This window comes from Arachis stenosperma, chromosome 7, assembly GCF_014773155.1.
Source record: "Arachis stenosperma cultivar V10309 chromosome 7, arast.V10309.gnm1.PFL2, whole genome shotgun sequence".
Taxonomy (NCBI): Eukaryota; Viridiplantae; Streptophyta; class Magnoliopsida; order Fabales; family Fabaceae; genus Arachis; species Arachis stenosperma.
Genome location: NC_080383.1, coordinates 4633961 through 4749661, shown reverse-complemented (window position 1 = coordinate 4749661; position 115701 = coordinate 4633961). Strand labels below are relative to the sequence as shown.

Sequence of the window (115701 nt, the reverse complement as noted above, 5' to 3'; positions counted from 1 at the left end):
GATTATGTTTATTATATATTTATAATTATAAAGATTTCCATATTTGTGAATTTAAAAATTATAATTTTTTTATGTTTTTAAAAATTATAAATTTATTAAAATAATTGTAAAATTATATATATTATTTAATTATTTAATATTTAATAAAAAAAATATTTGGCAGGTTTGGTCTGTCAGTTTGTTATAAGGCGGGATAGGGAGAGATTTCAGGATCGCCTCATTAAATGGGATGGGGTTGGCTTTTTCGTTTGCCACCCATAGGGATGAGAATCCAACAAAGGATTAGCCTAAAATAAGGCGCATAGGATGTGCGCGCATAAATAGTTAAATGTTTAATCCAAAACGATCAAAAAGGGTTTTACCAAAAACAAAACCTTGGCTTATTAATTAGAGACTCTGAGTCAACTCTATTCAATGTAATGAAGAAATGTAAAATTACAAAGAAGAGCCAAGAGTGTCTTATTAGATGGATATTTTTTCCGGAGCAATTTATTAAGCTCAATATAGATGAATCTTTTTATGCACATAATAATAATAATGCAGTATGTGGAGGTTTGTTTTGAGATTATTTGGGTAGGTTCATTTCGGCTTTCTCTTGCAACATTGAAAGTGTTCAATTATGCATGTAGAATTATGAGATATTATTAGAAGATAGGTTAGTGATACAACATATTATCGTTGAGTCTGATTTATAGCTAAGTTTTGTAAAGAAGGGTTCCTTTCCACTTATCCTTGCAGTACTTTGATTGAAGATATTAAAATTTTGTCAAGAAGAATTCATAATGCGAGATGGAGTCATTTGCTCAGAGAAGCTAATTATGCAGGAGAGCATCTAGCAAAGAATGGGCAAGAAGTTCCCTTTAGATTACACACTTTAGACTTCTCCATTCTGATTTTATGTCAACTTTATCTTTTGATTTGTTTAGATCTCCCATATTAAAAGGATCTTGATTTTCTTTGTTTTGTTTTTATTTCTTTTGGGGTTTATAATCCCGTTGATTCACCCCAAAAAAAAAATCAATTTGGTTTGGCCGGAATAATCAACTCACTCGTCTGTTTAAGTAAGTATTGGGAGTTTGAATCTCGTCTTGTATATACAAAAATTCATTGGTCAGTAGTATACCCTTAAATAAAGCTCAGATTTACATTTACAGCAGATGAATTCTTATTCTATCAGAATGAAAAAGTGAAAACCAAAAGAAAATTTTCTAAATTCTACTAAAGTACTAATAATAATGAAATAATCATACATAGGTTAGGACAATGAAGTAGGTCAAGCCATGAAGAACAAGCAGCAGCTTCAACAAACACCTCTTCCAGAATTAAACCCACCAATGCAATTAATCTCTTTTAGGAAATCTGATACACTTACAACATACATAATTACAAGTTTAGATTATTCAGTTGGTGTGGAAAATAGTTAATCAAGTCAACTAACCTGCTACAATCATATATTTATGGCAAATTACATGACATAATATCTCAACACGTGGCTACTCTAGACATTGCCCCAATCAACCAAATCCTTTTTTTAATTAAAACTTGCTTCATTTTTATGTGATTGGCTATATTATATTATTTCTTTATTTTATGCTTTTCTTCTTGTTGAGAGGTTAACCGCTTATCACACCTTGGATCGGAGAAGGTACATGATTATTAATTAGTAGATAGCTAGTTATACTTTTTGTGTTTATTTTATAATATAATATATAATTGAGTGTAGAATGATTCAAGTTTGACTATATATTCAAGTGAAGTTATAGCTAGCTAGCTAGCTAGTTTTTATTTAGTGGCGGTAGAAAATGATTAAGACAGCATATAATATTTTGTTTGAATATTCGTATACTATATATATACGTATGCTCCTTTCTTTGTTTTATATATTCCTTTCATATTTAGAAATCATATCAATATATATGAAATTTTTTTTGTGTGTTTTGAAAGTAAATAAATATTTTTATTCTATGTTATTTATTTTGTTAGTTTAATGTTAGTTTTTATTTTAAATTTTAAAATTTTTAAGATTTTATTTTATTAATATTTAAATTAATAATAAATTCACAATACTGAAATGAAAGATAATTAATTGATCTCCTACACACACGAACACACACACTCTACAAGAAAATATCAGAATAGCGACCGATTTAGCGATTGATATAGAATTTCTAGGACCAAAAAAATATTGGTCGCTAAATCGATCGCTAAATTATATTCAGCGACCGATTTTAGCAACTAATAAAATCGATCACTACTAGCAATCGAATAAGCGACCGATAAGGTTTTAATACAACCAGAATAAAGTTGATAATTAAAATCAGTCACTATTTTTTTATTTAGCGACCGAATTAACAACCAAAATAGAAAGTAATGTTTTTGGGACTGTTGGTCACAAAATCGGCCGCTATTTTTTATTTTAGCAACCGATTTTGCAACTGATAGTAAAAAGGTATTGCTAATTTGGTTGCTAACATACTGGTCGCTAAATCGGTTGCTAATTGTTAAGTTAGCGACTGATTTTAGTGACTAATAGAATCGGTCACTAATAGCTATCGAATTAGCGACCGATTAGTTTTATACCACTAAAATAAAAATGCGCATATATATATATATGCACCAATTATTACAATAAGGTGTGCTGAGTGAAATTTAGACATGTGATATGATTAGGACTACTGCACATGACGAATTTGTACAGCAATAATGTATGACTTTTGTTGCATTATTTTGGTAAAGTAGATATAGGTGTAGTCAACAAATTAAACTTAAACTTTACCCTAAAATGAACAATGAAATTGTGCGGATAGAAACAAACTTTTATCCATATATCATAATTTTATATTGCATAAGCATGCACAATAATCTCAAGAATATTAATTGGTAATTAAGAACCTGTTTATGTTAGATTATCCTAAACCGCATGTTAAATTACCTACTTTTCATGCTAATATTCACACGCAATATGAAGAGAAAAGTTGACAATAACTACACCAAGTTTATTTCTCACCAAAATCAAGGTAGCTAATGATTCCTTTATTAGTGCATTTTATTATAATTTAATTTTAATACATTCACGGTGTAATATAAATAATTTTTGGTACATGTTATAAATAGTGTCTATAATATTATAATAGTTATAGTAGTATATATATAACTTTAGCAACACTTTTTTTAAATTAAAATAATATTTTTTATTATTTAATAATATTTTTAATTTTAAAATAAAAGTTATAAGTATTATTAAAATATAAAAAAATGTGGATTTAATTTTTTAACAATTCTTTTTAAATATTACAAAAAAATTTTAGTCACTATAATTAAATATATGCATTTAAATAATTTTTTTATTGCCCACAGTATCTCCAGCTCAACAAGTTAAAGATTAATCCGTCGCTGATGATTCGAACCCATAACACTTGTTTAAGCGAACGAGTGAGTTGACCACTCGACCAATCCAAGTTGGTTAAATAACTTCTTAATACAGTGAAACATGATTGAATGTCTGTATATAAGATTTATACTATTAGGTACAAAAATTAAACTCATATATATATATGAACTTATATTTAATAATTTATTTTAAAACCTTCAATTAAATATTTAAATAATAATGGTGCCGTGAGAAAGAGTATTTATTTGAGCGTGAGAATCATTTTCAAGAATTGAGGCGCATGTTGTTTAGTTTCATTGAAACTTGGTATATATATAGTGGAAAAAATTAATTAAATATATAGATAAATAGAGAACATTCTTATTCTTAATACTAACAACAATAATGAGGAAGTAGAACACATAACCCTAGCTAGCTAAATTGGAAACTTGGTATATATAGTGCGCATGAAAAGAAAAAGTTGTTCAGAAATTCTGTGTAGTTTACTTTACAGCATGGCCCTTTATCTATCTTTGTGTATATATATATATATATATGCATGGATCAATAATAATATTGCGGCTATTGGATATTACATACTACATAGCACAAACCATACCTACATAGATATGCATCTTTCAACTTCAATCACCAAACTAATTAAATAGGTGTGAAGAGTGTGTTTGTGATTTTTTAAGAATGAAGAATGTGTGTAGGTAGTTTTAAAACTTGTTAAAATATAATAATATTACTGAAAAAAGTTAATGTATCCTTAATTATTTCCTAGAAGATGAAATTCTTAATGAGGGTATTTTTCTTTATGATTTCCGAAAAGAAAAATCTAGTAATAATAAGAGTTTATATTGGGTGTCGTTAAATTATTAGGAAACAAAATTCAATAAAAAAAATAATTTTTATTTGTTAGTGTGTTTGACAAAATTTTAGTAATGAAAGTAAAAATATATCATAAATATATAATCATGTAATAATTGAAGGGTTATAATTTTTAAAAGTTATAATTTATATATTTTTTAAAAGTTATAATTTATATATTTTTTAAAATATTTTTTACTTAAAAAATATTTTTAAAATAATAAATAAACAAAAAACACTATTTTTATATAGTTGTACTCAAAATAATTATCAAATAAAAAAATATTTTTATATAAAATATTTAAAAATAAAATTACTTTTTTTTTTTATTTTTTAAAAAATCACCTAAAAAAGGATCTTTTTATATAAACCCACCCCAAGTCTTAAATCTTTTCATATTTATAAAATTTTATTTAATTTTAATATTTTTTTAAACTGATTTGTCCGTGTTTATTCTAACCGCTTATGAATATTATTCGTTTTCAGTATGGATAATGACAAAACGCTTCACATTTACTTGTCAAAATGTATCTATATATAAAAAAATATTTTCATTCTCCACATTCTTATATATATAAGGTATATTTCATTTTTCTCTCCAACTAACTTGAGGCTTGGATTTTTTATTTTTATAAATAAAATAAATGTGATAATTACTAAAATAAATAATTTAAAAATTATTTACCAGATCAAAACCCTTGAATTTAAAACGATAAATTATTTATTTTATTTATAAAAATAAAAAATTCCTTGAGGCTTATACCTACTCTTAATAATAATAGTAGGAGAAAAAAAACTTTTTGAATCTACTTTTTAAATTATTATTTAAATCACTGAATTTAATTGAATAACAATATAATTTTAAATTCTCAGTCAAAACTAAACTCCTTTTCTAATTGGAAAATCTCATTTCTAAAATTTGGACTTGCAAAGCTCCAATTAATAGTTCAGTAATTGCGTTGTTATTGCGTAGTTGAAAAAAAGAGATGTACTCGCAGAGAATTTATTTATGTACATATCGTACGCAATTGCAACTTGTAAGAAAGAAAATCAACACAATTGAATTTTTGTCACAATTCTAATAAAATGAACTTACCTTATTTGTTTATATTTATTTAAGTAAAGTATGTTTTTGTCTCTAATGTTTAGAGAATAAATTTTATTTGTGTCTCTAAAGTTTAAATCATCCAATTTATATTTTTAATGTTTGTAAAATTGATTTAATGTTATCCAGCCATCAATTACACATCATGAGCTTTAGTTTGGGTTTTGAAAATCTCTCCTTAAAATTATAATACAAATGCGAAAAATAATTTATCAAAAGTTGAAATTAATCTCTACAACATTTACGTAATTCACTTTTTTAGGAACATAATTAAACCTAAACACAAATAGTGGGTACAATATTAAAATCGAATACGTCTAAATGAGACCTAATTAAAAATAAATACATTCAAATGAGAATAATTGAAAAATACAATCTTATTTGTTAGTATAATTGACAATAAAATAACATTGAATTACTTTTATAAACGTTAGAGATACAAATTGAACGATTTAAATGTTAGAGACACAAATAAAATTTATCCCAAACATTAAAAACAAAAATAATACTTTAATCTATTTATTTTTGTATCATCCAATACAAAAAAAAAAAATCAAAAGTCCTTTGCGTTGCATATATATAGTTAGGTGGTCACAATTCTAATAAAATGAACTATATATATATATAGTTGACTTCTCAGATTTTAGGCTGCATTTGTTTTTAAAAATAGAATAAGATAAGACATTAAAAACAAGATCCAAAGAATAGATGAGACACAAAATATTGTATTTTTATATTCTATTTGATAAACTAAAACAAATTATAAAAATTCAATTTATTCTCATTTTTCCATTCAAAAAATTGAGAAGAAAAATATAATAATAAAAAGTATAATTATAAAAAATTAACAAGAATAATAAATAAAATAAAATAAAAAATAAGTTGTATTTTTTATTAGTGTCTACGTATCCTTCCTGTCAGGATAGACACAAAATACACAAATTTAATGTCTCTATCCATATCTCATTTGTCAAATACAATTTTATGTCTTTCTATCCCTATCTCAATGTTCTATCTCTATAAACAAACCCAACCTTATATATTAGTTCATTAATCCTATCTAAAACTACTAAAATTGTTGAGACAAAAACTAAAAATAGAATTAATTTGGATTTAATTTTATTTTAGTCACTATCAGGCTAAGTTTCTTTTTTCAATTAAAAAAAAAGTTTCTTGCAAAAAGGGAATAGTTTGATACTTTAATTGGAAAGCACTATGCTAATGTAATAATTGTTTTTTTTTTATATTTTGTTTTACAAAAATAGGAGATTTTTCTTTAAATAATTATTATTTATGCCATAAAGTAGTTAGTTTGATGAGGAAGTTGAGAAGTAGTTATTTGCAAGGACATGGTAGGGACCAATTATGTGCATGCAAAATATATAATAATGAAAATAATTAGCAAATCAAGAATACATAATAATTATGAATTAAGAATTAAAATTCTATTTGTCTGACATGAAAAGTGAAATTAAAGCCAATGGTAGTAGATAACATTATAACAATAACCTACACATATATCTACATTCAAAATTGTCGTTTAACAAGTTTAAAGAATATTATCTTTTTAATTTGTCACTTTCACACATTGGCAAAAGAAATAATAAGACAATATTATATCTATCAATTGATGATTCATACATGATCCCATTGTTTTCTCATTTTGAAAAGAAAATCAGAAACATTCCAAACACGAAGGAAAACTACTGTGGAACAAATCAAAGAGGTAGTGTGTATTTTATTTATCCTAAAAACTATAATTTAAGGGGCAAAAGAAAATGTCTACCTCACATGTATAATTAAACACTCACCCTAAAAACCACATTAAAGAAATATAAAATTTATTAATATACTTCTTTCACGTCCAGAAATAATAATCACTTTGGAATATAAATATTTCTGAATAATTGGTCTAATAACATTAAATCTAATAGATTTTAGTCACAAAAAAAAAAATCTAATAGATTTTGTTTCTTGACCTGTATTAAAGTTATGAGGTTCCATATCATTTTTGAAAATATAGATATGAAAATTTTATAATTAATTTGATTTGGTCAAGTATATTTAATTTATTTGTCCACTTAAATAAGTCTTAGAGAATTAAATAAATTCTATCTTGTGCATGTAATAATTTATTATCTAACAATAAATTCTTAAATAGAGTTTCTATTTCTAAGATAGCGTTTGTTTTCAGATTTTAGGACAGAGATTAAGCAATTGGGACTCAGTATTGTATTTAACAGCCAGAAACTGAAACCAAAATTTTAGTTCTGGGACATAAAATTTTAATTTCTTCAATTTTTTTAAAAAGTAGAGACATGTAGAACTGAAATTTTTTGGGATGAAAACGAAACTTTAATAACATTTTTTCTAAAAAATACATTCATTTAAATTTTTAAATTTTAAAGCTATCACAATCTTCATATTTATCTTAAACTAAATATAATACTGAAATATAATTCAGTCCAGTATATTTTACACAAAATATAATATAAAGACTTACACTACAAGAGAAACGGAGCTTTGCGGCGGTTTTTTGCCAAATTGCGGCGGTTTTAAACCGCCGCAGAACAGCATGCCAGCGAATTAGGAACCGCTGTCCATAAGGGTGCGGGGAATGCATTTTGCGGCGGTTTCCAGCAACCGCTGGCATAACCGCCGCTAAATGAGCGAAGTTATTTGTGTCAGTCTTAAAACCGCCGCTATTTAGAAAACAGGTTTTTAAAAGAAATTGCGGCAGTTAAAAAACCGCCGCAATTTTGATGTGGGTTTTTAAAAAAAAACTGCAGCGGTTTCATGCATGAATTTAAAAAAAAATACGACCAGCAGTGGTTTGTTCCATTTTTCTTTATTATAAAAATTCATACAAAACTTGTAATACAACTTGCAATAAAAACTATATCTGCGTTTGGATTGTATATCTTCTCAATATTCTCATTCATTTCTGACATACAAACATTGGTGTATCATTAAAAATAGAGTTGATATTATTTTACTTTCTTGGCACTAGCCTACAGAATAATAAAATAAAGTCAAACTATAAATATTTCAAGCTAGCAAAGTGAAATACAAAGGTAAGTAATTTTAACCTTTAAATGTCATGAAACCTTCTCTACTTTTATAAAAACTCATGAAGATTCAATAACAAGAGTAGCCCAAAATAACCCAAGTGATCTCCACAAGATCTCTAGTTTGGTGTATATCCTTTCTAAGGGTAAAATAATGCTCTATCTTAGAAAAAATATAATATATAAATTAAATTAAAACTTAACAAACAATGCACTACTACTTAATAATGTAAGAATGAAACATGGTTTAATTAATCAAAAAGTACAGAAAATTTACTTGATATAATGACCAATAAGATCATCATGGGTCATGACTCATCTCTTCACATAATTTCTGGAACCACTGCCAAACCTGAAAACAAATAAAAAATAACTTATTGAACGAATAAGTGAAACAAGGAACTCCCAAATACACATAAGATAGAGAATCTTGTATCACATTACCATCTTGAGAATCAGTATATACAAAGACATGACATGAGCCTCAACCCAAAAGATTTCCAAAGACAACAACAAACACAAGAAACATTTCATCTTAGGAAAAGACATAGTTTCTCAACATCTCTCAATACTTGTTTCTTTTTCTTTTTCTTATTGTACAAAACAACTTAAAGCATCAATATATAATTCAGTATGGTTAATGGGCATGTTGAAAATAGACATAAACAGCTAAAATGGACATAAACAAGCACATTTAGCATTTAAACTACACAATCAATTAAAACCTCCAAAGATAAAACAATTTTCAAAAAAGAGAAAAGAAAAAAATTCAAATAAATTATGGAACTCTGCATCTTTGCTCCTCTTTGAAGAAGAACGTGGATATACTAATAGGGATATACTAAAGAGAATTATTACCTTTTATTCCTCAATTGAAAATTCTTCTTATGCATTCTGTATTTTTATCACTTGGACAAGAGACTTAGAAACTAATGATGAGAGATCTATAATTTCGGCAATAGAGATATACCTGTAACAGAACAAATTAGATTGTTAAAATTTTAAAATTTATACAAAGTACTAAGGGGGCAGTATTAGTGTAGTTTCAAACACACTATTTTTGTGATACTAGAATAATTGAAGAGAGGCAAAAGGGACAGAAGTTTCATTGCACTCCCTTTGGAATAATAATACTATACCCGCATCTCTCCTTTTGGTAGCTATTGATTATTTAATGGCATTTCATTTTGCTAATCAAACTAAGTTGTTAGTTTAAGACTTCAATAGTAAAAAATATTAATTAAAAACTAAAACTTTCAATTTTCAACTATATGCAATGAATTAATACCTTCTCAAATTTTTACCATTAAAAGACAATAAAAAAAGTAAAGTATCAATTAGGAGGTATACCTACTAAGTCTTAATCCTGACACCATTAGTAGTATCCTTAATAATTGATGTATCTAAAATCACTTTCATCATTATGCTAGTTGAATTGTCTTCCCCAAGGCTCCTAATGCTAAAAAAAAGTTTAGATTTTTGGGTAATAAATAAAAATTAAAAAGATTAAAATGTCTATTAATTAGCTTGTTAAAGTGACATGAAGTTTTACACTAATAAAACTGTCATATGAAAATAAATTGATAACTATTTTTGAAGATTAAATGATACCTAATTTCATGTCCTGGTCCACAAAAAATTCAGCACTGGATTGTAAACCAGTTTTGTTTTCATTTGTTCAGATTCTTCAACTATGGTAGTGTTTAGCTTTATCCCAAGTTCAGCTGAAGTTGTCACAATCTCCATGGAAAACAATAATCTATTTATAGATCAGTCAACTACGAAACTTCATTTAATATCAGCTCAAACCTTGACAATTATTTCCATCATAAAGAACAAAATTCTTCTTGCTTATTTTCATACAAAAATAAAAATAGCAATATTCATCATCATTATCATGCAGGAAAAAAGTTGACAGCATTATTTGGTAAGCTTCTCCCTTGGGGTTCATAGGCTTGATACCTTAAACTATATTAAATCTGTAGCCCCACCATGCTTGATCAGGTTAGGAAAAGCTATGAATACATTTTAGTCTATTGACAATCCCTCAATTTCACAAACTTTGATCTTCTACATGTAAAACACTAATATGTATTATGTAAGTCATTTAAGAAGAATAAACCACTGAATAAAAAAAAAATTATTTCCTAAGTATGTATTATTTGACTGTCTATGCAATTGGGTAGGAAAAAAAATTATATATATTTTTAATATATTTCAAGAGTCCATACAGTTAAACCAATTAAATGCTAACTAAGCCATTCATATCCAAAGAATTCAACGCCCATTTGCATGCAGGTATAGCATATATAGATACAGGGTCAAAATGAAGTACCCTTTAACTTAATCCAAATAGAAGCATGCAGAGAAGAGTGATGCTCAGAAAAAATTTGAATGGAAAGTGAAGAAAACGCTAGCAACCAAATGTACCTGTAATTAGTTAAGGGTACAAAGTTAGCAAGCTTCCCACGTGTCAAGAGCAACCTTCTAGACCTCTCCATCATGCCAAACAACAACATCTATGACAGACCCTTTATTATCATAGCTCTAAAACACCAAAATGAAGCATAAACAGCAAATAATAAATCACATATCCTACTTTTCCCCTTCAACCAAAAAATAATGATAATTCTCATACAAAATGTAGCAAAACATTGTCAAAATTTTTCGGATCAGTATGGTGAAACATATTCAAAACACTTGGCATATTGTCAAACACTTGGCATGTAAAAGCATAAACAACACAAAATAGCACTAACAAGCATTCTTTGCAACACCAAATTAAAATTCAACACTAATGACATGAAAAATTAGCAGCATTTTGCAGTGACTCAGTAAAGTATCAGTCAATCAATCTAAACAAATTAAAATTCAAACTCAAGAAGCTCTTAACTGCATGTTTAACTATATATAAACTAACACTAATTCTAATCAGAAAATCCTAATTCTACCCTAAACTCAACTAACAGCGGCAAATAATCCTAACCAAATCAAATTAACAGTAGAATCAACATATAACTAATCCTAAATTAACTAAAATAGAGAAGAAAAGGTGATCTTAGAACCTGAGTCGAACAATAGAGCAAGAACTCAGGAGAGAGGGATGCAGTGGCAGTAACCAACCGCTGCTGCGTCTGAACTCACTGGAACTAGAGTGGCTATATTCTGATTCTGTGACTGGGAATGAGAGAGGCAGGGGCGAGCTAGAGAGCCACAGTGCAAGGTTGTGAGGAGGGAAAGAAGATGATCGTGGTGGCACTGGATGGTAGCCGACGGTGAGACAGAGAAGGCAGAAGACAGGAGAAGAGAAAGAGAGAAAGGGTTTTTGCGATGGTTATTCGGCGAAGGTGGAAGAAGAAGAAGAAGAAGAAGAAGAAGAAGAAGAAGAAGAAGAAGAAGAAGAAGAAGAAGTGAAGAAGAAGAAGAAGAAGAAGAAGATGACGGTGGTAGTTTTGTGGTTTTGACGGAAACCTGAGTTTGGTAGAACTTGAAGGTTTGAGGATGAGAGATGGGTTAGGGTTAAGTTTGGTTTGTCTTGAGAAAGAAAAGATAACGAGACTGAGGGACAGAGCGTTCACTAGATTTGGCAGGGGGCGTTTCAAATAGATTGGCAGCGTTCACTAGATTTGCCGCTACAGCTGCCACAAAATCGAGAGATAGCAGCGGCTCGACCAACCACCGCTAAATAGCCGCTGCTATCTACCGCCTCTTTTGTAGTGTTAATTAATCTGTATCTCTCATTAATCCATGTCTCTCAATTTTAGTCTCAATCTCCCTTTTAAATATAGTTTAATAAATTAATTTTTAATTTGTTAAATTAAAAGATACTGTAAATAACAAATAAAAAAAATTGCAAAGGTTTGTATGTAATTTTGCAACTTTAATCCATAGAATTCCTTTGTGCGCAGAATATTTCTATTTTATTGTGTCTTAAACAGTAAAAAGATACAATGTAACTCATTCATTAATTCTACCTAATAATAATAGTGTGAACGAAGAAAATGATACCTAGAATTTTTTGCATGCTTGCTTTTAGGGTTTACGTGCATGAAAGTGGGACCTAACATATAATCTTATAAAAGAAGGGACTGGTCAAAGAAATACCATTAGTTTGTTGTATAAAGGGAATAATAATGAATGAGAGTGCATGTGTTTTGCCATGGACGGCTATTCAGAGGAAACTGCTCTCCAACAATTAATATCAATAATACCATTTATACACCAAACACTCTTAATATTTGTAGTATAAAAAATCTGTTACTACTAACTAATTATATATTTAATTTTTAATTTAAAAATAAAAAAATACAAATACTGATCCAAAATAATGTCTACAATAATAAAGGGTGTAGGTATAGCGAAATTCTTAATATATCATCATATATATAATAAACCCTTTAATTTCAAGAAAATTAAGTTTAATTTGTTTAGGTTAATTGTTTTGTTTTTCCATGGTGCTTGAATTTTTGGAGCAGCATGGTGTAGTGTTGAACACGGCAGTATCAAAACAGATAGATGGGTCCAAAAGTAGGCACCGTCTATTATTGACATCAAATTCTTATTCAATATTATTCTCATTCTTTCTTTTTTTTTTTTTCTCTTTTCCTTTCTATGTATATATTTACATTACAACCTTTGATTTTTTATTAGATAGATTAGGTTATTACTTATATAATATTTTTATAGTAAGTTTAATTATTCTAATATAATAAATTTGATTATTCTGTAAATTGATTATTTAATTTAAAAAAAATATGAATTAATATATAAATATATATAGATATATATTAATGATTTAATAGCTAATTTTAGTATACAAATATAAATAGAATATTAGTTTTCTAAAGGAATGAATATGTATGTTGAAGGAAAACTAATAAATATAAAAATAAATTATACAAAATGGTGTGTTACATTAACTTAAACGATATTTAAATACTATATACACATTAAAATATGAATACATATTAATTCCATTTAGATTGTCTCATTTGATGGGGGACACATTATACATGTGGTGTATGTCCAAAAAAATATTATTTTCAGAAAAACGTAACTATATATAAAATTATTATATTAACTTTTTTGGTAGAATATAGAGAAAAAGATAAAGGAAATTTCTAAAAAAATGAAAATTTGTCAACTTTACATTCTGGTAAAAATAATTCAAAACAGATCAAACTGCAATCATTTCCATATAGAGATTGTAAGTACTTAATTAATATATATATTATTCTCATCCATATATTATAGGAGAGTAGTAGAAGTTTCATTCCTGCATAACACTATATTAATGATTGACAACGTGATGACAAGAATTTATATAAAATAAAATAAATCAAATAAAGTACTAGCTAGTGTTAAAAGCAACTAGTATTTTCCAACTCTATGTAAATTAACATACTTTTTTTTTCTTTCTTTGAATAAAACATTTCAATAATATATATAAACAATTTGACGAAGAGTATTTGATGATTTATTATTATTATTATTAGGTTTAATTACTCTGTTGGTTCCTATAGTTTCATAAAATTTTCAATTAGGTCCCTATATTTTTTTTTAATTGGGTTTCTGCACTAATTTTTTTTCAATTAAATCTCTCTTAATAGTAATTGGCTTAATTTTATAAGAACCCAACTAAAAAAAAAAGAATTGATACAGGAACCTAAATAAAAGAAAAAAAAAAGTGTAAGGACCTAATTAAAAAAATGGTGCAAGGACTCAATTAAAAGGAAAAAAAAGTATAGGAACCTAATTGAAAATTTTACAAAACTATAGAGACCAACAGAGTAATTAAACCTTATTATTATTATTATTATTATTATTGAAAAATGGAAAAATAGATCACATCAAACTCTAGAAAAATTGGAAAAATATTGCTTTAAATTTGAAAAGTTTTGTTTAGTCAACGGAAGAAGTTAGCAACATAATGTTTTGTAATGAACTCCCTTCCTTACCTATCTCTTTATTTTATAAAAAGAGAAAAGAATAAAGAAGAAAAAGAAAAAAGAAAAACCATTTATATATATACTTTTAGGAAACATTCTTTATAGTCTATATTATATTCTATCTATATGGTTGCTTCTTCATGCATTCACATTATTAATTAATTAAAAGGGCAAAGACCAATCTCATTTATTTATATATATATTCTTGCTCTTCCATTATTGATGAGCTTCTTCATTATCTTCTTCTGCTGATCAATTGAAAATTAGAAAGAACAAAAAAAAATGAGAACTTGGGAGAAAATTGGAGTAAGACAATACAATAAATCAGAGCTTCCAAGGTTGAGATGGACACCTGAACTCCATGAACAATTTGTTGAAGCTGTTGAAAGCCTTGGTGGAAAACACAGTAAGTAGTTTCATTTTTCTTTAATCATTTTTCCCTTAATTCATCCACTACAACATGTTCTTCATTTTCTACCTAGCTAGGGTTTCAGCAAATTAATAAAAGGAAATTCAAATAAAGCTATGCACAGTTTCATGATCATAAAATTTTTATGTTTCAAATTTCAAGTTGATCTCTTTAATAAAATAATAACCACCATACTTTATTATTTAAATTAACTATTCTTATATTATTTCTTTGATATATATATGTATATATCCTTATTTAATTTCCTTGACCTTGGTTGTTCCCTAAAATGATTAGGGTAATAAACAAAATTTAGCATGAAAGATGAAGGAAAAATAAAGAAATTTGTGTTTAATTTGAAGTATCATTTACTACTATATGGCATGTGGTAATTAATTTTTGGTAATTAATAATATGAACATATATTTGATATGTAATTAAAAAAAAAAGATAAAAAAAATTGAAGGGGTTGCTTCATCTCTTTTTTGTTTAATTCTTGTGTTTAATTATTAACAAACAAGAAAGAGTAAAGGTTATTAATTAATTATATTTGATATATATGATTAATCAAATCATATATATATATATATATATATATATATATATATATATATTAAATATGAAAATTTAACAAATTATCAAATTTAATTTGTTTGACAGAGGCAACTCCAAAGCAAATTTTGCAGCAGATGCCAGTGAAAGGATTAAGAATTGCTCACATCAAAAGCCATCTTCAGGTACAAATTATTCTTCTATCTCAATTCATTCTCATCTTTTCTTTTAAAAGTAGTGGTTAGGTTCCAAAAGGCCATGATTCATTTGAAAAATGTGATTGATATGATTATATATATTATTCCCCAGCTGGCAAAAAAATTGATTAATTTTCCTTCTCTAACTTATGTCACATCTCTCTTTAATTTTAATCAATAATCAAAGACATAGCCCTAGGCAAGACCTAATTTTAAATATAGAGTGATGCATATATATTAATTAATTTAATTATTTAAAATTTATATATTATACATGCTTTTCTATTTTTAAGATTTGATGTTCTTTTCAAACATTCTATTAGCTAGTATATATGTAAATCCATTTAATTTACAATATTATCCTATCCTTATATTTAGGATAAGATATATAAACATTAATTCAGCATATTGTTACTTTTCTTTTCTTTCATTTGTTAATTAGAATTATTTTATAAGAGGTTATTTATTGTACCTTAGCTTCTATAAGTACATATGCTTAGCTTTGAAAAAGAAAAAAAAATAGAAAATAGAAAAAAGCAAACAGATCCTTCTTTAGGAAAAGACAACAATATTAGTTGAAAATATATATATTTTGTGTCACATTAATGATGATGAATGTTACTTGTTGAAAAAAGAGTATAGTGCACATTTAGTCATTTACTAATATTAATATATGACATAAATGTAAAGATGAAATAAAGCAAGAGATTATTTTTCTTATTAGCTTTGTTGTTGAAGAACCCTTAAGATTTATCCATTCTAAAAAGTGATTACAATTTTTAAATGTGTTTCTCATGCATGTGCAACTTTGGACACTACTCTAGGTTAGGTTAGGTACATATGCATATATATATGCTCTTTATGAAAAATGAAGATAAGCTAGCTTTATTAACTAAAATGGAGTTATTACTTTCCCCTTAGCTTGTCTCTTTAATTAGTATGATTATTTTTCTTTGAAAAATTAAATGAAATTAAAAACTAGCTACTTTTTTTCATTCTCTAGCACCCAAATATGTAGTCCTATATATTACAGCTGTCTCTCTTCTAATTGCCACCAAATTCTCAACTGTTACTAATATGATTAATTCAATGAAGTCATACTTTGCTAGCTAGTATATATAGGCCACACAATTTTATGGCATATAGTTATAGGAGTTTAATTTTGATACATTGAGAATGTAAAAATATTTTATTATAGTCGTATAATTATATTTATTTTTTTAGATGATTATTTACGTGATTAATATAAAAGATAATTATTTTCATTGATATAACGTTACGTAAATAGATGCATATATAAAATTAATGTATATTCACAGTGTACACTTATCTTAATTGTGTTCTTTTATTATTATTTTTTTTTTGAAATTTTATATCCATGTAATTATACATGTGTACCTTAATTAGATATATCTAAGAGCACTTTTTGATTTTCTAAATTAGATGTACAGAAATCTGAAGGGACATGCTTCCCTCTCAGTGGATCACTTGATGGAAGAATATCAACATGTTGAGGATCTCAAAATCACCTCCATTCCTTCACCAAAAAGGTAACTCATATGGATTAATAATAATTTTAAAAATATTATATGTGTTAATGTATCAACACCACACATACAATTAATCATATCTTGTTTAGACACCAAAAAAATCATAATTATTTACTATTCATCAATAAGATAAATGACATAATTGGTTTAATATTTTATGTTATGATTTATGGATTAATTTAATTAATAGCATAAAATTCTAGTATATATAATATATCACTTTGTATCATTTTAATTTGAAATATATTAAGAATAAGATTAGGAAGTTAATTTTTTTTCAGTCAGGCTGACTTTTTTAAAATTATTTTATTTATCTTAAATTTTAAATCCTAAATTTTAAATTATAAATTTTAAATTCTAAATCCTAAAAAAAATTTAAAATTGAAAAAAGGGCTAATATTACTCAATTAAAATGTTGGTTCTCTATATAATTTGTAATTAATTATTTTGGTCTCCTTTATATTTTAGATCATCGATAGTGACCAACTTAAAAAATTCAAATTATGAAAGGAGAATTTTGAAGGAAGACCTTCATCTATCAAATGGCGTTTCACAAATCAGCGAAGAAACTGATTATGATCTAAACCAGGTACTATATATTTATATAAAACATGCATAATATAAAACCAATGTTTGATTTTAGGTGTATAAAACCAAATGTTTAATTTTAGGTTTAATTACTCTTTAGTTCTTATAGTTTTACCACATTTACAATTAAATTCTTATATAATATTTTTTTAGTTGAGTTTTTATATTGTTTTTAATTTTATGATTAAGTTATTTTCGTATCAAAAATGTTAAAATTAACGAAATATTCTTTTCAAAAAATATGTAATTAAAGATCTAATTAGGTTTTTAATTATAAATACTTTTAATTTATGAAAAAATATTCCGTTAATTCTGTTATTCTTTACATTAACAAAAACCTAATTATAAAATTAAAAGTAATATAAAAATTTAATTAAAAAAATATAAAAACCTAATTACAAATTTAATAATTACAAATTTAATAAAATTATAGGATCAACAAAATAATTAAATCTTGATTTTAGAAACCTATATATACTATATATTGCTAAATAATTAGATGGATTAACGTTCAACTAACTGAAATCCTATGCATATATATAACATAAAATATAAACACACCATCCACACAAATAATTTTGACATATATATATATATATATATACGCTCATGTATATTATTTCATTATGATTATATTTGCCTTAAGACATTATATACATGACATGTTGCTTTTATTTATTAAACCACGTCTCTATGAGTTTGCATAATTAATTAATTACGCTGTTTATATTTCTGTTCCGCACACGATTTTAATTTGAAAAATGAGCTTATTATCAAGTTGTCAACAATATATTACATAAGCTAGACCAGTGGTTAGAGATTTATGAATGAATGCCTAATTATGGATCACATGTAAATATCTAAACAAAATCATGTTTACACTAAAAATTAGTCATCACATATAGAAATGTATATTTAGTATCTCAATTTTTTTTATTCTATTACTGTAAAGTGTAAACAAATTTGATTATACGTCTATTATATATATATATATATATATATATATATATATATATATATATATATATATATATATATATATATATATATATATATATATATATATATATATATATATATATGTTTGATGTTTGATTATTCAATTATAACAGATTTGATTATTATACTCTGCTGACTGATTATTTAATTAAAAATATATAAATCAATATGAGTAAATGTATAAAAATATATAATAATTAATTTGATGACTAATTTTTAATATATAAAAAATATTTTTGAAAAAAAATGACACACTTAAATTTTTTATTTTAAAAATAGAAAATACGCACTGAAAAATATATATTTTTGCAGGATCTAATAGAATTTAAATAATAATATTAATTAATTAATTAATGAGATTTTGTCATTATATAATGAATTTTGTTGGTACATCTTGCAGGAAGCTGAATCAAGTGGAGGCTTATTAACTTGTGATGATGAATTAAACGAAGAAGAAAACAATAATAATAGTAACAGTAATAGTAGTAGAGTAATTCATCAATTTATTCCTGCTGTCTCATTCTCTTTTAACACTAGTACTGTGCCTCTAAAACAAGACATAATGCATTTTTCGACAACTATGACAACCACGACAACAGCAACAAGTGCAGTTGATTCTGTTGATTCTAGTATCTTTGTACCATCATCTACCCCAAACAATAATTATATAAATTTAGACCTAAGAATATGATGATGAATTTGTATTATATTTAAATACTTTTTAATTAGCATTCAACTTTTTAGGCAAGGAGACTTAGTGTAATTTAATTAAATTATTATTGTATTCATCACATGCAATAATAGTAAAAGGTTGATCAAACATGACTTCTCTTACAAATTATTCAATTACCAACAAATCCATTTCTAATGGCTTTATTCGGTACATATTAGTGTTTTACTACTAGTAAGGAATCCGATTAGGGTATAATTAGGGTGTTTGTAAATTTTGAGTAATTAATGAATAATTAGTTAATAAATTAATTATTAATTCAAAAAATTAGAAACTTTAATTTTATAGTTTAATGAGGTGTAGAAATAATTAAAATATAAATTTTGACTCTAATTTTAAAGTTTTTGGTAAAAAAATAGGCCAACGGGTTAAACTGAACGAATCGGGTTCAAGTGGGCCCAAACCCACCTATACACTCATATATATACACTTGCTTCAGCCTTGTCCTCCCCCAAACATTCATGAAACATGCTGAAAGTAAAAGGAGAAACGTGAAATCCTAGTTCCCAAATCTTTTTCCACTTTAAATTTACGTAATTTTCAATCCGGAGCTCCAATTGACAACCTGTCAGCGGTCACGCATTCGTCTCGAAATTCTCTACAAAATTTATCTAACAATTTGCTAAGAAATTTGAGATTTCATTCCCAGTTCTTCCCCTTTTTAGTTCGTGCTTTTGGAGTTTTGATATTGAGAAATTTTGTAATTTTGATAGTTTAGAGGCACTCTAGTGGCGAATAACTGTTGGATTTCACCCTAATTAATTTTGAGTGGATAAGGTAAGAAACTACTTAATCTTTTATGAATCATTAATTATCAAACTCTATGTTAATTATAGTGAATTTGGATTGTATTAGATTGAATTGGGTGTTTTGGAGTTAAATTGGTGGATATTGGAAGCTTAATTAAAATTGAATCTTCGGAGCTGAAAATTCAATTAGTGAGAAGTTGGAGCTTTGGAGCTTGAGAAATGGTGGATGATTGAGGCGTTTCGAACTTAGGGAGAAATCGGCCAAAATATAGTTTCGGTTTCTGATAATTAAAATACAATGTAACGTGAAAACTTAGGCTAGTGTGTGTGTGGATTGTTGAATGAAGTTGCTTGATGTTGAATTGTTGAGAGGAGAAGTGAATTGTGAATATTGTTTATGATGTGGAATAAATATAAAGTGTTTAGGCATATTTTGGGTATGGTTGGTTGAATTGGAACTTAAAAACTTGTAAGTTATGTAATGAATAATCGAGTTAATGTGAATGATTTGAGAAAGTGTTGAATATAACATGAAAAAGGCTGTAATGACGATGATTGATCGATATTATTGAGGATGAATATATGATTGATGATTAAATGATTGGGAGTAATTGAAGAAGTGCGAAAAATTTGTGAAAATGTCGGAGATGCATATACGAGTTAATGAATGAATGAATGATTTATAATGATTTAAAATGAAATTGATCTTTGAGTTTTGACCTGGCAAGAATCGTGGTAGTTTACTGCTTGCGCAGTGTCAAAATGTCTGTGAGGATCGTGGTGGCTTACCGCTCACAGAAGGTGGGAATTGTGGTGGTTTACCGTCCACGTGTATGTTGTTTTTCCATATTGAAGATCTTGCAAGATTCGTGGTAATGTACCGCTTGCAATCGTGGGGTTCGTGGTGGTGTACCACTCACCAGGTGGGGTTCGTGGTGGTTTACCGCCCACCGATTTTCAAGAGAACCATATCCGGGTTAGCTACCGGATGTATCGGATTCTGAAAAAGTAACTGACATGTGAGCTCACGACTAGTAGGAAAGACAAGCATCATATGCATTTATGTGTCTTGTTTGGTTTTGCATTCTTGGGTTTGCGTAACTGATATTCATGCTTAACTACTGCTATATGTTCTGTTTGGTGTAACTGTAAACTACTTGTGTTTTCTTTGTATGCACTATTTGTCTGTGCACTGTGTGTCGGAGGATTGGAGGAAAGGCAATGAACTCAGGAGTTAAGTTAGAAATTGAGATAGAATAAAAATATTCTTAGATACCTCACCCTGTTTATGGTATTAAATTTTAGTTTTAAGTTTGAATCTATTATCGAAAGTTTTAGGATCGCCTCTTACTTTCTCAGGACATTATATGTTAGTTATGTGGGCATCATTACCATGCTGAGAACCTCCAATTCTCACTCTATACATATTTATGGTTTACAGATGCAGGATGTCAGACACCTCGCTAAGGCATTCTAGAAGTTTTTGAAGCGAAGGATTCTAGATTTTTGAGGATTTTATTTTGGTTTCGATATATATGTAGATACTTTTATATCTCTACTATATATGTATATTATGCTTTATCTCTCCTAGAGGTTGATTTGGAGAAACAGGTTCTGTAAACTGTATTTTGAGCCTTTTGGGGATTTTCATTTATATATATATATATGTATATATGCTCTGACCGGTTATAACTTCGTGAGGCGAGTCAGAAGTTTTGTTATCTGTTTTCTTGGAACTCTTCTTTTATGTATTTATGTTTTGCTTCGCTCTTATCCTATCCGGTCTATATTTATCGCCTCCGTGAGTGATGCGTTTTTCTGTTTAACGCTTTTGTCTTAACTTTTCTTCAAAGGCTCCTAGGTACAACCCTTTTTAACTATATATATATATATATATATATTACTTTTAGAGGTCGTAGCGCTTTGTCACCTCTGCTTTACATCCTAGATGTAAAGTTCTGTGTGATAAGATGTTACAGTATTCACATCAACTAAACTGAAACTGCACTAAATAATTTTAAATTGTTTAGAAAATAAACCAAACTGTTTGTCACATAAGAAATTAATTTCAATTAAACCAATTTATAATACAATGCATCAATTTAAATCAGTTCATAAAAAATAAAATTAGTTTTAATTAAAACTAAATTAAACAGCAGCAATCATGAATTTAAACTCCTACCTAACTTCGTATAATGCCTCTGCACCTATATATGGTGTTATAAAAATGTTGAATGAAATCAATTATGATTTATTAAGGTGTAAATATTGTGATTAAGAGGGACTGTTAGGAAGATGAATATGCAGGATCGAGACACAAGACTGCAAATCTCCTTGTTCTGAGTTTGTATTTTCACCGCGCTAGAATTGTATTTATAAGAGTTTTCGATACTAAAGAGTATATAGATTAAAAATAGATAATATACGTTGGCCTTGGGCATATGTAAGTTATTTATTTATTCGGAAAAGTTTTGCATATAAGCGATTAGGACTTGTAAGCATTACAAGTCAATTAACCACTAACCCCCCAAAACGCGCTCCTAGTATTACGTCCCTTACATGCGCTATATAACAGATCCCGCGTTTCTTTCTTCGTTCTCCTTCTTTCCAAATTTTTTCGTTCTTCTTCTCGCGCGTCTTCCCCTGCTTTTTCGATCGTTCTTTTCCCCTACTTTCTCACTGGTTTGTTCTTCGTCATTGACGTGAGTTCCTTTCTCTGTAACTCTATCTTCGTTTTCTTTTCAATTTTCTGGTTTTTGAAATCAAAATTTGAACTCGTTTTGAAGATAATGGATGATTCAACCTCAGATTGTCAGTTAAATCAGGGCGAAGTGGATTATGAATTTGAATCTAACGAAGTTCCTGAGGTTTGATTTACATACGATTACTCTGAATTTTGTTGCAGTTATTTGTATAGCATTGTGTAGCTGACTAATTCGTGAACATTGACTGTGAAATTAAAACGTGAACATAAATCTGTGGATTGAATATAACGTATTAGTTTTGATTAATTATCTGCAATTTATAGCAGACGCTTGGGTGTATATCAGAATTTTTTGGGTGTATTTTAGAGGAAAGTATGGGTGTATTTACAGTTTATGGCTTTTTTTGTTATTTTAGTTGAGTTGTTGGCGTTCGGGTGTATTATATCAGACATGATTGGGTGTATTTTTAGTTTTTGACAAGGTGTATTCTGTAGCCTCTCTTTGTTGTTGATGACCAGTTTGTTCCCAAGGTTGGAATGACCTTTACCACCCTTGAAGATGCTGAAAAATTTTACAAGAACTACGCCAAGGCTGCAGGTTTTTCTACAAGAGTTCGGAGTATAAATAGGAAGGAAAACGAGATTAAGAATCAATTGATTACATGTAGCAGAGAGGAAAAATAAAAATCTAAAATATCTCCGACCGAGAAGACGAATCTGACAGCCGGTTTAAACTGTCCTGCAAGAATTTATATACACACATTGAAGGATGTTGGTGCTTGGATCATTTCAAAGGTTGTGCTAGATCATTCACACCCTTGCTGTCTAAGTAAAGCAGAGATGCTCAAACAGCACAGGAAACTAAGCAGAGATGCTCAAGGACGTGTTATGAATTATCAGTTTAGGGTACCAGCAGCAGCGGATAACTCTTTGGGTGTATAGTTACAGAATATGGGTGTAAAAGCACTATTGTTTTGGGTGTATTTTTGTGAATTTTCTTGTGTTTCACATTTTACATATATATATATATATATATATATATATATATATATATATATATATATATATATATATATATATATATATATATATTTCACAATATGCTGTTTATGTTATAAAATATTGTTTATTTTTTTATTATGGTTTAAGGGCTTGGGGTTTTAGGGTTTAGGGTTTTAGGTTTTAGGGTTTAGGGTTTAGGGTTTTAGGGTGTAAGGGTTTAGGGTTTTAGGATTTTAGGGTTTAGGGTTTAGGGTTCAGGGTTTTAGGGATAAAGCATCAGGGGGATAGAATTTTGGGTGTATATTCAAGTTTCTTTGGGTGTAAAAAATGTCAGGTCATGGGTGTATATTTAGTTTGATATTTTCCTTCATATTATTGTACCTGTAATTCAGACATTTTGAATACAGCAGAGAGAATTTTACTCATAATTAGTAAATTTTTACAGCATGTGTTCAATTTGTTACATTAATCAGTTACATCAATCATATAATAGTTACATTAATCAGTGTTAATATTCTTAGAATCTATCTGACACTTGGGTGTAAGTTGTGTATTCGTTTGCATTAATCAGTGGCGGGATGTGCATCAGGCCACCAAATCCCAAATCCCTAACAATGGTTTTCTTCTCCTTGCTCATGTTTCTGAATTTCTCATTTAACAAATGGGTTGCACACTTAAGGTCTTTGGTGTGCTGTAAACAAAGCAAAATTATAGTCATATATATTTCTATTATATAAAACTGATTTCATCTAAGACATATATTTGTTCTTACATTTTTTTCAACTTGGTTTCTGCCTGCCAGTTTTTCTGAAATGAAAAATACACCCATAAATATCAGTCAGATACACCCATAGATATGAGTCAGATACACCTATAGATATCAGTCAGATATCACTCAAACATGCATTAATATACAAGGTCAAGCAATATACACCCATGGACAAGCAAATATTAGAACAGTTGCAACTGTTTACTATATTACAGTATATCAGTTCAGAAATATACACCCAACAAATTATGCCATATACACCCAACAAATTATTTCATATACACCCACCAAATTACGCAATATACTCCCAAAAATCAATTACGAGAAGAACTAGAAGAACAAGAACAGTAACACCTAGAACAACTAAGAAGAACAATATAACCTAGAACCAAGAATAACAGTAAAACCTAAAACAAGTAGAACATTAAAAACTGTAAAATGAGACCTAGAACAAGAAGAAGAGTAAAACCTAGAAGAACATAGAAGAACAGTAAAACCTAGTTCTTCGATTTCGAAATGTGAAAAATATACAAGATGAGTAAAATAGTAACGTACCTTGACTAATATATCTTCGTTTTTTCTGGAGATTGTTGATGGAGAGTTCTATCTTGTGTTGATGGAGAGTTCTGATCTTCGCGACGAGTTCTATCTCTGCAGTTTGCAATGTTGCTCGAAAATAGATGGTTTGTGTTTTTTTTGAAAGACTTGAAGAAGTGGAAGAGTGCGCCACTAAAGAGCGCTATTTGCGAAGAGAAACCGTTTGAGTGGGGCGCGTGCAATTTACGCTCCATTCAAACTGAGATGAGTGCGCGTGTGAATGATGTGTGGGTTGGAAACTTGTAAAACTTGTAGGGTCTTTTTGCTTGTATGTGTAGCAGGCCCGTTATTTATTATGTTTAAAAAGTAAATCTAAAAATGATCCGAGTAAATCCGTGTAAGATATTCGCAAAAATCTTATATGAATATGATTCAGATTACGTTCTTTATGAATTGATATTTTTTTAAGAAAAGCGCTCTTGGACCGCTACCGCTTTAGATCCAATCTAAAAGTTGGACCATAACAATAACTTGTATTTCTACCTACAATGTTTAGTATAATAGTATATATCCTAGTAAATAAACCAAGCTTTAGTGGAGAATATGTAAGTCTCTTAATTCACATATCCGAATTCAAATCTCAAATCTCAGTAGAAAAAGTGGTGAAAAATCCTTTAGTAGAATGTGTATTGTATACAAAAAAAAAAAAAAACTTCTAGCTATTTTTAAAATAATTTTTGGTATTGCAATAGTAAATGTCATTTAAGGACTCTCAATGAATTTATTTTGGTGTCTACTCTCAATGAATTATTATTATTATTATTATTATTATTGTTATACATCTAGTAAAATTTGGAATGATAAGTATTATCTTTTAAATAAAATTGCACATATTGATAATACAACATTCAATTGGGTTCAGTATTCATATACTAATCTCGTTTGAGACTTGAGATGATGGTCCTCCAAGCAAAATAAAATTGCACCCCAAGTAATATTGTAATGTGGACAAACAAGACCAAGACTTTTTTGGTTACAAAGGAAGGTTTTAAGATTTTTATATATATATATATATATATATATATATATATATATATATATATATATATATATATATATATATATATATATATATATATATCGAAAATGATTAATCTCTACATACGAGTGTTTTGCGCTTAAGTCCGAAAAGAACGAAACCCACTAAATGCGCTACGTGCCTTAAATCAATTCAAATCAATTAACGCGCATATATATTACTTCTATTTTTCAAAAGATTTCGTTTTTTTTTTTTCGAATTTGTTGCCAAATTTGTTGGATCTTCTTGTTGCTTCGTTTTTTTTTTTATTTTCATGGTTTCTGAAATCAAGCTTTGAAATTGTTTTGAAAATAATGGAACTTCAAAAATATACCCAAACGATTACAGAAAAGATTACAGAAATACACCTAAAGGATTACAGAGATACACCCAAAACATGGGGAAGACAATATATTTCTTCTTAAAATCTTTTAATGTTTTGCTAATTAAGGATGAGACACATGACAGAGACAATCTAGAAAAAAACCTAGAAGAATAATAAAACAGTACATTGAATAATGTTTCTTTGTTTTATCTGGTGATTTTTGATAGAAATTTATATCTTTTCTTCTTGATTTCTTCTACTCTTCGCGAGGAGTAACGTGTCTTCAGAATTGTAATTTGTTTTGAATGTTGCTTGAATCTTGACGTTTTGCGTTTTGATTGAAGAAGAAGAGGAAGAGTGCAGCATAATGAACGCGTGCGTTGGATGCTCGATTTTAAAGGAGTGATGCGCGTGTTTTTTTCTTGGACTTGGACCAACTTGTATAGCTTGTAAACAGAAAAGGCTTGTACATGTAGCAGGGAAAAATGCTTGTCCCAACTTTTTATACATAGTCTTCATTTTCCAGTACATGTATTAACTTGCATAACTACTATATCATTTCCGAATGCCAAATTGATGGAACGAAATTAATTACATTTAACAAAACATGAAATAAATTTAACTAATTAACAAGGACATATATATATATATATATATATATATATATATATATATATATAGCAATAACACATTTATACAAAGACAAATGTATGAGTTCAGATTCACATGGGAACCACAGAAGTTAAATGAATCCTTTCTGCTCTGTTACATCTTACAGTGAACAGCATGACATTTTAAGTTTACCTCAGAAGAGAGAGATGAATGGATGGTTGGCAGGGATATTAACAGTGTAACCTATAATTCATTTTCCTCAAAATTTTTGAACTATGCAGATCCATCAAAATATATTATGTTACTGCCTCTTGGCCAAGGTCTTCCTTAGGCCTTTGATAATCTTTGAGAACCAAATCAAGTTCATTGCTGATAGTACCAATGGCACTACAATAACTAGCATTTCCCCAAAGGTGCTCATATGCTCTACCTGTTCAATAATTCAACAATCATATCTCATCACAAAATATATGAAATATTGTTTTGATTTCCCACACAACACAGTGATATTAAATTTAACCACCATGCTATGTGTACATAAAAAATAGCTACCAAATCAGCCACCCATATAGAATACATGTTGAAATACAAATATACATTGGAAATGAGTTAAACAACACACGTATTTATACACAAATACATGGTGACTGATTTGGTGGCTGATTTTTTGTGGCACATAACAACTACCATCAAAGCCTCATTTGGTGGCTTATTTTTTATGCGCACATATCATTTTAGTAAATTTAATCACAAGATTTGAACATCCCAAAATTGATATCCATTTGACACAATACAAGCATATTACTTATATTTCATTATAGAAAAACTGATCTTTTGGTCAACAAATTGATCCAAGTTCTGTCAGTTTTCACACAGTACAAGATGCAGCTATATTAATAGGAAAAAAAATATTCAGTGTTAAGATCTACATCTACATGCAACAAAATCGCAAATTCAATTACAACACAAGTGTTATATCAAGTGTGTTAGTATCTATTACCTGATCATAGTGCAGGTAGACGTGGTAAAACATGTACACAAACAAAATTATTCTGGCAACCTGCGGAAAAACCATTTCTGTTAGCATGATAGAGGACACGAACAGAGTACAAGAATGGAAATGCAAATACTCAAGACGAATATTACAACATAGAATGCGATGAACCTACCAGCCATGCAACGAATATTACAACCCCGTTGACAAGATAAGCCTTTGACTTTTTCATTCCAGCTACATCTAGATACCTATACACAAAAAATATGCACGTCAATAAAGAACAACATTACGTGATGTATTAGATTTCAGATATAAGCACACGAATACCATCTCAAATTTATCCCTGGAGTTGTTGTCTCGGAGATCAGGACCATGTATGTGTAAAGCTGCCCCTCTCCACTCAACATTGAATAGGCGACTGCTACTAAAGATAACAGATGATGAATCACCTGAATCAATCGTAATATGAAGTCACATTAAATACCCGATCAACAACCTAAAGAGGGAGAAAGGGGAAGGAAAGCAAACTCTGGCCATAATCATCTCCAGCCGGGTTCCTATCAAGTGAAATATCTTAAACTTGAATGACAGAGTTCAGCTAAAGAGACATGCTAGTTTAGTCAAAAGGAATGATCCTTACATACTCGTATCCACCAAGAGAAGGAAAATACCAAAATATCATCGCAAGGTCAGCGATGAAGTAACCAACAGAAACCTGTCAGGGGAACTTCACTATGTGAGAAATATGGACTTCTAGACCAGAAAAAAAAAGATAGAAAATGTTACCAGCTTATAATACGGGTTACAAACATGTTTTCTTTTTTCAAATGAAGGTAATATTCACATGGGATCTATATATTGAAAATGAAGGCATTTCATGTAATAATAGAAAACCTAGCAACAAAAAGAAGCCTTCAATCATTTAGGCATTTCACGATTAGATAAGGTAGTATACAGAGATAATTATATGTCATTATTATTTATCACAAATCTGACATGCAGAGATAAATGGCAAATAGGATAACTGAATATGAAAAGGATAAGGCAAATTAAGAAAGATCTAGATCATTCCTACCCCTAGAGCAAATGTAGACACTGGTGAGCTTCTATGTGTAATAATTTCAGATGACCAATTGTCAGAATATAGAGTTGAGCAAAACACCAGGTACAATGACATAGATGTTATAAAAATGGCATGAATAGTTGACATAGAACTGCACAGAAAATAGGAAAATATTCAGAAACATATTAGATCATCGAATACAAAAGAAGAGATTCTCTACTAGCGAAAACTTCCAGTTACCGGTTATTCCACTCGATGCGCTGGATTTTAGTGAGGCTGGAATAGGTCTTAAAGTAAACAGTGCTAAAAAGCTGAGTAAGATCATAAACCTGAAAACAGGAAACATTTATATATACTATAAATACAAAACGATGGAATAATGACTGTACTAAGTGCATACTTAAGAAATTGAATTATAGCATAATACAATAGACTATCGTGGCATACCATCTTGCAAGCAAAAATGCCACCAATAATGGATGTATAAGGAATCAGAGGATCTGCTAACAGATATTCCTTCACGAATAAATTTGCCTGATTCTGGTAAGATTTGAATTTCATAATTTCTTGTGAATTCAACATTGCAAAGCCTTATATGAGAAGTCCCTTGAAGATTATATGTGATTTCCAAACTTTCTCGAGTTTCACCTATTATACAAATGAATAGGAGAATGAAAACACAATTTAAGGATCACATAAGTTACATGAATTACCGGGAAAAGGGGATTAGAAACTTAAGTATATGCCTATTGTGTGTCAAAGAGGAAAAACTAATTAATTAATTACACCTTTCCTCTGGATCAAGAAAGAATATCCAGAGAAGTAAAGAAGAAATGTAAGTAATATGAAGGAAAAGGCATCCTGGTCAAAGAAAAGGACACAAGAGGTCACAACCAAACTAACAATAGCAATACAAAAAAGTGTTCCAATCTCTCTCATTACAAGCTAACTTATCCCAAGTCAAGGGTAAGAATTTCCCATGGGAAACACTGCACCAATCAAAGACACCGAAAATTCTTTGGCACACAAAATGCATTGCCGTAGCACTTTTTCTTACTTAGTTTAGCCGAAACCTTAAAAATCAATCAAGACCAAAACAACAAATGCTTCAACCTTGTGTACATATATACCAAAGTTTCACCAAAAACTCCAAACATTCAATTCCAATTTCCCAAATGTAGCTTCCTATCAAAATGAAACATAACCAACTCCAATCTCACAGATCCTCCAATCAAATCCAACCAGAAAAATGAAGGCAAATCAAGTTTTTAACATCACCAAGCAATGAATTATTCACTAATACTGTTTCAAACCTGAAAAATTGGTAATTAACGGTTTCTGGAATTAATTTCAATCCTTAACAGTTACCACTATAAATATCTACTGTCATCAGTAACAATCAAAGTTAACTAATATCAAATGAAAAATCGATTTTTCATTTTTAGAAATTGAAGCTAACCAAAATGCAATTCAAATAAACAATAAAAAAAAATTAATAAGATATCCACATCAAACCACCATCCACAATTGAAGTATTTTCAGAAACCCATTAAGAAAAAGTTTTCAGCTTTGCGAGCACTGAGAGTAACAACGAACAAAAAAAAAACATCACATTCACCGAATCAAAGTGTATCCGATGCGTAGATTGGTTGACTCACCTAAACGTTAAAAGGGAGCAATTGCAACCGCGTGTGTATCTCAGAGCATGAAATTTGAAGATATCGCAGTGATGATCGAAGAAAAAAAGGGAAAAATTTTGAATTCAAAAAACCCTAATACGATAAAATCGGGAATTTGGGAATCGGAGGTTGAAGTAAGGTATAAGGTTAAAGGATGAGGAAGAAAGATTATAGGTTGTTGCCACCCGCCTCTTGTTTTCTTTTTCTTTTTTTTTTCTTCTTTTTTTATCCCTAAATTCTACAATATTCTTCAATTTTCTTTTGGTTTATTATTTTCCTATTTTCTTTTTTAAGAAAAGAGGAAACCCTAATAATAGTAGTAGGCTACTAGCACAATGTTGTTCAATCATTTTCAACAATGACTTCAATTATTATCATCTGAAAATCATTACAAGTCACTAGCACTTGTTACTTTGTAGTACTACTTCTACTACTTACTACTTAGTTTCATTGATTGTGTTAGGTTTGGATTTATTTATTATCCTTTGTTCCAGAAGCTTCATAGTGTTATCTATGCCTGTATTGTGGATTGGTGGACCTAGGTTGTTGATATTGAATTTGAGTTTAATTTTTATGCATTGTCTAAAATATTTTATAGAATTTTATCATTATAATTATTTTTTAGATAATTATTTACATAATTAATATAAAAAAATAATTTTTTTATTAATGTGATAATATACAATTGAATATATGTATAAAATAATTTTACGATAACAGTGCATTAAATTAAATTTATTGAATTTATGTGTTAGTAATCGTCAAAAGTTTTAGATTAATTAATTAAATTGGAATACAGATATTTATGCAGTGTTGAATTAAGCTTAGAGATAAAAAAAATTAATTTACTATGGATTAAAGATTAGTTTATGAGTTATTGCATATATAATACGAATTTTGATCACTCTTCTCATATTATATATTGTTTGTTATGTTTTTCACTTTTTTTTCTAATCCAACAAGTCAAAATTTAATTTATCGTAGATTAAAATTTTATTTAAAAATTTATATAATAAACTAATAAATTATTGTATATATAAAATAAAATTTAAACCTCTTATATTTATTTAAACGAATGAACAAATTGATCATTGTGGTTATTATATATTGTTTGTTACACTAACAAATATGTATGACATATCATGTGATTGAACTTTAGAAGTTATTTCTCTTATTCAATTTTAGCATGTTCAATTAATGAAGCCTATGGAATCAATCCAAAATAGCTAATGAATTATTGGCTTTTTGCGTTTGCAAGTTACTACTAAATATTAATTGTTGTTCATGCATCACCATTTCATCTTATTGATTTCTCAATGTAATTTATTTATCGAAAATATTTGGTAATCAAAGTAAATTACGGTTTACTTATTTATTTTACTCTCACTTTATTAGTGTGTACAAAAGTTTAAAAACTAAAAATTATGACTTAATTATAAAGTATGTTTTCTTAATTACATAGATAGGGCTAAGATTTACATTAGAAAGGTGAATTGGACTTATTCATGCTGATTTGCTGAGAACTAATGATTAGGGACATCATGGAATGTCTAATATTTAATTATAGCGTATGAATAAGCTTACCATAACAATAATATATTCCTTTGTGTGAATTATATGATATGATATAATTACATGTTTCTGAATGGTTCCTTGTAATATTTGAATAATTCATAATGAAAACGCGTGGCTAAAATGAAAATAGAGTTTTATTGTATAGGGCATTGATATGGTTAGAGAGAAAATTATTACTTTAGGAGAAGAAAATGATAACCCAATAAATGTTGCTAAAAAGTGGAATCTTGTGGGGGTTTGGAGAAAGTGTGTGGTGGTCTAATTTGAGTTCATGCTTCCAAGGTGATACAATTTTGTCTGTGTTCATGCAATCACATTCACACCATCAATGTCACGTGACTTGGAGAGGGATAATTCTTTATTTATGGGGCATACCCACGTTACTAGTAACTCATGAATCATTTCATTTTCCCCTACTTTTTTATTTTATTTTATTTTATTTTTTTGTTTTATTGACCGAAATATTCATTATCAATCACGATGTCCATTTTCATTAACTTATAAATTTATAGAAAAATTTTCAAATGTTTTCGAAATACTGGTGTTATAATAATTTTAAGGTAAATTCTAGCCTACTCTTCCTATAATAACATGTAATTTACCCTTTGTGACATGTCATCTTTTAATTGGTTGCTATGTTAACTATGGTTAAATTATTGGTAATTAAATTATATCCCAAAGTGGGTGATTATGTAATTAAATACCTCCAAATTTAATTTCAATGCCATCCAAAAATCTCATATCATCATCACTATCACTATCATTATCATCATCATTATCATTATTTTCATCTTCTTTTTCGTCTTCCCCTTCTACACTATCATTATAAAAAGCCATCATAATCGATTTCACGTTCTTAAATTTTTAAGATTTTCTGAATTTCGCAAACGTAAATTTAGTCTCACCTGGGTTAGGTTCACAAAACAAAAGCAGTTTTTATAACTAAACACAAAGAACACAAAACACAGAACACGACCTTACTTGAACAGAATCTGTTCTATAGGCTCGTACATCTGTATCCTTGAGTTCTAAGAAGACAGGAACCAAAGTCTGGCGGATGAACTATGACCGTGAGGTCAGAGCGTGATTAATTGTTCCAAAGCGCACGCCATCTGAACGGTGGAGGATCGTTCGCGCGCTACAACCTTGTGGTCGAGATGGTCTCACGGTGTTCAGACTCAAATCTTTTTTTCCTGGCCATTTAATTAGTTATTTTCTCTAAATACTTATTTCCTGGTTCATCAAAATATGGAACACCCAATGAGTTGATTTTTTCTTTCATTTTCAGAGAGAAATGGGACCGGGTTAAATTGAATTTCTACACAATGATAAAAATATAACTTTATTTTTTAATGTTTATAGAAATTATATATTTATCCCTCTTATAAAAATATTTAATTACAAAATTACTCTACTTTAGTTAACATATTAACTCTTATTGAGTTAAATTAACTCAAACTAGAACTAAGCATCCAATTAAAGCATGTCACGTCACGAAGGGTAATTTACATATTGAAATAGAGGGGGTTGGATAGAACTCACCTAATTTTAATAGTTAATTTTAATTAATATATATTATATATATTTTTTATAATTGAGATAAACTGATAAAATTATCAAAAGACCAGTGTAAAATACAAAAAAAGTTAATCTTTTGCTTAACCACATAATTGGGTTTCTCCTGTTTCTTTTAAACCTAAGAATTTAGTATATCGTGGAATCAATATAACTTGATCAATGTCAATAATATTGATCCAATAACATACTAAATTTAGTGTTGCTATTAGTTGGAGACATGTTTTGTATCTCTTCTATTGTGTGATTTGGTGTGCTTTTGCTGTAATTTTGTAGCTGCTTTCCATCAAGCTCCACATGTTTTTAGAGCTCTCTTTTTTAATTTATAAAATTTGAAAAATAAAAAACTTACTAAAAAAAGTATAATTAGTTTGGTAAAATTGAATTTAATCAAATTTTATAAATTTGGTGATGTTAAAATGTTGGGTTATTTTAGATGATCTTTTAAATAGTGAGTTTAAAAATATAGTTACTTGTGTTAATAAGTCAATAAACGACTAAATATCTGTGTAAAACTTTTATATACCATCAACAATAAAAATTAAATTATGTGCAATAATGTTTTCTGAGCATTAAATTTAGATCCAGCTCTCTTGTAATTACAGCCAAATATGTCCCTCATTGCAAAGTCGCTACCAAATCACATGATCCAATTTGGGTGCTATCATAAACACATTTCCATGTTATATAAACCAATGGCTCAAAAGACCCTCCAACTATTGGAAAACTTCATTGAAAGCTTTTAAACATTGAAACAGCAAAATTCAAGTTAGAATAATAGAAGCAACAGCCTTCCATAATCTTCATAGAACATAGAACTACTGCTCTTAATTTTGATGATAATGAAAAGGGAAAACTACCCCCAAATAATTAAATAAAGTGAGTTTCTAGTTTCTACTGAATCAGAGATGGCTCATGCTAGTTTGAGGGATCTACCAGATCATCAATTTATTGCAGCTAGAAACATCTTTTAGCTAGACCTAGAAAATCACAAACAATTTACTTCTGATTCCCAGTACTCGCGTGAAACCATGTTGCCAAGCAATTCTATGCTGGTTTAGATAGACATAAGCTTCTCTACCAGCAGGTTTCAACATATGCCAATGTACCAAAACACTCCACAGGACAGTTGATTGAATATTCGAATGTCAGTATTAATAGTGACTTTACCATGATTTGCTATACAAGAACATCTAAATTAATGTCTATGATAATCAAAGTGCCATAGCATATGAACTTAAAAGTATACATCAAACACATACTCATATAAGAATGTGAAATATTGGGTAAAATAAAAAGGCTAAAATATTCACCAAAATAATAGGTAAGAGTATAACAAGAAATCCAATATAGATAGATGGTGATTCAATATATCACTTTAAATGACTTGTCTATTAACATGGTTTATGACAGGGTATTATGTCGTCAATTGATCCATATAGCCAAACATATACAGTGGAATTAGAATAAGGAACTAGTTGTTGTTTTATGTTTGTTATCACTCATTGCTTCTAATTCGAAGGACAATTATCGTACAAAATGATATTCAACCAAATATTTCCCTTGACAAACAAAAATAATTAACATAAATCACAGATCATAAGAAAATAAGCATCTTTGTTGATTGTGTTTATGCGCCATCAAAATAATTATCCAAGATAATAACAAAACTAACAACCACCTGTAAGTGGTCTTAGAGTTTTGGCTACTTGATTAAGGGATCAACATGATACAAAATTAATGGCTTATGCAAACAATGCCCTTCTCAAGTTCTCAATGAACTGCAACTCAGTCTCAAATCCATGCACAAAAAGTGAAATCGATATGTCCAACTTTGCAATGAATGCACAACTACAAGTCTACAACAAAAGTAAGAAAAATCTCGAATGCTAAAGTAAATCCTTATAATCAACCAAACCTTGATATACCTTAGGTAGAAGAGGCACCTGATCCAGATACTTAGTCACAAAGTCCTCCAAAAACTCTTCCTCCTTCATACACATGAATGTTGCCAAGCATAACTGATCTTTGACGAGTCGTTTCGATTTCAAGACCTTAATCACATGGCATCTAGGGATAACCCTCTTCTCCAAGCTGTATCCTAGAGTTGTGGGGAACCTCGCAATGTCCTCGGAAGACCAACCCATATCCTCCACCAAGAATCTCATCGCTCGCCCGATCCTCTCCGGCGAATATGACATGAAAGTAGGGAACTTTCTAAACGACGAAAGGGACACCTCTTTTGACCAACCCCATTTCTCCAAAGACTTCATTTTTCGGTCCATCTTGGCGCAATCCATATGCGAGAGCACATGTACGGCACTGATGAAATTGCACTTGTTAGGATCAAACCCCATTTCCTTTGCCAACTTCACAAATTTAGCAAACCTCTCATGATTCATAAACGCCTCGCTCGGGTGAAACATAACCAACAGTGAGATTGAACTCTGAGGCACACCCAAATCTCTCAAAACCTTTGTGTTGGGAATCAAATTCTTCATCACATCACACAACACAAAAGCCATTGCACCGCGCTTCAATGAACAAACAATTTCTTGCTCACTTCGAACAACACTCTTCAGGACCTCATAGCGCGGAATGAGGCACTTCTCCAAGCTCCTCGCTAACAGGTTTTGGTTCTCAATCACAAGTTTTGGGAGGAGAACACGTGGAATCCCAATGGAGGAGAAAAACATGAGCTTGGGCTTAATGATCTTTTCCGCATCAGTGAGGAGGAACAACGGTCGCTTCTGAATGAACTTAGCGATCTGCGTATCGGAGAATCCATATTGTCTGAGGAGGGCTAAGACCGCGTTTGGCTTTTCAGGGGTTTTGAATTGAACCTTTTGTGACAAAAGCGCGGCGGTCTCGGGGGAGAATCCGCATTCGGCGATTAGATAGGAGATTGTAAAGTTGTGATCTTTTGGGCGTTTGGTATCTTTGGTTGCGAGTGAATTGAAGGAAATGAGATGCGATTTATGCTGTTGAAGAAGATTCAATTGGGATTTGGGGTTGTTGAGATTTAGGGTTTTAAAGGAAGAAGCTAACCTTGAAATGAGAAAATTGGGCATCATTTCTTTGTATGGCTGCTCTTCTAAGTGCTAATTTGATCCTCCACCTCCACGCATGGTTGAATCACTCACTGATGCAGAGCTTCAAGATTTGCAAACGGAGCTGCTGCACTGCACTGCACTGCACTGCACTGAATAATAGTTGAGAGAAAAAAGATGAGCAAGACCTCCTCTTGGTGAACATTTTTGGTTTTCAATAACCTCACTAAAGCTCAAAAGGCCCAAAAAAGAGTTTGGGCTTCGCTAAAAGCCCAAAACTGTTCAGTGAAAGTGAAACCCACAAATAGCATTACCAAAACGGCAATACCTCTCCTCTTGTTGATGATTTTTGGGTCACTAAAGCCCAAAAGGCCCAAAAAGGGCCCAAAACTTTGTTCAGTGAAAGTGAAACTCACAAATAGCTTTTACCAAAAAAAAAAAAGAAACCCGCAAATTGCATTAGCAAAACCTCTCCTCTTCACGTCTTCTTCTTCGTCTTCAGGAATGTCGGAAAAACGGATCGGCGGCGAGGGTTTATCGGCCAACCTGGCCGGAATGTCGAAGAACCAACTGTACGATATAATGTCTCAGATGAAGAATCTGATTGAACAGAACCAGCAACAAGCCAGGCAGATCCTCATCCAGAACCCTATGTTAACCAAAGCTCTCTTCCAGGTTCTCCTTTTCTTTTTTCAGAACCCTATGTTAATCAGAAACTCTTTTTTCCTTATTTCTGTAACTTCATAATTGCAGCTTTAGGTTTATAACATGAAACCCTAAGTTTAATCATACAAGTTGCAAGAATGGATTATCCCTATTTTGAACAGTTTCCACTCTTTCCAAGTGTACTCTTGCTAATTCTTCAATTCACTTTGTGGTTCTTCTGAATTAGTTGTTTAACTTGGAATTTCCCATTTTGTTTTATTTAACCAGGCACAAATTATGCTTGGAATGGTGCAACCACCTCAAGCGGTATGCTTTCCACGTTTTTTTCCCGATTTCAATTTCAGTTTCGGTTTCACAATCGTAGAAATTCGTTCATTGAGGGTGGAAAACGTTTGATTCTAGGTTCCAAAGGTTCAGCCAATTGTACCGCAAAACACTCAGCCGTCGCCGCAGCCGAACGTTCAGCCTGCCCCTTTATTGCCTGGGCAAGGTGGTTCTCAGGATCAAGCAGGTGTATCGCAACCGCAAATTCCTCTGCGAAAACACCCAAACCAACCTCCACCACTGGTCTCATCAACTGCTGTTCCTGCAATGAGTCATCAATCTCAGCCAATGGCCGCACACTCTTCCCAAATGCCACAGCAACCTAAAGGACATCTGGCTCCCCAAGTGGGTTCGGGGCCACTTCCACAATCGTCACAACTTCCAAACGTACCGACCCCTTCGCTCCATTCATCTGCACAACCATTGCAGACGCCTGGATTTTCACATATGCCTCTGCAACCACCATTGCCACCGCAGCACCGACCACCATCAGTACCTAATTACCATTCCCAGTACCCTCCACACATGGGTGCCAGTGTGGGTTTTCAACATGCTGGTGCTCCTCACAATCTTTCGCAATCCATGTTTCTTGTGAGTTGAATATTTCAGTTTACAATTTATGATCCCATGTCTTGTTGAGTTTTAATAATATTGTTTTATTGATGAAATTTGCAGCCAGGTATAAAACCGCCTTCAAGTGGTGGATCCACATTTCCACAGGGGCAGACCCCCCTGCTTCCAAGTCAACAATCGTCGCAGTCGCATTATCAGGTATGAGTATGACCATGTGTGAGCACCATGAACTCTTGTAAAAATATTTAGGGCTTGATTGGTTTTTTGACTTTTTGTTTTTATTTGCTCAATTTTTTGCTTTCTATATATATGATTTTGTTACCCTTATGAATTTAACTCTTGGTTCATTGGTATGCCTGACTAGAATCAAATTTTATTTGGCTAATTAGATCCTACATGTCTGAAGTGAAATCTATTCTTTGTCTAAGATGTTATTGCCATTAACCTATATGCCTAGTATAGAACTGTTAAGATGAGTTTGGGGTTATATATACAGTAGGCTTTTACAAGAAAACATGGCTCTTTTTTGTTTTGAAGGTTAAATTTGCCATGGAGATAAATGAATTATTGAATTAGAAAGTTGATACCTATTAATTACAGAATACTTGGATGTGGAGAAAAAAAGTTATATTTTCTAGTTTACTTAACTAGATAATTTAAGATATCATCAAAGCAATTGTTAACAGAAGTAGCGGTTTGATTACTCTAGTTAGCATCCAGTTTAACTCGTTTTTCTTTTATTTTCTCTTTCTGCCACTTATGTGACTCTTGTTTGTGCACATAACTATCCTTAAACCCAAGGTTGATTGTCGAGATTTGAACAGAAGAAACACTGAAAAAAGTACTTGAGGGCCAGTATTCGGTCATATGATGATAATGATCATGTATATTGAAACTAAACATAGTAGTTGGTTTTTCGTATTCTAAGTGATATTTGCATATCAGGTTGGGAATATGCCTTTAGGGCCTGATTTTGGCAGTCAAGCTGGAAGTGCAATGCACGTTGATAGAGGGTCTTCTTGGATGCCTGGTCCTTCGGAAAACCCAGCACCGCTTTCTGTGCCTCCAGGACCACCATCTGTAGTGCCTGGTTTGATGGGAGCTGCTAATCAGCCACTTCGGCCTCCTGCGGTAATTTTTGCGAATTAACATTTATTTTGTATGGATTGTTCTTCAGTGTTTTGATATTCATTTGTGTATGTGTAGTTGACCCCGGAGATGGAGAAGGCACTACTTCAACAAGTCATGAGTCTCACACCAGAGCAGATAAATCTACTTCCTCCAGAACAAAGAAATCAAGTGCTGCAGCTTCAACAGATGTTGCGTCAATGATGTATTTGGCAGGCATTATTCTATGATCAAATTGGATCCTCTAAAGTTTGAATTTCACTTTAGAGAGTAAAGTGAGATCTCTTATTATTTATTTCATAGGTAGGATTAAGAATAAATATGAAAGAGAAACTATTTAAGGGTAAAAGATCATACTTTACTCTCTAAAATAAAATTCAAACTTTAGAGGATCCAAATCCGTTTTGTAGAGGTTGATAATTAAATAGGAGTGAATTCAATCGTATAATCATGCTAAGAAATTTAATTCTATATAAGCTTTCTCAATTCCATAATCATAGTCCATATTAGGAATTTCCATTTTCACGTATACATACGGGTAATAATGAGAATATGATGGGGGAAAGAAGAAAAAGATAAGCAATTTGGTTGAAACTAAGATGAGTTTACATTTCATTAAAAACTAAAACTAAAAACTAAAACTCATAAATATCGTTGATATCATTTTATATTTTTAAATTAAATAATTTACCAGTAAAAACAATTGTCAGTAACTTATCAATAAATAATCATGAGAAAATTGACTTAAAAAATAACGTTGCAAAATATTTGTAGGCTATTTTAACAATAATTTACTGCGAAGATATCTGTAATTTGTTTTTTTTTTCAGATAATTGTACTGTCAAAATTACGTGTGTAACATTTTTTACATTTACTAAATATAAAAAAAGTGACAACAATACAGAGATATTTCAACATTTAGCAATGTTAATTGAGTATCTACTTACATCTAGAAAGTAAACAATGACATAACATTTTGTATAAATATATCTCCGGGATATACTCTTATAGAAACTAAATAAATAAAGTGCTTAGTTATTTTTTATTTTATGACATTTTAAATTGTAATAAATACTTTATTTAGTATTTATGACGATGATATTCAATATTCTCTTTTTAGAAAATACTTGATTACTTTAGTAGTTCTTATTGCTATTTCTATTTCTTTTTTTCACCAACTACTGATCTTTCTTAATTGGTTATTATAAGTAGTGCAGATAATAACAAAAAGATTATTCACGAAATAAAAAAGAAAGGCATAACAGAAAGAAGTGACAAAAGATTTGGATCGAATCCCACGTAATGGCGAAAAGTTAGGTATAATTTGCATCGGCATAGGAACGGAGAGAGTTTGCTTCGCAAACAAACTCCAACTAACTAACTAACTATTTAATTAATTAATTAACCTTCTTCCTCTATTAGCATTTTTAATCTTCCTTCTTTAACAAGATAATCTCCCACACTATACGCAATTAACAAATTAATTAAGATATAAAACAACCAACACTGCATAAACCACTCTCTCTCTATAATCAAGAATGGCCCCTCCGCCATTGCATTTGCACTCCAAGAGAGAAAGCGGTGGCACCGCCATGCCGGCGATGAAGAACAAAACCACCAACACCACCTCGCATCTCAAGATCAACAAGGAATCTCATTGCATCAGCAAGAATCAGAATCAGAATCACAAGCAGCAACAGCAACGGCAACCGGTGATAATATACACGCATTCTCCTAGGGTTATTGAGACGAACCCTCGCGATTTCATGCAATTGGTTCAAAAACTCACCGGCCTCCCTCGCGACAAACGGCAGCAGGAGGAGGAGCAACCGGTCGTGGTGGAGGAGGAGCTGGAGGATGAAACCACGTCGTCATCGTCGCCGCCGCTTTTGACGGAGGAGTATATAAACTCATGTGTCGCGCCTCCTCCTCCTCCGCCGCCGCCGTTGATGGAGCCAATGACGATGATGCCTAATTACTTCAATACATTGCCGCCGCCGCTGTTTGGGCCCGATTCGCCGGAGTTTCTTCTCACGTCCAACTCTAACTGCAGCTCCAATAATAATAATAAGGCGCCATTTAACTTTAACTACGCCGATCCCTTTTTCTTCTGAAGCAGTTTCTGTTTTTTTTTTTTTTTTTCCTTCCATTTTAATTTTTTCATGAGTTTTCAACAGCCATTGTTGGTTAATTTTGCAGTTCTCAGTTCTCAAATTCTCATTCCAGTTAGTTAGATATAAATTATAATGCATAGGTTTTTAGTTTTCTGTTTCTTTGAATTCAGAATAATAAGAAGAAGAAGAAGAATGATTGTATAGCATATTAGCTTCTTAGCTGATGGGGTTTTGGGGTTTTTGCTACTTACAATTTTGAAGACAAATGTTATTTATATTATACTTTTTTTCTTAAATATTTTTTATTTTCAAAATAATTAATCTAAAATGAAAATAATATATAAAAAGGATAAGAATTTCGTTTCTCCAACTTTGCATGCCTTACTCTTAACCCAGTTTGGATAACCAACTTAATTAATCTCTTTTTGATAAAATAATTTAAACAATAAATAACTCTATTAAAAGTAACTTATAAATAAGTTATTTTATATTTGAATTTTTAACTCTAAAAGTGCTTATTTTATAGAAATGTGATGAAAAGTAGAAGTATGATGAGAGAAATCATTTTTTTAATTTCTCTATAAGTTTCTAAATAGTTTCTTAGAAAATTGCAATTTGATTTTAAAAATTGCACCCGATATTAATACTATTATTTTTCATAAATCAAAAGATAAAAAAAGTTGCTTCTAAAGTTTTCAAACGGGCCTTTACTCCTTTTCCAATAATTTCTTTTTTGTTCACTTTTTTTTTTGACGTGGCACTTTTTTTTAACTTCCATCCTAATATAAACATGTCCAGACTGATGGGCCATCCAAGCCCAAATAAGGCATCGGACAAAAAAACGTGCCTGAGTCAGATTTTTATAAAAGTATAGTTATAATTTTAATAATAGAGTAAGAGTGATGCTCCATCCCTAAATAATATAATATATGATTTTGTGACTATTGAAATTTCTGCCCCTTTACCTTTAACTTCGGTGAAAAGAGAGAATCTAAACGTTGATATGTGCATTACATTAAAGTATGATTTGGCACAACAAAGATTAAAATGCCAAAAGAGAAAAATTATTTCGGAGAGCATATTGACTTAAATGACAAAAAAACAAGATAAGAACGAATAATAATTCCTATAACAGAGAAGCATGTGATCCATGCATTACTTTCACACATTAACATAACTTATTTTATTCTAAGCTTAAACTTTGTATCTTGTGGGCTGTATGTGACCCTTTTCTTCCTCCTCCAATCACATTAACATGTGTATTAACATGAAAACTAGCTGAAATGGACACAATTTATAAATAAACACCAAGGTGACAATAAAAAATGAAGATAATTACTTAATTATTATTTTGAAAAAATCTTGGACATCAATATTACATAATTAATATGCAGTTATGCACAAAATAGAATTTAAATCTCTTGATATTTATTTAAACGAATAAATGAATAAATTGTTTAATCGATTCAAGTTGGTTGTACTAATAGAAAGGTTAAATTAAAATTTAATAAAAATTTATTTTTAATAAATTTATACTAGATTTTTTTTAACAATTTATTATAATAGTAACTAAAATTAACTGCTAAAATATTAATTTTCTAATATTACTTGTTATTTTTTTTTACTAAAAATAGAGAAATAAACCAACCTTAGTTGATGTATTTTCAGTTTTATTTCCTTTTCTAAGTGGCATCATAAAACCAAGTATTTCTTTGTCAGAATGCGTGTTTCTCTGTCAATATCTTCTCTTTCTTATTTGTTGGTCAGCGTTGGTTCTTGTTCTATTTTATTTTCCTTTCAAGTCTTCGCTTTTTTGCTTCAAAAGACTTTGGAACTCCTTAAACCATTCATTTCAAGCTAATGTTTCAGAAAGCCATAATGAATGGATAAGCCAAAGTACTAATCTTTGTTCACTTTCACTTTCCATGAGTTTCATCTTCTTCTTCTCAAGCTTATGCTGCTGAGTTCTGGTGAGGTTCATGTTCATCATCTTCCATGATTCTCAGCTCAAAAGGGTTACCCTTTAATCCTTTATGTATGTAAACATTTGATTCTTCTTTGTCGCACATCAGTTTAGTGCTAAAAATTCAACCTTTTTCTGTTCTTACTTCTCAATATACTTGATGTATATCATCCAAATTTTGTTTCTGGATAGAATCTGAGTTTTGTTGCTTGACTTGCAAGTGATTCTGGTGCTGTTTTTGGGGGGAAACAGTGTTTTTTCTTTTTCACTCTGAGTATTCCTTATTTGTGCTTCAGCTATTAGGATGATGAATCTATAAAGGGTCAATTTTTTTCTTTTCTTTTACTTGTTTTGATTATTAAATAAGGTGAAAGAAAAATATTCCGATGATTCAAGTGGAACCTGGTGTAGTTGGGGTTATGGACAGTGCAAATGAAGCATCATCATCTTTAAGCTTTGTATCATCTCATTTATCAAATGGTGGTTCAAGCAATAACATTGAGAATGGTGGTGGGGGTATTGAGATTTTGAGCTTGAAGAAGCTAAGCACTAGCCTTGAGAAGTTGTTGATTGATGCTGATTATGATTATAGTGATGCTGAGATTCTTGTTGAAGGTATCCCTGTGAGTGTTCATAGGTGTGTATTGGCTTCAAGAAGTCCTTTCTTTCATGAACTTTTCAAGAAAGGGAATGTTAGTAATGGCGAGGGTACGGTTAAGGAAGGAGGAAAACCAAGGTATCTTATGTCTGAATTGGTGCCTTATGGGAAAGTTGGGCATGAATCCTTCCTGGTTTTCTTGCATTATTTATATACAGGGACCCTTAAGGCTTCACCACCAGAAGTAACAACATGTGTTGATGAAACATGTGTCCACGATGCTTGTCGCCCTGCAATCGATTATGCTTTGGAGCTCATGTATGCCTCTGCCACTTTTCAGATGAAAGAGCTTGTTTTGCTTTTTCAGGTATGTTCTGCTTCAATTTCTGACAATTTTGGGTGTATGATATGATGAAAACTCTTGACAAATTGAACTAGAGACTAGAACTTTCTATTAGATTAGACACTGTTTTTGTGGAATGTGTTTGTTTATGTGTGAAATCTATGTGATCATGGTTGGTATTGTCATGAAACCATTTCTGTCAAACGCTTAAGATGATAGGAGGAGGCACATGAATGGTTATATCTGTAAACATGTTCCTGATTCGACTGAGTTTTTCTGTTTTTCTAATGTAAGAATCTCTTATTGCAACATTGATGCAGCGGCGCCTTCTAAACTTTGTGGAGAAAGCTGTAGTGGAAGATGTGATTCCTGTTCTTATGGCAGCCTTCCACTGTCAACTAAGCCAGCTTCGCTTGCAATGCACTCAAAGAGTAGCAAGGTCTGATCTTGACACCACATCTTTGGAAAAGGAGTTCCCTCAGGAAGTTGTGGAGGAAATCAAGTCGCTGCGAGCACAATCTGTGCTGGAATCCACACCTGCAGAAATGGAAGTGGAGACTTTGAATGAAAAGAGTATCAGGAGAATCCATAAGGCAATGGACTCGGATGATGTCGAGCTACTTAATCTTCTTTTGAATGAGTCTAAGGTCACTCTAGATGATGCTTATGCACTTCACTATGCATGTGCCTATAGTGATTCTAAGGTTATTCAAGAGGTTCTTAATCTAGGCTTGGCTGATATTAACCTTAGAAATCCCCGAGGATATACAGTTCTTCATGTCGCTGCAAGGCGAAAGGATCCATCCATTTTGGTAGCACTGCTGAAGAAAGGGGCCAATGCATCAGATACTACTCCTGATGGACAAACAGCTCTTGTGATTTGTCAGAGGTTGACGCGGCGCAAGGATTATCATGAGGAAACCGTGCAGTGCAAGGAATCTAACAAAGACAGGCTCTGTGTTGATGTTCTTGAGCGAGAAATGAGAAGAAATTTCAAGTGTGTGACTATGTCTGATTCATCTGAGACAACTGCTGATGATTTGCATATGAAGCTGGATTACTTTGAAAATCGAGGTAGCGAATTCTTTCAACAGACTTAACCAGTTTGGACATGTTTTCTTATCATTTTACCTTAGAAATAATATTCTTTTTTCTTTCTATGTTGTAGTTGCATTTGCTAGGCTGTTGTTTCCTGCTGAGGCTAGAGTTGCCATTGAGAATGCTGAGGTGGATTCAGCCTCGTTGGATACAACATCATTGGCTTTGAAGCGTGCAGGTGCCAATCGCGAAGTAGACCTGAATGAAACTCCGGCTGTTCGAACCAAAAAGATGCAACTAAGATTGCAATCCCTTCAAAAAACAGGTATGTCCTAGAGAGTGTTTCAAGTAGCTTCCTTATGGTGGTTTTTCTTCTCCCTTATAAATCCCTAAACACTCCTCCATTTCGACCAACTAGCCTGAATCATTGTCTTGGATAATGCAACTAAGATATTTACATCACAACTTTGAAACTTTTTCTAAAATTTTGGAGTTAGATGAATTTCATAATTAAGAAAACAGACTACTTTTTGAGTGTCTTTTGTCCTTTATAGTTTGATTGTTATAATGTTATGTATGAAAGAAACATTTGTAATCACTTGTAGTACTTTGTAACTGAACTATAGGAAGAGAATTTGATGCAATTTTCAATTTGAGATGATAAGAAACAATGGTGTTACTTCACTTTAGCACAATTTAATGTTATGCTATTGCTAAAGTTGCTTGAGTATGTTTTTGTCTTTGGACTTGTATCCAGTTGAGAATGGTAGGCGCTTCTTTCCCCATTGCTCTGAGGTGCTTGACAATTTCTTGGAGGACCTCATACCAGATGTTTTCTTCCTAGAGAAGGGCTCAGAAGAAGAGCAGCGAATCAAGAAGGCGCGATTCATGGAGCTCAAAGACGATGTCCAGAAGGCGTTTCACATGGATATGGCCGAAAACAAACGCCATTCTGGTTTGTCATCGTCCTTGTCTTCCTCTTCTTCGTCGTCTCGCAAGGAAGGTGTTGGCCATAGAGTGAGGAAAAAGTGAAAGTCCATTGTCTATGACCTCCTAAAATGGTTGCTATTGTTAAGACTAAGAAAGTTTTGGTCTCTTTTGTGGTAGTGTTTGCAAGGATAGTAGCATCTTGTATTATATTTTGTCAATAAGATGCTATGTTGTTAGAGATCTTTGTCTTAGAAATGAACATGAGAATCTTTTTGATGAAACATCACATATTCTCTTATTACAGTCAAATCTATTCAAGATCAGCAGATATCTTTCCTAGCTTATTCAAGTTACTTATATTGAAGTTGGAACACATTCAACAAGGTTGTTCCTTCACAACATAGCTTATTTTTACTTTTCAAGGATTCAAACAAAAGTTTATTTGATTTTATTTTTATCATTACAATACTCCCAAGATTCAGATAACTTATATATTGAAATAGTACTTTTTCTCTTTTTTTTTTTATATTCTATTAGATAAAATAAAGGATCACATTATGATCTTGAACAGAGTATATACATCATTAAGAAGATGCTAATGTGAACAGACTTTAAAGTATATGAATTAATTACATTATTTAGAATATAAAACTCATTTTTAAAAGATTAACTAAGATTCATTACACAGAAATCAATAAACTAAGTTGGATGCACCCTATCTATAGGGAAATTGTCCATATAAAACTTTCTCCATTAGAAGATTTTTAAATTAACAACATGCAAATGCTGTTTGGGAAGTGCCATGAGAAAGAGGAACATAAACAGAATCCATTTGGCATATAAAAAGAAGAAAAAAATAATTAAATAACAACCAGATGCAGAGGAAAAAGAGTAGCATAAAACCTTGTTATGAGTAATCATATTCTTAGTACTTTCATGTCTCTTTGTTTTTGTCAATGTAGGATCAATTTCTTAATATAGGAAGAAGGAGGAGAGGGTTGAAGAACAGTGTCAATTGATGCTTGCAAGTAAAATGATTAAATGAATGGATTATTTCACTTTAATATAATATTCTTCTTTTCTGCTTGATATGTATACAAACCTAACTTCAAAAGTATCCACATTTTGTATTGTAGCTATCTAAAAAGTGTAGTGAACATGATGAGATCTTCAAACATAATTAAAAGCACATAACTGATATGATGGCATGACACAATTATTAAGTTGATGATGATCATCTCATGATCATCTTAGTCAACTTTTGAGGACCTAAAAAAGCCTTAGCATAAGCAGCAGGAAGTGACAAAAGCTTCTTAGCTTGTCCAACATAAGCTCTTTTTGTGAAATTGTTATAATCATTGGCTTCAATTGAATCCAAGATTTGCCTATATAACAACAATGAAGCCCAAACAGGCCATCTACTTGCTGAGTTCAACTCTGACACACCTTTCTCTGCCTCATCAAAGAATATTCTTGCCCTTTTTATTTGTCCCTTCATGAAGTTCCTCCATTTATCTGTTACTTTTCCATTGAATATGTCATCTTCTGATAGCCCTGCTTGTGCTAGTTCATCTTGTGGCAGATATATTCTTCCTCTTCTTGCACTACAATCATTATCCAACTCACTTTCAATTTCTTCCACTTTTCAATCATTTAGTGTTAATTAATTAACTTGCCACTTTTTTATGTCAACATTTCATCTTGTCATTCTCATGTCAGCACTTAACAAAACAAATTAACTTGCGAAATTAAAAATATAGAATTTAATTTTGATGCACTATTAGTATAAAATAGTTTTATCACATAAGCAAAAATAACTACTTTTTACATTAACTACCTAAATGATCATCTAAAAAAACAGATGCATCAAAATTAAACAAAAAATATATATTTATAAAAACATAACTAAATCAGTCAGTTCAATTGAATTAACGGAAAATCCAACATTTAAGCTAAACAACCAGTTATACAAAACAGTAAATCAATCAAATCGATCCAATTTTTTTATTGAAAAATCTGATAAAAACTAATTTTTAAACCTTTAAATATCTAGTTTTATCGGTTCAATGACTAATCCATCTTTGAGAACCTAAGAAGAGAAGCTTACTCTTCTCCAACATCTCTGAGAATGTTGGTAAGTTGATTTGCAATGCCAAGAGCCAAAGCAGCATTGTAAATGGTCTCAGTGGAAGACTTAGAATCAGGTGCAATCCCCATAACAGGGACACTCATGAGTCCCACTGTCCCAGCAACATAGTAGCAATAAAGGTACAACTCATCAAAGTTGTTGTATCTTGATTTTTTTAGGTCCATTCTCATCCCTTCAATCATGTCCTTAAATGGCTACATATTAATTCACACACAATTCATTCAGTATTATTCCTACTTCTTCAATTCAAGTAGTAATTAATAAGTAGTTATATAATTACCTGAATATCAACAGGGTAGTTAGAAACAGTGTGAGAGAGAGCAGCATCAAACATATCATAAGGTCTACCTTGGAAGACATCATTCAATCTCTGCTCCCATCTGTCCAATGCTGTTGGAGTTATATGTGATGCATTTGGACCATCCACTAGTTCATCTGTTCTTCTGCACCACACTGCAACAATTCGTATTCATATCTTTATTTTTTTTACACAGTCATACAATTACATTCGTTCTTTTGGACGATCATTTACACGATCAATGTAAAAGATAGTTATTTTTATGGATGTGACATTACATAATTGGATACACATGTAAAATTATTTTACATTAACAGTATATCAAAATTAAATTATTATTTTTACATAAAAAATAATTTAATTTTTTATGTGAATAGTTACTATTTTCAATAATAAAATTCCAATTATCAAATCAATTACTTTATATTTATATATAAAATACATATGTTATTTAACTTTTGTTTTATGTATATTTTATACATATAATTAATTTAGTGGCTAATTTTTTTGTTTACACTTAGTATAATTGAATTTGGTAAAATGCTTCAACATAAAAATTTTATTAGACAAATTTTATTTGATTTATTTCTTTTCAAAATAAATTTATACATACCATAAATTGCCCATATGGCTTTTCTGCGTTCTTCGGTCATCAATTGTGTGCCTATAATTTGCAAGGAAAAGAAAATGTCAATAACTCAACTTAAAATGTTACCAATGAACTAATTACACTAATTACTGTTCCTTTGGAATAAGAAATTATGTCAATTATTATAAAAAAGCTAAGTGAGTTAAAAATAATTGAGTTTGCTCTTATATATAATAATCTGAATGGAATCAAAATCAACTAACATGGGTAGCAAGAAGTGTATGCGTATCCAAATGCATTGATTAAAGATGTATAAAAGGAAACAAAGAACGTGCTTAAAAAGCGGTAGTTGTTAGTCCTATTTATGGAATTAATAATTATGGATCACTAAGTGATTAATTTTAAACAAGTTTTAAGATTAATAATCTAATATTAAAATGAAAATTTAGGTATAATTAACTTCATGTAAAATTAATAACTAAGAGTCATTAAATAACAATTTATTCAAACTTATTAAATTATTTAACGACTATCAGTTAAGAATTTGTTAACATAAAAAAATAGTTTTATTTTTTCATTTTGCAGTTATTAGCAACTCAACTATGTATTGCTTTCAAAAAATTCACGTAAGAAATAATAATTAATGAGTGATGAAACTCCAAAGATCAATCAGAAGCTTCATTCTTCTGTATAAAGTTTTGTAAGAAATTAAACTGTGTGTACGGGACAATAGTTTTAATTTAAAAAATATTACTGAGTACACCAAAATCATATAAATACATATATTATTTAATTCATTATAAATTTAGTTGTTTGAATACAAATTCTCTTCTTCTTCTTTTTTAAGAAAAATAATAATTTAAAAAAACAGAAAAATAATTTAAAAAATGAAGGTAATTAATTAAGCAAGTTGATACATACCAAGGAAGAAAGTTTTAGCATACTCAGCACAAACTTGACCACAACGATTATAAGCTGCATTCAAGAGATCCAAGTTGGTCATGAAATCATCATCAATTTCAATAGTTCTTCTTTTTCTTTGTTCTCTGACAAGTGCTGCTTGTTTGAGAACAACCTCGTACACCTTCTCCTCCGATGATCTTGAAGGCAATGATGCTGCCACTGCCGCACTTGAAATAGCACAAGAACCAATACTTGTGAATCTGATCTTATCATTATTATTGTTAGAACACTTAACAACACTTCTTTGATGAGTTGTTGTTGTAATATTCTCTAATTTGGATCCACAACTCACCCAAACAACAACACAAGTAGTACTTGACATATCTCAATTCCTTAATTTTCACAAAGATGAACAAAAATTAGTTACTTTGAGAATGTATACTAGTGCTTGTTTTTCTGAGGTTAAATTTTCAATATGTTTATGTTTCTCAATATATATATACATATAGAGAGAGGAAGAGAGAGGACTGAAAAAAAAAATAAAAAATAAAAAATAAATAAAAATTGAGATTTATGATTTGTGATTGCAAACCTTAGCCAACACATGTAAACGTATGGACAGTGGCATAGTAATTAATAATCCTGAATTTCATAAACTTGTTTTTTTCTCTATTTTTTTTTCTTTTTATTTAAATCGACGCTAGAAAATTAAAGGGGGTACCCTGTATGTGTATGTGGTCCAATATTTTGATTTTTGCTTTCATACTTGGAAGTATTACTTGTATGGTTTATATCTCTTCAATAATAATAATAATAATAATAATAATAATAAATATTCATTATTCACTACCAGCATCACACATTAATATATATTTACTATTTACACTGCTCTTGTATATAAGTTAACATATATAGTTGTTACCATTATTTATTTTTGAAAAATGATATAATAATAGTAAAATTTTAAATGATATTCAGACTAACTACCTGATAGGTACAATATATTATTTTCAAATAAACTTTTAAAGAAAATAAAAAAAATTGGGTTTTATAATAGTGAGAGTATAAAAAAAAAAAAGAAAAAAAAAAGGAATCCATGCATCCAACACTAAGAAGATTTGATCCCAACTGATGAGATGGCATATATATATACTTGGATCTTATTACATATATAATATATCAAGTTAATGAGACATACAGTAGCAAGCTCAGGAACACATGCATATGATTATATTAATATGGTTATGCATACATGCATACATACATATATACATACATACATATGTTTAAACAAATAAAATCAAGAGATAAGTACGATTTTGATCCTACCGAAAAATTTTTTTGACTCGAACATTTTTTTTGCATATAAAATCGTCCCTAAAATTTAATTTAGTTTTAAAATTGTCCTTGTCTTAGAGACAAAAATCGTACGAAGGTGACAGCGAAAGCCGATGCAAAAGTCGATCATCGTGGACAACTTCCTCTTCTTCTTCCCTTCTCCCTTTTCCTTCTTCCCTTTCTACTTGGTAGGAGCAGAAACTAACACTCTCTTTATCTTTTTTTTTTATTTTATAATCTTTTTGTTATAGGTAATTTGGTCCAAAACTTTAATATTTAAATAAAAAAAACGATTTTAAATTTTAGAAACGATCTTATATATATAAAAAAAGAGTTGAGGACAAAAAACATTTTCAGCTTATATCTTAAAGATCAAAATCGTAATTAACCCTAAAATTAACTAAGAAATCTTTTGAAATATTATTAACCCTTTTAAATATTTTTTCTAAAATCAATAATTTTTTATTTTTTATTATTAAAATAAAAGGGTAAAGAAGAATTAAGCACATAGAGCAACAAGTATGGACGTAACACATGATGCATGGACATGAATTAATTAAACACCAAATAAAACGACAAGTGATGAGGTAGTATATTATCATATGACAACCAAACTATTTTAGACATGGGGATTGTAAAATTCTTACGTTAAGTTTTCGAAATTAATCAAACACATGGCTTGCCTTCAATCCACAAAAGAAGTTTCATTGCCAAAGTGTCAACCACGCACTTTGTTTTCTTCTAATTTTTTTGTGTAATCTTCATCTTCATCCAGAACCGCTTTGATATAATAACTACAAGACCATGTGGTTCTCATTTGCAACTTGCTTCATATTTAATAAGCCCAGGGATGGAACTGAAGACCTAGAAATCCATTCTTTTATTTATTTATTTATTTATTTATTTTAATTTACATGGTATATTTTTTTGGAGGATATTCATTCTTTTGAAGGAAAAAAAAGTAGGTTTAGTATATTGATAATTTTACCAATCTATGTCAAATTAAAGTAATATATATATATATAAATCAAATTAAAGTAATAAAAAATATAATTATTTATGTATTTATTTATTTATTTAAGTTTCCATGACAACTAATTATATGATATCAGAACTTATAACAAAAAGTCCAGAATTAATTCTTGTTATCCAAAAAGAAAAATATCACAAGACACTATAAAAAATTATTCTTACTTAAAAAAGATAAATATTAAAAATATAATTATTTATGTATATTTTACTATTATTATCAACTTAAATTTTGGAACGGATAATTACGTAGCAATATGTATGGTATGGAACGAGAATATTTTTTTCTTTCACATTAATTCATTATTACAATTATTTAAGAGTAGAGTAAATAAAAATATAATAAAAGAAGAATGGTTATAAAATAAGTACAAGTAAAATAGAATCTCTCTCTAGAATTTACCCACACAGATTATTACCTAAACAAAACAACATTACTAATAGATTATTTAATTTTTTGAAACAATTTTTTTTTTATATTACTTTCAAGTCTACAACCACCCCATTACTTACCACCATCTCAACAATAATAATAAATCTATATATTCAATATATAATAGAGTTTTTCTTTATTTTTAATTATTCGCGCATAACTACATTAAATTTAACATCATATAAGGATTTTGACTATTTTATTATTTGATTTTCAGAAATAATTAATTTGAAAAAGACATAAGAAATAATCAATTATTTTAAAAGATTAATAATATATATCTGGATCATTAAACTAATTAAACACACAAACTATTTTGCTCTTCAAATTTTTTTTTTTTTAGTTATATATGTTAAAGTGTATTATTTGAAAATTAGCTTATTAGGAGTAACAAATTAAATAAGAGGGGAAATAACTCAAAAATTGAAAGACAGTATCACGTGCATTTTTGTGTCCTCACCATTTGAGGAAGTTGATAATAACTCAGTGGTGGCGGAAATTGAAGCAAACCTAAGATTCAAGGAATTGCGTGTGTGCCTCTCATTCTTCAAGCTTTTAGACCACACCCTTTTTAGCCATGCAAATCAATTAATTATTTACATGCATGCATAAATGTTAGAGTAAATGGCCTTTTTTTTTTTGTCTTTCACTATTTATTTGAAAGACAAAACACTTTTTTATAATTATAAAATTTTAATCGGTCTCAAATAATTTAAGTAACTAATATAAGCAATCCTTGTAAATGATTAATTGCAACCACTTAGTCTAATAACAAGAATCGTTTAGATGAATTATTTGGATGGTTAAAAATTAATTAAAATTTTTTAAATTACAAAAAGACGTTTTGTCTTTCAAACAAATAGTCAGGATCAGAAGAAAAATTAACTTTTAATTTAAATTGAGAATAGGTATAAAAAATTAATTTTTAATTAGTTAATATTATTTTATTTTATTTTATTATGAAATTATTTTTTTAATTTAAAAATTTGAGTTTAAAATATATAATTTAAAATTTAAAAAATTATTTGATATTTGTTGAAAAAATCGACTTCCTATGCCTAATATAATTAAAATAGAGCAAGATCCAAAATTCAAGCATGCTGATAAAATGACCATTTTTTCTAAGACTTATTATTCCATCATTATTGCAATATATAATATGATTTACATTGCATCTTATAAAAAAGTTATAAATCTCAATTACTACTTAGAAATTAGTCAAATAAAAACATTTGCTTTCTTCAGTATTATTTGTTGTATATGGCTAGTAATTGTTTGAAAGAAACATATATATTTTCATTTATGAGGCATGGAATTTAGCATAGTTTAAGATTTTGATTAGAAGTGTCATCTCACAAAGTTGGTTGCTTGGTGTTGTATATATGCATGTATTATTCTTCTTTATAAAATTTTTTTATTTTTTACAGTATCTTTCAATTGGCAATCCAACGACTAATTTATCACGGATCTAAACTCAATTTAAGAAGAGTATGTTGTTGATCAATGAATTACTGTATACACAAGACAAAATTCGAAATTTTAAACCCTCGATATTTACTAACTTAAACAGACGAGTGACCTGACCACTTGGACAACGTTAGTTAATTTTTCTTTGTGAAATTTAAGCCTCAAGGATATGCTTTCATGTACTTTTGGAATCTGAAAAGTTCCTTTAATTTAGTCTTTTTTTTTTTATATGATTTTTGTGGTGAATGTATTTGGACAACTACGTGATTGAGATAAGGCCACACTTGCCATTCTGAGCCAAAGGGAATGGAAAAAGGGTTGCTATTATGTTCTCATTATAAGCCATAGCTATCAAACAAAGATTCAATAAGTACATTTTCAAATTTTGACTCTTCCAACATACACAAGCTATGGTGCCATGATATGAGAGATTTTAGACACTAGAGGGAAAAATCAACAACTAACAATACATATATATATATATGGAGACTATTATAATAAAAAAAATGACAAATATGATAAAAGGTTGCATGGTATGGTTACTATAATTATAGGGGTTATAATAGTTATATAATTAGGTAAAATTTATTTTTTGTCTTTAATATTATTAAAAATTTTACAATTATCTTTGATATTTAATTAATTATCCAATTATAACATTTGGATAATGGTGATTTCAATCTTAAACTTATTGGTTTTATAAGGAGTAAAAGTTTTAAAATTTACATAACACTGCACATAGATCGAATAATATTTGCAGTAATTATCTGTATTTGATCCAAATTTTATAAATATTATCTAATTCGCACTATGATAGAATCAGATAGAAGATTCGATTCGATCCATTATTTCATTCCATGTAACTTTAGAAACTGAACCATAAGCATGGATGATGATTATTTCCAACAACATAAGTATATAAGACTAGAGAGTAACAATAATAATAACCTTATTTTCTTCCTTCAATTTCTCATGATAATAATCAATTTCCTTTTTTAGTACAATTTTATATAGATGGCCATATGAAGGATAAAACACCTAAATAAATTAAGGAGTCGCCAATATTATTTAATATTTTAAAATGAAAAATATTACATAAATATTTCAATACATATATTTATATAAGAGAAAATTTAGGGGTCAACACTTTTTTAAAAATTTGTTGGTTAACACTTAATCATAAAAAAAAAAGTGAATAATTTTATATTATTAGATGTAATTTCACACCATTAAAATTTAAAAATACTATTGATGGTCAATTAATGGTTACAAAACACAAAACTTGCTGGCTCCCTAACACTCCTCTTTATATAATTTGAATTGATTTAATTCGAATTACACATTCTGATACTAAATCGAATCAATTTGATTCAAATTAGTAGAGTTATTGGTAAATCAAAGTTATTCGATTCGAATTACCAAAGATTGATATTCGAAATATAGTCAATGAGTAGTAAATCGATTTATTATTGAACAACTCATATATAGTAAATTGAATCAGCTTAATTCGATTTAGTACTAATACAGATTATTAAGATTTATATTTTAAAGTTAATAATTAACTTTAAAACATAAATGTACCCCATTTGGATTCAAATAAAATATCAGAAAAATCAAAATGAATAAGAATATAAATATAATTTTTATGTTTTAGTTCAAATTCCAGAAAATCTATATTTTTATAAACTTATAAATTTAAAATGGAACAATAAACGATTTCTAAAAATTCACTAAAAATCATTCTTTGACTCATTAGCATCTACAGAATTATTACTGGGACTTTTGATGTTAAAAAAGTTAATATAAAGTATAATCCTTCAAGGTGGTATAAGGGTTAAAACTTGAATTTTTTTAAAATAAAAAATAATAGATAGTTATACAATATAAAAAGACTAACTATATTTATACAATATGTAATTTAAGACTTTAAATATATTATTTCTCAAAATTTAAATATATTTACACAATATGTAAATTTTAAGCTTTAAATTTAAAGTTTCTCAAAGTTTAAATATATTTATACAATATATAATTTGAAACTTTCAATTAACTTTGAGAAACTTTAAATTTAAAGTTTTAAATTTACATATTGTATAAATATATTTAAAGTTTCAAATTATATATTGTATAAATATAGTTAGTCTTTTTATATAGTATAATTATCTATTATTTTTCATTCTGAAAAAAAAAATTTAAGTTTTAACTCCTATGCCACCTTGAAGGGCTATACTTTATATTAACTTTTTCAATATCAAAAATTTCGGTAATAATTTTTTAAATGCTAATGAGTCAAAAAGAATGATTTTTAGTGAATTTTCAGAAATCATTTATTGCTTCCTTTTAAATTTTTAAGTTTATAAAAATATAGATTTTCTAGAATTTGAACTAAAACATAAAAATTGGATTTATATTCTTATTCATTTTGATTTTTTTTTATATTTTATTTGAATTCAAATGGGATATTTTCTTATTAACATTTATGTTTTAAAGTTAGTACAATTAATTTAAAAGTAGTAAATATCAATAATTTGTATCAGTACTAAATCGAATTCAGCTGATTCGATTTATTATTTATGGGTTGTTCAATAGTAAATCGAATCTAGTTGATCCAATTTACTAGTCATGGGCTATATTTCGAATATCAGTCATTGGTAATTCGAATAAAATAACTTTGATTTACCAATTACTCTACTAATTCAAATCAAATTGATTCGATTTAGTGCCAAAATGTGTAATTCGAATTAAATCAATTTGATTTACATAGATATATACATTGGGACATCTATGTAACATTTTTCATTTTGGGACTATTGAGTAATATTAGGGCCGTCAAAATGGACCAAACCTTTCGGGCCAGCCTGTTTATCCATTTAAATGGGTGGGTTTTGCTTCTAAAATTAAGTTTGTTTAAATTTCGGGTAAAACGGACTGAGCTCGATTAACCCGAAAAAAAAATGATGGGTTAAACGGGCTAGCCCGCTGACTAAATGGGTGGCCCGTTTATTTTTCTTTTCACATTTTTTTCAAAAAAAAAAGTAACACTTTTAGCCGATATCTCTCCCAATCCGACTAGAAATTTGACCCGTCAACCAAAAAGAATATTATATTTTAAAGGTTTTTTACCTAAAAATAATATTTTTTATCAAAATATTATTCAAAAAAATAAAATAAAAAGATAAATAGCTATTCTATTTAACCCATCGGACTAACCATAAATGGTCCAGTTGCTGAAAATTATGGTCCGTGAATAAAATGGACTTAAACGGTCCAGTCCATTCAATTCACGGACTTAACGAGCTGAATCTAAATGGACCGAATTAGCCCGTTTGATAGCCCTAAGTAATATTGATGGCTCCTTGATTTATTTAGATATTTAGTTGACTTTAACTATATTTTTTGTTAGATTTATATTTTGAAAATATAGAAAACAAATATAATCTAATTACGAAAACAAATAAAATCAATCAATAAACGTTAATTTGATAAAGAGGGATATAAAATAAGATGAATTCTAAAGTGCCTATAATTTGATATCTAACTTTTACCTAACTTATTTCTTATGGCAACTTTTGAAATATTTAATAATTAGGGCAATTTACTATTATAAATAAAATGCAAACCATATTGACCAGAATGCACAAAATGAAAAAACGGATACCAAAATGCATTTTCTGCATATTCTATGTAAACCACGACAAGGGTCCTGTGGTTTACACAATACACGTAATTCTCTGTAGGAGTGTCGCGGATTATGTACAAAAAGAACTAGTCATAAACCGCGATAAGAGAGTAGCGGTTTATGCATTACTATAAATACGCTGAAGGGGTCTCGCGGATTACATTTGTGCTGGAAGAAAAACTATTCTAGAGAGAGAAGTGGTGGTTTCTAGAGAGAGGAGTAGAAAGAATAGTGGTTGATTTGAGTTGAGATAGGAGCCGGGACCATGGCAGAGGCACGCAGTCTATACAGGCTCAACGGCGTTGCGCACGTAGCTGGGAGCATACACGAAGAGGTTAGCATCATAATTTCTAGTTAATATATTTTGTATAATGTTGTTAGTTAAATTATTATTTTAATTATTTTTTCGTAATTTTTGTTATTTTGGTTATTTTTAATTTAGTTATTGTTAGTTAATGTATCATAATTTGAATTTAAATTATTATTTTAATCGAAAAATGTAATATTTAAATTAGCAGTGTATGTTAGTAGTCTAAACTTTAAAATTATTGTTGGATTTTTTATATGTCTGCTTTATTCTGTGACATTCTCCAGCCGACTAAGTGTATATATAGTGTCCGAAAATAGCAGAACATGCCTCTGCATGACAGGATCATACCATATATGGAGAGGGTCAGTTTGTACCACCTGGCGAGGCTCAACGCCAGGTGGTTCTGGTTGGACAAGCCCTTGGTAAGTGTTTTCATTGAGCGGTGGAGTCCTGAGACGCATACCTTTCATATGCCCTTTGCAGAGTACACTATCACGCTGCAGGATGTTGCATACCAGTTGGGCTTCCCCGTGGATGGTCTACCCATATCTGGGTGCCTTACTGATTTTGAGAAGTTTATGGAAGAAGGCAAACCGGCGTGGAAGTGGTTTGAGGAATTGTTTGGCGAGTTGCATGTAGACCTTACTGATTTTGAGAAGTTTATGTCTGACCCTCATAGATACCAGCCCTAGCTACATGTAGACCTGAATGAGCCTGCTGGCAATCTGTATGACAGTTGGTTGGGCATGGGAGGGACGCCTGCATCTACATTTGGGAGAGGGTCGCATATCGAGCCTCTAGCACAGCAGCGCCAGAGGACCACCAGAGTGAGATAGGCCGCTCGATGTGGGACAAGGTCGCATCTCCTGGGCGCATATGGACATGACTCTACCGACGAGGATGAGGATAGGCAGGGGCCGTAGCTTACTATTTTATGTTTCCATTCATGATACCCATGTATGTCGGATTTACCATGTACTTTTGTATTATACGCGTATGTTGTTAGTTTATTTCTATTCAATTGGGTGTATATAATGTATATTTTTCGTTAACCTTACACTTTATTTACCATGTACTTTTTGTTAAACTCACACTAAGTTTATTTCTATTAAATATTTACAGTAATGCATAAACCGCTATACCCCTATCGCGGTGATTTAAGCCGTGTGTGTTGAACCAACTCTTTTAAGGTCACATATGAGACCGATCAAGTCAAGATCCGCTATTCTATTCCTATCTTTTGATGCTTAGCTGCTCTTCCGCAACTGGTTTTGTTTCGATCTTGATCGGTAGATTTGGTCAGCAATCCCTTGCTCCATCAAAGGAAATCAGCACTAACGAGGACGCGGAAAAGCATGGATACTGTACTCTAGAGGAATGTTTGTCAGTATCTATCCTTACTTTTTTGAGATTCGGAAATTAAGTCCTCTTTAATACATTAAGAAAAGATGTTTACAGGGGCCAGAAAGACTCAGTCATAGAAACTTAGACCGCCTACGCGCTGGTAAACGAAAACTACCTCGACCGGATCAGAGTAATAAGGGTAGGAGTGGCTAGGCCCGAAACGAATGATGAGCTAACAGGCTAAAACCTTCACACTAATCTATATGAGGATGCACAACTCACGCCAACACGTAAATCGCGACATCCCTGTCGCGGTTTATGATCAGTTCTTCTTACACGTAATCCGTGACACCCCTACAGCGAATTATGTGTATTGTGTAAACCGCGACAGGGATCTTGTGTATTGTGTATTGTACAAAAAATGCATTTTGGTATCCATCTTTCATTTTGTGCATTCTGGTAAATATAGTTTGTATTTTATTTATAATAGTAAATTGTCCTAATAATTATTTATTTTTATATTTTTAAAATTAAATATTAAATTTAACTTTTTTTAGTAAGTTAGGCAAACACTTTTAGGTATCATAATAATCACCGTAAAATAAAGTAGAATATATAATGATATTATAACAACTTTTCTTTATCCATTAAATTTTTTATTGCGAGATCAAATATATTAAATTAAACTCAGTTTACGTTGGCGGTGTTTGTGATTAAGCTTAATTTGATTTTGAATAAAGACTCAACTATATATATGACGATATAGAGTTTTCATCACAGAAGAATTAGTTCAAGTTAATTGTGAGAAACTTAATGTGTTTTGTAATCCATGGTAGAACAGAGTACTTAATTGCTATTGGGTTACGCAAGAGTCCCACATCGGAGAGGAGAACGAGGGAGCATGGAAGGTGGAGCTATAAAAGAGAAGTGTGTGGAAATGAGCAACATACTTACCTGGATGGGGTCAATGGGCGATCAAGAAGGCCCATGGCCTAGGTTGGTGACTTTCATTGCACTGGGAAAGGGTGCCAGCTTAAGGTCTACCCAAGTGGTGGAGCCTACATCATAATTTGTGGCAGTGGGGGCCTGCGTTCGCGCGGCCCCTATCCAGTTCTAGTTCAAAACTATGTTAGACTGTCTTTGTTGGGCCTTTCAATGAGCTTTGGTTTTTTGTACCTTGGTGGGTTTTTTATGATTTTGGAATTACCAATAAAATGCAAATACTGTGGTTCATTGCTTGATTTTGGTTCGTAATACTAAATCTTTCTTTTTGGTCAAGGGTTTATAATACTAATTCATACGATATAAATTTTTTTGTTTGGACCTTTTTGTTTGAAATCATTAATTAATTGGTAATGAGTAATCCCTAACCATAATGGGCTAAAACATATACAATAAAGCAAGGCCCGCAATTGATGGGAAAGAGAAGATGACCAAAAACATGTACAATAAGTTGACTCACGCATGACCCAAAAACATATCATTCAACATACATATATTTACTTAAACCAAACTTTAAACAAGATCATTCAACATTATTTAGCAAGCTAATTAAGGTAGTCCCAAGATAAAGGTCGAAAGACATGAGGAAAATGAGACTCTATGAATTGCAAAAGCTTATTGTGGAGGTGCATGTAGAGCACCCAATCACCATTTCCTTTAGGACTAGGCATTGGCATGACATATCCACAATCACCACCCCATGGAAAATGATAAGATGCAAATACAGGCTTTCCCCAACCAAAGTCGACCTTTGATTCGAAAAATCTTTGTCCGGAAGACACCACAAAACATGGACCTTCATCGGTTTCACAATAAATTCGGGTCAATGCTGGTATTGGCCGAAGTGCTTCAACCCAGTCAACTAGTCCTAAGAAGTGTTCTTTCGTCGCCGCCATTTTTACGATTTCGCGAACCTCCTCTGTCACCACACTCAGCGGCTTCTCCACTAGCTCTTTTATTGGTTTGCCACCAAATGGAATGGAAAGCACGTTTCTAAAGTAAGAACTCATCATTGCTTCCTTCTTCTTCTTGCCATTGCTCAGCCTCCTTCTTCCATCAACGATCACACCCATTTTGGCAACACTCACCCTTTTGTTGCAACCTATATATTGTATTATTGAATCTCAAAGTTATGAATACATTATACAGAAATATTAGATGATAGCAGAATTTATTGTTTTTTGTCGGTTAGTTAATTAGTAATTTTAAAAATGTGAGCTAAACATATGTTATTAGATTATTAAATTAAAAAATTGAATTAATAGCCAAAATTATTAGCTAAAAATAATAAATTCTGCTGGTTTTTTTATTTTTTTTGCTATATCATATATACAATAATAAAAATATTATATGTACACTAAAATTAACCATTATATATTTATATATAAATATGTCTTATTTAAATTATTTTAATATATATTTTATATTTGTTCATATCTTGGCCCAATGATAAGGCCCAGGACCCAACGAAAGGCCCAATCTAAAGGATTGGGCCTCGCCCTATACCGACCTACTCCTGAAGAAGTCGGTTCTCACCACGACTTATCCCAAAGAAGTCGGGGACGAAGATTGGCTGGTAGATAAACACTCATTCAAATGAGTAATTGCCCCTAAAATCTCTCTACCCACTTCCAGATGCCATATCGTAACCTCCCTAAGATAAAGGGACGGTTATACACCCTGAAAAGTGGAACTACTCCAACGGTGGTTATTGGTTCACCACTATAAATACACTGACATCCCTCAGGTATCTCTAAACCCCAATACTCTCTAGACCTGCTTACACCCTTGCTGACTTAGGCATCGGAGTGTCTTTGCAGGTACCACCCCCATTCACTCGTATTCACAAGTCGGACAGAAGCCTAGGAGCGTGATTCTCTTCGAAGGTTTCTCTCCACAAACGATTGGGCCAACCTAACGAGTCAAGCCCATTATCTCCGGTTACCCCACGTAACATTGGCGCCGTTGCCGGGGAGCCGAGAGATCAACCAGTAATGGCGGACAACTCACCAGAAGATGGACATACAACGTCTGATTCCGAGCAAGAAAATTTAGATACCGGAAACAATGACGCAGACCTGACCCTTCATCAAGGAACCAGCGACCAGCATAAAGAAGGCACCTCTGGGCTCAAAAACCCAAAGGCAAATTCCTCGGAAGGACGAGAGTCTGGAAAGGAAGGGCCACCCCATGCAACCGAGCTAATGGGGCTGGTCCACGGCCACCAAGATCGTCTGGAGCAACTGGAACAGGAATTAGAACGACAACGAGAGGCAGAGCGAAACCTCAGGGAGGAAATAGAACGACGAAAAGAGTTGAAAGAAAAACTCACAAAGCTTGAATCCTCCCTTAAAGGCCGAGACTCCCGCGGCAACCGAGAAGAGTCGCCCTTGGGAGGAGAGGACCCGTTCAGCGAGGACATAATGAGGGTGAAGGTTCTAAGAAACTTCAAAAGCCCTGATATGAACCTCTATGACGGAACCACAGACCCAAAGCATCATTTAAGCAATTTCAAAAGTTGGATGTATTTGGCTGATGCTTCTGATGCAACACGTTGCAAGGCTTTTCCGACCACCCTGTCAAAAGCGGCGATGAAGTGGTTCGATAGCCTCCCTCCAAGGTCGGTTACCAGCTTTGAGGACCTCTCAAAAAAATTTCTGATGCGATTCTCCATCCAGAAGGATAAAGTAAAACACGCACCGAGCCTCCTGGGAGTTAAATAGGAGGTCGGGAAACCTCTGCGTGATTACATGGAAAGGTTCAACAAAAAGGCACCCGACCTCTTTGAGTGATGTACAGGAGAGAGCGGAAAAGTACATCAATGGTGTACGAAATTGTGATCACTACTTTTCACAACTCAAATAATCCCTAGTAATGGCCCCAAAGACTTGGTGCTCAATACCATGGCATAAACACAACTTCGCACAACTAACCAGCAAGTGTACTGGGTCGTCCAAGTAATAAACCTTACGCGAGTAAGGGTCGATCCCACGGAGATTGTTGGTATGAAGCAAGCTATGGTCACCTTGTAAATCTCAGTCAGGCAGACTCAAATGGTTATGGATGATGTATGAATAAAACATAAAGATAAAGATAGAGATACTTATGCAATTCATTGGTGAGAACTTCAGATAAGCGAATGGAGATGCTTTGTCCCTTCCGTCTCTCTGCTTTCCTACTGTCTTCATCCAATCCTTCTTACTCCCTTCCATGGCAAGCTGTATGTTGGGCATCACCGTTGTCAATGGCTACAGTCTTGTCCTCTCAGTGGAAATGTTCAACGCACCCTGTCACGGCACGGCTATCCAGCTGTCGGTTCTCGATCATGTCGGAATAGAATCCAGTGATTCTTTTGCGTCTGTCACTAACGCCCCACAATCGCGAGTTTGAAGCTCGTCACAGTTCATTCAATCATTGAATCCTACTCAGAATACCACAGACAGGGTTTAGACCTTCCGGATTCTCTTGAATGCTGCCATCAATTCTAGCTTATACCACGAAGATTCCGATTAAAGAACCCAAGAGATAAACATTAGAGCCTTGTTTGCTTGTAGAACGGAGGTGGTTGTCAGTCACGCGTTCATAAGTGAGAATGATGATGAGCGTCACATAATCATCACATTCATCATGTTCTTGAGTGCGAATGAATATCTTGGAATAAGAACAAGTTGAATTGAATAGAAGAACAATAGTAATTGCATTAATACTCGAGGTACAGCAGAGCTCCACACCTTAATCTATGGTGTGTAGAAACTCCACCGTTGAAAATACATAAGAACAAGGTCTAGGCATGGCCGTGAGGCCAGCCTCCCAAAGAGGGTTCAATCATAAAAACATGATCAAAAGATGAAAATACAATAGTAAAAGGTCCTATTTATAGGGAACTAGTAGCTTAAGAATTACAAAGATGAGTAAAAGACATAAAAATCCACTTCCGGGCCCACTTGGTGTGTGCTTGGGCTGAGCATTGAAGCATTTTCGTGTAGAGACTCTTCTTGGAGTTAAACGCCAGCTTTTGTGCCAGTTTGGGCGTTTAACTCCCACTTTGGTGCCAGTTTCGGCGTTTAACGCTGGAAATTCTGAAGGTGACTTTGAACGCCGGATTGGACCATCAAATCTTGGGCAAAGTATGGATTATCATATATTGCTGGAAAGCCCAAGATGTCTACTTTCCAACGCCGTTGAGAGCGCGCCAATTGGGCTTCTGTAGCTCCAGAAAATCCACTTCGAGTGCAGGGAGGTCAGAATCCAACAACATCTGCAGTCCTTTTCAGTCTCTGAATCAGATTTTTGCTCAGGTCCCTCAATTTCAGCCAAAAAATACCTGAAATCACAGAAAAACACACAAACTCATAGTAAAGTCTAGAAAAGTGAATTTTAACTAAAAACTAATAAAAATACAATAAAAACTAACTAAATCCTACTAAAAACATACTAAAAACAATGCCAAAAAGCGTATAAATTATCCGCTCATCACAACACCAAACTTAAATTGTTGCTTGTCCCCAAGCAACTGAAAATCAAATAAGATAAAGAGAAGAGAATATGCAATGAATTCCAAAAACATCTATGAAGATCAGTATTAATTAGATGAGCGGGGCTTTTAGCTTTTTGCCTCTGAACAGTTTTGGCATCTCACTCTATCCTTTGAAATTCAGAATGATTGGCTTCTATAGGAACTCAGAATCCAGATAGTGTTATTGTTTCTCCTAGTTAAGTATGATGATTCTTGAACACAGCTACTTTATGAGTCTTGGCCGTGGCCCAAAGCACTCTGTCTTCCAGTATTACCACCGGATACATACATGCCACAGACACATAATTGGGTGAACCTTTTCAGATTGTGACTCAGCTTTGCTAGAGTCCCCAATTAGAGGTGTCCAGGGTTCTTAAGCACACTCTTTTTGCCTTGGATCACAACTTTATTTCTTTCTTTTTCTTTCTTTTTCTCTTTTTGCCAGTCTGGTGCCCCTTTCTGGCGTTAAACGCCCAGAATGGTGCCAGACTGGGCGTTAAACGCCCATTTGCTAACTTCACTGGCATTTGAACGCCAGCAAGTTCTCCTCCAGGGTGTGCTGTTTTTCTTTCTGTTTTTCATTCTGTTTTTGCTTTTTCAATTGATTTTGTGACTTCTCATGATCATCAACCTACAGAAAACATAAAATAACAAAGGAAAATAGATAAAATATAACATTGGGTTGCCTCCTAATAAGCGCTTCATTAATGTCAGTAGCTTGACAGTGGGCTCTCATGGAGCCTCACAGATAGTCAGAGCAATGTTGGAACCTCCCAACACCAAACTTAGAGTTTGAATGTGGGGGTTCAACACCAAACTTAGAGTTTGGTTGTGGCCTCCCAACACCAAACTTAGAGTTTGACTGTGGGGGCTCTGTTTGACTCTGTTTTGAGAGAAGCTCTTTATGCTTCCTCTCCATGATGACAGAGGGATATCCTTGAGCCTTGAACACAAAGGATTCTTCATTCACTTGAATGATCAATTCACCTCTGTCCACATCAATCACAGCCTTTGCTGTGGCTAAGAAGGGTCTGCCAAGGATGATGGATTCATCCATGCACTTCCCAGTCTCTAGGACTATGAAATCAGCAGGGATGTAATGGTCTTCAATCTTTACCAAAACATCCTCTACAAGTCCATGAGCTTGTTTTCTTGAATTGTCTGCCATCTCTAGTGAGATTCTTGCAGCTTGTACCTCAAAGATTCCTAGCTTTTCCATTACAGAGAGAGGCATGAGGTTTACACTTGACCCTAAGTCACACAGGGCCTTCTTGAAGGTCATGGTGCCTATGGTACAAGGTATTGAAAACTTCCCAGGATCTTGTCTCTTTTGAGGTAATTTCTGCCTAGACAAGTCATCCAGTTCTTTGGTGAGCAAAGGGGGTTCCTCCTCCCAAGTCTCATTACCAAATAACTTGTCATTTAGCTTTATGATTGCTCTAAGGTATTTAGCAACTTGCTCTTCAGTGACATACTCATCCTCTTCAGAGGAAGAATACTCATCAGAGCTCATGAATGGCAGAAGTAGATCCATTGGAATCTCTATGGTCTCAGTGTGAGCCTCAGATTCCCATGGTTCCTCATTAGGGAACTTATTGGAGGCCAGTGGACGTCCATTGAGGTCTTCCTCAGTGGCGTTCTCTGCCTCTCCTTCCTCTCCAAATTCGGCCATGTTGATGGCCTTGCACTCTCCTTTTGGATTTTTTTCTGTATTGCTTGGAAGAGTACTAGGAGGGAGTTCAGTAATTTTCTTGCTCAGCTGTCCCACTTGTGCCTCTAAATTCCTAATGGAGGACCTTGTTTCAGTCATGAAACTTTGAGTGGTTTTGATTAGATCAGAGACCATGGTTGCTAAGTCAGAGTGGTTCTGCTTAGAATTCTCTGTCTGTTGCTGAGAAGATGATGGAAAAGGCTTGCCATTGCTGAACCTGTTTCTTCCACCATTATTGTTATTGAAACCTTGTTGAGGTTTCTATTGATCCTTCCATGAGAGATTTGGATGGTTTCTCCATGAAGAATTATAGGTGTTTCCATAGGGTTTTCCCATGTAATTCACCTCTTCCATTGAAGGGTTCTCAGGATCATAAGCTTCTTCAGATGAAGCATCCTTAGTACTGCCTGGTGCATTTTGCATTCCAGACAGACTTTGAGAAATCAAATTGACTTGCTGAGTCAATATTTTGTTCTGAGCCAGTATGGCATTCAGAGTATCAATCTCAAGAACTCCTTTCTTCTGATTTGTCCCATTGTTCACAGGATTCCTTTCAGAAGTGTACATGAATTGGTTATTTGCAACCATTTTAATGAGCTCTTGAGCTTCTGTAGGCGTCTTCTTCAGATGAAGAGATCCTCCAGCAGAGCTATCCAAAGACATCTTGGACAGTTCAGAAAGACCATCATAGAAAATACCTATGATGCTCCATTCAGTAAGCATGTCAGAGGGACATTTTCTGATTAATTGTTTGTATCTTTCCCAAGCTTCATAGAGGGATTCTCCTTCCTTCTGTTTGAAGGTTTGGACTTCCACTCTAAGCTTACTCAATTTTTGAGGTGGAAAGAACTTTGCCAAGAAGGCATTGACTAGCTTTTCCCAAGAGTTCAGGCTTTCTTTAGGTTGTGTGTCCAACCATATCCTAGCTCAGTCTCTTACAGCAAAAGGGAATAGCATAAGTCTGTAGACCTCAGGGTCAACCCCATTAGTCTTAACAGTGTCACAGATTTGCAAGAATTCAGCTAAGAACTGATGAGGATCTTCCAATGGAAGTCCATGGAACTTGCAATTCTGTTGCATTAGAGAAACTAATTGAGGCTTAAGCTCAAAGTTGTTTGCTCCAATGGCAGGGATAGAGATGCTTCTCCCATAGAAGTCGGGAGTAGGTGCAGTAAAGTCACCCAGCACCTTCCTTGCATTGTTGGCATTGTTGTTGTTTTCGGCTGCTATGGGTTCTTCTTCTTTGAAGGTTTCTGTTAGGTCCTCTACAGAGAGTTGTGCCTTAGCTTCTCTTAGCTTTCGCTTCAAGGTCCTTTCAGGTTCAGGATCAGCCTCAACAAGAATGCTTTTGTCTTTGCTCCTGCTCATATGAAAGAGAAGAGAACAAGAAAATATGGAATCCTCTATGTCACAGTATAGAGATTCTTTGAGGTGTCAGAGGAAAAGAAAAATAGAAGAAAGAGGTAGAAGAATTCGAACTTAGTGAGATAAAGTTCGAATTGTGCATTGAGGAGGAGTGTTACTCCATAAATAGAAGGATGTGAGAAGAGAGGAAGAGTTTTTCGAAAATTAAGTAAAAGATTTTAAAAACATTTTGAAAAATACTAATTAAATTTCGAAAACCAAGAGTGGAAAAGAAATCAAGTGATTTTTGAAAAATATTTTGAAATAAGAAATCAAAAAGATATGATTGAAAACCATTTTGAAAAAGATATGATTAAAAAGATATGATTTGAAAAACAATTTGAAAAGATTTGATTTTAAAAATTAATGACTTGGCTAACAAGAAAAGATATGATTCAGACATTAAACCTTTCTCAACAGAAAAGGTAACATACTTGAGATGTTGAATCAAATCATTAATTGATAGCAAGTATTTTTGAAAATGGAAAGAAATTGATTTTGAAAAAGATTTGATTGAAAAGATATGATTTGAAAAAGATTTGATTTTGAAAAACTTTGAAAACTTGAAAAAAATTTGCATTAAAAACAAAATCTTCCATCTTGTGCCATCCTGGCGTTAAACGCCCAGAATGGTGCACATTCTGGCGTTTAACGCCCAAAATGCTACCCTTTTGGGCGTTAAACGCCCAACCAGGTGCCCTGGCTGGCGTTTAAACGCCAGTCTGCCTTCTTCACTGGGCGTTTTGAACGCCCAGTTTTTTCTGTGTAATTCCTCTGCTGAATGTTCTGAATCTTCAATTCCCTGTATTATTGACTTGAAAAGACACAAATTAAAAGTATTTTTGGATTTTTAATAATGAGGAATAATCAAAATGCAACTAAAATCAAATAACAATGCATGCAAGACACCAAACTTAGCAGTTTGTATACTACTGACACTAACAATATGAGAATGCATATGAGAAACAACAAAACACTCAAGTCAAGATAATTCAAAGATCAGAGCAAGGAAATCATCAAGAACATCTTGAAGATCACTTAAGACACATGAATGAATGCAAGAAGAATAGAAACATGCAATTGACACCAAACTTAAAATTAGACTCTAGACTCAGCAAGAAACATCAAATATTTTTGGTTTTTTATGATTTTGTAATTTTTTTTGTTTTTTTCGAAATTTAAGTGGAAAAGAAAATAAAGGTATCAAAATTCTTAATGAGAATTCTAGGAATCATGCAATGTTAGTCTAAAGCTTCAGTCTAAAGGAATTAGACATGGATAGCCAAGCTTCAGCAGGACATTGCATTCAAGAGCTAAATTGATGAGAATCAATCAGCTTTGGTGATGATAAGATCATCACCTTGAAACACTAGAATTCATTCTTAAGAACTCTGAAAAATACCTAATCTAAGCAACAAGATGAACCGTCAGTTGTCCATTCTCGAACAGTCCCCGGCAACGGCGCCAAAAACTTGGTGCACGAAATTGTGATCACTACTTTTCACAACTCAAATAATCCCTAGTAATCATGGTTGTCAAAATCGCGAGTTAACTCGTAAACTCGTACGAGTTTACGAGTTTAGGTAGTGGAATCGAGTTGACTCGGACATAAACTCGTTTCTGGGTAGACTCGGGTTGACTCGGCTAGACTCGGATAAAATCGTGCAAACTCGCGAGTTTGCTAGCGAGTCAGCGAGTTTAATTTCGTTGCCCATTTTCGCCAAAACGGCGTCGTTTTGGCCCCGAAAAAAAAACAAAAAAAAAAACAAAAACGGCTAACCCAAACCCGCAACCTAAACCCACACCACACGCACTAATGAAGGAGTGAAGAAGTGTTCGAAACCCTAGTGACTCCCTCAACCAAACGGCCAGCCTCCCTCACTCGTCACACCCTCCACCATCTAACGGCGGCGTTGTTTGCGCCGCCACGCAGAGGCCGGACACCAGAGTCCAGACGGACCCCTCGCCTTCTCACCTCCCCTCGCCTCATCCCTCGTCCCCCACCGCTCACCCACGCAGCGTCGCAGAGCCCAGTGAAGGATCACCACGCAGAGTCGCAGTCTCGTAGAGCCCACCAGGCCACCACCACGCAAAGTCACACAGCGCCAGAGCCCACCACCAGTCCACCACGCCGTTTGCCTCCTCTCCCCTGTTCTCCCCTCGTCGGCCTTGTTCTGTTTTTCTTCACTGAACTGACTGAAGCACTGCCGATCTGCTTCAAGTGATAAAGGCTGCCCATCTCCAAGGTAATTTTGTTAAACTAATTCAAATGCTAACAATTTTGGTTGCAATTATTCAATTCTGCAAATTTATTAAGGCCCTGATGGCCTGATCTGCGTTTGAAATGCTGCTTGCCTGCTTGCCTTCTTCTGTGAAAAAAAAAATTAATGTGTGAAAAAAAACTGATGCTGCTTGCCTGCCTCTGTAATCTGTACTTCATGCTTCATGCTTCAATCATGGTTAAAATGTGTGGATAGTGCTTCTGCTATATATTTTTTTTCTTCTGTTTTCTGCTTCTGTTATGTAGTTATGTTTAGTCTTTAGTTTACTGAAACTCTGAAGTCTGAATTAGTGAATTGAAACTCTCAAGTCTGAATTGTTAGTTAGTGTTACTGACTTATTGTGTTAGTTTAATTGAAAGTCTGAAGTCTGAATTGTTAGTTTAAATGAAATTATGAAAATGTATCTGTTGTGTGATAAAGTGAGTATTGGAGTATTGGTGGTTGACTCTGGTTGCCATTGTTTTAATTTGTTTGTGCTTGATCATATTGATGACCTCAAAGGGGGTTCATATGACAATGAGAATGAACTTTTGGGTTAACTCATAACTGGGTGGTATATTATTCCGAATCACAAAAGTATTGCTTGCTGTACTGCATTTGGAGTGATGATTATTGATTAAGTCTTATGATGCTGAAAATTTTTCATCTTTTAAAGATTATTGTTGTAAGTGCAGCTGAAACTAGTGTTAGTTATGAATTTAGTTAGTGGATAATCTGAATCTGAATTTAGTTAGTGGATAATCTGAATATGAATTTGTTGTTTGGGTTGTTGATTTTTAGGGATAAAAATACAAAATGTCTGAGAATGCTGGTTCAGGGACAGGGTCTTCGCTTCCTAGTATTCCTAGACCTACACCTGCTGTTTCTAGGAGAAAAAATGCAACTGGAAATAGAAGTGATATAGGATGGAAACATGGGATTGATGTTCAAGGCAATGGTAAAAAAGTGAAGTGTAATTATTACTCAAAGATTATAAGCGGAGGGATTTATAGATTCAAGCATCATCTTGCCGGTACTAAAGAGGATTCAGAGCCTTGTGCTTCAGTACCTGAAGAAGTGAAGGCTGTGATGTTGAAAGTCTGTGTGGAGGCTAAAGAAGCATCATTGAAGAAGAGAAGATTCGGTGATGATGAGGATTATCCTGAACAAACAGAAAAGGAGAAGGACAATTCTCAACAAAAGGGGAAAGATATTCGCAACTTTGTCACAAAAGGAAAAGGGGCTCAAGTTCAATCAACAATAAATTAAATGATGAAGAAGGATCTAAAGGAACAATGTGATCAACAATGTGCCATATTTTTCTATACAAGTGCTATTCCTTTCAATGTTATTAAGAATCCCGAATTTTTAAAGTTTTGTGAGATGGTTGGGAGATATGGAATTGGCTACAAACCCCCTTCTTACCATGAGTTAAGAGAAACCCAATTAAAGAAAGCAGTGAACAATGTTGATGAAATGCTTACTGAATTTAAAGCAGAGTGGAAAAGAACTGGTTGTTCAATAATGTCGGATGGATGGACTGATAAAAAAAGGCGTAGTATATGTAATTTCTTGGTGAACAGCCCTAAAGGAACAGTTTTTCTTTATTCATTGGACACTTCTGACATCTCGAAAACAACGGATAAAGTTGTCAAAATGCTAGAAGATGCCGTAGAATTTGTTGGTGAAGAGAATGTAGTCCAAATTGTTACAGATAATGCTGCTAATTATTAGGCTGCTGGAGAAAGAATGATGGAGACTAGAAAAAGTTTGTATTGGACACCATGTGCTGCACACTGCATAGATTTGATATTGGAAGATTTTGAAAAGAAGCTAAAGGTGCATGAAACAACCATAAAAAAGGGAAGAAAAATCACCACTTTTATCTACTCTCGGAGTATGCTCATTAGCATGTTGAGGAATTTTACAAAGGGAAAGGACTTGGTTCGGCCAGGTGCCACAAGATTCGCCACTGCCTATTTGACTCTCACTTGTCTTCATGATAATAAAGGACCGTTGATGACTATGTTTACTTCTGCTGATTGGAAGACAACTAAGGTTGCATCAACGCCTGAAGGAATAAGAGTCCAAAACATGGCCTTGGATAGTAGGCTATGGAAGAATATTGTCATATGCCTCAAGGCTGCTGCTCCTCTCATTACAGTCCTTCGCTTGGTTGATTCAGATGAAAAACCAGCCATGGGTTTCATCTTTGAAGGCACGAGAAACGCCAAAGAAACAATCAAGACTAACTTTGGTTGTGTTAAAAAGAGGTAATCTTGAGTCTTGACTAACTGAAAGATTTAATATTTGATTATCAATGTATCATGTTACCATGTTTTCTTCTTATATTCAGTTATTTATTTAATTTTCTTATTTTTATTCATTTGCATTGTTATTTTTAGTTACGAACCTATATGGAAAATTATTGATGGAAGGTGGGAAAGTCAATTGCATAGACCATTGCATGCAGCTGCGTATTATCTTAATCCTCATTATCACTATGAACCAAATTTCATGGTTGATGATGCTGACATTAAGATTGGTCTATATAGTTGTTTGAAAAAACTGGTTCCTAACCAGGAAGAAAGGAAAAAGGTTGGTCTATAGCTTCCTGACTTTCATTATGCTAGAGGCTTCTTTGGTAATGAAACTGCAAAGAGTAGTAGGAAGACCATGCTACCTGCTGAGTGGTGGGACTTCTATGGAGATAGTTGTCCAGAACTAAAGAAGTTTGCTATCCGAGTGCTAAGCTTAACTTGTAGTTCATCTGGTTGTGAGCGTAATTGAAGTGCATTTGAAATGGTAATTCCTTATTCCTTACTTCCTTAGAACTATTCATTATTTATTTTAATTTTAATTTTTGTATTTTTATTAACTATTGGAACCATATGTTTGTAGGTTCATACAAAGAGAAGAAATCGGTTGCATCAAAAGAAAATGAATGATTTAGTGTATGTGATGTATAATTTGAAGTTAAAGGGCAAGCAAATTAGAAAAAGTCCAGAACTTGAATTTGATGCAGTGCATTCTGATGATGAGTGGATAACTGAGGATGTTAATGAAAATATTGCTGAAAGTGTTGAGCATTCTCACTTGCCAACGAATGACAATACTAATGATGATCCAAATAGTAATGAATTTGCTATTCCAGGTATGAATAGTAATGAATTCAACATGGGTGAGGGAGGTGAGAATGAGTTTATTGGGGATCCACAACAAAATTTAATAAAGGAAGAAGATGAACATGTGAATGATGATGAAGATTTTGTTGGCCGTGTTGAACCTGAGGCTGAAAGAAATGATGTTTCTGATGAAGATGGTGAAGATGATGATGTTGATGCCATGGAAGATGAAGATATTGGAGGATTTGAGTTTTAGAGTTTATTAGAAATTTAATTGTTGCTTTGTTGTTTTCTTTTGTGTTTTGGTTATGTCTTATGAACCTTTTATTGTGTAATTGTGTATTTTATGTTGAACTAGATAAATACTTGTGAAGGATTTAAATGTGTGATCCAAAGTACTTGTTGTAACTTGTAATTTTAGTATTAGGTTAATTTATTATGTGTTTTGATGTTGAAATTGTTAGGTTTGAATGTCTATATCTGAGTAAATATATATATTATACATGATATATATATATATATATATATATATATATATATATATTTTAAAAATGTATAACAGGTAAACTCGTACGAGTCTACGAGTCGAGTCTAGGTCAGCTCCATGAGTTTACCTAGACTCGCGAGTTTGACAACCTTGCTAGTAATGGCCCCAAAGACTTGGTGCTTAATACCATGGCATAAACACAACTTCGCACAACTAACCAGCAAGTGTACTGGGTCGTCCAAGTAATAAACCTTACGCGAGTAAGGGTCGATCCCACGGAGATTGTTGGTATGAAGCAAGCTATGGTCACCTTGTAAATCTCAGTCAGGCAGACTCAAATGGTTATGGATGATGTATGAATAAAACATAAAGATAAAGATAGAGATACTTATGCAATTCATTGGTGAGAACTTCAGATAAGCGAATGGAGATGCTTTGTCCCTTTCGTCTCTCTGCTTTCCTACTGTCTTCATCCAATCCTTCTTACTCCCTTCCATGGCAAGCTGTATGTTGGGCATCACCGTTGTTAATGGCTACAGTCCCGTCCTCTCAGTGGAAATATTCAACGCACCCTGTCACGGCACGACTATCCAGATGTCGGTTCTCGATCATGTCGGAATAGAATCCAGTGATTCTTTTGCGTCTGTCACTAACGCCCCACAATCGCGAGTTTGAAGCTCGTCACAGTTCATTCAATCATTGAATCCTACTCAGAATACCACAGACAGGGTTTAGACCTTCCGGATTCTCTTGAATATCGCCATCAATTCTAGCTTATACCACGAAGATTCCGATTAAAGAACCCAAGAGATAAACATTAGAGCCTTGTTTGCTTGTAGAACGGAGGTGGTTGTCAGTCACGCGTTCATAAGTGAGAATGATGATGAGCGTCACATAATCATCACATTCATCATGTTCTTGAGTGCGAATGAATATCTTGGAATAAGAACAAGTTGAATTGAATAGAAGAACAATAGTAATTGCATTAATACTCGAGGTACAGCAGAGCTCCACACCTTAATCTATGGTGTGTAGAAACTCCACCGTTGAAAATACATAAGAACAAGGTCTAGGCATGGCCGTGAGGCCAGCCTCCCAAAGAGGGTTCAATCATAAAAACATGATCAAAAGATGAAAATACAATAGTAAAAGGTCCTATTTATAGGGAACTAGTAGCTTAAGAATTACAAAGATGAGTAAAAGACATAAAAATCCACTTCCGGACCCACTTGGTGTGTGCTTGGGCTGAGCATTGAAGCATTTTTCTGTAGAGACTCTTCTTGGAGTTAAACGCCAGCTTTTGTGCCAGTTTGGGCGTTTAACTCCCACTTTGGTGCCAGTTTCGGCGTTTAACGCTGGGAATTCTGAAGGTGACTTTGAACGCCGAATTGGGCCATCAAATCTTGGGCAAAGTATGGACTATCATATATTGCTGGAAAGCCCAGGATATCTACTTTCCAACGCCGTTGAGAGCGCGCCAATTGGGCTTCTGTAGCTCCAGAAAATCCACTTCGAGTGCAGGGAGGTCAGAATCCAACAGCATCTGCAGTCCTTTTCAGTCTCTGAATAAGATTTTTGCTCAGGTCCCTCAATTTCAGCCAAAAAATACCTGAAATCACAGAAAAACACACAAACTCATAGTAAAGTCCAGAAAAGTGAATTTTAACTAAAAACTAATAAAAATACAATAAAAACTAACTAAATCCTACTAAAAACATACTAAAAATAATGCCAAAAAGCGTATAAATTATCCGCTCATCAATCAACATGGAGGAAAATGCCAGACTGAGAGAGTCGAGTTGGCGATCTGGGTACCCTCTCTCGATAAAAGAAAGGGAGAGGGAGCCCAAGAAGAAAGAAGATCTCGGTCTCGACAGACCCAGGAAATATCACTCTTATACTCCTCTAAAGGTTTCTATAGTGGATGTATACAGAGAAATTTGCAATACTGAAAGGCTGCCGCCTCCCAGGCCCATTAAAAATAAAAAGGGGGAGTCGCAGCGATTACTGCGAGTACCATAAAATATATGGTCACTCAACAAACGACTATTACGACCTCAAAAATATGATAGAAAAGCTGGCCAGAGAAGGCCGACTTGACAGACATCTCATGGAAAGGTCGGACAATCATGGGAAGAGAAAGCGAGATAACGCGGATAGAAGAGACCCACCATCGCAGACTCCGAAGAGACATATACATATAATCTCAGGTGGATTCGCGGGAGGGGGACTCACCAAGTCCTCTCGCAAGAGACACCTCAAGCGAGTCTACCAGGTCGGGAGCGAATCACCCGACCTTCCTACCATCTCATTTACAAAGGGGGATGGGCAAGGAGTAATCCCTGGACACGACGATCCAATGGTGATAACCATGATCTTAGTCAATGCCCATCTCCACAGAACTCTAATAGATCAAAGAAGCTCGGCGGACATCCTTTTCAAACCCGCGTTTGACAAGCTAGGGTTGGATGAGAGGGAGCTAAGAGCCTACCCCGACACCTTATACAGGCTAGGCGACACGCCAATAAAGCCACTAGGATTCTTACCCCTTCACACTACCTTTGGAAAGGGGAAAAAATCCAAAACTCTGAGTATAGACTTCATAGTCATCGACGTAGTGTCAGCATATAATGCCCTAATCGGAAGAGCTACCCTAAATCGACTCGGAGCAGTGGTATCCACCCCCCATCTCTGCATGAAATTCCCGACAACAGCGGGGGTAGCAACGGTGCGGGGAGACCAGAAATTGGCAAAAAAGTGCTACAATGAAAGCTTGAACCTGAGTTTTGTTGAGTTTGCATCTAATTTGTTGAGTTTAATTAAGAATTAATTATATTTTAGCCACTATGGATGCTATTTTGAGTTTTGTGCAATTTTATTTATTTTAGGTAGCATTCGGAGGGATTTTTGATGAAGTTTCTGCAGAGAAAAAGAAGAAACCAAAGAGATGACCAGCGAAGACTGACGCGGACGCATCGCCCACGCGACCGCGCGGAATGGAGAAATCGCAATGATGCGATCGCGTGCCTGACGCGATCGCGTGGACTGGAATCTGCACAAATGACGCGAGCACATGGACGACGCGGACGCGTCACATACGTGATCTGCAATAATACAGAAAACGCTGGGGGTGATTTCTGGGCTGTTTTGACCCACTTTCCAGCCTAGAAAACACAGATTAGAAGCTGCAGAATGGACAAAGCAAGTGGTCCCTACCCATCAACAAAATTAATTCGAATTTAAATTCAAATCTTATCTTTTGGGAAAAGATATTATTTTTATTTTTAGATAATTAGATTTTAAATTAATTAGGATTAGTTATAAATAGGGGAGACTTCTCTTCTATTCACACATTACATGAGGGAAATTCTATTAGGAAATTCTATACAAATTTACATTCTACATTCCATGAGAAACTAAACCTCCACTGTTAAGGTTAGGAGCTCTGTCTATTTGTATGGATTGATTTTATTACTTTTTCTATTTTAATTTATGTTTTGGATTTATATTTAAAAATTGTTTTCGTTCTTTATCTTATGAATTTGGGTGGAACGGAAGTATGACCCTCTTTCTATTTGAGTTCTTGTATAACTTGGAAAAGCTCTATACTTGAACAACAGCTTGAAAATATATTCTCCTAAATTCTAATTATCTGGATTTAACGGGATACGTGTCATATAATCCTTTTATTCTTTGGGTAATTAGAGTTTTTGTGGCATGCAAACTGGAATTTGATCATGTACCCTTTAATTGGAATTAATTGACCAAGGAATTAGCAGTTAATAAATTTTAGAGGAGACTAGGAAGGTCTAAGGAATTAGGGTCTAGTCACATATAGTAAATAGTTTGCCATAAATTAAATCCTACATAATTAAAATAGTTAGTAAGAAAAGTTGATCCGGAAAAATAGATAACTCTGAAGCCTTAACTGTTTATCCATATTTTATTCCCAATTTATTTAATTGACTATACTTTTGATATTTTGAATTCGAACTTAAACCTTTTGAACATCTCAAAACCAATTTCTGCTGCCTGACTAAGCCAGTCAATCAATCATTGTTGCTTGATCCATCAATCCTCGTGGGATCGACCCTTACTCACGTAAGGTATTACTTGGTACGACCCGGTGCACTTGCCGGTAAGTAGTGTGGGTTGTAAAATACCGCACCAAGTTTTTGGCGCCGTTACCGAGGATTGATAGTGATTAACAACTGTTAGTTATTTGATTGTTTAGATTAGGCGTTTTAGTCTTAATTTTATTTAAAAAAAAATTTGCTTTGAATTTTCGAAAAAAAAAAATTTTACGGTATTTTTCTTTTTTTTCGTTAATTTTTTTTCTTTCTATCCTTTACGTTATTTTTTCTTTTCCTTTTCATTTTACCCCCCTCGTCTGTTCTTTCTTTCTCGTTTCTTTTTTTTATTTTGTTTAAAAAAAATAATAAATAAATAAATAAATAAATATATTTTTTTCTCTTATTTTACGTGAACTCCCCTCCCCTATTTCGTTTTAATTTTTTTCTTTTATTACTTGATTTTCAAAAAAAAAAGATTTCAAAATTTTTTTTTTAAATAGCACCAATAGTTTTCTTAATTTCCGAAATTAAGTTTGGTGTTTCCTAGTAGTTTTATTTTAATTCTTTGAATTCTGTTCTTTCTTTTTTGCTTTCCTGTTTACCACATGGTGTGTTTAATCCTTTTTGGTGTTTTGTGCTAAGAAAAAAATAATGGAGAGAGATCACATGGGTTACTACTCACATCCGAGTAGTGATTCATATTATGGTGGATGGAGGAACTATCCAAATTTTGGTTGGCAAAGTCAAAACCAAAGCAATTTTAGTGCTCCATGTTCCAACTATCAAGAACCATCATCTTTCTACCCATGTCAAGAGCCACCATCAGATATTGAAGCTTCTCAGAAGAAGAGTGTTATGGAAGTAGAAACTCGTAATGCTATTCTTGCTCAGAACAAGCTTATGTCTCAGCAATTAAATCTACTTAACAGATGGATGACATGCAAGTTCTAGCTATCAACACCCAAATTCTTCTTCAAGAGGTCAATTACATGGGGAGTGCTCAGGGTAATTTTCAACAGAATAATTTTAATAACCACCAGTTTCAATCAACTCAGCAGGCAAACTCTAAATCCCAAGAAGATCCTAATTGGGAGATGATGATGAGTTTTATGCAGGAAACCAGAGCCTCCATTAGAAACTTGGAAATGCAAATGGGCCAAATGAGCAAGCAATTACTTGAGAGGTCTGCAAGTACATTTTCAAGTGATATAGTGGTGAACCCAAGAGAAGACTGCACGGTTATTCAGTTGAGCGGTGGTAAAGTAGCTGGCTCTGAGACCAAGGTCAATGAAGAGTTAGTTGAAAAAGAAAGCTACCAAGAGGAAGAGGTTGAAATTGAGAAAGCTTGCAAAGAGGTAGAAGAATTCAAAGAAGAACACAAGGGAGTGGAGCTTGCAAAACCACCATCACCATCCAATACAACATTCAAGTGGGTAAAATTCCTATCCTTAACCTGTACTTTCCCACTTGAATATGGGCTACTAGAGACGGATGGTCAACTTAGAGCTCTTTGTGGCATTAAGAGTAAGAGGAAGATGGTTAGTGGTAAGAGTTGTCAAGCAAGATTCAATATGGTTGCATGCTCCAAATAGAAGTACAAGGATTGGTGTAGAGCTCAATTGAATGGATCTAAAAGGTTGTTTGGATGTCTCTGTGAGAATCCAGATTGCTTGCCACCCGGTGGGAATAATGGTGATCCAAAGAAGACGGATGTAAAAGCAAGGTTTGGGACCCTGGAATTCATTCCCACAATCAACACTATTGGGACCTTGTCACTTACTTCAACTTGCTCAAAGGCGTTATGTGCCTAGTTTGGGATCCCGGTAGCCATTGGAATTACAAACATTGGTGGGGATTCCTGGATCAGTACAAGCATAAGCCACCATGACAAGGAGCTCACCACATGTCCAACTTAAGGACTTTAACTAAAAGTGCTTGGTGGGAGACAACCCACCGTGGTATGATCGTTTCTTTTCATTTTTAGTTATTTTTTGTAGTAGTAGTTTTCTTACTTATTTGGTTTTTATTGAGTTCTTACGAATTTTTTGATCATGCAGCTATTTTAGAATAGGAACCGGATAATTAAAAAAAAAAAGAGAAGAGGAGCACATGACGCTCAAGCGTCGCTGACGCATACGCGTCATATGCATGTGCGTGAAAAATAACATTTAACAGAGAGATGCGCGGGAGTGGCGCAGGAATGGAGCCTTTCACACAAACGATCCCACGCGTTCGCGTACCCCACGCTTTCACGTCATTTGTGATTTTTGCCATTCACGCAGGCGCGTCACTGACGCGGACGCATGACCTGCAAAATCAACGTAAAAGAGTGTTTGGACAGAGAGTTGTGCTGGCTTGGGGCAAGAAGTGTGCTAAAAGTACAAATTTGGTCACGCGGACGTGTGACTGACGCGTCCGCGTCAATTGCACATATGGCCATCCACGCGTTCGCATGCATGACGCGAACGCGTCGTATGAAAATTTGGCTCCCAAGCCATGCGAACAGAAAGTCGCGCGGGCGCGCGGCTGGCTTCGCGCAAATCGCACAAAATCCAGGGCACGCGGACGCATGCCTGACGCTTACGCGTCATTATGGAAATATCGTGACCCACGCGAACGCGTGCTGCACGCGTTCGCGTCGCTTGCGCCACACTAAGTTCGTCGCCCAGTTTTCTTTCTCTCTCTCCCAATCCTAATTCTCTCTTATTCTTTTATCCTTTTATTTTTCTTTCCTCAAAATATTTATCTCTTTCTATTTTCAGTTCTTATTTGCTTGAGGACAAGCAAATCTTTAAGTTTGGTGTTGACGCTTCGCTTAAAGCTTTTCTGTTTATTCCTGGTGCACGGAATTGTGATCATCAACAATGGCTCTAATAATTTGGTAGCTCTCACACATGAATTACACTTAGTCACAACTCCGCACAACTAACCAGCAAGTGCACTAGGTCGTCCAAGTAATACCTTACGTGAGTAAGGGTCGATCCCACAGAGATTGTTGGTATGAAGCAATCTATGGTCATCTTGTAGATCTCAGTCAGGATGATTCAAATGTGATTGGATTAGATAATTAAAAGATAAATAAAATAGGATAGAAATACTTATGTAAATTAATGGTGGGAATTTCAGATAAGCGTATGGAGATGCTTGTCCCTGTTGAATCTCTGCTTTCCTACTGCTTTCATCCAATCTTTCTTACTCCTTTCCATGGCAAGCTGTATGTAGGGCATCACCGTTGTCAATGGCTACATCACATCCTCTCAGTGAAAATGGTACAAATGCTCTGTCACAGCACGGCTAATCATCTGTCGGTTCTCAATCAGGTTGGAATAGAATCCCGTGATTCTTTTGCGTCTGTCACTAACGCCCAGCCTTCAGGAGTTTGAAGCTCGTCACAGTCATTCAATCCCGAAATCCTACTCGGAATACCACAGACAAGGTTAGACTTTCCGGATTCCCATGAATGCCGCCATCAATTCTAGCTTATACCACGAAGATTCTGATTAAGGAATCCAAGAGAGATGCGCCCGGTCTAAGGTAGAACGGAAGTGGTTGTCAGTCACGCGCGTTCATAGGTGAGAATGATGATGAGAGTCACGGATCATCACATTCATCAAGTTGAAGTGCAACGAATATCTTAGAACAGGAATAAATCGAATTGGATAGAAGATAGTAGTAATTGCATTGAAACTTGAGGTACAGCAGAGCTCCACACCCTTAATCTTTGGTGTGTAGAAACTCCACCGTTGAAAATACATAAGTGATCAAGGTTTAGGCATGGCCGAATGGCCAGCCCCCAAAATGAAAACCAGGATGTCAAAATCCAAATATGGAACCAAGATATCTAATAGACTAGTAAAAAGTTCTATTTATACTAAACTAGCTACTAGGGTTTACAGAGGTAAGTAATTGATGCATAAATCCACTTCCGGAGCCCACTTGTGTGTGCTTGGGCTGAGCTTGATCTATCCACGAGCTGAGGCTTCTCTTGGAGTTGAACGTCAGGTTGTAACGTGTTTTGGGCGTTCAACTCTGGTTCATGACGTGTTTCTGGTGTTTGACTCCAGAATGCAGCATGAAACTGGCGTTGAGCGCCAGTTTATGTCGTCAAATTCCGAATAAAGTATGGACTATTATATATTTCTGGAAAGCTCTGAATGTCTACTTTCCAACGCCTTTGAGATCGCGCCATTTGAAGTTCTGTAGCTCCAGAAAATCCATTTTGAGTGCAGGGAGGTCAGATTCCAACAGCATCAGCAGTCCTTTGTCAGCCTCTTATCAGAGTTTTGCTCAGGTCCCTCAATTTCAGACAGAAAATACCTGAAATCACAGAAAAACACACAAACTCATAGTAAAGTCTAGAAATGTGAATTTAGCATAAAAACTAATAAAAACATCTCTAAAAGTAACTAGATCATACTAAAAACTACCTAAAAACAATGCCAAAAAGCGTATAAATTATCCGCTCATCACAACACCAAACTTAAATTGTTGCTTGTCCGCAAGCAACTGAAAATCAATTAGGATAAAAAGAAGAGAATATACTATAAATCCCAAAATATCAATGAATATTAATTATAATTAGATGAGCGGGACTTGTAGCTTTTTGCTTCTGAACAGTTTTGGCATCTCACTTTTTCCTTTGAATTTTAGAATGATTGGCTTCTCTAGGAACTTAGAATTTCGGATAGTGTTATTGATTTTCCTAGTTAAGTATGTTGATTCTTGAACACAGCTACTTTTATGAGTCTTGGCTGTGGCCCTAAGCACTTTGTTTTCCAGTATTACCACCGGATACATAAATGCCACAGACACATGACTGGGTGAACCTTTTCCAGATTGTGACTCAGCTTTTCTAGAGTCCCCAGTTAGAGGTGTCCAGAGCTCTTAAGCACACTCTTTTTGCTTTGGATCACAACTTTAACCACTCAGTCTCAAGCTTTTCACTTGGACCTGCATGCCACAAGCACACGGTTAGGGAGAGCTTGATTTAGTCGCTTAGGCATGGATTTATTTCCTTGGGCCCTCCTATCCATTGATGCTCAAAGCCTTGGATCTTTTTTGCCCTTGCCTTTTGGTTTTAAGGGCTATTGGCTTTTTTTGCTTGCTTTTTCTTTTTCTTTCTATTTTTTTTCGCCTTTTTTTTTCGCAAGTTTTTGCTTTTTCACTGCTTTTTCTTGCTTCAAGAATCAATTTTTATGATTTTTCAGATTGTCAATAACATTTCTCTTTGTTCACCATTCTTTCGAGAGCCAACAATTTTAACATTTATAAACAACAAGATAAAAAATATGCACTGTTTAAGCATTCATTCAGAAAACAAAAAGTATTGTCACCACATCAATATAATTAAACTAAATTCAAGGACAATTTTCAAAATTTATGTACTTCTTAAAAGCATAGCTTTTTTGCTTTTCTTGCTTTTTCATAACCATTGATGGCACCTAAGGACAGAGAAACCTCAAAAAAAAAAAAAAGAGAGAGAGAGAAAAGAAAGAGAAGACAAAAGAGAAGACAAAAGCTTCCACCTCTAAGTCATGGGAGATGGAGATATTCATCTCAAGGGTCCATAACTCAGTAGAAGAGCATTTGACTGCACATCAAGAGAGCATGAGAAATTCCCTCATCAAGAAATCCCTGAGATACCTCAGGAGATACATGTTTCTCCACATAATTATTGGAAACAACTAAGGATAGGAACACCAAAATCACTAGGGATCATGCAACAGAAGGAAGGAAGAGACATAAAGGAGCTCAAAAAGCACCAAAAGGGAGGCGAATCATCTTCACGGAGGAGCACAACCTGAAGAATAAAGCGACCGCTAGGATAACTAAGGTGGTTGAGTTCCTTTCATTTTTATTCCTCCCCTCTTTTTTCGATGTTATGTTCTGGCTTTCTGCTATTTTGCTTTGTTTGTTGCATGATCTTTTATTAGTTAGAATTCTAGGACTAGTTTTTTTTTAATTTCTTTAATGCTGAAAAGATATTTCATGTACCACTCACTGAACTTGAATCTAAAAAGAAAAGAAAAAGAAGTGATGTATTGCATGAGAAATTGAGTTTAATTCTAAGAATAGTCTTATTTACTTAAATGTGGTGGTATTTTCTATGATTTTTTAATGCATGATATGAACAGTGCATATTTGAATTTGAATCAAGGGATGTTGATGTATAAGGAACAGGAATTTAGAGAATTATTATGACTTCTCTGAAATAAACAAAAATTTAATCCTTGAAGCAAAAGAAACAGCAAAAGAAAAAATCATTATATAAATAAATAAATAATAATAAAAGCAAGGTCCAAGGCTCTGAGCATCAATGACTAGGGAGGTCGGACATGATTAAAAGCTCAAAGAGTTGTTTCCCTAGTCATATGCTTGTGGTGTGATTGTGTCAAGTAATCCTTGAGATAGAACACTTAGAGTCGAGACCAAGTGCGTTTAACAGAGTATGCCAAAGGCTTTGAGCACCACTGTCTGGGAGTAATTGAAAGAAAAATCAGAACTCAAAGAGAGTTCCCCAGTTAAGTGCTTGTGGTGTTTCGGTGTCAAGTAACTCTTGAGACAAAACATTTAAAGTCACGGCTAGGCTCAAGGTGCAAAGCACCAAAGAAAATAAATTAAAGAAAATTTTGCTGTGTTCAAGGATTAAACTGAAATATAAAAGATCAGAGAATTCATAATATTATCCGGATTCTAATTCCAGATGACAGTGACATCATTCTGATTTAAAGGAGAGTGAGATGCCAAATCTATCCAGGATTACAGTTATAAACCTCACTATAAAAAGAGACATGAGCTTAACCGAACTCTCATTCTCATGCAAATTCACATCCTAAGCCTATATTAGTTTTGGTTGCTTGAGGACAAGCAACAGTTTAAGTTTGGTGTTGTGATGCGTGAGCATCTTGTCTATCTTTTCCTAGTGAGTTTGCATCTAATTTGTTGAGTTTAATTAAGAATTAATTATATTTTAGCCACTATGGATGCTATTTTGAGTTTTGTGCAATTTTATTTATTTTAGGTAGCATTCGGAGGGATTTGATGAAGTTTTTGCAGAGAAAAAGAAGAAACCAAAGAGATGACCAGCGAAGACCGACGCGGACGCATGGCCCACGCGACCGCGCGAAATGGAGAAATCGCAATGACGCGATTACGTGCCTGACGCAAACGCGTGGACTGGAATCTGCACAAATGACGCGAGCGCACGGACGACGCGGACGCGTCACATACGTGATCTGCAATAATACAGAAAACGCTAGGGTGATTTCTGGGCTGTTTTGACCCACTTTCCAGTCCAGAAAACATAGATTAGAAGCTGCAGAATGGACAAAGCAAGTGGTCCCCACCCATCAACTGAAGATCTGTAAATTAATTCGAATTTAAATTCAAATCTTATCTTTTGGGAAAAGATATTATTTTTATTTTTAGATAATTAGATTTTAAATTAATTAGGATTAGTTATAAATAGGGGAGACTTCTCTTCTATTCACACATTACATGAGGGGAATTCCATTAGGAAATTCTATACAAATTTACATTCTACATTCCATGAGCAACTAAACCTCCACTGTTAAGGTTAGGAGCTCTGTCTATTTGTATGGATTGATTTTATTACTTTTTCTATTTTAATTTATGTTTTGGATTTATATTTAAGAATTGTTTTCGTTCTTTATCTTATGAATTTGGGTGGAACGGAAGTATGACCCTCTTTCTATTTGAGTTTTTGTATAACTTGGAAAAGCTCTATACTTGAACAACAGCTTGAAAACATATTCTCCTAAATTCTAATTATCTGGATTTAACGGGATACGTGACATATAATCCTTTTATTCTTTGGGTAATTAGATTTTTTGTGGCATGCAAACTGGAATTTGATCATGTACCCTTTAATTGGAATTAATTGACCAAGGAATTGGCAGTTAATGAATTTTAGAGAATACTATGAAGGTCTAAGGAATTAGGGTCTAGTCACATATAGTTTGCCATAAATTAAATCCTACATAATTAAAATAGTTAGTAAGAAAAGTTAATTCGGAAAAATAGATAACTCTGAAGCCTTAACTGTTTATCTATATTTTATTCCCAATTTATTTAATTGTCTATACTTTTGATATTTTGAATTCGAACTTAAACCTTTTGATCATCTCAAAACCAATTTCTGCTTGCCTGACTAAGCCAATCAATCAATCATTGTTGCTTGATCCATCAATCCTCGTGGGATCGACCCTTACTCACGTAAGGTATTACTTGGTACGACCCGGTGCACTTGCCGGTAAGTAGTGTGGGTTGTAAAATACCGCACCATTAGGTCCTTTTCCCCAGGCGCCAGGACAAGTCAAATACTTAATCGTGGGAATAGATTACTTCACAAAGTGGATAGAAGCAAAACCATTAGCCACCATCACAGCCCAAAGAAGTCGGAGATTCCTCTACAAAAATATCATCACAAGGTATGGAATACCTTATTCCATTACTACAGATAACGGAACCCAGTTCACCGACTCCACCTTTAGAAACATAGTGGCCAGTATGAAGATCAAACACCAGTTCACCTCGGTGGAACATTCCCAAGCAAATGAACAAGCCGAGGCAGCCAACAAAGTCATATTGGCAGGGCTAAAGAAAAGACTACAAGATGCAAAAGGAGCCTGGACAGAGGAGCTCCCCCAAGTGTTGTGGGCTTACCGGATGATACCACAATCTGCCACTGGAGAAACGCCCTTCCGACTTGTCTATGGTGTAGAAGCTATGATACCAATGAAAATCAGTGAACAAAGCCCAAGGGTGATCCTCCATGATGAAATCAGGAACATACAGGGGCACAAAGAGGAACTTGATTTGCTCCCCGAAGTCCGAGAGCAAGCCCAGATAAGAGAAGCAGCATTGAAACAAAGGATGACTATCAGGTACAACAAAAAAGTCATTCAAAGGAGCTTCACCCCAAACGACTTGGTCTTAATCAGAAATGACATAGGAGTCAACAAGTCTGGGGAAGGAAAGCTCGCCGCTAATTGGAAGGGACCATACAAGATTAGGGAAGTACTAGGAAAAAGCTATTATAAGGTGACCGACCTAAACGGCACCGAGTTACCAAGGTCGTGGCATGCTTGTAACATGAAAAGGTACTATAGTTAAATGCGAACTCTACTCCCTGATGTACTCTTTTCCCAACTTCACGATTTTTTCCCAAAAATCAAAGGGTTTTTTCTGAAGAAGGGTTTTTAACGAGGCATCACAGTAGAGACTAAGGGGGAATAGATTATTAAAAACCCTTAGTAGCAGTAGGGTACCTTCCCAAATAAATAAAGATTCTTTGCAATATCTCTTATAAATTCCTTCTCGTCTGTTTTTTCTTTCTACGAAACGCGCCGACTTAAGCTCGACAAAGCGTGAAAATCCCATGAACCGACCTAGATGGTCGTCAGGATAAAACGACGAGGTACAAGTCGGTGTAAAGAGGTTATAAAGGTTGATTGTAAGAAACTCGGAGACACTCCGACTCATAAGTCGAGATGAAAAACCGAGTAGGAGAAAAAAATGCATCGCAAAAATAACCTAAGTCATAGGAACTCAATGAATCAAAAAATTGAGTATAAGAAATACTAAAAAGAGATCGAAAAACCTATTAAAAAGCCAAAGCTAAAGGCTGTCCTAAGCCCTTAAAACAAAAAGGCTCAAAAGGGATAGACAGCCTAGAAAAAGGTTTTCAAAAGATCAAAGGGGTTTTTCAAAAACGCCAAAATCAGAAAAGCATGCACACCAAAAGGTAACTAAAACCCTTATCCAAAAAAGGGTATTTCTAAGTATTTTTTGTTTACGGCCTTAAGAGACCAAGAAAAATGTCAACCAAGTCACCACTACAAACATAAAAAAAGAGAGTTTAAAAAAGAGGGGACCCACAGGCCGGGCCCCCATATAGCCAACAAATTCTTTAGAGAACATCACCACCAGAGTCGGGAAGAGTAGTCGGAGCGCCATCAGGACCAGGGAGAGAAGTGTCTGTAGGAGATGGAGAGGAGGTTCTGTGAGACCTTGAGGAACTCGGAGCATCCTTTGGACGAGGAGGGGACTCAATGATTCTTTGCCCCCGAGTCTTCAAATCTGGCTCAAAGACAACCTCGAAAGTAGGAGGAGAAACTATGGCACCATCAATGATGACCTTGTCGGGATCCAAAGGAGAGAGATCCAGGTCGGGAGCAAGGACTCCGACTTGCTCCTTAAAAATCCTCCAGGCCTCCTCAGCTCCTTCAGCAATAGAATCCTCCAACTCGGCGTAAGCATTCCGAGAATTCAACAAGTCCTTCCTTACCACCACGAGGTCCTTGAACAAGCTCGAATAACTCTCCTGCGCCTTCTTCCTCAAGCCCTCCCGAAGGCCATCCCTCTCCTCTTTCAACTTAGCGACCTTCTCCTTCAACTTCTTGTCATTTTTCTGATATATGAGAAGCCTTTCCTCCAACTCTTCAACCCTCGAGGTTGAACCCAGAGAGCTAAGAGGAGTCTTCTCAAAAATATCAAGAAACTTGGTGCACACCGCCGCCCCCTGATATTCTGCTGAGCCAGAATAGTGAGGTAGTTCTGGATAGAAACATCATCCATACCTATACGGGTATGGAGAAAGATGTATTTTCGGATAAATGCAGGAGCATCCACCTTAGCCTCACCTTCAAAAAAAGAGATAGACTCTAAAGTCTTACGCTTCTTCTTCTCTGGATCAGGAGAAGGTCGGGGGGGAGGGGGCGGCTGAGAAGAAGTCGAGGAGGAAATGACGATGGTTGAGAAGGAGTCCCCAAACTTCGGGAAGAAGGGGGAGGAGGAGGAAGAGGAGAGCTAGTTATCCTGGCACCGCCAGCCCTAGCACGGGACCTCGCCTTGGCCTCCTGGACTCTCTGGTAAGATTCACTGGAACTCTTTTTCGCCATCTCTGTTCAAAACAAATTAATAGTCAGAAGAACAAGTCGGAAGAAACAAAGTCGGAAAACATAAACAAAGTAAAGGCTACCTAATTGTGTTTGGACAAAGGTCGGAGTCCCTGGAGAAACTTCTTAGTATCTAGATATGGGGCCCTCCCCCACACTTCTCGGAGGAACCCCACAATGGCTGCCTCCACCTCATCCAGGTCATCCAAACCATATTTCTCACAGGGGGAGGCCTCTAGCCAGTATAGAGAAAAGCGAGGGGAAGAACTCTCGTCTAAGAAAAAGGGGTGGTGACCCTCTATGCCTTGAACTTTGAAAAAATAATTTTTGAAGTCATGGAAGGATTCGTCAAAAAGGGTAAAAACTCTCCGACCTTGTATAGCTCGGAAAGACACCCATTGTTGCTTGTTGTTTAGCCCACTGAAGGGCTTGGTCATGTGGAAGAGATAAAAGAAAATCCTCAAGGAAGTCGGAAAGTCTAAAGCGTGACTAATAAACTGGTAAATTTTCAAAAAATCCCAGGAATTGGGGTGAAGTTGGGTAGGAGCAACTCGGCAGTGACGTAAGACAATAATTTCGAAGTCAGAAAATGGAAGAAAAACAACCAAACGGGTAACCATGCTCTCATACATGTAGAAGAAATAAGGAGCCGCTTCAGTAGCCCTCCCGAAGCAAACCCGGTCTTCCGGACCCGGGACCACCAATTCGTACTTCGGCTCATCCTCCTCAGAAGTACAAATTTTGTGGTGAGTGCAAAAGTTGGTAATAAATTCGGCATCAACCAAAGGTTCCTCTCCTAAAATAGTAACATCGACCCACTGAGCAAGAATTTCTATGGAAGACATTTTTCTTTTCCTAAAAAGGATTAGCGAAACCTACAAAGGAAAAAAGAAAAAGATCAAGAACAGGGTCTCTAAGGGGACATGGAATCAAACAGAAGCCTACAGAGTAAACTCCTCTCTCTAAGAAAGTAAAAGCATGCAAACAGAAGCACCTAGTAAAAGAGAAGGGGAGAAAGAACCAACCTTTGCCTGGAAAAAGGTAGAGGAAGATGAAAGCCTTCAAACAAGAATTCCCCACGAACAGATGAGAAGCAAAAAATCGCAGAAACGAAACAACGAAAGAGAGGAAAAGTATTTATAAACACGTTAAGGGCATAATGGTAAAAACAGAAGCGGTCATTAATGAGTGCACCGTTACCAAGGTAATCAATCCCTACGCGAACCTCTAACGGACGCGACGTTTGATTAGACGTAACTGTGAAAATCAAAAGCCACGAAAAGTCACGTCGGTTCCCAAGGATCACGTCGGTTCCCTCCTAGGTCGGCTACGACCCCGAGTAGAATACTCGAACCCAAGTCTTAAAAGAAATTGGGCTCGAGTAGGGGCACTGTTCATACCCTGACCCAATGATAAGGCCCAGGACCCAACGAAAGGCCCAATCCAAAGGATTGAGCCTCGCCCTATACCGACCTACTCCTGACGAAGTCGGTTCTCACCACGACTTATCCCAAAGAAGTCGGGGACGAAGATTGGCTGGCAGATAAACACTCATTCAAATGAGTAACCGCCCCTAAAATCTCTTTACCCACTTCCAGAAGCCATATCGTAACCTCCCTAAGATAAAGGGACGGTTATACACCCTGAAAAGTGGAACTACTCCAACGGTGGTTATTGGTTCACCACTATAAATACACTGACATCCCTTAGGTATCTCTAAGCCCCAATACTCTCTAGACCTGCTTACACCCTTGCTGACTTAGGCATTGGAGTGTCTTTGCAGGTACCACCCCCATTCACTCGTATTCACAAGTCGGACGGAAGCCTAGGAGCGTGATTCTCTTCGAAGATTTCTCTCCACAAACGATTGGGTCAACCTAACGAGTCAAACCCATTATCTCCGGTTACCCCACGTAACAATATTAATAATTGATTTTAATGTATACTTAACATTATTCATACAAAAAAAATATATATGAAATATGTTTTCTATTAATAAAAATATGATAACTTTAGTTAACAAGATAAGGGTCTTTATATAAATGTTTTTTATATTTTGTAAAAAATTTTAAAATTTTAATTATATATTATCATGTTAATAAAAAAATTATTATTTAAATATTCATTTAAACTCTAAATGAATTTGATTAGGTGTAAATATTTTAAAATAACGGTTACAAATTTTGATATACACCAAGTCACTAATATTGTGAAATGTACGCACTTATATATTATATATATATATATATATATATATATATATATATATATATATATATATATTTTTTTCTTTCTTTCTATTGAGGATAGTTAATTTGTTATTAGTTTGACAAATATAAATTGTAGTAACAATGCAAGAATAAAACAGATAAACAGTTAATTATCATGTAATTTCTTAATAAAGCCAAGCAAGTTCGTACATGTATATCATGTATATAATATAAGGTTATAAAAGTAATTAAATTGTGCATAATTTACCATAAACAGTTTCGGAGGAAATAGCGGCTGAAGCTACCAACTTCCACAAGAACGCTGACATGGACTCAGGTTTTGTGGGCCTAGCACTATTTGAGGTTGCAAGTGTCTGTATGTGATTGAATTGTTCAACGGTGATGTAGTATAACTGGCTGATGACTGGGCCGAGATCGGGCTTGTTATTGGGCTCGGGCTTGGATGGAGGGGGTAGATCCGTATAGGGAACATACATGCGGTCAATTGAAGGGTGGATTGAGGCGGGGGGGGGGGGGGGGGGGGGGGCGTTGTGGGCTGAGGAGGGAGCGACGAAAACAAGGTTGATGAGTTAAGATGGTGGGCTTTGTGGGCTGCGATAATTGGGCCCATGATACGAGGAACATGTTTGCACTGTAAGCATCTGCGATGCGATGGTCAAAACTACATGCTACTATTAACCCACCACACTTTAGTGAAGTTGCCTGCATAAATTTATCTTTAATTACAATAATCAAACCAAAATATAAGTATTATCATTTTTCATATAAATATAATATAGCAATCTATAATATTCTATTAGATATATAGGATCAAATGGAAATTGTTTCTTCTGTAAAACCCATTGTTAAATTGAAAATTTATATTTTTCTTTAGCATAAATAGTGCTAATAGACACAAATCTATATTATGCAAACCATGAGAATTTTTTTGAGGGTTTGTGATAAGATTGACAGTATATGCAGGAGCTTCGTTTGGGGAGGTAATAACTCTGGTAAGAAAATTCACTTATTTAGCTGAAAAAAGTTATGTTCTCCGAAGAAATCTGGAGGCCTGGGGTTTAGATTTGCCATAGTGATGAACGATGCAAATCTGATGAAACTGGCCTGGAAGTTAATTCATAATAGGGATTCTTTCTGGGTACAAGTCCTCCGCAGTAAATATAGGTGTGGTGATAATACCATCCCTTTGATGAAGCCTTTCAACGTATGTCTAACGCTTGGAAAGGTATCTCTCACATTTGGAAACAATTTGAGAGGAACCTTATCTGGAGGATTGGTTCAGGTCAGACCGTGAATTTTTGGAAGCATCATTGGATCCCAGGTGTTCATTGCTTGATGGACTTTGCCCAAACAGAGGTAACATCGAACATGAGAGATGAAAAAGTCTGTGACTATGTGGTGAATAATAATTGGAATTATGATCGTATCGGTTACAATTTGGGGGATGATTGGCTCTCCATCTTTGCCTCTATTAAGCCACCAGAAGTAGAGTTAGGTGAGGATTCGATTGCTTGGATGCTAACACCGAATGGGGTGTTCTCCATAAAATCAGCTTGTTATGCCCTTGCATCCCCTGCTAGTTCTGAGAATACGAGCCTTTTTACTCAGATATGAAAGTTGGAAGCCCCTCAAAGGCTTCGCAGTTTCTGCTGGTTGGTAGCCAATAATGCACTTCTTACGAATGAGGAGCGTGTTCGGAGAAATATAGCTCAGTCTGCTTTGTGCGGTGTTTGTGGCAGCAACTTAGAATCTTTGCTCCATGTCTTGCGGGACTGTCCAGTCGCATATAGAACATGGAAGAGCATTGATGACAGGTTGGATGCGGAGAATTTCTTCACCAAACCTCTTATCCCTTGGTTGATGGAGAACTTATCTATCCAATCTTCTTTCAAAGGGGTTCCATGACCCCTCCTCTTTACTAGTACCTTAAACTTCCTGTGGTTTCAAAGGAACACTTTTGTCTTTGACAATGATAGAGTCCCAGATGAAAGTAAGATTTATGAAATAGCCTGGTATATGGCACAGGACTATCACAGGGCGCATTCTGAGTCTATATGATCTAGGAGAAGAGTGGAGACTTTTGCAGAGAAGCTCATTAAGTGGCAGCCACCTCCTCCTCCTTTTATCAAGTTGAATTCGGATGGCTCAGTTAGTAAGGATGGCAGAGCAGCTTGTGGTGGTATCCTTAGAGACAGCAATGGTCAGTTCTTAGCTTGCTATAGTGCGAATTTGGGTGCATGCACTGTGACTGCAGCTGAGCTTTGGGGCATACTCTTCAGCCTTGAACTAATCATTAACTTGGGACATTCCTATGTTGAAATTGAGGTTGATTCAGCGGTAGCAGTGCAGCTATATTCTTAGGATTTGGGTAACCTACATTCGGTAAGAACTCTTGTATCAGCAATAAAGATCAGGTGCATCAGACTCAGCAGCTGGACTCTTCACCATGAATTCAGGGAAGCAAACTCTTGTGCCGATAAATTGGCATCTTTTGGTTATAGTTTAAGCTATGGTTGTCATTTTTTTTTTCATTGCCACCTTGTATTTTCTTGCATTTCTTTACTGATGCCGTAGGAACGTTCACACCAGAATAATTTCTGGTTAGTTTTATCCTCTTTTGGCGTTTAGCCCCGTTGTTAATAAAAAAAAAACAAAAATATAAGATTAATCAAAATAGTGTCTATTAATAATTTATCTTTCGGTTATTAAATAAAAGGTTCGTAGTAATAATAAAAATATAAAATCTATCAAAATGGTAAATATATTTAAAGTTTATGCATTGATAATTTCAAAGAATTTTATGTAAATAATTAATCGATATTATATAACAAAAATTATTTTTAATGATAATAATATAATGATCACTATATATCTTATTTAATTTATATTTTTAGAATAATGAAATTTTTATTGTAATTACTACATGTTATAATAAAAATTATATAATTTTTGGAGTTATTACAAATATTTTTATTGACAATTATATAATTATCGTTAAAATTTTTTAATAACAAAGTATAAGAGAATTAATGTTTAATAATTATTAATAAATATATTAATGATTATTTTTATTACTACTAAAAGTAAAATAAATAATCGTTAAAAGTAATTTTTTTAATAATAATGCATGTATTGTCAAATTAGTAAAAATAATTAATTTAATTTTCAAATTTTTTATTTAAATATATGAATCTGATTCTTTGATTGTATAGATTTTTTATACCGTTAAGACATCAAATAAATTAAACTCTTTAAAATAACAATTTTTTTTATTAACATATACAATAATGAAGGATATTTTATAATGAAAAAATATATATCAAATCTCTCTAAATTAAAATAGAGATATACCTGAACAGCAAGGACGCCATGCTTCTTGTTTGGAACAAACTTGCCTTCAATGGATTCATCAGGGTTATACAGGTTAAGACTATTCATTACAGCTTAATATATTATTATTATATTATCATATCACCAAAAAAATCGTTCAATAGCCATCAATGATGATTTAATGGTGTAAGATTAGTGTGAGATTTTATCTAATAACTCACATTTTTCTGTTGATTACATATTGACCAAAATTCAATAAAATTACTAACCCTAGACTTTTCCATAATTATATAGGTAGGTATACTATAACTCAGTCAATGTAATTATATTCCAATGTCCCCTATATAACTTAGTCAATTATATTCCAAAGCATATATATACCTTTAAATAATAAAATAAAATTTTCTTTGTAGTTCTAAAATTTTAAATTGAATGTAATTAAATCCTTACAATTTTATAATATATTAAGAGCAATGCTAGGGGCCAGTAATTTTTGTGATTGTTAGCCATCAACTAGCCATCAATGATGATTTGATGGTGTGAGATTGGTGTGAGATTTCATCCAATGGCTCACCTTCCTCTGCTGGTTACATGCTGGCCAAAATTCAATAAAACTGTTGACCCCCTAGACTTTTCCATATATTAATATGACATCGTCAGATTCAATCTGTGTTATATTAAGTATTATAAATTTCACAATTTAATTATTTAATGTATTATTTCGTCAATAATAAACATATGCATAGAAATAGAGTGAAACAATTAATGGAATCATGTGGCTCCAAACATTTAGTGAGTATAAGGTTGTAGTTGCTGATGAACCTATAGTAGTAGTTAGGGGTGTTCATAGATTAGATCATATCTATATAAATTCATAGTATTTATCCGTATCTGATTTGTAATTTGAGGATATGATCTGATCTGTAAGATGATCGGATTGGATTGAATCGGATCCACACTCTAATCAGATAGAAGTAAATATGTTTAAAAAAGTAAACAAAAAAAATTATTGACTTTTTTTATAAAAATAAAATTTTTAATATTTTTTATTTTATGAATATATTTGATATCTGATCCAAACATAAAAAGTGCGAATATCGAATTTGATCTAATAAGTTTAGTGCGGATTAGATCGAAATTTCAGCTATATCCCATCTGTAAACACCCCTGACAATAATAACTAAAAAATTGTAATGATTATATTTTTAACTAAGGGGAAGTGCCAAAAAAAAAATACTAAATACAAGAACATTTAATCAAATATTAAAAGAAATTTTTACTTTAAAACAATTAGACTTTTTTTGCTCATATATATATATATATATATATATATATATATATGTAATAATAATAATAATAATAATAATAATAATAATAATAATAATAATAATAATAATAATAATAATAATAATAATAATAATAATAATAATAATAATAATAATAATATGATAATTGTTTTATATATCACACAAATATAAACATTTTTTTTCTATGATCTTAAGAAATATTTTGTAAGTCCCTAACCTTGTTATCAATTTTTGTAATGTTAGTCCTCATATTATCAATTTGATTCATATATAATTCGGATGATAAATTATTTGGTGACGTGCTTCTTTTTTTTTACTGTGATATACTTGTTTTTTACTATTATTATTATTATTATTATTATTATTATTATTATTATGTACATTAAAAAATAACAGGCTAAATTATTGCCATAACATAATAGAAGTATGGAAGTTTATCATTCTTCTCTAATGAAGGAAACAAAATTCTTTTCAATAGTTTATTTAACGTTTAGTAGAATAAAAATAAATTTTATTAGAATAAATTTTAGTACGAGTTTAATATTTTTATTCATCATAAAATATTTATAGAATTACTTGTAGATAAATTTTGGAAAAAATAAAAAAAAACCATGATTTTTTAATTTTATTTTTAAATAAACTTTATTTTTAATTTTAAAATAAATTTTAGTTTTATTTTTTAATAATATTAATTTTTTACCGTGTATAATTATTCAATTATTTTTTAATCATATATAAATAAATTACTCTTAATAAGACTTTTTTGTGTTATTCAATTATCTTTTGTAAAAAATAATTAATTATTAAAATAGTTAAACTTTTTACAACAAAAATAATAAAAAATTATAAACAAAAAAAATTAACCATCCTGATAATTTTTTGTATTTTTATTCATATTTTAATTATAAAAATAAATATAATTAAATTATATTATTTATGAAATATGACTATAAATGTAGATAAAATTTAGTTATATTACTTATATATAGTTTCATTGTATTGTATTGCTTATAAAGTTAGATTATAATTATGACAATAGAATTGTTCTTGTATTTTTATATGTGTGACTAATTGGTGGTGTTAAAACATTACTCTTAATTATAAATAAGGTTTATAATTTAAAAAATCAAAGATTCAATTAAAAAGATACGAAAAAAATGATGTTAAAATATTCTAACTCTTTAAAATAAAAATATTCGAAATTTAATTAAAAATTATTTAAAATTTAAACTCAATAAAAATTTATATTCAATATGTTTTGTATTAAATATATTTAATAACCTATTATATCATATTGGTTGAAATTAGTTTTTATAATGTTAATTTTTTAATAACACTTTATTAGAAAAGACCATCTTTTCAGAATTTTTTAAAAATTAATTAATATTATATATATTTTGTTACATTACATCTTGTTATAAAAAATTTATTTATTTTTAATGCTTATATTAAAAATAAAAATAAAATTTAAATTAGTAAATTTTAATGTATAATATAATAATAATATAGTAATTATTTTATATATTATATGAATAAAAATTAATTATTTTTTTATTTATAAAAATTTTAAGAGCTTGTTTTATATATATATATATTGATGAATGTGATATATTTTTTTATGTAAATAATTTTTTAAAAAAAATCTAATAGTTAATCTATTACTTTTTTTGTTTTAGTCCAAATTAAATATTTTTTATTGTTTTTGGGAAGAAAATCTTTTGAGAAATTTAATAACATGTGATGAGAAATACCGAATAAATTATATAGAAACCAATTAAAATACAACATAAAAACATCTTTAAAAAAAACTTTTTAAACGTCTTTTGAATATTTATTTTTATATTTTTAATTTTTTTAAAATATTAGACACTATTTTTTAAGCATCATCAGAATAACTTATAATATAAAATGAGTATATATGCATGCATGTGGACTACGTATAGTGATGAGAAGTTTCTCTAATTACTGTTTTTAGTAAAAGTGATTCGTTGTACTGACTATTCATTACAACTTAATATATTATGGAAAAATTATTATATTATCATATCACCAAAAGAAACGTTCAATACTTGTATAGGCAGGTATACTATATAAGTCAATTATATTCAATATAATGCTGTGTTATATTAAGTATTATAAATTTCACAATTTAATTATTTAATGTATTGTTTCGTCAATAATAAACATATGCATAGAAATAGAGTGAAACAGTTCATGGAATCATGTGGCTCCAAACATTTAGTGAGTATAAGGTTGTAGTTGCTGATGAGTATTAATCTATCGAGCACCCATACCACTTTACTAAGTGTCGTCAACATCATCATTCTGTTTAATTTGCATCCCAAACTAAGGATGTTGGAGGACCCAAGAGAATAATGACCAGGAAAAATTATATCTATATATACATATATACATACATGCTGTATGTTGTGTGGTTATGGATGCAGCTTCTGCTAAGTGGTTCATAGCATTCTTAACACCATGGGATGAGATTTTCGAATAAAGTTGGTTGTGCCAAATGCAAATAATGAAACACAACAAAAGCATGAAACACACTATTACATATCTATCATTTTATTTTTTTCTTCCTCGTTCTTATTCTCTTGCTTTCTTTATTCTTTTTCTTCTTCTTTCGTCTCTTGATTAATTTTTTCCCCAGCAACACGTTCTTCTTTTTTCCTGTCGCTGAGTTGGTTAAAAGTATCTTTACATCGAGCTTTTTTCTTTTGTGTTTTCTCAACAAATTTACAAGTTGCATGTAGATGTAATAATTTATGTATTTTTTTATCGGTTTAAGTTTTTTAAAAATAATATATTTTATGATAAAATATTAGAATTTTTATGACCTAAAAATTTAGAATTAGTTCTTTGTTAAACTCAAAAGAAAGAATTATTTTAACATGAGACTAATAAATAAATAAAAAAATCTATGCAAAATTCATACAATTCTGAAAAATAATCTCAGGTGAAAAAATGTGAAAATTTAGATGCAGTCAATTTTTTTGACTAAATTTTTATCTAATAGTTCTCAACGGTCAACTTTACATAAAATTGATTGTACTTAAATTTTTACCTAAATATAATCATTCATATATCTCTTCCTTAGGGCAATTTACCTAAATAAATTGTTTGCCCTTTAAATTTACGAAATTGCATTCTTTCAAACATGAAGACGCAAATACATTATTTCATATATAGCCAGCAAGGGATTACATGCAAATGGGGGAACACAGAAACCACTAAAGGCTGTCGCAGTTTCTTTATTGATGCTTGGTCATAAACCGCTACTGGCAGTAGCGATTTATGTGTATAGGGACACGTGCGTAAACCGCTAGAGACAACGGTTTACGGGATGATCCTTTCATGCATTGACATATTTTATTACCGTCTCATACTGTAGATACACCTAATTGGCTGCACACAACATAAAAAATATACACGAAACAATTAAATTCTACTATCTACGACGAATCCCCCTATCTAATAATAACAATTCTCTTAAACCATCAACAAATAAAAAAATAATAAAATAATTAAACTATTAACCTATTGGTCAAACGTTAAATCAAAGAAAACTTCATATTATAAAAATAATATAATAATAAATATAATAAATAACAGCCACAACTATAAAAATATGATAATAGTGAATATAATACTTCATATCATAAAAATATAATAATATAATTATAATAAATAAAATAAATAACAAGCACAATTATAAAATTTTGTCAAGTTAAAACAAAAAAAATAAAAAAAATTGTAAAATATAAAAAAAAATAATAAAAAAAGACTCATATGAGCATAAACAATAAAAATTCCAAAAAAAACCAATAACATAAAAAATAAAATTGATAAAAGAAAAATAAATTCAGTTAATTAATCATATTTGGAAATTAATGAAACAAAAATCACTATCCAAATCGATTCGTATGTATAGCTCTACTACATTCTACATCCTAACATGCAAAGCCTAATTTTAAACTATAAGAATTAAACTATAAATTCTAGTTTCTCTACCTTACATACAATTTTTCTAATTAACAAATGCTAACGCTAAAAAAAATAAAATATAACTGTCATCGTCATCAATGGCACCAGCAATATGGGCAACACCGTTCAGTCGGTACAAGCACTGTTCGTCTGCCATGATATTCAGCTGGAGGTTGGCACTCAGATACCTCAGACCCGCTTTTAAGTTGCTCTGACCTTTTTCTAGAATTTTCTCTCTCTAAACAACCTTAAAATGACTCCAAATGAGTATTCTGTGGCTATCTTCCATGGTTTATATAGGTATTCACTCTCCACATAAACCGCTATAGTCTCTAGCGGTTTATGCACGAGTCTCAATACACATAAACCGCTACTACCAATAGGGTTTATAGCCAAACACCAATAAATAAAAATCGCGACAGCCTCTAGCAATTTCTGTGTTTTCCCATTTGCATGTAATCTGCGGCTGGTTAGAATGGATTATGTGTTTACATCAACCGCATAGCAATTTCTAAACAATATATTTATGTCTTTATATTTAAAAGAATGTAATTACATAAATTTAAAAGACAAACATAAATTGTGCTCTTCCTTATCTAAAAAGATGTGTTAATTATAATCATTGTATATCTCCTTCTTATTATTTTATTAAACTTAATTTTAGGAAGAGTGATATAATGAAAAATATTTTTCAATATATATATATATATATATATACATAAAATATTGACAACTTTAATTTAAGAATTTTTTTATACGTAAATTTTCTATAAATTTATTTTGGGGAAAAAATATAAAATCGTGACTTTGATCCTTTTATTTCACTATGACATCCACTATAAAAATAATGGCTGAAATTTTATATAAATGAAAAACATTTTTATTATATTGTTAATTACTACAACCACATCAGCAACGAAAGCGAATTTAATTAAGCAACAAATGATGAAGTAATGTTAATGGTTGAGGTAGTCCCAAGTGAAGGGCTTAAAGACATGATTTGCCATAGACTCAATGAAATGTATGTGGGGTTTGAGAAGGTGCATGTACACCACCCAATCACCATTTTTCTTAGGACTTGGCATTGGCATCACATATCCAGCATCACCACCCCAATGAAAATGGTATGATCCCAACACGGGTTTTCCCCAACCAAAGTCAACTTTTGACTCTGGAAATCTTTGACCACAAGACACCACAAGAGCGGGTCCCACATCCATTGTGTTGCCACAATAAATTCTGGCCAACGCTGGTGAGGGACGGTGCTCTTCCACCCAGTCAATGAGCCCTAGGAAGTGTTCTTCCGTCAATGCCGTTTCCAGAAACTTGTGAACCTCTTCTGCCACCCAACTCAACGGCTTCTCCACCAACTCCTCCACCGCTTTCCCGCCAAAAGGGATAGAAAGCACATTACCAAAATAATCATCCATCGTAGCTTCTTTGAGCCTCTTCCTTCCATCAACCACCACACCCATCTTGGCAACAAGCCTTTTCTCGCTAGAGGAGGAGGATGTAGCCATGGCAACCATCTTCCACAAGAACGCGGTGAAAGATTCAAGCTTTGTGCGGTTCTTGATAGGATCCGATGAGCTTGCAAGTGATTGCATGTGGCTGAGTTGATCGGCCGTGGTGTAATATATCCGGCTTATGAGTGAGTTGAAATTATTGGGTTCGAGTTGATGAGATGGTGGTGGAAGGGAAACATACATGGCGTCCAGGGAAGGCTGGATGCAAAGAGGGCGTCGAGGGATGAGGAGGGAGTGACGAAAACACGGCTGTGCTGCGGTGGTGGGCTTCATGGGCCGGGCTATCTCGGCCCATGAGACTAGGAACATGTTTGCTGAGTGTGCGTCTGCTATGCGATGATCGAACGTGCATGCCACTATTATCCCCCCACATTTTAAAGATGTCACCTGCAATTAGATACTAAATTCTATTGATTATATTATATAATTAGAGTAATGTTAGGGTCCACCAATATTTGTGATTGGTAGCTATCAACTAGCGATCAATGATGATTTGATGGTGTGAGATTGGTGTAAGATTTCATCCAATGGTTCACCTTTTTCTGCAGGTTACATACTAGCCAAAATGCAATAAAATTGTTGGCCCCTAGACTTTTCCATTTAATTATATGCCAATTGATGGTTGCAAGGTATGAAAATGTTTTTAATATTTTTATTGTCAAATATTTTTATAAGATATAAAAGATAATCTGGTGCCTAAGCATTTTACATTCATCAAATTTAAAAAAGAGTCGCATCTAAAGAATGTAATATCCACAATTTAACCTAATAATTATAGAGAGTCACTCTAATAAAGATATTTAAAATATTTTTTTAAAGATTTTTTTAATAATTAAAATTTAACATATATAATCGATTAAATCGTGTTATTTTTATCAAAATTATGTCAGATAAATTAATTTAACCAAAAAATGGTGAATCGAATTTTAAATCGGTCTAAATTAATATTATTTTTTATAAAAAAATGACTATAATATCCCTATTATAGAAAATGACTAAAATACTTTTATTATATATATTAATTTTGAGAATCGTAAATTCTAGCATTTTTCTTCTCTATCATCATACAGTTAGGATTTAAAGTTTTTAAAATATACATGTACATATAATATAATAGAAGTATTTTAGTTATTTTTTATAACAAAAATATTATAGTTATTTTTTATAAAAAAATATTAATTTATACCAATTCAAAATTAAATTTATTAATTTTTTGGCTAAACTGATTTATTCGGTCTAATTTTAATTTTAAAAAAATACAGTTTAATTAATTATATATGTTAAATTTTAATTTTTAAAAAATATCTAAAAAAAGATATTTTTCACATCTTTATTATTTAAGTGGCTCCATAATTATATCAATGACGATTTTCACCATTTAAATATATAATCTTGAGATTAAATGTATACAAAATTCTTTAAATATTTTTTATGGTTAAATAAAGTACAAACTCATCACATGTTCAATGCCTATTATCAATTCTACTTTTTTTTTATAGTATATGTGTGAAATTTGTCCATTATTTTTTTTAAATCAAAAGGTATTCATTTCATAATAAAAAGAATACAATTGGGTTTATTAAAGACAAAAATAAATAAAAATAATTAAAAGATAAAGAATCTAAAAAGATGACTTTAATCCCTAATATTTTACTTGCAGGAACGTGAGAGGGCATAAAAGAGTTATAAAAGAGAAATAGTAAAGTTTGTCCCTCAGCCAAGATGCATAGATTACACTTTGATGAAACTCAAGTTGTGTATAATAAATCTCTATAATAATGTATATATAGTTGCTGTCAGCATTAGAACTATATATCTGAACTAACTAAACGGTTGTAAAGTTGATAACTAAAAATTATTAGATAATTTAGTTTATTTAATTAAATTGTTATTTAAAAATTATTAATTATTAATTTTATATAAAAATAATTAAACAAAAATTTTCATCTTAAAATAATCAATATCTTTACGAATAAAAAAAATTATCTACACCACACATTTTGTACTACTCTTATTCCCATTTTAGTTGTAAATATTTTAATTTAATTATATTTTTATGAAATTTGATTATAAGTAGTTTTATAACTATAGATATAAAACTATTCAATATATTTTATACAGATGACCTGTTGGTAAGTGGTAATAACTAATTTATAATATTTATGTAACATGACTTGTACTGTTATGTATATCTGATAAAAAAAACTAGCTAGCATTCATGATTTAAGATTTTTAAAAGAGCGTATATATGAACACTTAAATTTTTAGAAATATGATACACTATAATATACCATGAAAATTTTTTTAAATGTATTTAAAATATCAGTATTCTAATAATTTTAACAATTAATTTTAATTAATATATATTATATATCTTTTATAATTAAAATCAATGATTAAAATTATTTAGAACACTGATGTATCCAGTAGTACCCTTAAAATTCTTATAAATATTATATGAAAAAGTATAAGTAACCAACAATATTTTTGAACAATATATAAATAATATGAATTAATAGAGTTAAAAGAGTAAATTTAAATTAGTAGCATTAAATTAGAGTGTAATATATTTTTATTTGATTAGTAGTTGTTCATGTTGTTCAAGATAGTCATTGTTTACTTAACATTTCCCATACTATATATACCTGAACAGCAAGGATGCCATGCTTCTTCTTTGGAACAAGCTTTCCTTCAATGGATTCATCAGGGTTGTATAAGTTAAGATGATGAAGGTGAACATCAGCCTCAGCCTCAACAAAATCAACCCCACGGTTATTGCAAAGAATCTCAGGTTCACCCATGGAGTTTTGCACCACCTCACCAGCAAAGACATAATAGGAAACCAAAACCTGAGCCAATGCATTCTTAAGGGACTCCACCATTGATCCAAAGCTCAGCGTTGTGTTGTTATTATTGTTGTAGCAAAAGAAGACACCAACGTCAACGGGTGGAAGAAGGAGGTCAAGGTTTGAGAACGGTAACCGATGGTTTTGAATTGGCAAAACCGCCGCAACAACCTCTTCCTTCGTCACACTCACTTTGAACGCTACTTCTTCTTTTCCATTATTACCCCCCATTATTATTTTGTTATAGGCTAGAAAAATATACTAATCAAAATATCAATATTAGGATTACTAGAGGGCAATAATAACAATAATAATAGAAGTGGTGATGGTATTGATTTTGAGAGTATTAATTAAGAGGCTTGCTACACATACAAGTCTTTTTGACTTACAAGTTTTACAAGTTGCTACACATTAGAGTCTTTTAATGCGTTATTTAGTTTCCAAAGCGCTACACTCACCGTGAATTATGAACGACTCATCTTCCTCTTCCTCTTCCTCTTCCTCTTCTTCTTTCTTCTTCTTCTTCACTCACCCGTGAATTATGAAAAAACTCATCTTCCTCTTCCTCTTCCTCTTCTCTTCCTTTCTTCTCTTCTTCTTCTTCACTCACCGTGGATTATGAACAACTCATCTTCCTCTTCCTCTCCTCTTCCTTTCTCTCCTTCTTCTTCTTCTTCCTCCTCTTCCTCCATGTATTCTCGTTTCCTTTGCCTTTTCATTAGTTGTTTTATTTGCGTTATTACTGGTATTCTTGCTTCGTTTTTTTCGATTTTCATGGTTTCTGAAATCAAGCTTTGAACGTTTTGAAGATAATGGAACTTCAGAAATACACCCAAACGATTATAGAAAATACACCCAAACGATAGATTCTTCGTTATTCTCTTTGTCTTTTCATTAGTTGTTTTACTTGCATTTATTACTGGTATTCTTGCTTCTTTTTTTTCGATTTTCATGGTTTCTGAAATCAAACTTTGAAATCGTTTTGAAATAATAGAACTTCAGAAATACACCCAAACGATTATAGAAAATACACCCAAACGATATTTCTTCGTTATTCTCTTTGCCTTTTCATTAGTTGTTTTACTCGTTTATTACTGGTATTCTTACTTCTTTTTTTTTCGATTTTCATGGTTTCTGAAATCAAACTTTGAAATCGTTTTGAAAATAATAGAACTTCAGAAATACCCAAACGATTATAGAAAATACACCCAAACGATATTTCTTCGTTATTCTCTTTGCCTTTTCATTAGTTGTTTTACTCGTTTATTACTGGTATTCTTACTTCTTTTTTTTCGATTTTCATGGTTTCTGAAATCAAGCTTTGAAATCGTTTTGAAAATAATGAAACTTCAGAAATACACCCAAACGATTATAGAAAATACACCCAAATGACACTTTATGCATAATTCAGAACTCTTTCTCTTTCTCCTCCTCATATTCTGCTGCTTCTTCTTCTTCAAAAATGATTTCAGAGCTTGATATCAAAAAATAATGGAAATCAAGAATAACGAAAAAAGAAAACAAAGAGAAAAACACGTAAATGAAGAAGGAGAAAGAGAAGGCAAAAAACGAAAGAAAAGAAGAAGAAGAAGAGGAGGAAGAGGAAGAAGAATGTGCAGCAAGAAGAAGAAGACGGTGCAGTGAAATTGTGCAGTAACGGTTGAAGAAGGAAAAAGAGAAAGTAAGAAACGAAAGAAAAGAAGAAGAAGAGGAAGAGGAAGAAGAACGTGCAGTAACGTTCAAACGCGCTAATATAATAACTTGTAAAGACTTGTATAAAAAAATGCTTGTATGTGGAGAATTTCTCATTAATTATTTGATGAATTTGAGCTACGAAGTTTTGTTAGCATGTATTTATAGGCGGGTGTTATACCTTACACTACTTGTGTATGGACAAAGACATGTGAATATATATAATTCCATAAACGTGGTTGTTGAGACTTGCGAGGATTAATTGTAACTATCACTACACTGCAGCAAAACCAATAGATGGAGGTGGTTTCAAAAAGGTGAAAATTCACGTGTAATTGTTTTTTTATTAAATTATTATCTAAGGATTATTAATGGATTTGATTAAATTATTATCTAACAGTTATTAATTATCAATTTCACACAATGAATCTAAAAAAATGATTGCAGTTTAATTGACAATAATTTTGTAGCCTCTCCTATAAATAAAAAATATTATTCGTACACTAAAATCAGTTACTAAAATAAGTCATCAATATATTGTGTATAAATATATATGTAGTTTAATTTATTTTTAATGTGTATTTGTATTCCAATACATATTTTATAATGATAACTAACTTTAGTGACTGATTTTAGTGGACACTATAGTCACTTACAAATTTATACATAGACTCCACTAGTAAATATATAATTTTAGCTAAAATAAAAGTAATAATTTTTAATATTTAAAAATAAATTTTAATTTAAAAAATATAAAAAGTTTAACATTTAATTTTACTAACATCTTTCTAAGTGTTGCCAAAATTATATAGTCGCTACTGTCACAATTCACAAGGTGCTTGAAGTGGACTAACGAAAATATAACAAAGATGAAATTAAAGACAATAAAATCGTCACCAATTTCATTAAGGAAAACTCGGATAAAATCATTTGTGGGTGAGAATTAATATTTTGAATTAAAGACGTCTTAAATTCAAGAGTCTAATTATACAAAAATATAAAAACTTAATTCAACTGCAACCCTAATAATATGTTCATTTAAAATGGTTACAGGTATATTCTGTGAATTTTTATCATTTAAATAATACTTGTATTTTTTTAATTTAAACAATAAAGATAATATTATTTATATGAATAATAATTAAACAAAGACAATTTTATAAAGAAAAGAATACTTACTTTTTTTGGTCTTATACTATACATACTCACCATACTCACCCAGAATACAAAGATTTCTATTAGGGGTGTATATGGACCAGACCACATTGAGTTTGGTTTAATCTATATTCAATTCAAAATATAAACTGGACCTAATTTTTAGACCATAACTCGATTCTAAACCTGATGAAACTTACGCACATTTGGGTCGGGTGAAAATCGGGTCTTTAGCATGTAAAAATCACATAATCTCCAACAATTATTTCACAATTCACATAGTAAAATTCACTTAAAAAAATATAACAAGAACCAACAATTCTCTAAAATTAAAGCATAACTATAATCAATACTAATATTGTCTAATAACACCAAATATTTAAATCAATACAAATAATACTATTATGCATTAGTCTAAAATCTTATGCATTTTAAACATAAAACATTAACTTATAATTTTATAATGACTAATAACACAAAATATTAAAGTTTACAATATTTAAATTCCACATAAGAACAGCCATCATCCATCACTAATAACACAAAATATTAATTGTGTACGATGACCGGGTCACTGGGTCGAGTTCGGGTGACCCGAGCTATGGCTCGGACCCGACACGAAATAATGACCGGATCTATTTTTTATGACTTTTATCCGACTCTAGACCCGATGAAATCACACTAAATTAGTCCCTAAAGTGTTCGGAGTCAGACCAAATTTTCAGACCGGACCGAGCCATGTACACCCCTACTTTCTATACTTCTATACTTTAATTGTATTTTTTCAAAACAAAGCACAATTAAATTAAAAAAAAAAGAAAAAACATAAATGGACACCCCAAAAAATGAAAGCTATGCTGCATGCTGGAATCAGATATACAATTGTCTTGAGGAAAAATCCAAAACATCAAGAGGTAACCAAAAAACTAAGCTAAACACTGCAAAAAAAAAAGGATAAATAAATAAATAATATAAATACCAAAAAAAGATAAATAAATAAATAAAACAATGACACATGCATATCACTCCCACAATTCCACGGTTATGATTTGAAAAGAAGAGAAAATTTATTCTTTTAATTTCTTGTATACAGTGCACACTTACGCGCAAGACATAATATTTTTTATAAACACTTATGCAAACAACCCTTGGAATCCATGCACCCCATGTCACACCATATGCATACAACAACACAACACTTTGATAACTTCACTTTTAAGTTTCAATGCTCTAAACTCCATAATTTTTTTTTTTAAATCAGATTACACAACATGGTAAAATAATTTTTTTTCCCTTAAAATTTGTTAAAATTTTAAAAAATACTTTTAAATTTTATTTTAATTCAATATTATTTTAAAAATTTTCGATTTATATTAAATATACCTCTTATGGTTAATATTTCAAAAAACTTAAAATTAATTCAACAATAACTTATAAAAATAACCTTTATCACAAATAAATCATATGTATTTATCATGCTAGATTGATCTTAATATTTTTTTGAAATTAGCTGTTAAAAATATATTTAATGTAAATCAAAATTTTTTAAAATAAAATTAAAATAAAATAAAAATTATGAATATTTTTAAAATTTTTTTGATAAATTCTAAAGATATAAAATATTATTTCCCCTTTTATATTCACTTCCAAATTCCATTTCTCTGAGATTTTCCCCACTTAACACACTTCATTCTTCATTTTTTCTCTCGTGCATGCAGCACAACAGTTATGAATGTACATACATGATGTAAGATTGTAAGGAAAAAAAATAAATGAAGTGTGTTTTCGTGATTTACATTATCATATATTTTTCAAGGTACATATATCTCTTTTCTTCTAGTGTTTATATAATTTTATTTTATTTGCAAATTAAAAAAGTTATAAAACTTTATGCAAAACTGAACTGGAGAAAAAAAAAAGTAAATGCATTATTATTTAAACATAAAAATAAACAAATATTAAAATTACTATTTGAAATGAAAGAATTACCTAGCAATGAATACGTCTTTTTCTTCCCTTTGGCTTTTTAGTTTGTACCTTAAAAATATCTCTACCGAAAATTTTCAGATTTGGCTGAGTTTCAAAAGAAAAAAAAAAAGAAAAAGTAAAGTACCCTTTTGATTCTCACGTTGAGAGTGAATCCTATATATTTTGGTTTTTAATATTTTAATTATCTTAATTTTATCGTAAAACGTTCAAAATAGTATTAATATTATCCCACCGTTAAATTCTTTTTTAACACTTAATGAAATTGATATATTATTAATAATATTTTGTTAAAATTATTTTTGTTCAATTTTCTTCTTCCACCTTTACCTTTTTAACAAGTTCAAATTCCATTTTTTTATTCTCTTTTTCTGATATGAGCAAATGTAATTTTAATAAAAATATTATTAATAGTATATTAAATCTGTTAATTGTTAGGAAAAATTTTGATAATAAAATAACATTGATATCATTTTAAATATTATGAAATAAAAATAAGATGATTCAAACTTTATGAACTAAAATAAAATTTATCTCAAACGTTGACTATCAAAACAATACTTTACCAAAAAAATCTACAATGATTTATTTCCAGCGCATTTGTCACTGATCTTACATTTTTACTCAGAATAACATGCATTGATGCCTTGTATCTTTAGTTATAATATTTTTAGATCTACTTTTGATATTTTGGAATTAAATAATTAGATCAAAGTTTTGCTATACTTTTGATATTTTGGAAATAAATTATATAAACGTTTTGATAAATGATAATAATAACAAGTGTATTTATAATACTCGTTAATGCTTTTACTTATTTAAAATGTTTTGACGCTTTTTATAAAGTTTTTGTTCAATAAATGTTTTAAAAATTAAAATATTTAGTCTTTCCATAAAAATCTTCTACATTCTTTTTATAAAATTTTTTATTAATTTATTCTTGTTATCAACTTTATTTTTCTCTTGGAGACAAATTTTGCATAATAAGCTACGTAGATAGAGTTTGCATAATAATTTGTAAACCCAATAAGATATTACTATATTTAACCAAATGACATACTTTGAATGTGACACTAAATAGCAAGTGCACTAGCCATTTCAAGAAATAAAAATAATGGTAGAGTATCGTTCTTATGAAAAATTATCAAGTATTCAATTTGCTTTTTCAACTATTATTTAGATTGATACAATTTAATTGTATTGCTGATTTAATTTATGCTTTAGAATGCAGTAAAAATATAAATAATAACAAGAGCATTTAATAGAAAAACTTGTATAGAATAAATCACAATTGCCAGAACATTTGATTTTACCACAATCCAGATTATGAAAGTTTATATACACTACTATAATTCTAGCTTGAATTAATCAAACCAAGCATAATCAATTGCTTAATCAACAACAAGAAGAGATATTTGATTATTATTAAATTCATATGTTTTTTTAATGAAATTGCCATAATTGAATTAATTGAAAAATCTTACACCATCAAATTCTAAGTCGGATTGACAGCATATGAAATGCAATTGCTACCTTCCGATCCCCCTTAAGAAACTAATAATGACAGAACTTTAGACTCAACGAAAAAATTCAGCACTTTGCTGGCTTTATGATGACATATTCTTAAAGTAAATTATATGATAAAAATGTAAATTTACAGTTTTTTGTTTTTATAGAACGAAATAATACTTAAGAAAACTAAGATCCATATTTTGAAGAATAATAATATAATAAAAAATAACTACAAAAAAATTATACTTTTTGTACCACTTTAATTTAGATAATAGCTAGAGTGTCTCTATTCCTAATATTTCCATTGTGTAATTAAAAAACATCAAGAGGGAAATGTCCTGGAAATGGCTTTATTTGTATCTGCATTAACTTCAACTTGTGGTTCTTCGGCAGTTCCAGTATTTTCATCAGTGGTCCCCAAGCAAAGCTCGTTCAGCCTCTTGATGGCAGCATCTAGATCATTGCCACATTCCTGAAGTGCTCTCTCTAGAACAAGCTCATCCATGTGAGGGAAAAGAGTTCGAAGGTGAGGAGCGAATCGAATCGGTGATGATGAGTAACGTAGCTTCTTGGAGAGTGGCGGCGAAGGGGCAAGTTCTTGGAAGAAAGATCTCTTGCTTCCGCACACGGCAGCAGACATCGTTCCCCGCTCGATAATTCAGCTCCCCCGAAAATCAATTTCAATTTCGATTGGAATAAAAAAGTTATCGAATAATGGTTCTAGGGTTAGGGTTCGAGAATAAAACGACGAAGCCCAATTAAAATTGAATAGAAAGAAAGGGGTTTTAGATTAAGTGCGGAAGATAAAAGATTGAAAGATGGAATAATTGGATTGAAATATATATATATAAGTGGCAAAGTGCTAAAATAATTAGAATTTTAGATGATTCTGATACAAAAAATTAAGGGTTAAGTACTGAAATCGTCCCTAAGGTGTGGAGTGAAAATTAAAATCGTCTCTAACCTTTTTTTGTTATTAAAATCATCATCAACGTTACAAAACGTTATAAAATCGTTCTTTTTCACTTCAATTTTATTTTTTTTTACCATATTACCCTTCATTATTAATAAAAATAATTAAAAATAATATTAAAAAATTAAAACAAACCTCCCCCCCAAAACACCCCCTCCCCCCTCCCTCACTCCCTCCCGCCTCCTCCCTCAGCCCACTCTCTCACCCCCCACCCCTCAACCCTCAGCCCCCCTCCTGTAACTCCCTCACTCACCCTCCCGTAACTCCTTTAACCCACTCCCTCATCCCTCCCCCCTCCCGTAATATCCCTCACCCATCACCCCACTCCCCTCACTCTCCTGTAACTCCCTCACCCCACTCCCTCACCCCCTCTCCCAGAACCCACCACCACCTCCACCTCAGAAAATCATAACTCAGAAAATCAGAACTCAAAAAATCAGAATAATCAAAACTCAGCAATAATAATTAACAAATTCAGCAATAACAATAATCAAAACTCAGCAATAAGCAATAATCAAAACTCAGCAACAATTCACAAAAAATTCAGAAATTCTACAAAAAAAATTCAGTTCACAGAAGAAGAAGAAGAAGAGTGGCAGATCACAGGCGGTAGGGCGGCGGTGCAGCGGTGGCGGCGTCCGTGAAGACTGGTGGCGACGGCGAGGACTCTTTCCCTTTCCCCTCTTCTTCTCGAAACCCCCTCCCCCCTCTTTTCCCTTTGCGTTCCCTTCCCCCTTTTCCCGAGGAGTAGAGCAGTGACGGCAGCGAAGAGTGGCGGCGACAGCAAAGAGCGGCAGCGGCAGCGAAGTGCGGCGGTGGTAATGAAGACCAGTGGCGGCGGCGAGAAGAGAAGAATAAGAAGATGATGATGGTGGTGGTGGTGCGGTGCGGCAGGCGGCAGTGCAGTGGTGCGGCGGTCCCCTTCCCTCCCCCCTCCACCCCCGCCCCCTTTTTCTCCCCCCTTTCTTTCTCTCCCCACCCCTTCTCTGATCTATCCCTTTTTTTCCTTTCTTTTTAATTTAATTTATATTTATTTTATTTTATAATTATATTTATTTTATTTTATAATTTTTTTAATGAGGGGTAGTTTGGTAATAAAAAAATAAAATTGGTAAAAAAGATGATTTTAAAGCATTTTTTAACGTTGATGATGATGTTAATAACGAAAAGAGGTCGGAGACGATTTTGATTTTGACCCAAGACGTTAGGGACGATTTCAGTACTTAACCAAAAAATGAACAATAATTAACTTAAAAAAATAAATATAACAATTTTTTTTAAAAAATAATATATAAATTTAATAATTATTGTCTTATAGATTTTAATTTTAATATAGTAATAATAATATAAAAATTGTGAAAATTCAGGTACAGTCGACTTTACGTGAAGTTGATAGTTGAGAGTCGTTAGATAAAAATTAAGTCGAATAAGTCATATTATCTAACGACTTCCAACTATTAATTTCACGTAAAATCGACTGCACCTGAGTTTTTCCCTATAAAAATACTTACAATAATATCATCTAATCAAATTTTATGATTTGTAAAACTATTCGAGTGGTGGGAAGTAAACTAAACTATATAGTTTATATGAGTTATGCTACACATATAAGTTTTTTTGGTTTATAAGTCCTACAAGTTGGACCAAGTCTAACAAAAACTACATTTATCCACTGGAGCGTGATAACGCGCGCATCACTCAACCGTTTTCAAAGCGCGCTCTCACTCACCATTATAGAAGACGCTTCTTCTTTACGTTCTTTCTTCTCCTCCTCCTCCTCTTCCTTCTTCTTCTCCTTTTTCTTTGCGTTTTTTTTTTCATTTTTCTTCACGTGTTTTATCTTCATTGTTATTTTTTTATTACTGTTGTTGTTGCTGCATTTTTTTCCTCCTCCTCTTTCTATTAATTTTGTAATATTATGTATTTTTTTCTTCTTTGTTTAATTTTTACTTTCAAGAAAAATTATAAGAAAACGAAATAAGAAGATGAGGAAGAAGAAGGCAGTAGAAGATGAGGAGGAAGAAGAGGAAGAGTTTTGAATTATACAGAACTTATCAGAATAAAAATACACCCAAATATCTTCGTGTTACACCCAAATTTACTGCAAATACAGATAAATATTTTTCTAATGCTGCATTTTTCTTCTTCTTCTTTTTTTTTTCTTATTTCTTTCTTTCTTTTAGTTAAATGAATGTAAGTTCATCCTCTTCTAAGTAATTTTGCAACATTATGTGTTTCTTCTTCTTCTTTGTTTTTGATTTTTTTTATTCTTGTTAAGAGAGTAAAATAAGAAGAAATTTGAGAAGTTAAGATAAAAAGGAAAAGATAACTAAGAAAAAAAGAATAATAAGAAGATGGTGATGATGATAAAAAAAAGCAATAGAGAAAAATGAAGAGTTTTAAATTATATATGTAGAACTTATCAGAATAAAAATACACCCAATAATTTTTAAAAGACACCCAAATATCTTCGTGTTACACCCAAATATTTTCGTGCTATACCCAAATTTGCTGCAGAAAAATGTTTCCTGTAATGTTATATTTTTTCTTTTGAATTGAATCACATTTTAGCCACTTGATTGGATTCAAAACAATAATTAATTTTGTTCTGGTTCAATTGACAATTTGAACCTGAATTATTTATTATCTTCAATTATGAGATAATGATGGAGGAGAAAGAGAAAAAGAAAAGTGAAGACAAAATTCTAATGAAAAAAAGAAAGAAAAAGAAGAAGAGGAAGAAGAGGTAGTGTTGATGACAACGATAATAAGAGAAAAAAATTACAAAGAAAAAGAAAACATACAGAGAAAGAAAAAAAAAGAAGTACGAAAAAAGAAAAAAAAAACAGAAAAAACATAAAAAAACGTGAATATAAATTTATTGAATGACTTGTATAAAGTTTATATTTATATATTATTAGACGACAATGTGCGTAGATGCATCGAAACTAATTCTTAACAAGTATGTCTTTTTCAAGGTAACGCAGAAACAATGTATTGCGCATAAATACATGTCGTATTTAGTTATATTTTATCTATTATTAAACGAGACATATATCTAAATAATCTAATCTAACTGAGATTCACATCTCATTCTCATCTTCTTCTAATAATACATAAGATGTGAATCAGCATAATACTCGACGTAAATAACTAAAGAAGTATTTACTTTTTTTTTTATAGAAAATAACAATTTCAAGTATGAGCCCCTCAAACCCACATGGCATAAAATTTGATGAAATTATTCTACAATAAGATAACTAGTTCATGCATTGAAATTATGACAAGAAGAAGAAGAAGCAACCCCATCAAGCAAACTACATCACCGTTCA

The 115701-nt window shown here is 32.3% G+C and overlaps 9 protein-coding genes, 2 non-coding genes and 2 pseudogenes across 12 annotated transcripts; 7 read left to right on the top strand and 6 right to left on the bottom strand.

The window, feature by feature from the left end:
• The first annotated feature begins 14603 nt into the window (after positions 1-14603).
• LOC130942123 (myb family transcription factor MPH1-like) lies at positions 14604-19407 on the top strand. 2 transcript variants are annotated; one of them, XM_057870820.1, is made up of 5 exons: positions 14604-14770; positions 15434-15510; positions 16966-17072; positions 17541-17661; positions 19060-19407. In XM_057870820.1, exons 1-5 carry the CDS (start codon positions 14647-14649, stop codon positions 19348-19350), a joined length of 720 nt encoding a protein of 239 aa, XP_057726803.1. In that variant the 5' UTR covers positions 14604-14646; the 3' UTR covers positions 19351-19407. The 2 variants fall into 2 exon arrangements, with proteins under 2 accessions (XP_057726803.1, XP_057726804.1); XM_057870821.1 differs by lacking the exon at positions 17541-17661.
• A 7837-nt stretch (positions 19408-27244) lies between these two features.
• Positions 27245-31153, bottom strand: LOC130939193 (uncharacterized). Its single transcript, XM_057867314.1, has 9 exons — positions 30884-31153; positions 29673-29873; positions 29466-29554; positions 29238-29376; positions 28803-28877; positions 28490-28611; positions 28335-28410; positions 28166-28225; positions 27245-27595 (listed from the first exon to the last, which is right to left on the bottom strand). The coding sequence occupies exons 2-9, from the start codon at positions 29805-29807 to the stop codon at positions 27467-27469; spliced, it is 825 nt and encodes a 274-aa protein (XP_057723297.1). The 5' UTR covers positions 29808-29873; positions 30884-31153; the 3' UTR covers positions 27245-27466.
• A 2297-nt stretch (positions 31154-33450) lies between these two features.
• On the top strand, positions 33451-33658 carry LOC130942752 (small nucleolar RNA U3; annotated as a pseudogene).
• A 2109-nt stretch (positions 33659-35767) lies between these two features.
• LOC130942186 (uncharacterized) lies at positions 35768-37278 on the bottom strand. The gene has a single exon (XM_057870881.1). It carries the CDS (start codon positions 37126-37128, stop codon positions 35944-35946), a length of 1185 nt encoding a protein of 394 aa, XP_057726864.1. The 5' UTR covers positions 37129-37278; the 3' UTR covers positions 35768-35943.
• Positions 37279-37553: 275 nt separating this feature from the next.
• On the top strand, positions 37554-40271 carry LOC130940638 (cleavage stimulating factor 64-like). The gene is made up of 6 exons (XM_057868844.1): positions 37554-37779; positions 38038-38076; positions 38173-38685; positions 38770-38865; positions 39613-39798; positions 39874-40271. The coding sequence occupies exons 1-6, from the start codon at positions 37609-37611 to the stop codon at positions 39997-39999; spliced, it is 1131 nt and encodes a 376-aa protein (XP_057724827.1). The 5' UTR covers positions 37554-37608; the 3' UTR covers positions 40000-40271.
• A 1062-nt stretch (positions 40272-41333) lies between these two features.
• LOC130939252 (VQ motif-containing protein 20-like) lies at positions 41334-41909 on the top strand. Its single transcript, XM_057867371.1, has one exon. It carries the CDS (start codon positions 41334-41336, stop codon positions 41907-41909), a length of 576 nt encoding a protein of 191 aa, XP_057723354.1.
• Positions 41910-43707: 1798 nt separating this feature from the next.
• Positions 43708-47019, top strand: LOC130941225 (BTB/POZ domain and ankyrin repeat-containing protein NPR1-like). The gene is made up of 4 exons (XM_057869642.1): positions 43708-44837; positions 45134-45887; positions 45982-46176; positions 46609-47019. Exons 1-4 carry the CDS (start codon positions 44259-44261, stop codon positions 46881-46883), a joined length of 1803 nt encoding a protein of 600 aa, XP_057725625.1. The 5' UTR covers positions 43708-44258; the 3' UTR covers positions 46884-47019.
• Positions 47020-47779: 760 nt separating this feature from the next.
• Positions 47780-51344, bottom strand: LOC130940641 (phytoene synthase 2, chloroplastic-like). The gene is made up of 5 exons (XM_057868847.1): positions 50739-51344; positions 49842-49892; positions 49211-49383; positions 48889-49124; positions 47780-48385 (listed from the first exon to the last, which is right to left on the bottom strand). The coding sequence occupies exons 1-5, from the start codon at positions 51100-51102 to the stop codon at positions 48016-48018; spliced, it is 1194 nt and encodes a 397-aa protein (XP_057724830.1). The 5' UTR covers positions 51103-51344; the 3' UTR covers positions 47780-48015.
• Positions 51345-61266: 9922 nt separating this feature from the next.
• On the top strand, positions 61267-61427 carry LOC130942828 (U1 spliceosomal RNA). The gene has a single exon (XR_009071377.1). It is a non-coding gene; the product is annotated as a U1 spliceosomal RNA (small nuclear RNA).
• A 440-nt stretch (positions 61428-61867) lies between these two features.
• On the bottom strand, positions 61868-95487 carry LOC130939251 (coniferyl alcohol acyltransferase-like; annotated as a pseudogene).
• Positions 68267-68374, top strand: LOC130942350 (small nucleolar RNA R71). The gene has a single exon (XR_009070924.1). It is a non-coding gene; the product is annotated as a small nucleolar RNA R71 (small nucleolar RNA).
• A 6138-nt stretch (positions 95488-101625) lies between the features above and the next one.
• LOC130939250 (coniferyl alcohol acyltransferase-like) lies at positions 101626-105282 on the bottom strand. The gene is made up of 2 exons (XM_057867370.1): positions 104851-105282; positions 101626-102592 (listed from the first exon to the last, which is right to left on the bottom strand). Exons 1-2 carry the CDS (start codon positions 105280-105282, stop codon positions 101636-101638), a joined length of 1389 nt encoding a protein of 462 aa, XP_057723353.1. The 3' UTR covers positions 101626-101635.
• Positions 105283-111718: 6436 nt separating this feature from the next.
• Positions 111719-112036, bottom strand: LOC130939249 (uncharacterized). Its single transcript, XM_057867369.1, has one exon. The coding sequence runs from the start codon at positions 112034-112036 to the stop codon at positions 111719-111721; it is 318 nt and encodes a 105-aa protein (XP_057723352.1).
• Between the last annotated feature and the right edge of the window lie 3665 nt (positions 112037-115701).

Coding starts and splice junctions, on each gene's coding strand:
- LOC130942123 (XM_057870820.1), top strand. CDS start 14,647: ATGAGAACTTGGGAGAAAATTGGAGTAAGACAATACAATAAATCAGAG. Junction 14,771..15,433: donor AAGCCTTGGTGGAAAACACA/GTAAGTAGTTTC, acceptor TTTGTTTGACAG/AGGCAACTCCAAAGCAAATT. Junction 17,073..17,540: donor TCCATTCCTTCACCAAAAAG/GTAACTCATATG, acceptor TTTATATTTTAG/ATCATCGATAGTGACCAACT.
- LOC130939193 (XM_057867314.1), bottom strand. CDS start 29,807: ATGTTGAATTCACAAGAAATTATGAAATTCAAATCTTACCAGAATCAG. Junction 29,377..29,465: donor CGCATCGAGTGGAATAACCG/GTAACTGGAAGT, acceptor TTTTCTGTGCAG/TTCTATGTCAACTATTCATG. Junction 27,596..28,165: donor TCTACCTGCACTATGATCAG/GTAATAGATACT, acceptor ATTATTGAACAG/GTAGAGCATATGAGCACCTT.
- LOC130942186 (XM_057870881.1), bottom strand. CDS start 37,128: ATGATGCCCAATTTTCTCATTTCAAGGTTAGCTTCTTCCTTTAAAACC.
- LOC130940638 (XM_057868844.1), top strand. CDS start 37,609: ATGTCGGAAAAACGGATCGGCGGCGAGGGTTTATCGGCCAACCTGGCC. Junction 37,780..38,037: donor TAACCAAAGCTCTCTTCCAG/GTTCTCCTTTTC, acceptor TTATTTAACCAG/GCACAAATTATGCTTGGAAT. Junction 38,866..39,612: donor CGTCGCAGTCGCATTATCAG/GTATGAGTATGA, acceptor TTTGCATATCAG/GTTGGGAATATGCCTTTAGG.
- LOC130939252 (XM_057867371.1), top strand. CDS start 41,334: ATGGCCCCTCCGCCATTGCATTTGCACTCCAAGAGAGAAAGCGGTGGC.
- LOC130941225 (XM_057869642.1), top strand. CDS start 44,259: ATGATTCAAGTGGAACCTGGTGTAGTTGGGGTTATGGACAGTGCAAAT. Junction 44,838..45,133: donor AGCTTGTTTTGCTTTTTCAG/GTATGTTCTGCT, acceptor ACATTGATGCAG/CGGCGCCTTCTAAACTTTGT. Junction 45,888..45,981: donor GGATTACTTTGAAAATCGAG/GTAGCGAATTCT, acceptor TCTATGTTGTAG/TTGCATTTGCTAGGCTGTTG.
- LOC130940641 (XM_057868847.1), bottom strand. CDS start 51,102: ATGTCAAGTACTACTTGTGTTGTTGTTTGGGTGAGTTGTGGATCCAAA. Junction 49,893..50,738: donor TGCTAAAACTTTCTTCCTTG/GTATGTATCAAC, acceptor TGCAAATTATAG/GCACACAATTGATGACCGAA. Junction 49,384..49,841: donor AGCCATATGGGCAATTTATG/GTATGTATAAAT, acceptor GAATTGTTGCAG/TGTGGTGCAGAAGAACAGAT.
- LOC130939250 (XM_057867370.1), bottom strand. CDS start 105,282: ATGGGGGGTAATAATGGAAAAGAAGAAGTAGCGTTCAAAGTGAGTGTG. Junction 102,593..104,850: donor ATGGCATCCTTGCTGTTCAG/GTATATATAGTA, acceptor ATCTAATTGCAG/GTGACATCTTTAAAATGTGG.
- LOC130939249 (XM_057867369.1), bottom strand. CDS start 112,036: ATGTCTGCTGCCGTGTGCGGAAGCAAGAGATCTTTCTTCCAAGAACTT.